This window comes from Papio anubis, chromosome 18 (genome assembly GCF_008728515.1).
Source record: "Papio anubis isolate 15944 chromosome 18, Panubis1.0, whole genome shotgun sequence".
Classification (NCBI taxonomy): domain Eukaryota; kingdom Metazoa; phylum Chordata; class Mammalia; order Primates; family Cercopithecidae; genus Papio; species Papio anubis.
In genome coordinates, this window is record NC_044993.1 from 14,367,610 (window position 1) to 14,478,312 (window position 110,703).

The 110,703-nt window shown below is 44.8% G+C and overlaps 5 protein-coding genes and 1 long non-coding RNA gene across 14 annotated transcripts; 3 read left to right on the forward strand and 3 right to left on the reverse strand.

Annotated features, from left to right (window-relative positions):
- The first annotated feature begins 7,621 nt into the window (after positions 1–7,621).
- On the forward strand, positions 7,622–8,830 carry LOC116271346 (cytoplasmic polyadenylated homeobox-like). The gene is given in 3 exon segments (XM_031658630.1): positions 7,622–7,648; positions 7,868–8,259; positions 8,261–8,830. Coding segments are annotated over 3 exon segments (975 nt in total). The 3' UTR covers positions 8,817–8,830.
- Positions 8,831–12,695: 3,865 nt separating this feature from the next.
- TERF2IP (TERF2 interacting protein) lies at positions 12,696–22,709 on the reverse strand. Its single transcript, XM_003917199.5, has 3 exons — positions 21,870–22,709; positions 15,719–15,843; positions 12,696–13,920 (listed from the first exon to the last, which is right to left on the reverse strand). Exons 1-3 carry the CDS (start codon positions 22,537–22,539, stop codon positions 13,513–13,515), a joined length of 1,203 nt encoding a protein of 400 aa, XP_003917248.1. The 5' UTR covers positions 22,540–22,709; the 3' UTR covers positions 12,696–13,512.
- On the forward strand, positions 22,601–42,682 carry KARS1 (lysyl-tRNA synthetase 1). Of its 4 annotated transcripts, none has more exons than XM_003917198.4 (15): positions 22,735–22,844; positions 26,286–26,465; positions 29,332–29,491; positions 30,666–30,831; positions 34,030–34,123; positions 34,479–34,665; positions 34,773–34,898; positions 36,264–36,383; positions 38,544–38,706; positions 38,811–38,984; positions 39,160–39,245; positions 39,877–39,962; positions 40,845–40,971; positions 41,673–41,816; positions 42,392–42,653. In XM_003917198.4, exons 2-15 carry the CDS (start codon positions 26,320–26,322, stop codon positions 42,488–42,490), a joined length of 1,878 nt encoding a protein of 625 aa, XP_003917247.1. In that variant the 5' UTR covers positions 22,735–22,844; positions 26,286–26,319; the 3' UTR covers positions 42,491–42,653. The 4 variants fall into 4 exon arrangements, with proteins under 4 accessions (XP_003917246.3, XP_003917247.1, XP_021787880.1 ...); XM_021932188.2 differs by lacking the exon at positions 22,735–22,844 and adding an exon at positions 22,953–22,969 and having other exon boundaries at positions 42,392–42,682; XM_021932187.2 differs by lacking the exon at positions 22,735–22,844 and adding an exon at positions 26,012–26,028 and having other exon boundaries at positions 42,392–42,682.
- A 4,518-nt stretch (positions 42,683–47,200) lies between these two features.
- ADAT1 (adenosine deaminase tRNA specific 1) lies at positions 47,201–72,569 on the forward strand. 2 transcript variants are annotated; one of them, XM_009196887.3, is made up of 11 exons: positions 47,201–47,282; positions 48,057–48,124; positions 49,718–49,907; positions 50,204–50,272; positions 52,206–52,260; positions 53,786–53,916; positions 58,762–59,380; positions 62,962–63,107; positions 63,625–63,724; positions 69,300–69,386; positions 72,147–72,569. In XM_009196887.3, exons 3-11 carry the CDS (start codon positions 49,739–49,741, stop codon positions 72,277–72,279), a joined length of 1,509 nt encoding a protein of 502 aa, XP_009195151.2. In that variant the 5' UTR covers positions 47,201–47,282; positions 48,057–48,124; positions 49,718–49,738; the 3' UTR covers positions 72,280–72,569. The 2 variants fall into 2 exon arrangements, with proteins under 2 accessions (XP_009195151.2, XP_009195149.2); XM_009196885.4 differs by having other exon boundaries at positions 47,247–48,124.
- Positions 72,570–80,996: 8,427 nt separating this feature from the next.
- LOC103880549 lies at positions 80,997–83,218 on the reverse strand. The gene is made up of 2 exons (XR_641649.4): positions 82,992–83,218; positions 80,997–81,176 (listed from the first exon to the last, which is right to left on the reverse strand). It is a non-coding gene; the product is annotated as an uncharacterized LOC103880549 (long non-coding RNA).
- A 2,817-nt stretch (positions 83,219–86,035) lies between these two features.
- On the reverse strand, positions 86,036–105,897 carry GABARAPL2 (GABA type A receptor associated protein like 2). Of its 5 annotated transcripts, none has more exons than XM_009196881.3 (5): positions 105,730–105,897; positions 105,344–105,399; positions 104,035–104,207; positions 92,900–92,954; positions 86,036–86,315 (listed from the first exon to the last, which is right to left on the reverse strand). In XM_009196881.3, the coding sequence occupies exons 1-5, from the start codon at positions 105,761–105,763 to the stop codon at positions 86,247–86,249; spliced, it is 387 nt and encodes a 128-aa protein (XP_009195145.1). In that variant the 5' UTR covers positions 105,764–105,897; the 3' UTR covers positions 86,036–86,246. The 5 variants fall into 5 exon arrangements, with proteins under 5 accessions (XP_009195145.1, XP_009195148.1, XP_009195147.1 ...); XM_009196883.4 differs by lacking the exon at positions 86,036–86,315 and adding an exon at positions 91,182–91,354 and having other exon boundaries at positions 105,730–105,875; XM_009196884.3 differs by lacking the exon at positions 92,900–92,954 and having other exon boundaries at positions 105,730–105,875.
- Between the last annotated feature and the right edge of the window lie 4,806 nt (positions 105,898–110,703).

Consider the following 110,703-nt stretch of genomic DNA (forward strand, 5'->3'; position numbering starts at 1 on the left):
TATAGAATAAGTGTGTGGTGAAAGGCATGGAATCAGCTGTCAGACTGCCAGGGTCAGAGACCTGACCCTGGGCTCTGAACAATTCTACACCAAAGGTTCTTACCTGTAAAATGAGGATGAAAATATGGTATTGAAGAATTAAAGAAGAAAACTAATCTCAACGAATAGAAGATAGGATTTGAAAAGGTGGGTTCTGTAAATAAATCAAAAAAGCATGACTAGGATGGATGCATGATTAGGGTGGGCACCTCAGTATATTTAAAGTAATTCGGCTTTACAGTTCATTATTTTTTCAGTTGGAAAGACCCTGGACTAGAGATTCTACATGTCTTCCCAAGATGAGTGCCTTTGGTAGAGAACTCAGTGTGTTTTGTTGTGACAAGACTGTTTCCATGAAAACTGGGGTTTTGTAGGGCTTCATCTTTCACCTTGTAATAGTGAAGATTGCGGGCAGTCAGTTTGACTGGTGTTATTCACTCAGGGTACAATTGGACACTGCAGCTTTCAGATAGGACTAGGCATTTAAAAATTAAACCCAATTATGGTTCTTGTTTATAAAATTCTTTGGTTTTTAGGCAGACAAAAATACCTACAGATCAAATTTTATTAAAAGGTAAAAAATCTTGGGGGGAAGTTCGAATGGATAGATTCTAGATCAGACAAAGACTGGCTATGTATTAATAATTATTAAAGCAGAGCAATTGGGGCTGGATGCGGTGGCTCATGCCTGTAATCCCAACACTTTGGGAGGCAGAGGTGGGAGGATAGCTTGAGTCCAGAAGTTTGAGACAAGCCTAGGCAACATAGCAAGACCCTATTTCTACGAAAAAAATAAAAACTGGCCAGGTGTGGTGCATGCCTATGGTTCCAGCTACTTCGGAGCCTGAGGCAGGAGGGATCATTTGAGCCCAAGAGTTGGAGGCTGCCGCACTGCACTCCAGCCTGGGTGACAGAATGAGGCCTTGTCTCTTAAAAAACAAAAATGTCCTAGGTATTGTTTTTTTCCTAGCTCACAAATGTGGCAGTTTTTTATTCTGTGCTTTTGTTCAGAAATATTGTGAGAACTTTCATATCTAAAGTATGGAAGAGGCTTTGTCACTCTTTGAAGCATCTTGGGTTAGACTTAGGTTTATTGTTATTGATGACTCCTGGATGGAATGAGAAGGTCACATGTAAGGGCTCATTCTGTGTTTTGTATGTATTTTTCTTTTTTTGGAGACAGAGTTTTGCTCTTGTCACCCAGGCCAGAGTGCAATGGCGCCATCTCAGCTCACTGCAACCTCCATCTCCTAGGTTCAAGCAATTCTCCTGCCTCAACCTCCCAAGTAGCTGGGATTACAGGCGCCCACCATCACATCCAGCTAATTTTTGTAGTTTTAGTAGAGACAGGGTTTCACCATGTTGCTCTGGCTGGTCTCGAACTCCTAACCTCAGAATTCTGGGCTGGGAAGATCGCTTGAGCCCAGCAGGTCAAGGCTGCAATGACCCATGATTGCACCATTGCACTACAGCTTGGGTGGACAGAGAGAGACTCTATCTCAAAAACAAAACAAAACAAAAAATCATAAATGCAGGATCACAGGTGTGAGCCACTCCACCCGGCATACATAAGATTCTTTCTCAACTTTCGTACTGTACATTTGTGGCCCCTTCTCTTACAGTGAATGCCCTAGTTCAATTTATATTCAGTTGCTCTGTCCTACAATACGTGCAAAATTATTTTGAAATTGTAAACCAATGCCAATCAAGGTAATTTTTTTTTTTTTTTTTTTGAGATGGAGTCTCACTCTGTAGCCCAGGCAGGGGTGCAGTGGTGGAATCTCGGCTCACTACAATCTCCACCTCCCGGGTTCAAGCGATTCTCCTGCCTTAGCACATCAGGTATTTTCCACTGCACTCCAGCCTGGGTGACAGAGCAAGACTCTGTCTCAAAGAAAAATATAAAGAAGTAAGCAGTATATAGCATTTCATCACATAGGAAAATAGTATTATTATGTATGTATGCATGTGAAATACAGTGGGTATGTATTGTGAAAACCAGACTGCAATGAGGCAAATTTGGAAGCAGGGGGTGAGTTAATGCTGCTGTAGTTAGTGGAGGTGACGGTGGTTTGGGCCAGCTTGCTGATAATTATTTTGTTTAAGGAGGCTGAAGATAGGGCCCCAAGCTCTTCTAGTGTGTAGAGTTTCTGGTGAGAAATCTGCTGTTAATCTGATAGGTTTTCCTTTAGAGGTTTCCTGGTGCTTTTGTCTCATGGCTCTTAAGGTTCTTTCTTTCCTCATTTTAACTTTAGATGAACCTGATGACAATGTGCCTAGGCGATTATTTCTTGGGATGAATTTCCCAGATGTTCTTTGAGTTTCTTGTATATGGATGTCTAGGTCTCTAGCAAGTCCAGGGAAGTTTTCCTTGATTATTCCCCCAAATATGTCTTTCAAACTTTTAGATTTCTCTTCTTCCTCAGGAATGCCAATTATTCTTAGGTTTGGTCATTTAACATAATCCCAGACTTCTTGGAGGCTTTGTTCATTTTTTCTTATTCTTTTTTCTTTGTCTTTGTTGGCTGAGATTAATTCAAAAATCTTGTCTTGAAGCACTGAAGTTCTTTCTTCTGCTTGTTTGATTCTATTACTGAGGCTTTCCAGAGAATTTTGCATTGCTCTAAGTACATCTGTTATTTCCTGAAGTTTTTATTGTTTTTTATTTATGCTGTATATTTCACTGAAGATTTCTCCCCTTATTCCTTTTCTTCGTTTTTTCATCTTCTTAAATTGTACTTCACCTTTTCTGATGCCTCCTTGACTAGCTTAATAACTGACCTTGTGAATTCCTTTTCAGGTAAATCATGGATTTCTTTTTGGTTTGACTCCATTGCTGGTGAGGTAGTGTGATTTTTTTGGGGGGTGTTAAAGAACCTTGCTTTGTCACATTGTAGCAGGACAAGCCAGAGGCAAAATCCCTCAGACACCGAGTTTAAGAAGGAAGGGGTTTATTCAGCTGGGAGCCTCAGCAAGGCTCACGTCTTCAACAACTGAGCTCCCCGAGTGAGCAATTCCTGTCCCTTTTAAGGGCTCACAACTCTAAGGCGGTCCACGTGAGAGGGTCACGATAGATTGAGCAAGCAGGGGTTACATGACTGGGGGCTGCAAACACCGGTAATTAGAACAGAACAGAACAGGATAGGGATTTTCACAGTGCTTTTCTATACAATGTCTGTAATCCATAGATAACATAACCGATTAGGTCAGGGGTCAATCTTTAACTACCAGGCCCAGGGTGTGGCACCGGGCTGTCTGCTTGTGGATTTCATTTCTGCCTTTTAGTTTTTACTTCTTTTTTCTTTGGAGCAGAAATTGGGCATAAGACAATATGAGGGGTGATCTCCTCCCTTAATATTACCAGAATTACTTTTCCGGTTCCTTCTCATTTGGGTAGGCTATCTCAGAGGGAAGTGCTAGGGCTCGAGGCTGCTGTTCAGATTCTTTTGTCCCACAGGGTGTTCCCTTGATGTAGTACTCTTTTTCTTTTCCCAGGGATATGGCTTCCTGTGAGCCGAGCTGTAGTTGTTGTTATCTGTCTTCTGGATCTAGCTACCCAGCAGGTCTGCTGGGCTCCGGGCTGGTGCTGGGAGGTTGTCTACACAGAGTCCCGTGATGTGAATCATCTGCAGGTCTCTCAGCTGTGGATACCAGCACCTGCTCTGGTGGAGGTGGCCGGGGGTGAAATGGACCCTGTGAGGGTCCTTAGTTTTGCTTGTTTAATGCACTATTTTTGTGCTTGTTGGCCTCCTGCCAGGAGGTCCCATTTTGAAGAGAGCATCACAGTATTTGGGGTGTCTCCCGGGCCCTTCAGGAGCAATCTACTTCCTTGAGAGGGTCTGTGGGTTCTCTCAGCTTTCCTGGTTTATTCCTGCAGTAGTTCTGGAGCAAAAGTTCACCATGTGAGTCTCCACACACTGCTCTGTCTGTCTGTGTGGGAGTTGCAATCTAGTCCTGCCTCTTGTCCGCCATGATCTCTCGATTCTTCAACTGAGTTAAAACTTTAAATGCCAGGCAGCTGAAGTTCTGGCAGTGGCACAGTCCTTTCTGTAAATACACATTCTTATAGTATTACCTTTTTTTTTTTTTTTTTTTTTTTTACATTTCTGAATTTCTGACCATTGAGTTTCTCAATTTTTGGTATTGCTTATTAATCATTTTCAATGCCCATCAAAGGACAGGCTTATGAAAGGGAGTTCATGGAAAGTGGCAATTTAAATTGCATTGCATTGCTTTGAGCTGCCTGTGTTTATAGAAAGTGCCCCTATTGTAATCAGGAGGCAATCATGACTAGGGCAGGAGCATAGAAGGCACTGTGATATATGAAAGTAGACACTTGCTTTTTTTGGTTAGACTCTCATGAGCACTGCCTCCCACTGGCTCTATAAACTCTGACAAATTCGTGACTCTCCTAGTCCATTTTCTGTTGCTTAGAACAGAGTATCTGAAATTGAATGAATATAAAGAAAACATTTATTTCTTATAGTTATGGAGGCTGAGAAGTCCAAGGTCAAGGGGCCGCATCTGGTGAGAGCTTTCTTGCTGGTGGGGACCACAAGGTGGTACACGGTATCACATGGCAAGGTGGCTGAGGGTACTAGCTCAGGGGTCTTACTTACCCTTGTAAAGCCACCAGTACCACTCCCATGATAAGCCATTAATCTATTAAACCATGAATGTGTTAATCCATTCATGAGAGCAAAGTCCTTTTGATCCAATCACCTCTTAAGGCCTCACCTCTCAGTGCTGCCACGTTGAAGACTGAGGTTTTGTTTTTTTGTTTGTTTTTGTTTTTGTTTTGAGATGGAGTTTTGCTCTTGTTGCCCAGGCTGGAATGCAATGGCGCCATCTCAGCTCACCACAACCTCTGCCTCCCCCATTCAAGCGATTCTCCTGCCTCAGCCTGCTGAGTAGCTGGGATTGCAGGCATGTGCCACTATGCCTGGCTAATTTTGTATTTTTACAAATAGTAGAGACGGGGTTGCTCCATGTTGGTCAGGCTGGTCTCCAACTCCTGACCTCAAGTGATCTGCCCACCTCGGCCTCCAAAAGTGCTGGGATTACAGACGTGAGCCACCGCACCTGGCCGAAGATTAAGTTTTATAAAACAAAAGTATCTGAGACAGATCTTAATCAATGTAGAAAGTTTCGTCAAGGTTAAGAATGTGCCTGTGACACACCTTCAGGAGGTCCTGATGACACAAGCCCAAGGTGGTAAGGCCACAACTTGGTTTTACAGATTTTAGGGAGACGTAAGTCGTCAGTTGATACATGTAAGATATATGTTGGTTGGGTCTGGAAAGGCAGGACAACTGGAAGCAGGGGCTTCCAAGTCATAGACACATTCAAAGATTTTCTTATTGGTAGTCAGTTGAAAGAGTTATTATCACTAGAAAGGAATGTCTGGGTTACCATAAGGAATTGTGGAGACCAAAGTGTTGTCATGCTGATGAAGCCACCAGGTGGCAGACTTCAGAGAGAATAGACTGTGTTTCTTATCAGACTTGAAGAGTCTATGTTTCTTATCATACTTGAAGAGTGTGTTTTATCAGTAATCCCAAAAGAATGGAGGGTATAATGAGGCCTGCCTGGCTCCCATTTGCCATCATGGTCTGAACTAGTTTTTCAGTTAACTTTGGAAAGCCCTTGGCTGAGAGGAGGGGTCCATTCAGATGGTTGGGGGGCTTTAGAATTGTATTTTTGGTTTACAATTTCAACATGAGTTTTGGTGGGGACATTTAAACCACAGCACTCCTGCACCTCAGCTTTTTCTAAAATATGTGTAATTTTCTGTGTTGTAGGTGCCTGGTTCATTGTGCCTAGTCATGGTTTTGTTTTAAACAATTATCCTGTGTATGGATCAAAGATCCTTGTAGCTTTAGTGCTCCTCATAGCCTAAAGCAATTCTGAGCTTAGTAGCACAGGACATGGAAATATAAAAATAAGAGGTTCCTATTAGATTATGCAAGTAACTTACCCTGTTGCCTGAACCATAAGAATTATCTCCAGCCGGGCGCAGTGGCTCATGCCTGTAATCCCAGCACTTTGGGAGGCTGAGGTGGGCAGATTATGAGGTCAGGAGATTAAGACCATCCTGGCTAACACGGTGAAACCCCATCTCTACTAAAAATACAAAAAATTAGCTGGGCGTGGTGGCAGGAGCCTGTAGTCCCAGCTACTCGGGAGGCTGAGGCAGGAGAATGGCATGAACCCGGGAGGCAGCGCTTACAGTGAGCCAAGATTGCACCACTGCACTCCAGTTTGGGCAACAGAGCGAGACTGCGTCTCAAAAAAGAAAAAAAAATTTTCTCCCTTATTCAAACCATAGCTTCTTGGGATGTACCACAGCTTGGGTACAAAAAGCATTTTCTCATCTCTGCCTCCCTCAAAGCCTGAATAAATCTGGATATTTGAATATTATTATCCTCTTTTTAGGGGAGAGAAAAACAAAGATTAGACAAATTGAATGAAATAACTACAGTTATTCTAAATATACAATTGGTTTTCTGCTCTGTTTCCTGGCATGCAATTCTCAAAATACTTAGAATCTCCAAAGTGATGTCTTTTTGTACACTAATGAGTTGACTGATGGTTGGTAGACCCTAGTAGCTTCAGGATGAGAGCTGGAAAGATCCAAGCAGGTTTAGAGGGTTGGGACTTTCAGCCCCACCCTCCAACTTCTGGGGAGGAGAAGGCGCTGATGGTTAAGTTGATCACCAGCAGTCAATGGTTCAATCAATTATGCCTATGCAATGAAGCCTCCATTAAAAAAAAAAAAAAGAGTGGGTTTGGAGAGCTTCCAGATAGCTGAACATGTGGAAGTTCCTGGAGAGTGGCTTGTCCAGGGAGGGCATGAAAGCTCTGCATCCCTTCCCCCATATCTCACCCTATGAATCCATATCCTTTGTAACAAACTGGTAAACATATGTGATTCCTTGAGTTCTGTGAGCTGCTCTGGCAAGTTAATCAAACCCAAAAAGGAGGTCACAGGAGCCCCAACCCGAAGCCAGTCAACGAAAAGTTGTAAAAGCCCAGACTTGCAACTGGCATCTGAAAGAGGGGCAGTCTTACAGGACTGAGCCCTCCACCTGTGGGATCTGACAGTATTTCCAGGTAGGCAGTGCTGGAATTGAATTGGAGGATGCCCAGCTGCTGTGCACTGCACAACTGATTGCTTGCCTTGTGTGCAGGGAAACACATTTGCTCACAGTAGTCCTTCTGTGATTGTTGTGGTATGAGAGCAGAAGAAAAATGGTTTCTTCTCCTCAGAGGGTCATACAACAAATATATGGTCAATGAATAATTGAAACAATTGCACTCTACCTGTGACCCTTGAACCCAATGTATGTAAGAATGTGCATATATGCAACAGAAATGGTATCAGAAAATACATTATTAATTCTTCCTGGTGGAAGAACATGAGTAAAGTAGCAGGGTTGTAGGAACAATCCACATCTAGGTGGGACAGCTGGGAGCCTCTTCTGTAGCACAGAGTGGGTCTCAGTGAGCAAGCAGGAGATTGCAAATAGGTCACAAGTAGTTTGGGGATAGATTCTGGACAGCCTAGGTTTACATGTAAACCATGGTGTCACTGTCTCCAGTGAAGGAGGTTATGGTTCTAGAAATGCATGATGCATGACCTCTGGTATAATATGTGCAGTTCTAGGACAGATTGTCTTATTTTTTATATGCCTTAATGTCCGAAGGCAAGTCAGGGACTCTGCTTTTAAGAGGCTTAAAAAGAAAAAGCCTCCTACATTAAGGACTGGGTAGAGGAATATAATCAGGTAAGTAGATTTGATAATACAAAATTATCTTTTCTCTTTAGACCTGGTTCCAAAATAATAGAGACAGACTTCCACCTGAAGACAGACACAGAGTATTTGTTATTTGGAAAAAACACGATTTCCCAGTCCAAGCCCATCCATGTTTAAGCCTCCAGGAAACCCAGGCTGCAGCTTCCAACTATGCCACAGAGCAGAGTTTTTCCTGTGCCAAGAGTGCTCTGATGAGTACAGCTGGTTGCTCCCCTCTGGAGAAACAGAGGATTCCCAGTCAACAGATGGGCTACAATTGCTTCTCTTTGGAGAACCAAGAGATTCTCAGTCAACAGGTGGGCCCCCAGTGCTCTTATCTGGAGAAACCGGGGATTCCCAGTCAGCAGGTGGCCTCCCAGAGCTACCATCTGGTCACAGGCACTGAAAAGCAACCACGCTGTGGAGTATGGAGGTGACACAGGAAGTGGGCATTCTACTGACTATCGTTTTCTCAGCTACAACTCTGCAGTATGCCTTCATCCTCCTCCATGTTCTGTGCCATATTTTCATGGAGAAAGGACTGAAACCAGGGAAAGCCAGCATGCAAGTCCCTTCCTTTTGGATTATGCTCAAGGTGCATATGGGGTGGAGAGGCCTCAGGAAGAGCAGAAGACAGACGGTTGTCGTTGCTCATTTTGTCTCTCACTGCTGCAAGAACAGCAGCAGAATGATTGGCAGTATCACCCGCAGCAGCACCAACAGCCTCAGAATTACTTAGAGGGGATGATGGTCCAGGAACGGCTGCCAATGGACTCGGGTCCTTGGGATCTAGGGAAGCAGTGGCCCTCGGCTCAGTCACAGCTGCAGAGTCAACTGCCTCCGAATAATAGAAAGCCGTTGTGCTCTCAACTGCAGCACGTGCCTCCCCAAATAGCTGCCAACTCACCCCTGCTGCCTCTGGGGCAAGATATGCAGGAAGAGGCTTCAGAGCAACCCAGGACTCAAACGCAGCAGTTTTAGGTTGAGGGGTCTACAAGGGCCTGCCACAGGGACCCAACGATGCAGCTTTGCAAAGTATTGCTAAGTGTCAGAACCATAGCCACAGATCAAGCCCACAGTCACCCACACAGCAGGCCAAAGCAGTCATCTCCAGAAGCCTTGACATAAAAAATAAAAATAAGTAAATAAATAAAAATCAAAAAGAAAAAAAAAGCCAGCCAAGGTGAGGTTATTTGAGCCTAAGAGTTCATGACAAGAGCCTGGGCAACGTGGTGAGACCAACTCTTAAAAAAAAAAAAAAAAAAAAAAACACCACTTTTTAAAAAAAATTAGCTGTGTGTGATAGTGAGCTCCCGTGGTACCAGCTACTCAGGAGGCTGGTTCAGGAGGATCGCTTGAGCCCAGGAGTTCAAGACTAGCCTGGGAAACATCAGAAGACCCTAATTTCTTTCAAAAAAAAAAAAAAATTTAAGCCAGGCACGATGGCATGTGCCTGCAGTCCCATTTAACTGGGAGGCTGAGATGCAAGTATCACTTGAGCCTGGGAGGTGGAGGCTGCAGTGAGCTGTGATCGTTCCACTACACTCTGGCCTGAGTGACTGAGTGACATCGTGTCTCAAAAAAAAAAAAAAGGTCTTCAGGAAGGCTCCACGAGCTGTTGGTCCCTTCTTGTAGAGAAGCAGTATCCACATGTCTTATAGTTCCTGAACTCGTGACCATATATTTTATGGTGGCCTGGAGAAGCCTGGCTCTACAGAGTATGGGTTGAAAAACCAACAAATGCTGGGCGGGGTGGCTTAGCTGGGTGTGGTAGCTCACACCTGTAATCCCAGCACTTTGGGAGGCTGAGGCAGGTGGATCACATGAGATCAGGAGTTCCAGACCAGCCCGGTCAACATGTCAAAACCTGGTCTGTAAAAAAATTCAAAAAATGAGCCAAGTATGGTGGCACGCATCTGTGGTCCCAGCTACTCGGAGGCTGAGGCACACAAATGGCTGAACCCAGGAAGAAGAGGTTGCAGTGAGCCGAGATCACACCACTGCACTTCAGCCTAGGCAACAGAGTGAGATTCTGTCTTACAAAAGAAAAAGAAAAAAATGTAACAAAATAATCATATATATGGATAGGAAGCGCATGTAAAGATAATTATGCCATTATAAAAGACACTGTAAATGCATTTTTTCTCAACTGATTTTTTGAAAATTACGTGTGTAAGTTGGTCCTGTAACATAGAAGTCTAATGTATGTATTTTGACAATAACAGAAGGAGGTACATGATCACAGATGCTAATAAAAATGATCATAGCTGCTAAAGTAATCCTTATAATAATGTATTGTTGGATTTGTAATATTAATATATGTAATATATATACCACAAAAACAGGGGAAAGAGAATAGTCATATAGGAGTAACATCTACGTATATTTCTTTTTTTTTTTTTTCGAGACAGAGTCTCGCTCTGTCGCCCAGGCTGGAGTGCAGTGGCACGATCTCAGCTCACTGCAAGCTCCGCCTCCTGGGTTTACGGCATTCTCCTGCCTCGCCTCCCGAGTGGCTGGGACTACAGGCGCCCGCCACCTCGCCTGGCTAGTTTTTTGTATTTTTTAGTAGAGACAGGGTTTCACCGTGTTAGACAGGATGGTCTCGATCTTCTGACCTCGTGATCCGCCCGTCTCGGCCTCCCAAAGTGCTGGGATTACAGGCTTGAGCCACCGCGCCCGGCCCTATTTCACTGGACTTAAGCTAATATAAATCTGAAACTAATTCTGATCAGATATGTATGGCAAATCCTAGAGAAACCACTTTTAAACACTAAAAATATACAGCAAAAATTAATTAAACTGTTGGCCAGGCATAGTGGCTCATGCCTGTAATCCCAGCACTTTGAGAGGCCAAGGCAGGGACATCACTTGAGCCCAGGAGTTTGAGGCTGCAGTGAGCTATGATAGTGCCACTGCATTCCAGCCTGGGTGACAGAGAGATCCCGTCTCTAAAAAAGGAAAATAAAATGCTATTTAATGTATTAGAAACTACTCATTTAATGCAAAAGAAATCAGTAAATATCATGTTCGCCATCTTTTCAAATACCCCACTTACAATGGTCCCAGCATAATTGCGGTGGCCCCCATTTCGCAAAGCTGAGGACTGGGTTTTCCCGCAGCTCTGCAGGACCAGATGACACGACAGTGAACAACCACACCATCAAGACTGTCTCAGCCTTCTGCGCCAATCCCGAACCCCATTCCTGCAGACCCTGGGCCAGGACCTAAACCAAAGCTGCAGCTCGCTGGGGCAACATTGATTGCCCAAAGTGAGGACTGAGCACAGACAGCCCTGGGGACTCTCTAGAGCAGACTCCTGATACTGCAACCAATGGCAAGTGTGAACCGCTAGACAGAATCCTATCTCCCGGTAATGGAGGCCGAGAACTGACAAACCCAGGATATGGGTGCCTAGGCCAATAGGAAACACAAACAGCCTGTTACTAAGTAGAAACTGGACTCTAAGCCCTTAAAAAGTAATAAAAATATTTTCTGCTAGCCAAATTCAAATTTTGTTTGCCTTCCAGAGCACTGAGGTATACTCACATGTGACCCGGATGGGCACTTTAAATTTTAAATCCAGATCCCAATTCCCACCAGGCTTTCAGTGTTCTTTACCCTCACCCACACATTTCTGATTTTGTTTTTTGTTTTTTTCCCCACACACTCTTGATTTTGAGTGTACCTCTGCCTCAGCCTACTACCATCCAGGTGTTTAACCTTTAAGAACCATGACAAGGAGAATCAAGGCCCTTGCCAGAGTATCAACGTATCAAAACCAGTTCAGACTGGTACAGATGAATGTCGGTAAGCACCTGGACTCTGGTGGGCTCAATGTTTTACTTCAGCCGGAAAACGGCAAAGCCATCAGGTGATGAAATAGAGAACAGGATGTCTCAACAAGTGAAGGACCCAGTAAACTATCTGAACTCCCAAAAGGGTTTTATATAGAAGTGATTGTCACATATAAAGATTTTGTTCCAATTACTGAAAAGATCCTCAACTATTGGAAATCATGGACTAGTGGCCCTGGTGCAGAACCAGGACTGGCTGCTGAATTCTGAAAACTAGGACTCGGCTCAACATTTAAATTTGATAGATGCCTTGATTCCCATTTTGTGTTTGTGAAAAGTGTATGTGTTTAATTTTGCTGTAAAACATAATAAACAATAAGCAATAAATATTTTCTTGAAGGAAAAAAAAATGAGGAGAGCAGGCATTTAGTACAAATGATGATTCCAGGATGCACTGTATGGAAGTGGGGAGTGAGACAAAAGAAGGAAGCCTATGCAGGATGCATTCATAAGTAGATTCCCACTGTGGGCAACTATGTTTAATACTACTGGGGACCTCTAAAAGATGGCGTGGAAACCATTATCCCACTCGAAGGATAACTTTCAGATATATAGTTGTGTAACTTCTCTGGTCGGCAGGGAAGCTGGGTAGGCACCCTCGAATTCCCATACAGGGGCATTAACTCCATAGCACTTCAAGCAGAGAGAAAGCCTCAAGCAGGTGCTTATTGCAAGATTCCTGTTAGTGGCATATGCTAGAGAATGATGAGTGCCCGGGAAATATGGATGAGGTCCTGACACCTTCTGCTACCCACCTGCTGGTCCCTGATTGGTTTCTCTCTCCTTTGGCTTTCAGCAGTTCAGCTCATTTTGCCACTTCTCACAGTGCTTGATGCAACTCTTCTCTTTGCTCCATCCAGAAGAACTAGTATCTTTCCAATGGCCTATTCACTCTAAAATGGAACCACTTTATCAGTTGTAATTAACAATAACTGTTAGTTCCTTTGTGGTTTTTATACCTAAAAAGTTTTGTGTATACAATCAAAACACTTACTGACAAGACTCGAATACAAAGTTATATTTATTTTCAACAATGAAAACAACACAACAAAGTGGAGTCAATCCACTAATTTTTTAAATCGAACACAATGCTTAGCACAAACTATACTCAATAAATAACACATTAACCAAGTAACATTATTCTTAAGACTCTCTAGGGTTGTGTGCGTGTTTTAAGGAAAACTGAGGGGTAGGTAAACAAAGACATCCTGCAGACTTGACTGAGAAGGGCTCCAAAAAAAGAACAGCCAAACAGCAGGGTCCCCAAACACTAAGTTAGCAAAATGAATACAGCATTTTCAAAGCAGTCTAGAAATCAGAGCTCACTGGGGGAAATGACAAGGGTTTGGGGATAATCTGTGTTCAAGGCCTCATAATTAAATCTTCCCATATTTCTAGATTCTTTATTTGGAATCTATACCAATCTAAAGGAGCTTCTGCCAAAGGACAGGAGATTACTTATGCTGCCTGAAATGGCCTATGCCTCCTAAATTTCCTTTCACTTTGTCACTAATATAGCAAGGGTTCCATTCCAACAAAGGATTACTACTATGTAGACCAATTGCTGTCTGGTTTAGATCTTCCTTTCATAAACACATTGATACTTGTTCAAGGAGAGCTGTAAATACATCCAATTTCTTTTCTTTTTATCCTCCTCTACAACTCTGCTTGGCTACAAAATCTAGGACTCACAGAGCAACAGCAGCAATGGTCAAAAAGTAAGTGCCAGTTCCAACGCAAGAACTCTCCAAAGTTCCTTGGTCACAATTTTTTTTAACCACCTCATCTACCATGACTTTTTTTTCTCATTATCTTGCCAATTATTTCTTTCGAAACTCAATCCTCCGAGCTACATTCTGAGCACCAAATTTTTTGACCAATGCCTCCCTGGTATCCTCATCATCTTTTTGCAAATCTATGTCATCTTGTCGGGACCAAATGGGGTATCCATCAGCTCTCTGACCAGATGCTAAGAAGGCGGAAGTAGCCTCCAGCTCACCACTATTTTTTAGGAAGGCCTGTGTAACTGTTGATAGATCCAAGTTAAACTTCTCCATTAACTGCCGAATGATCTTAATGGCAGCTCCCACCTCTGGTTGAGAAACTTTTTCTTCTTCTTCTTCTTCCTCCTCCTCATCAGGCTGTGTTTCTGAGTCTTCCTCAGGTGTGGGTGGATCATCATCACACATAGTTATATGTATTTCAAAATCAGGAGGGCTCTCATCCACCTAGACAGAATGATGAGTAAAACCAGCTCCTAATTACCAAGCCTTGAATTCTTACAATATCTGGTCTCTTCCAACTATCACCCCCTTGCCCTATGCATTCCAATCACATTGGACTTCCTTCAGTTCCTCTTAATATGCTGTGTTCCCTCTTACATTTATTCATGTCTGATGTGTATGTATATGTACACGTGTGTGTGTGTACGTGCACGTGTGTGGGGGTAGGGGGAGTATATGTGTATATGTGTGTATAATTGACTACAGTATTTCAATAGATTAGAAGCTACACTGAATATGAAAAATATGTGTATATATAAAGAGAGACACACATATATGTGCACACATGTTCATTAGATTTGTTAAATATTTGACTTCACTCTCAAGACTGTAAGCTCCTAAGGACAGGAATTGTATGTTTTGCTCATCACCACATCTCCAATACCTACCAATGCCTATACATAATAAGTACTCAAAAAGCATTGCTGTATGAATATATTAGGGCTTCCAAAGTATACTAGTTAGACAGATTACAAAGCATGCTATATGAGAAGAGGCCTAGGTAGGTCATGTTTGAGAGCTGAGTGTTGGAAGTTTATGAAAAATGAACCAAATATCAAATAATAAAACACAGACTACAAAAAGCAACAATCCCTAAATCCTACCAATTCCTGTGCATTCCTTCACTCACCAATTATAGAAGCTTTAGATTATTTCCCTTGTTTGGACTGAAGCCTAACCATTTTTCTTTGTTAATATGAAAAGTTAGGCCGGGCGCGGTGGATGAAGCCTGTAATCCCAGCACTTTGGGAGGCCGAGACGGGCTGATGACGAGGTCAGGAGATCAAGACCATCCTGGCTAACACGGTGAAACCCCATCTCTACTAAAAAATACAAAAAAAAAAACCTAGCCGGGCGAGGTGGCGGACGCCTGTAGTCCCAGCTACTCAGGAGGCTGAGGCAGGAGAATGGCGTGAACCCAGGAGGCGGAGCTTGCAGTGAGCTGAGATCCGGCCACTGCACTCCAGCCTGGGTGACACAGTGAGACTCCGTCTCAAAAAAAAAAAATAAATAAATAAATAAAAGTTAATTCACAAGACCCTTTATCCTTGAAAAATATAAAATTTGGACCTTTAAAAAACTTATCATTATTGTATGGGTCCTGTCTTTCCCTGTAGCTATTACTAAATATAGGATTCTAACAGAGTAATAGAAGCTAGACTGAATATGGAAGAGCTAAAACATTTCAAAAAAGGTCAAAGTACACAAAAAGCTAAATTTGCTTGATAAAAAAAAAATTACTATAATTAGCTGGGCATGGTGGCACATGCCTGTAATCCCAGCTACCCGGTAGGCTGAGGCAGGAGAATCGCTGGAACCTGGGAGGCGGAGGCTGCAGTGAGCTGAGATGGCGGGCGCCACTGCACTCCAGCCTGGGTGACAGCGAGACTCCATCTCAAAAAAATAGAAAAAAAAAAGTACTATAAACTTTTTGAAAAACATATTGACATTAAAGTACTCAAAGTGGGATGCCTTATACTGTTTATATAACTGTCCCTATTCTACCCAATTTTTCTCCCTTCCCCCTCAACTTGTCCTGCCAAAAACTAAAAGCTTTGTGAAGCAAAAGCTTCAGGGCAACATGTCTGAAGCCCAGATCAGTCCCATTTTCCATTTTTCCTTTCCATCTTGAACTCCTCTCTCACTTTCCTGAGCCCCAGGTAGATGAAAAAGGTGGATAGGATAATCAGTTTCAAAGAAGAATGAAGGTAGGGGCAAAAATGAGTAAATCTAGTTAACATACCACAACCTCCTCAAACTCCCGGGTGGCTTCCACAAGCATCTTTTTGACTGCTTCTTCATTCTCCTGGATTTCTTCCTTCACATACTCTTCTTCAGGCAAATCTGGAGTTCTCTTATTCTGTGGTTCTGTTAAAAAGAACAGGACAGACTAGCAGTAGCCTCTTTTATACAAACCAAAAATATATTGTCTGCTGTGCGAGCTCTGGGCCAGGAGTGAGCCTGCACTTTTTTTTTTCTATCAGAAGACATCTGTTTTTGATTCAGAAGGGTAAAAAGAGTCTAAGATGTGTTCATACACTCATTTCTATGCTTGCTTCTGAAAAGATGTACTATCCAAATGATTATACATTCTTAAACTGACATATAAAAAATGCTCTTCAAGTTTAATTCATTTTTTGCTTTGTATTTACAGACTTTGCAAATTAACAAAAATGTGTCATAAATTGGGTTCCTTGGGAAACAAACTCTGAGATGGAGACTGACATTTAAAGAATTGGGGAGCGATATTGGGAAAACCTTTGTGGAAGAGAAGGAAAGCAGGAGTCGGCAGAGAGAGAAGCTGATTTATCAAAGAGTTATAAGGCCTCAGCCAAAACCATGGGCAACTCTGGAGCTAGGAAGGCCCTTCAGAATTGACCAAGCTGGGGCCAAGGAGCAGAGACTTTGTAACTCTGCAAATATCAATCACTGGATGGTGGCAGCCCTAAGAAGACAGGACTTTGGGCAAGGCAGCTCTCCTAGCAGCCAAAGGCAGATTTGGGCCATGTACCACAATCCACCATATACCACCTACAAAAAGGAGGGCCTTCTAAATTTAAACATCCTGTTTCTTCCCCTTTACATTTTGTTCTCTGAAGATCTAACTCTGCTCCTTTTCTGCTTACTAAAATATACAACAAAGGAGCAGCAAGAGGGAGTTTTTCATGATGGAATTGTTCTAAATCCCAATTTGGGTGCTGGTTACAAAATATAACATATGTTAAAACACATATAACTGGAAAAGAGAACAGCAGTCCCTCAAAAAATTCAATATAATTTCATGATGACAACCCACAAGGAAAAAGAAAAAATTAAACATAAAATTACTATATGATCCAGCAATTGCATTTCTAGGCATAAACCTAAAATAATGGAAAGCAGGGTCTCAAACAGATACTAGTCATACCCATGTTCACAGCCACATTATTCAAAATAGACAAAAGATGGAAATAAGCCAAATGCCCATTGATAGATGAATGGATAAACAAAACATAGTGTATACATACAATGGAATATTATTCACCCTTAAAAAGGAATGAAATTCTGACACATGCTACAACATGGATGAACTTTGAAGATATTATGCAAAGTGAAATAAGCCAGACACAAAAGGGCAAATAGTACACGATTCCACTTGTATGAGGTATCTAGAAAGATTGAATTCATAGAAACAGAAGGTGGAATGGTTGTTTCCAGACGCTAAGAAGAGGGAGAAATGGGGAGTTAGTGTTTAATAGGCATGTTTCTGACCCCTAAAAGCAGAAAATAATAAAAGGCATGGAGTTTCAGTTTTAGAAAATGAGTAAGTTCTAGATACAGATGGTGGCTGACAGTTGCCCAACAATGTGAATGCACTTAATAATGCCACTGAACAGAACACTTAAAAAACTATTTGAATTGTAAAGTTTATGATATATACATTTTACAATAAAAAAGTTTTTAAAATGCATGTAATTGTACACCATAAAAAGTTAATTTTACTGTATGTATTTTTTTTTTTTTTTTTTTGAGACGGAGTCTTGCTCTGTCACCCAGGCTGGAGTGCAGTGGCCGGATCTCAGCTCACTGCAAGCTCCTCTTCTCGGGTTCACGCCATTCTCCTGCCTCAGCCTCCCAAGTAGCTGGGACTACAGGCACCCGCCACTTCGCCCAGCTAGTTTTTTGTATTTTTTAGTAGAGACGGGGTTTCACCGTATTAGCCAGGATGGTCTTGATCTCCTGACCTCATGATCCGCCCGTCTCGGCCTCCCAAAGTGCTGGGATTACAGGCTTGAGCCACCGCGCCCGGCCTACTGTATGTATTTAGTTAAATTCTTAAATAGTAACTTAAAAAGCCTTATCTTTGAGAGATACATGCTAAAACAGATAAAATGACATGATGTCTGGCATTTGCTTCAAAATAGTCCAGTCCAGGAAGTTGGGATGAAAGGTACAGATTTAAAAAACGCCATGAACTACAATCAGGTGAAGGTGGGTGATGGCTACCTGCAATATAGCTCATTACACTATTCTCTATTTGTAAATGCTTGGAATTCTCTATAATAAAAAGTAAATTACTCTTCATTCACATAATGAAATACAGTGCAATCAATGAGAAAAGAATGAGGAAAATCTTTATGCAGACTACACAAACACTTCAAGATAAGTAAGTTTAAAAAAAGGAAACCACAGAGTAAGCTGATGTCTAGTGTGCTAGTACTACTACGAGCAAAGGGGACATGTAACAGACAAGGGACGATAATAAAGGTTGCCTCTAGGAAAGGACCTCGGAAAAAGGGTATGTAAATAGGGAGACTGCCTTTCAGTATGTACCCATTTGTTCTCTGAGTATATCTACGGGATAAATTCCTAGAACAAAACTGCCATGTTTAAGGGAATATACATTATAAATGTCATCAGATATTGTCAAAATGTTCCCCAAAGAAATTGTATCAATTTCTATTAACAACGTAGGAATATACTTGTTTTCCCATATACTAACTTTGGATATTATCCATTGTATTGACTTTTGCCAATCTTACAGATAAAATATAACATTTCCTTGCTCTGATTTACTTAAAAAAATAAATAACTTGGGGAGCTTTTCTTCTATTTTGTATAATGGAAGCTATCTCAATTCATCAAATAAATACACAACAATTCCAACACATTTATTATCTCACAGGTCTCATGGGTCAAAGTATAGCTTATACTGACCCTCTGCTCAGGGTCTGATTTACTTTCTTTTTGGTTTTTTTTTCAAGATGGACTCTGGCTCTATCGCCCAGGCTGGAGTGCAGAGGCTTGATCTCAGCTCACTGCAACCTGCACCTCCCCCATTCAAGCAATTTTCATGACTCAGCCTCCCGAGTAGCTGGGATTACAGGCGCAGGCCACCATGCCTGGATAGTTTTTGTAGTTTTAGCAGAGACGGAGTTTCACCATGTTGACCAGGCTGGTCTCGAACTCCTGACCTCACGTGATCTGCCGCCGCTTGGCCTCCCAAAGTGCTAGGATTACAGGCGTGAGCCACCGCACCGGTCTGATATACTTTCATTTAATAACAGAATATTTCTTCATTTGTTTATTGGCCGCTTATTTATTTCCTTTTCTGGGAACTTCCTGTTCCATTTCCTTTTCTCATTCTTCTATTAGTTTTCTTTTTACTTAATGACTTCTTAATGACAAAGAGCTCTTTAGACATTAAAGAAACTAAGTCTATTGCAATGTGTTAGGAATGTTTTTCCAGCATACCCTCTGACTTTATTTATCATGAGAAGTTCTTAATTTTCAGGTAATCAAATATATAAAATTTTTTCTTAGTCTTTTTGGCTTCATGACTTACCACCATGCTAATATTTTTTACTTTTTTTCTTCTGGCAAATCAGGCAGCATCCTGAACCACAAATGGTTCAGAGCAACTCCCACTGTACTGATATATTCATTCATATCTTCTCTTACTCATTTTAGAATTTTCTAATTTTTACATTTACATATCTTATTATCAAAAGATTACTTAGAGGCATAGGATGAATCCAGCTCAATTTTGTCCCAAGTTCCAAACGGCTTCCCAATAGTCCCAACATCACAGATTTAAAAGCAAGGCCTGGACACAGCATACTGGCTCACACTGGAATCCTAGCACTTTTGGAAGGCCAAGTTGGGCAGATTGCTTGAGCCCAGGAGTTTGAGACCAGCCTGGGCAACATAGCCAAATCCTGTCTCCACAAAAAAATACAAAAATTAGCTAGGTGTTCTGACGAGTGCCTGTAGTCCCAGCTACTTGGGAAGCTGAGGTGGGAGGATCCACTGAGCCTGGGAGGTCAAGGCTGCAGTGAGCCGTGATCGCACTACTGCACTCCAGCTGTGTGCCAGAGTAAGACCCTGTCTCAACATATACAAATAAAAATAAAAGCAAGGCCTTACATGATGACATACTTCACCCATACACATAGCCCTAACCTCATCTGCTAGATTAATTCTCTTCCTACTCCATTACAGCCACTCTGTTCTCTCAGTGGCTCCAAAAACACACCAGTCACACTCCCACATAAGGGCATTTGCCCTGGCTTCTTCCTCTGCCTGAACACTCTTCCCCAGATATCCCCCTGGGTTGCTCTTTCTCTTCCTTCGGTCTCTGCTTAAACATCAGCTTATGAGACTCACCTTCTCTTATCATCCTATAGGAAAAACCTCCTCCCCAACCCTTTACATTCTTGAATTATTTTTCTCCATAGCCCTTACCACCCCCCAGTTACCATGTTATAAGCTCCATGACCACACGGATTTTTATTTGTTATATTCCAGCGGGACAACAATGTCTGGCACTCAAATATCTGCTGAATGAATGAAGCCGAAACGTCACTTTTACCAAAAACAAAATTCCTACTAAGCATACTGAACAAGAGAAAAAGATTTTACTCCCCAGACTCCAAGTGTTAAATGGAGTAGCCATACAGGCAAAGAAAAGGTGGGAGGATTAGGGAGGGGGAGGAGAAGCAGCATGCCTCCTTAAACAAAAGGGTCTGTCAGTTTAAGTTGTCAATGCCAGATACGTCACAAGTACATCTTAACAGCCTAGCTCTGCATCCTAGTCATACTGAACTCCAATTTTCAACTCAACTGCATTCAAAATTCACTTCACCTAAGCAAGATCAGGAAGAGACCTTCCAATTGCCGAGAACCTTCTTAAGTCCATAGGCATTCAGTTACGCCACAGCATTAAAATGAACAAGTCTGGTACGCTTTTATACTGAATCTACCTGAACATAGCAGCAATCTTTTTTAAAAAGGAGTCTGTGGAACATCTCTTAACAGAAACACAAGAAGCCAGTTATCCCGTCGGTAACTGGTGGGCAGGAAGAACGAGATAAATTATTATCTTTTTTTTTTTTTTTTTTTTTGAGACGGAGTCTCGCTGTCACCCACGCTGGAGAGCAGTGGCGCAGTCTCGGCTTACTCCGCTCCCCCGAGGTTCAAGCGATTCTCCTGCCTCAGCCTCCTGAGTATCTGGGACTACAGGAACTCTCCGCCACGGCCGGCTAATTTTTGTATTTTTAGTAGAGCCGTGGTTTCGCCATGTTGGTCAGGCTCCTCTCGAACTCCTGACCTCGTGTGATCCGCCCGCCTCGGCCTCCCAACGTGCTGGGATTACAGGCTTGAGCCACTTCGCCCGGCCAAGAGAGAACTTTCTATATATTCTTTTTGTAACTTTTGAATACAGAACCATGTTAACATTCTAGTCAATGGTAAAGTATATTAAAACTAGACCAAGAAGCTGGGTGTGATGGCTCACGCCTGTAATCCCAACACTTTGGGAGGCCGAGGCGGGAGGATCGCTTGAGCCCAAGAGTTCAAGACCTGTTAGGGCAACACAGCGACACCCCCATCTCTACAACAATTTTTTTTTTTTTTTTTTTTTTTTTTTTTTTTTAGCGGGACGCGGTGGCGTCAGAGTGTAGTCCCAGCTACTTGGGAGGCTGAAGCGGGAGATTCGCTTGAGCCCGGGAGGTCCAGGATACAGTGGGTCGTGATCGCGCGGCTGCATTACACACACCCTGAGCGACGGAGAGAGCCCCCACTCAAAAATTAAAAACAAAAACGACGAGAGCCCAGACATGGCGGCTTACTCCTGTAATCCCAACACTGTGGTTAGCCGAGGCAGGAGGATCACTTGAGCTCAGGAGTTCAGACCAGCTTCGGCAACACAGACCCCATCGCAAACAAATAACGACAATAATAAACAACACGGGAGCGAGGAGGAAAGAAAATGGTGCAAATTTACCCGGATGTCAACAGGGGGAGGGGCCAATCGCTACTACTCAAGATGCCAAGATGGACGCCAGGCAGCCGGGAAAAAGACCCCAACCCCACCCGCGCAGCCGTCCGCGAGGCCCCGCGCACAGCCTCCTCACCCCCGCTATCCGCGGCCTCCGGGTCCTCCTCCGCCTTCCGCTTGAGCTTCTGGGAGGAGGGGCTAACCGGCGCGTCCCCCAGCAGGTACTTATGCTCCTGGCCCCGCAGGTGCTTGAGGTAGCGGTCCTTCAGGGACTGCCACGAGTGCTGCGTGAGCGAGCTCTTCTCCATCGCTTTCCACAAGGCGTTACCGGTGACGGAACTGGGCGAGCGGGCATTTTCCTTCACGTAGGTCAGGATGGCTACGTCGTCCGCATCCGTGAAGGCGATCCGCCCCGCGAGCCGCTGCGGCTCCGGCTCTGCGGCGCCCTCGGCCAGGGCCCCGGGCTTTGCTTCCGAGCCGGTGTCCGCCGCCGAGGCGGAGCCCAGCCGATAGGCCTCCAGCTCCAGCCTCTCGTTGCGCTCCACGCAGTCCAGGATGTACTGCGTGGAGATGAAATCACCCGAGGCCTCGGCCAGCGCCTCCCCGGGCTGGGCCAGCAGCACCGCCCCGGGCTCCTGCACCCGGCACACGGTGCCGCCGCCGTGCAGGATGAGCGTCGACAGCCGGCGCTTGGCCGGGCTGGGCCGCACGTAGAAGGACATGGAGCTGCCGTCCTCCCTCACGAACAGAGTCGAGGAATGGGTGGGCCCGTTGGGGTCTTTGCCCAAATCCATCGCCTCCGCCATGTCTGACGCCGAGCACTACTAGAAGAGCTGCCTTCTCACGAGCCCCCGGCACACAGAGCGCGACTGACTGAGCTGTCGCAGCAGACGCCTCAGATGCGAAGCGCAGCACTGAGCCTGCGCAACAGCAGCCGCGGCGCAATGAAAGCGCCTGCCCCCTCTCCCCCGGAAGAGGTGGGGCCTCGCACCTTGACCTGGAAATTAACGTACTATCCTCCTTACATTTGGGTCGGGCCCTCCGGGAAGATGGCAGCGGTGCAGGCGGCCGAGGTGAAAGTGGATGGCAGCGAGCCGAAACTGAGCAAGAAGTGAGTGTCGCTGCGAGTCTTTAAAGCCTTTGCGGTAGGAGAGCCTGGGTTGGGAAGCGCTGCGAAGTTCCCACAAAGGCTGCTGTGCCGGGGCCTTCTTGCCGGCTGTCGTGGGTATGCACATGGTGAGACTTGATGGCTGTGCGCTGCAGACCACACACCCCAGGATACCCCGGGCACGCCGGCTCCCGGTCCCCAGCCGGCACCGGCGGGGTCCTCCCTATCATACCCCTAGAGTTTAGAGACTGTGGAGGGGGAACTAGGACGAGCTAAGAGTTATCAGGAAAGAAAAGCGAAACTTATTGCTTACCTTCATCTCCTTCCTTGTGAGAAATGCTTTCTTTTGTTGAGCCACTCAGTAAACGTGAAAGTTGAAGAAATATTAAATACCCTAGCTTTTCAGAAAGACCTTCAAAATTTTCTAGGCCTCACTAAGGTCATTCTGAACGTTATGTATTAAAAGGGATCAGTTCTAAAACTGAGTTTCGGCTCGCTGCCATCTACCCGTATGGGTTATTCATTAGATTCCTGTGAGTATTGAATGATCAACGTCTAACAGCAGACACCATCTCAATTAAGCCTGATACCTTTTTGTTAACCACTCCCATATCCTTGGAGTGTGTGGGTTAACATAGATAAGTCAGGATTAGCCACTCTTTAACTGGCTATCTTATATTCTTATTAGCATTCCCCATTTGAACCACAGAACACAGGTAATTGAGTGTTTTATCATTGCTAGGAAGACGGTACATAGTACCATTCCAGACGCATACGAGAGGGCTTAATCCCCGTGGCGCGCACTTGTTATCCCAGCTACTCGGGAGACTGAGGCAGGAGAATCGCTTGAACCCAGGAGGCGGAGGTTGCAGTGAGCTGAAGTCGTGCCACTGCACTCCGGCCTGGGAGACTTGAGGTCCTTCAGGGACTGCTATGAGTGCTGCGTGAGCGAGCTCTTCTCCGTCGCGTTCCACAAGGCGTTACTGAGACAGCCAGACCCTGAATGAAAAAGAAAAGAGAAATGATGTTTCCTTTTTTTTCTTTTCTTTTTTTTTTTTTTAAGATGGAGTCTCGCTCTGTCGCCAGGCTGGAGTGCAGTGGAACAATCTCGGCTCACTGCAACCTCCGCTGCCCGGGTTCAGGCGATTCTCATGCCTCAGCCTCCCGAGTAGCTGGGGTTACAGGCGCGTGCCACCACAGCCGGCCAATTTTTGTATTTTTAGTAGAGACATGGTTTCATCGTGTTGGGCAGGATGATCTCGAACTCCTTGCCTCGTGATCCGCCCACCTTGACCTCCCAAAGTGCTAGGATGACAGGCGTAAGCCACCGCAGCTGGCCCGATGTTTCCTTTTGTGACCCTAGATTTGTGCTTCAAATATCTTAGAAGTAAGTATTAGAGAAATGGTCTAAGTTTACAGTTTGGTAGCACCCTAATATATTGTCCTTTATTAGAGCAATCTGATGGACTTCCATAAATGTTTGGAACCTGGCCTTTGAACTACTACCTTAGAGAAAATTGACTGGACTTTAATCTGTTAAGTCAAATTTAGTTGAATGTGATGTATCTGTGATATACAGTCCTAAAGTTTAGTTCATTCTTTCAAACCACCTATGATAATAAATTACATTGAATTGAATTATAGGACTGTATATCACAGGTGAAAGCAGGGTTTCCAGTTCAGTGTTTTTAGGTAAACTGAGAAAACTGGTTAATTTCTCTTTACTGACTTTTTTTTTTTTTTTTTTTGGAGGGAGAGTCATTGTTGCCCGGGCTGAAGTGCAGCGGTGTGATTTCAGCCCATGGCCACCTTCACCTCCCGGGTTCAAGCAATTCTGATGCTTCAGCATCCCAAGTACCTGGGACTACAGGCGCATGCGGCAACACCCGGCTAAATTTTTGTATTTTAGTAGAGACAGGATTTCACCATGTTGCCCAGGCTGGTCTCAAACTCCTGAGCTCAGGTGATCCGCCCGCCTCAGCCCCAAAAAGTGTTAGGATTATAGGCATGAGCCACCACTCCCTGCTTCACTGACTTTTCTAAGATTAAATACAGCTACTACTTTTTTTTTTTTTTTTTTTTTTGAGACGGAGTCTGGCTCTGTCACCCAGGCTGGAGTGCAGTGGCCGGATCTCAGCTCACTGCAAGCTCCGCCTCCCGGGTTCACGCCATTCTCCTGCCTCAGCCTCCCAAGTAGCTGGGACTATAGGCGCCCACCACCACGCCTGGCTAATTTTTTTTTGTATTTTAGTAGAGAGGGGGGTCTCACCGTGTTAGCCAGGATGGTCTCGATCTCCTGACTTCATGATCCGCCGTCTCGGCCTCCCAAAGTGCTGGGATTACAGGCTTGAGCCACCGCGCCCGGCCATAAGCTACAACTTTTTTGGCCAGCTTTTCTGTACCAGGCACAATGCTAGATCTCTGCAAGCTTTCTGTCTAAATAATAACTTTGCAAGAGAAGAGTTATTGTCCATTTTTCAGATTAATAAACTGAGGCCCTGGTAATTAAATGCATTACTAAAGCATGCATTCCTAAAATACAGTCTAGCGCTGACACAGAGCACTGGAGCAGAGATCTGAAATCAGGCCTGTGCCTCCTCAGCCCATGCTCAGTATCCTGACTGCACAGCACTACTCACGTTGTCTTACCTGTTATTGATGTCTGTTCCTCTAGTTACCACGGACTAAGATAACTTTTTTGTGATTAACATTTCCTTCCATTTAATTGTTCTTGGACATTCCTTGGTCTGAAATCTTTAGTAAGCACCATTTTATGCCAGGTATTGACTCCAAGTTTAAAAACAGATGTGCTCCCTGCCCAAGTGAAATAGCCTCCTCAGATTTATTTGAACATGGTAAAGAAGGTGATCTCTGTAATTCTGTTGCCTTCTAGCATTTATAATGTATAAACATAACATAGTCTAAGGACCCTCCTGAAATTCTCCTTTCCCCTTGTTCCTAGAGTTCCAGACAAGTCTTCTCTTTGATTCGTGTTTTTGTGTGACTTGCATTTATCTTTGTCTAGAGTTTGCAATTGATAGTGACAGTTTCCTCTTATTTTATATGCTTCCTATTGCCATCTTGTGGCCCAGTATTTTCTCTCCAGGTGAGAAACCACACTTCAGGGCTTCAGAAAGGACCTCACATCCTGTTCCCATATTCTAGGATGTTGTGAGCATTTTTACCTGTAAGCAATCCATTAACTTGCTGTTGGCTTTTGACCCCAGATGTGCATATTTTTCCCATAGTCAGGACTAAGAACATTGTCAGTTACAGTTGTAGCACAGGGAGTGTTACAGGGTTGCTATCAGTTAAGAGAGTCTTAAGTTAAATGGGACTAAAAGGTAGTAGAAGCATGGTCCCCCTCCCCAACCCATAAGAGAGTTGGTTGGGTCTGTGTATACTGTCTGTCCCATCTGACACCACGTCTCTGTTTCCCGCTAGGTGGTGGTAATCATTAGTTCCAGGGTGTTCTGCCATGTTGACGCAAGCTGCTGTAAGGCTTGTTAGGGGGTCCCTGCGCAAAACCTCCTGGGCAGAGTGGGGTCACAGGGAACTGCGACTGGGTCAACTTGCTCCTTTCACAGCGCCTCACAAGGACAAGCCATTATCTGATCAAAGAAGGTTGGTGCCCATTACCTTCTTAATTGCTCTGGAAGCAAAAATTCTTTCCTTACTTGGTTCATTATCTGTTAAGCCTCTGGCTAAGTCTTTGGACTTGTTGCTAAGGAAACAAGGAACCCTAATACCAAAACCAATAGTCCTTTCTCATTTCCTCTTTAATAAATTCGAATCATCTCTCCTTAGAGTCTTGAGATGACATGTGGATCTTATTCTAGAACAGTGCTGAGTACAAAACCTTTGTTTGAACAAATAATTTCTAATGCCAGTTATTTCCCTTTTCTGTCTTTCTGGGGTTTTGTTTGCTCTTGAGATTAATTTGGTTTCTAGTCTTAGTGCTATCCCTAGGACCTTTTTGGATTATCCTTAAGATTGATTTGATTTAAGAGGAGCACCTGGTTGAGTGGAAAACAGATTTATCTTAATTCTAGAAGAACTAGACAGCCTAGTCTTAGCAGTCCACTGACTGAATTATAGCATGATAGCACCAGCACAGTGTTTTGGAAAGGTTGTCTTTACAAATGTTATAAGACATTATATGTAGAAAAAGCTGTCAACTGTGAAACCATCAGAATCTGTTTTTCCTGTTTAAAAGGAAAGGCGCACTGCGCAGCAGCCAGGCACAGTGGCTCACGCCCGTAATCCCAACACTTTGGGAGGCCGAGACGGGCGGATCACGAGGTCAGGAGATCGAGACCATCCTGGCTAACACAGTGAAACCCCGTCTCTACTAAAAATACAAAAAGAACATTAGCTGGTCATGGTGGTGTGCACCTGTGGTGCCAGCCACTCCAGACGCTGAGGCAGGAGAATGGTGTGAACCCGGGAGGTGGAGCTTGCAGTGATCCGAGATTGCACTACTGCACTCCAGCCTGGGCAACAGAGCGAGACTCTGTCTCAATAAAAAGAGGTGAAAGATTCAAAACCTCAATTCATTTTGTTTAAGTTATTCTAAATTCTTACAGAAAATGAGGGATGTGTCCTGAAGCCAGAAAGGAAATGCATGAGCATGACTTGGGATCTTTTTTTTTTTTTTTTTTTTTTTTTTGAGGCGAGTCGCTGTGTCTCCAGGCTGGGCGTATGGCCAGCGATCACGGCTCTTTTCTGGCTCAGCCCGGGTTCCGCCATTCTCCGCCTCAGCCTCCCGAGTAGCTGGGACTACAGGCGTCGCTACGGCGCCCGGCTAGTTTTTTGTATTTTTAGTAGAGACGGGGTTTCACCATGTTAGCCAGGGATAGTCTCGATCTCCTGACCTTGTGATCCACCCGCCTCGGCCTCCCAAAGTGCTGGGATTACAGGCTTGAGCCACCGCGCCCGGCAACTTGGGATCTTTTGCTGTGGTTCACTGTTGCAGAATATTTGATTAGTGGTTTGAAAGAATGTTCCATAAATTGTCTTTGAATAGTAAAGATAACCCTCCCTATACCAATATGTTTAGTTTCTGGGTTCAGATAGCAAATTCAGACCATAAGAGACATGAACGTATCATACAGAACAGCTCAAAGTTGTCCACATCGCTTTGGTTTTTGAGGTTCAAGGGATAAGTATCAAGAGTTTGGATAGCAAGCGATTTAGCCAGAAATGTATTCAAATCAGTATAGTTTCTATACAGAGAATAAAGGGTTAAGATACTGAAAGATACCTAGAAAGCTCATATTTGGTTAACTAAATGCCAGGGTTAGGGTAATCCCTTTATACAAACATAATCTCAGTACACACCACAGCAACTGGTGGAGGTTGTCTATTATTATTTTCGTTTTATAGGTGAGAAATTAATTCACTCATCCAAGTCACATAATTGACAAGTGTGTTGGAATTTAGTCCCAGGCAGCCTGACTACAAAGATGATGTATTATCCCCTGTACTATGCTGCTTTGCACACCGTTCTACTTTGTTGTCTAAGTCAGGCTCCAGTGGGCAAAGTGAGACTAATGCTGACAGCCATTCTTGGAGAGACTGTTGGTGGGGGAGGTCTCCTTGAGTGCTAAAGAGCCAGCTCTTCCTTACTATCATCCTAACTCATGCTTAGGGGAGGTTAGAGAGAGGGGGTGGCAGAGGGCTAGAGATGTTGCCTGATCATGTGTTAGATCTGGCATTGGAGGGGTCAGGTGGCTGACACCTGTAATCCTAGCACCTTGGGAGGCCAAGGCTGGCAGATCACTTGAGGCAAGGAGTTTGAGACCAGCCTGGCGAACATGGTGAAACCCTGTCTCTACTGAAAATACAAAAATTAGTTGAGTGTGGTGGTACACACCTGTAATCCCAGCTACTCAGGTGGCTGAGGCACGAGAATCCCTTGAAATCCGGGAGGCAGAGATTGCAGTAAGCTGATATTGTGACTGCACTCCAGCTTGGGCCACAGAGCAAAACTCTGTCTCATTTAAAAAAAAAAAAAAAAAAAAAGATCTATCACTGTTGGAACGTCACGTTCTGGAGGGAATACTAAACAACTAAGATTCAGTCACCAGCCCCAAGGAGCTCCCTAACCTAATTAGCTCAAGAAAAGCCTCTTCTGCTAATTTTCTAGAAAATATTTTCTCCTGTTCAAAACTAATGCATAGGATTTTCTTTGTCCTGGTAGATCTTGGTTTTAGTTGGGACCTAATGCCAAGGACCTGAGACTGGCAAGCAGAGATTGAGAGTGATCTTTCATATCTTTGTTCTAAGCTTGTTTTTCCCTTTGTGTCTTTCACATAAAGAGTTTAGTGATGAGAGACTTGAGCTGAGCTATGGGTGTGGAATTGAGGGGTCTACAACTGAGAAAGAGCGTTCCTCCCAGGCGATTCGTGTTTTTGATAAGTGACTAGGGGCAGAACATAGAGGACTCTTCAGGCAGCTAACACATTGAACGCTTTCATCTTTCCAACAGTGAGCTGAAGAGACGCCTGAAAGCTGAGAAGAAAGTAGCAGAGAAGGAGGCAAAGCAGAAAGAGCTCAGTGAGAAACAGCTAAGCCAAGCCACTGTGGCTGCCACCAGCCACACCACTGACAATGGTGTGGGTCCTGAGGAAGAGAGCCTGGACCCAAATGTGAGTTCCCTGGGCCACCAGCATGGCCGGGCACACGAAAGCTTCTGATGAGGCTTATGGCAGATTCTTTGGGACTGGACAGTAGGAAGGACCAGTATGCCCGAGGTCACTGCCAGGATAAGGGAGGGTCTGCCACTCCATCTGCTTAAAGGCACAGACCCTGAGTGTTTTTTATGTCAACCCCCAAAAGACATTTGGGAGAGTCCAGCATTCAAGTGAATTAACCTTCCTTGGAATTAGCTTGACCTTGAGGCCCTAGGGAAAGTGTCTCTCTAAAGATTGCCTGAGGTTTACTTTAGACCAGGGGCTGGCAAACTACATTCCACCAGCCAAATCCACTTCTCTATGCCCCCCACTTTATCCTTCCCTCCCTGGTTTTTTGTTTTTGTTTTTGAGCAAAGTCTCATTCTGTCATCCAGGCTGGAGTGCAGTGGTGCAATCTCACTGCAACCTCCGCCTCCCCAGTTCAAGCGATTCTCCTGCCTCAGCCTCCCAAGTAACTGGGATTAGAGGCACACTCCACTGCACCCAGCTAATGTTGGCCAGGCTCCTCTTGAACTCCTGGCCTCAAGTGATCCACCCACCTTGGGTTCCCTGAGTACTAAGATTACAGGTGTGAGCCACCACACCTTGCCCCTCCTTGGTTTTACTAGTAAAATTGTATTGGAACACAGCCGTGTTCATTTGTTTACATATTTCTGAGGCTGCTTTCCCCCTGAAACAGCTGAGTTGAGAAGTTGCATCAGAAAAGCTTTGTGAGAAAGGCTGCTGTAGAATATTCCTTGTTTACATTCTCCAGACCCCATGCCTTGGGGAAAAATCTGATGTGTCTCCGTAGGAGAGTAGTTAAGAAGATAAGTGACTCAACTCACCATGCAAAATGTGGTCTACAAAAGTGACAAGGCCACCTATACCAATTAAAAATTAAACTTCTATTATTTTAGGCAGAACTCTGATATTTCTTTTTGTTGACTCTTGCATTTTGGAATGCTGGCCTCTGGCCACCCTGCATATTTTAAGTGCAAATCTCCATATTCATTCCTGTAATGCACAGGTCTTGGTTAAAGAAAACAATGTATTGGGGTCACTCTGGGGCAGAATACTGCCCTCTGCTAGGTGGGCCTCACTGGTCTGACTAGGTTCAACTTCTCAAGGGCTTTTTTTTTTTTAACAGCAATACTTCAAAATCCGCAGCCAAGCAATTCATCAGCTGAAGGTCAATGGGGAAAATCCGTACCCACACAAGTTCCATGTTGACATCTCACTCACTGACTTCATCCAGAAATATAGTCATCTGCAGCCTGGGGATCACCTGACTGACATCACCTTAAAGGTGGCAGGTAGGAACTCTCCCTGGCAAATCACTGAACTCCCGCAACAGGCAGGACCCTTCGGTAGCACAAGGGAAGGTCTGGGTTGGTCTTGTTCTCAAGTAGTCTGTGTCTGAAGCTACTTTACAAAGGACAGCGCCGTTATATCTACTCACAGAAAGAAGTAGAGGATTCCCTTCATCAGCAAGAATCAGTGGTAGAAGTCTCAGGCTTCTAAGAATTCTGGTCTTTGGCCTGAGAATGCTTTGCACTGAGACAGTTTTTCTAGAACATTGCTCTTTTGGAGTTGTAGTATCTTGTATTAGATTATCTTTTCCTAAATTTAAAAAAATCACATCTTTTCCTTGCCCTCCCCCACCAACTATCAGTTGTAGAAAATTTAGAATAGTCAAAGAAGCAAGGAAAGTTTTGATTACCCATAATCCTACCACCCAGAGAGAATTCCTGCCAGCACCTAAATGCCCAAAAGATTTCTTCTTTAAAGTGCAGTGCTTTTACTAAAGTCTTTTTTTTTTTTTTTTTTTTTTTTTTTTTTTGAGATGTAGTGTCACTTTGTTGTCCAGGCTGGAATGCGGTGGTACCATCTTAGCTCACTGCAACCTCCACCCCCCAGGTTCAAGCGATTCTCCTGCCTCAGCCTCCCAAGTAGCTGGGATTACAGGCTCCTGCCACCGCACCCGGATAAGTTTTGTATTTTTAGTAGAGATGGGGTTTCACCGTGTTGGCCAGGCTGGTCTCGAACTCCTGACATCAGGTGATCCGCCCGCCTCAGCCTCCCAAAGTGTGAGGATTGCAGGCGTAAGCCACCACGCCCTGCCACTAAAATATTTCTTGATGTTAGTTATTCTAGTTTGATATTCTCAACTATGTAATGTGCTCTGAGATCTTTTCACATGTGTGTTTTCAGATCTTTTTTTTTTAATTTTTTGTTTTTATTCTGTTTCTTTACATTTCTTTTGGGACTTTTATCTGCATACTGAATCATCTTTGATTCTTTTTGATAATTGTTACTTTGTCTCAAATCCTTTTTATCTCTTTCTTCATACTGTGATTTTTAAATTTTATCCTTTTCACTTACTGTTTCTCTTGAGGCATTATTTGTTGTATTTAGTCACTATTATTTCTTTATAGCTTAGTCCTCATTTTCTGAAAGATTTTTACTTTATTTCTAATTCTTTCATGTGTCATCACCTCATTTCTTAGTTTTTCTAATTATAATTTGCGTTCTTTAATGTTTTGTGTCTTTTTTCTTAATGTCTCTCAGCTCATTGTTGAAAAGTAAGTTAGAATTTTTTGCTTTTCACCATACGTTCTCACTCATAAGTGGGAGTTGAACAATGAGAACACATGGACATAGGGAGGGGAACATCACACACTGGAGCCTGTCGGGGGGTGGGGGAAGGGGAGGGAGAGCATTAGGACAAATACCTAATGCATGTGGAGCTTAAAACCTAGATGACGGGTTGATAGGTGCAGCAAACTACCATGGCACATGTATACCCATGTAACAAACCTGCATGTCCTGCACATGTATCCCAGAACTTAAAGTAAAATTTTTAAAAAAAAAAATTTTTTTGTTGTTCTGAGCATGTCTGTCTTGAGAGCTTTTATTTTGTCTAGAGCAGTGTTATTCTCCTATCTCTCCTTTTTTAGTTTTTTAGGTAACTTTATATGGTAGATGAGCTCAATGCTTTTATGTTGCTTATATTTACATGAAATCAGTTTTCCTGAATGTTCAAAGGAAACTAGGTTTCGTTTTTCCAACTTTAGTGAGCTCCCTCTTGTTTTTGTGACGTGTTCAGAAATACAGCGGCTTGCTTTCTGAAATTTCCCAGTCCTCATCTTCTTCCTCATCTTTTTTGGGTCTTCTCCTTTTTTTGTCTCTTTTTCCCTTGTCCCATTCGGTTTTTTACGGTCTTGTCCTAGAAGGGAGCCTGGCTGTTGAGAGGGTTTCTGTGGGCTCTTCATTCCCTTTAGATCTTTTTTTTTTCTTGTTTGAGACAGAGTTTCGCTCTTGTTTCCCAGGTTGGAGTGCAATGGCGCCATCTCAACTCACTGCAACCTCCACCTCCCGGGTTCAAACAATTCTCCTGCCTCAGCCTCCCGAGTAGCTGGGATTACAGGCATGCACCACCATGCCCGGCTAATTTTGTATTTTTAGTAGAAACGGGGTTTCTCCATGTTGGTCAGGCTGGTCTTGAACTCCCAACCTCAAGTGATATGCCTGCCTCGACCTCCCAAAGTCTTGGGATTACAGGCGTGAGCCACAGCGCCCGGCCCCCTTTAAATCTTAATGTAGCCCTCACCTGTGTGGAAATGGGCACATCCCCTCCCAGCTTCAGCTGCTTTCCTGGAGGAAAAGGTTCACATTCTCCAGCGGATACCTTTGGCCATTTGGGAGTTCTCCAGTTCTCAGATGCCTCCCATACCCCATTCCTCCCCACTGCTTTTTCCCCATGTAGAGGTCTTATGACTCTTGGTGGTTTACCTCATTGCTTGTATTTGGGGGTTCTTGGCAACATCTTCTCACATCATTTTGTTGTAAATTTTGTCCATAGATTTTTCACTTTGCCTCTCTAGCTATGCTTTCTATTTTTATTTGAGGATTCAAGGAAATCCAAAAACTCTGCTGCTCCCAGCACCACCATCTTCCAGGCATCCAGTGACTTATCTTGAAAGCCAGGTCTCCCTGCATGTCTTTAACTGATCTGAATGGAGATCATTGGCTTGAGGGAAAAGATGGGGATTAGACCTCAAGCTAAAATAAGATTGTACTGCTTGGTGTTCTGCCCTGATGAAAAAAAAAAATGCAGGCCAGTACCATGGCTCACGCCTGTAATCCCAGCACTTTGGGAGGCTGAGGTGGCTGGGTCACTTCAGCCCAGGAGTTCAAGACCAGCCTGGGCAACATGGTAAAACCCCCTCTGTAGTTAAAAAAAAAAAAAAATTAGCCAGGTGTGGTGGTGCACACCTGTAATCCCAGCTACTCAGGAGGCTGAGGTAGGAGAATCACTTAAACCTGGAAGGCGGAGGTTGCCGTGAGCCGAGATCGTGCCACTGCACTCTAGCCTGGGCAACAGAGCAAGACTCTGTCTCCAAAAAAAAATATATATATATATATATATGCAGAGGGAGCTTTTTTTGACACTGATACTGTAAAATGACTTCTGGTTCTGTAAGTCAGTATTTTTGCTCTTCTTTTTCTAGGTAGGATCCATGCCAAAAGAGCTTCTGGGGGAAAGCTCATCTTCTATGATCTTCGAGGAGAGGGAGTGAAGTTGCAAGTCATGGCCAATTCCAGGTATCTCGAAATATCCAGTTATAGACTTTTCTTGGTTGGCCTAGAACAACACAGCAATAGGCTGATGTGGTCTTACTGGTATTTGAAGTTAAGAGTAAGAAGGAGTCGGACATGGTTGGGGAAGACTGAAAAGAAGATAACGTGGCCACCTGGTCACCTGTAAAGTGATGACTGCCCTCAAGTTATATGACAGTAAAGTAAAGGATAGTCCTTTTTAATAGTGGCCCCTGAATCTGAGCTGCTTCTTGGGCTCACATTAACTAGGTATTAACAGATGAGTGAGGGTTCCAGAGGAACCCAGTAGTCAGTGTTCATTTGAATTGTTCTTACTGAATTACATTTCCTTTTCACTCAGAAATTATAAATCAGAAGAAGAATTTATTCATATTAATAACAAACTGCGTCGGGGAGACATAATTGGAGTTCAGGGGAATCCTGGGAAAACCAAGAAGGGTGAGCTGAGCATTATTCCGTATGAGATCACACTGCTGTCTCCCTGTTTGCATATGTTACCTCATCTTCACTTTGGCCTCAAAGACAAGGTAAGCGTTCATGCCTCCTAGCTGTGGCATGGCGGTGCCTTCTGTTTGTTTTATCATACCATCGAATCAGACATACCAGTGATTTCTAACTGCTTCTTTTGGTTTAGGAAACAAGGTATCGCCAGAGATACTTGGACTTGATCCTGAATGACTTCGTTAGGCAGAAATTTATCATCCGCTCTAAGATGATCACATATATAAGGAGTTTCCTGGATGAGCTGGGATTCCTAGAGGTAGGGAGAGTTCCTTGCCTGACGTGATGAGCTGCCTTGCAATGCTTGCTGCTGCCTCTCCCTTGCCTTCCTTTTCCAAAGCGTATCCTGTGTCATGCTTAATGAGAATGTCCCCTTTCTTGCCATTGTCTCTGTTCTACCTTGTCCTGATTAGGAAGGCAGGAGCTGACATCTAAGATAATGGACAAGGTATAGGGCCATCCACATGCTAATGATGTCACATTCAATGTGTATTCAAATCATTTTGCTTTTTTGTAGCATTAAATATTTTTTGATGGTATGAGAAATGCAAACACACATACCATAAAACAAATTCAAACAATAAATTAAATAGAAGCAAAATTGAAAGTACCCTTTCACTCCTTCCAACTAACTTCCATCCCCAAACTTGAGTTTGATATGTTTCCTTCCGCACCATTTACTGGGCATATTACATACATACATGTGCGTGTTGCGGATGGAGTGCACATATGTAAACAATTTGGAGCGGTTTTATTTTTGCTTTAAATATGAGTGAAGTCACACTGTATGTATTGTGATGGACCTGCTTTTATTTCACTTAAGATATTCTGGAACTCTTTGTATGAGATAGATAGATATTCTTTCTTAATGCTGCATTGTTTGTTTCAACAATTATCTTTATACACATGTTCAAGTGTTTCTGTAGGATGGATTTCTAGAAGTAGAATAAGTCAAAGGATATAAGCAGTTAAAATTTTTTTAAACAATCAGTTGAGATAACTCACTACCTTCAGACCAGCCTAATTTTTAAATTTTTAATAAATAGTACAAATTGGGCTGGGCTCACTCAGTGGCTCACGCCTGTAATCCCAGCACTTTGGGAGGCGGAGATGGGTGGATCACGAGATCAGGAGATCGAGACCATCCTGGCTAACACAGTGAAACGCTGTCTCTACAAAAAATTAGCCAGGTGTGGTGGCAGGTGCCTGTAGTCCTAGCTGCTTGGGAGGCTGAGGCAGGAGAATAGTGTGAACCCGGGAGGCAGAGCTTGCTGTGAGCCGAGATCACGCCACTGCACTCCAGCCAGGGCAAAAGAGCAAGACTGTGTCTCAAAAAATAAATACTGCAAATTGAACTCAAGAAAGGCTATATCCATTTAGATTCTTATTTACAGCTTGTGAAAGTTCATGGTACTATATTAATGGTGTTAGGTATTAATAGAAATTGAAACACCATCGTAGAAATACTATCTGTTCTTTTTTGTCAAGCACTTGCACGTTACTGTTGAACTTATTAACATTTAGTTTGGGATATAACAGGCTTAGTATATTACATGCAAAGCATGATCTGTCCCCAAGGCCTATGGTTATCTAAGGACTGAATGTTTCTTCCTGTCTTTTTTAGATTGAAACTCCCATGATGAACATCATCCCAGGGGGAGCTGTGGCCAAGCCTTTCATCACTTATCACAACGAGCTGGACATGAACTTATATATGAGAATTGCTCCAGAACTCTATCATAAGGTAGTCAAAAATATTACATCCTGTTCCCTTAAAGAAGCAGAAAGCTGGAAAACCATTGGCTAGACAGGTATAGTCAGAAATAAGAGGAACAGAGAGAGAGTAAAGCAGCCAAGAAGGTGTTCTGATGGGTCAGGTGTGTGGACATGAGTAACACTGCCAGAATTTCTCTACAAGATCAATAGAGCATTGCAGGGCAGAGGCTAAAGGGATTGTCTTTCCCATGTGTACGGGCACTCCTTACCTACTTTGGTTCCCCTAAAACTTTTTTTTTTTTTTTTTTTTTTTTTTGAGACGGAGTCTCGCGCTGTGTCACCCAGGCTGGAGTGCAGTGGCGCGATCTCGGCTCACTGCAAGCTCCGCCTCCCAGGTTCAGGCCATTCTCCTGCCTCAGCCTCCGAGTAGCTTGGTTCTCCTAAAACTTTTAAGATACAGTCTTACTTGGATTGGATCTGATTTAAGTCTTTCATAGAAGAAAGAGCCTAATCTCTCTGTGGAAGTTGGAAATCATACCTTCATGCCTGGCGCGGTGGCTCACACCTGTAATCCCAGCTACTTTGGGAGGCCAAGGCGGGTGGATCACTTGAGGTCAGGAGTTTGAGAGCAGCCTGGCCAACATGGTGAAAAACCCAGTGTCTACAAAAATACAAAAATTAGCTGGGCATGGTGGCGGGCGCCTGTAATCCCAGCTACTCGGGAGACTGAGGCAGGAGGATTGCTTGAACCCAGGAGGCAGAGGTTGCAGTGAGCCGAGATCTGCCACTGCACTCCAGTCTGGGTGACAGAATGAGACTCTGTCTCAAAGAAAAAAAAAGTATCTTCAAATCGCTATAAAGATGTCTTTTCAAATTCCCAGGTAAATATCGAAGATTATTATTCAGGATTCTTAGTTGCAGACAACAGAACCTGTTATAACTAGGTGAAGCAAAATAAAAATTTATTCAGCTCTATAGGTGAGGTATTGCTCCTCACAAGAGGGCATTAGCTGCGGGGGTCTGCCCGCAGACCCTGACCTAAACAACGGATGAATAAAACGTACACTGAAATACGGGTACTCTGTTTTGCCAGTCCTGCTGAGAGACTGCTCGCACACCAAGAGAGGTTTGTCACTGCGGCTGACCACGAGCAGCTCGCACTCCAGGCATTTATTTAGTAGAGAATTAACAACAGAAGCTTCGAGTAAACACATTTGTGGATAATTAACATGGTTAAGAGAGTAGTTCTAGGAATTATTAAAGCTCAGGTACTGCTGTCTAAAGTAAATACTATTAGGGGGCAGTATCTTTGGTCGACCTCCCCCCAAGAGGGCCATGTGGCTCAAAGGTTAGTTAATGGAGATAGGGTAAACAAATTTAACTGAGAAAGCCTCTGTTGTCTGTAGTATTTACCCTATGACCTAATGCTCTAAGGTAAGAACCAGCTCCCTTCAGCCTGTTCAGTTATTATAAGCTACGTAACCTTTCAGCCTTCCAAAGGATTTGTGACTATTATAACTTCCCCAATATTTCCCCTTAATATTTCTGCCACCATCCTGAGTGAATCCCCACATACAGAAAGCTCACAGTCCCCAGGAGGATCAGAGAATCAGGCTTGTAAACTACACAACTAGGAATGATTCTGAGTCATATTAGAATGGGCTGTTCTCATGGAGAACCCAGTGTTTTTTCCTACTAGGCACAGTTACTATAGCTCATAACCCTGGCACTAGGCACAAGTCACTGCCACTAGGACCTCTGCAATCTAAATGCTACATATGACTGGCCCCCTTCACTAGAATGAATTCTGTGCAATACCTACATCTTCTGTTATGTAGATGTAACAGATGTAACATGCTGAAGTCTCAAGTGTGTCTGACTGGTGGAGTGCGGGTCACACGCTTGCAGCCTAACCCCAAGAGACGCTGCTTCCTTGGGGAGGCTCAGACTCAACGGTGGGGGATGCCCAAGACAGGAAGAGTATCTAGAATTCCTGGGCAGCCAAAAAGGAGGGGTAGCTATCCACACTACAAGAGTCTAAAGAGAGCAGGGTGCTTGGCATTTTGACTAGAGACCTGAGAGCATGCCTAATCTGTGAAAACCAAGTTATGGCTTTTGGAGACTGAAACTTCCCAGAGGTGTTAATATAAGATTAGCTGTCATGACCGTGGCCATGTGTTGCTGTTAGATTCTTGTGGTTGGTGGCATCGACCGGGTTTATGAAATTGGACGCCAGTTCCGGAATGAGGGGATTGATTTGACGCACAATCCTGAGTTCACCACCTGTGAGTTCTACATGGCCTATGCAGACTATCACGATGTCATGGAAATCACAGAGAAGATGGTTTCAGGTGACTCCTGCCCTCCGTCATACTCATCGGGTGGCTTGGTATGCTGCTTTCAGAGGAGGGCTGCCTGGGTTTCATCCCTGCTAAATAACAGGTTTCTCTCCCAGGGATGGTGAAGCATATTACAGGCAGTTACAAGATCACGTACCACCCAGATGGCCCAGAGGGCCAAGCCTACGATATTGACTTCACCCCACCCTTCCGGCGAATCAGTATGATAGAAGAGCTTGAGAAAGCCCTGGGGATGAAGCTGCCAGAAACTAATCTCTTTGAAACTGAAGGTAAAGTGACAACACTCACTCCATTGTGAGTGACAGCACTTACTCCTCCTCTCTTCCTGTCCAGCTCTGAATTTGATTGGGTCAGAGCTAGAATTTCCCACACTATTCTCTTTACGTACATTTGTACTTGGCTAATGTGATGTCTCCTGCCCTAACTTGTGCGTTTGTATCCCAGAAACTCGCAAAATTCTTGATGATATCTGTGTGGCAAAAGCTGTTGAATGCCCTCCACCTCGGACCACAGCCAGGCTCCTTGACAAGGTGAGAGGCTCCGCCTTTGTTGTACATGTCCTCATCTGGTGCTGAACAGTTCCCTCTTCCCTGGGGAGAGTTCATTTCTGCACCTTCATAGGAAAACCCTAAAGAGTTTGAACAAGAGAAATAACAAACTTCGACCTGTCATACTAAGCTCTGTGCCAAATAATTTATGGTGTGCTCTCTGTTAATCCTTTCCAGCTTTTAAAAAGCTATAGGGTAGGGCGGGTGCGGTGGCTCACACCTGTAATCCCAGCACTTTAGGAGGCCGAGGCGGGCGAATCACCTGAGGTCAGGAGTTTGAAACCAGCCTGGCCAACATGGTGAAACCCCGTCTCTACTAAAAATACAAAAATTAGCTGGGTGTGGTGGCGGGCACCTGTAATCCCAGCTATTCAGGAGGCTGAGGCACGAGAATCACTGGAACCGGGAGGGGGAGGTTGCAGCAGGCCGAGATCGTGCCACTGCACTCCATCCTGGGCGACAGAGCAAGACTCCATCTCAATAATAGTAATAATAATAATAAATAACTATAGGATAAACCCATCTGGATGGGAGCTGAGGTCTTCTGTCTGGGCTGGGATGATCAAATACTATTCAGAAATGGTGACTGACTCTGCTTTTCTTTCTCATTAAGCTTGTTGGGGAGTTCCTGGAAGTGACTTGCATCAATCCTACATTCATCTGTGATCACCCACAGATAATGAGCCCTTTGGCTAAATGGTAAGATTCCAGTTACCTATTGCTGCGTAACAGCCCCAAAACTTAGTGGTGTTAAACAACAGTTTATTGTCAAGATTTTGTGGGTTGACTGGTGGTCTTTCTGCTGGGTGGTGGTGACTAGGATAACCCAAGGGGCTTTTTTTCAACTGGGGATTCTGCCAGGGCACTTTGGTTCTCCTCCATGTGGTCACTCCACATAGGATCTTGTCCTCCAGGGCCTCTTCATGTGGCCTCTCTGGCAGCACAGCCTGGGCTTCCTTTCAGCATGGCGATTGGGCTCTGAGGAGAAGCTTCCAAAAGAACAGACCTCATTGTGCAAACACATATCAAGCCTCTGCTGATATCCCATTGGCCAAACCAAGACATGTTGCCAGCCCAGAGTCCAGGTGAAGGAGGCTACACGTGGGCATGAATACAAGAGGTGTGCTCCATTGTAACAGTCTGCCACACTGGCCTGTTAGGAAGATCATTAAACCTTCCTGGTTTCTCTCACCCTCCTCACCGTTGTACCAAATGATTTGTTGCTGAGAGTGCATGCAGGCTTCAGATTGCAATCAGTAACACTTTTGAGTCCACTAGAGTTCAATTCTTGTATTAGATGTTTGATCATTAGACCAACCTGGCCAATATGGTGAAACCCTGTCTCTACTAAAAATACAAAAATTAGCCAGGCATAGTGACATGCACCTGTGATCCCAGCTACTCAGGGCTGAGGCAGGAGAAGCTTTTGAACCCAGGAGGCGGAGGTTGCAGTGAGCCGAGATCACACCACTGCACTCCAGCCTAGGCAACAGCGAGCCTCCATCTCAAACAACAAAAAAAAAGAATTTAGCTCATTAGGGGTCTGTATATTCAGCCTCCCCTCTGGTCTCCTGTCCCTAGGCACCGCTCTAAAGAGGGTCTGACTGAGCGCTTTGAGCTGTTTGTCATGAAGAAAGAGATATGCAATGCCTACACTGAGCTGAATGATCCCGTGCGGCAGCGGCAGCTTTTTGAAGAACAGGCCAAGGTGAGCAAGGGGACTGTGAGCAGAGGCTGTGCCAACTCACCAGGAGATACCAGCCTTAACCCTGATCTGTGTCAGCATATACGTTCTTGGTGACTTCAGAAGAAAGCCATAGGCTTTGCTGGAGGAAGTCACATTTCAAAATGGAGACTTCACCTGGTATTGACTCTGTAGTACATAAGAGGAACTTAGTTATTAATCTCCGTATGGGAAGCATGATGTTTGGTCTTGAAAATACGCTTGCCAAACAAGAACGTTATTTTCTTAGATTATACATGTATTGAGGTGGCTTAGGGTTGGGAGGCAGGTAAAGATGGATGGAGAAGACAAAGCCCCCACAGGCTGCCTGCAGCAGGTGCTGCCAGTGAGGGCTGCTTTCAGGAAATGCAAGAAAGACTCTTGGCATTGTCACAGTCTCCGAGAATTAACCTATTTGGAGTCCCAGAACCCCAAGCAGCGGAAGTGTTTTCTTTCAGAGAAATTTGTATGTGTTCTGAGGTTGATTTCATCAGTCCTGACCTCCAGGTCTTTGAGAGAAACGGCTGCATCTTGGAGTTACTAGGAAATGAATCCCCAGCAAGTCCTGAGTGTCAGGAGCATCCCTGGAATGATGGTACTCCCACCTCGGAGCCTATTAACGTGTTCACTCACACACTGAGATATCCTAGAAGAAGATCACCTTTTGGTTCTCTTTCCTCTTCTAGGCCAAGGCTGCAGGTGATGATGAGGCCATGTTCATAGATGAAAACTTCTGTACTGCCCTGGAATATGGGCTGCCCCCGACAGGTGGCTTTGGCATGGGCCTTGACCGAGTCGCCATGTTTCTCACGGACTCCAACAACATTAAGGTACGTAGCAGCCCTCCACAGCGCATACTGCCCTGAAGAAACTCCATTGTGTTGCAGCCAGGGCATGGTGGGCCTGGGGGATAAAATTAAGGAAGGGATTTGGACTGGGAAGAGGAGCAGGCAGAGGAGTTCCATGCCACTCACAGGAGGGCCAGAGCCTCTGACCTGGAAGGATTTGGGTTTTTTCCTCCCAGAGGCAGAAGGAATACTAATTGTTTGCATTTCTTGAGGATCCAGGGAAGTCTCCGTGCATTATTTCAGCTAATTAAGTCAGCCCAATGAGGTATAGAAACTGTTGTTTCCCATTTTTACAGATGAGGATATCAAATTTTCATAGAAATGTGTCTATTCATCCTTTTGACATAGTGCCCTAGGCAGTGCTATGCATTTGTTCTTTGTCATCTGTAACTGAGAGGGTCTGAGTTGAAATAGAAGAAGACATGTGTCTTTTCAGCTGGAATATACTAATCTCTAGATTTTGGTGGTAACAACAGAGGCAAAAGGAATGAGTAGATAGGTGTGAAAAAATGTTCAGAGTGCTTCTTAGCTTCAAGGTACATTTTTATCTCCCACAGGAAGTACTTCTGTTTCCGGCCATGAAACCCGAAGACAAGAAAGAGAATGTAGCAACCACTGATACACTGGAAAGCACAACGGTTGGCACTTCTGTCTAGAAAATAATAATTGCAAGTTGTATAACTCAGGCGTCTTTGCATTTCTGCGAAAGATCAAGTCTGCAAGGGAATTCTTGTGTGCTGCTTTCCATTTGACACCGCAGTTCGGTTCAGCCATTAGAAGAGAGACAAGGAATTAAAATTTTCTTTTTAATCCTTGTTACCAAATAAACCATTTGTCTGTTCTCTTTACCTTTAGAATGTCAACTTTTTTTCCCAGGCTGCTGGCCTAATGAATGTTTAGGATTTTACCATCTTATTCATTTAACAAATGTATATTAATGTCTGCCCTGTGCCAGGCATTGTTCTAAGGGATTGGGAACACAGCAGTGAACAAAAGCCAAGTTCCTGCTTTCATGGAACTTGTATTCTTTCTTTGGGATAGGGAGGAGAAGTAGACAAACAAAAAACAAGGAAATACCTGTTCTTTCTGGTGGTGGTATATACCAAGAAGAAAAATGGAACAGGGTAAGGGGACAGAGGTGCTATTTTAGAGGTTGAGGGAACAGTGCTACTTTATGGTGGTCAGGAAGACCTCTGCTAGGCATTTCAGTAGAGGTCTGGAGACTGAGCTGGGGAGGTCTATGGGAAAAGGCCATTCGGACCAAAGGACTATGTTTTTGAGGAATGGCAGAGGGTCTGGTGTGACTGGACAGGGATGAGTGAAGGTCAGTGAGGGGCCAGATCACGCAGGCTCCCGGAAGCCACGCAGAAAAGTATGTGTTTTCTGAGGGAGATGAGATACCATGGAAGGGTTTTGAGCAGAGGAGTGTTTTTCAAGGATTATTACAGTTTCTGTGTGGAGGACAAGGGCAAAGAAGGGAGACCAGCTGAGCAGTCACCATAGGCTGAGGAGACAGTGGCTGGGACGTGGTTGGAGCAGTGGAAATGGTCACAAGTGGTTGCACTTTGCCTGTGTTCCTGACGGCAGAAGAATTTGGTGATGGAATGTGGGTTGTGACAAAAAGAAGCCGAAAGTGATTTCACGGTTTTGAGCCTGAACAGCTAGAAGAAAGTTGCCCTCTGAAGTGCAGGTTTCAGAGGGAAGTTTGGAAGTTTGGTTTTGGACATGTTAAACTTGACATGCCTGTTAGCCAGATGGGAATAGTAGAATGTTGAGTAATGAATCTGAAGTTTTCTCATTATTTTCAGCTCCATTCAATAGAGGTAAGAACGTGACAAGGCTGTGGCTGACGGCCTGCCGTGAGAGTGGAGCCCCTGTTTCCTGACCCAGCGGGGAAGACCTTTTTTCAGATGACGGAAGACTTACCTTCTGCACCGCAGCAAAACCTGCAAGCATCCCAGTTTGGGAGCAGCCAGCCTCCTTTCACAGAGCTGGTTTCTGTTTCTGTAACTGGTAAACAACCTAAGCATACAGAGTTACCCAGCAGAACTACCTCAGGGAGTGCGGAGCATGCTCACCCCTGCTGGCGTTTAAGCAGTACATGACCAGGTGGCATTTCGGAAGAAACATTTTCAGATGGCACATCCTCAGAAAGGGAGTGGTAACTAAAACGGGACATAATAACCTCACCAAGGGAGGTGGTGGAAGGCCAAGGCCAGGTAAGGGACCAGGTTTCGGGTAATACTGTCAAGGCACACCATTGAAAAAGGCTACAAGGATTGATGATGTCATCAGTGACTTTACAGAGTGGTTTAATGGAGGACTGGAGGCAGAAACCAGCTGTCTGGTCTTAAGGAGGCTGGGGATAGAAAGGAACTGAGGCAGCAGTAGACAACTTGTATGTGGGGGTTGGCAGGAAAAATGACCAAGAGTGTGAAAGCTAGAAGGGACATAAAGTCCCCATTTATTCTTCAGACAGTTGCAGGCTCACAATTTGCTAACTGCTCTGCTGGGGTGAGCAGAAACAGGCATGGTCCCAAACTTCATCAAGCATCTACATTTGTAAAGAAAATAGATATGTAATAAATCATCCTCCAAAATTGTATAAAATGGCAGCTCAGGTAAATGGTTCGAAGGAGAGGTCCATGGGGTATTGAGAAACTATAATGGCCATGGATCTAGTTAGAGGAGGTTTCTCTGAGGACATTAGATCTGAAGGGAAGAGGGCTTTCCACGGTATGGCAACAAGTGCAAAAGCCCTGTGGTAGGAAGGGACATGGAGAAGACCAGTGACAGAGTACAGAAGCCCAAAGAAATACGGCACCAGGTGAGGCGGGAAGGGGCTGACAGTGCAGTACTGTGAGCACTACTGTGGGATTTTTGCATTTTAAGAGTACTGGGAAGCCAGTCGGGCATGGTGGCTCACGCCTGTAATCCCAGCACTTCGGGAGGTCAAGGCAGGTGGATCACTTGAGGTCTGGAATTCGAGACCAGACTGGCCAACCTGGTGAAACCCCGTCTCTACCAAAAACACAAAAATTAGCAACGTGTTGTGGCATGTGCCTGTAATCCTAGCTACTCGGGAGGCTGAAGTAGGAGAATTGCTTGAACCCGGGAGGCAGAGGTTGCAGTGAGCTGAGATTGTGCCACTGTGTTACAGCCTCAGCAACAGAAGGAGACTCCATCTCATAAAAAAAAATAAAGTACTGAGAAGGCATTCACTGAAGTATTATTTAAGCAGTGGGGTGACATCAGATTTGTGATTTGAAAAGATTAGTCTTGCTGCTCTGTGAAAAATGAATTGGAGTTAAGCAAGAAAAGGTGGAAGTTCAGAGATGAGCGTAGCAATCCAAGAGATTCTATGATAGTGACTTTTACTAGCATATTGGCATGGAAGTGGAGAGAAATGGATGGATTCAAGAGATAGGAAGTAAGATCAACAGGACTTGGTAATGGATTGCACTAAGGGGATTAAGGGAAGGGAGATAACAAGGAAGATGACTCACTTTTTAGTTGTGCAACTAGATTGCTAGTAATGCAAATCTCTGAGATAAAGAACCCTAGAAGAAGGTCTTTGATACCCCTTACCCGCACTGGAATATTTCTTTAAAGACAGAAGAGGCAGTCAGTTGCAGATTAAAGATACTGGACAGGAATGAGGAGCAAAGTCTTTGGCCTTGGAGGAGGGCCATGGCCCATTTCCTTTGAACTAGAGAGAGGGATGGGGTTGAGCAAGTTGCATATATTTCTGAGGGGTAACAAAGAAAAATGAATTATTTCATTTTTAGTAATAGAGGCATTCAGTTACTGAGTGACAAAGTCCCCTGAACTATCCGGACAGCTATATTACCTATTCCTGGCAATCCAAAGGTTTTTAGACCTGTCCACTACACTGTAGTAGTACTGTACTACAGTAGCCACTAGCCACATGCAACTATACAGCATCTGAAATGTGGCTGGTCCAAATTGGGATGTATTCTAAGCATAACACACATCAGATTTTTTAAACTTCGCATTAAAAACAGAACAGAACATAAGTGTTTTTTAAAATATTGATACTGGGCGGCCGGGCATGGTGGCTCACACCTGTAATCCCAGCACCTTGGGAGGCCAAGGCGGGCGGATCACGAGGTCAGGAGTTCGAGACCATCCTGGCTAACACGGTGAAACCCCATCTCTACTAAAAATACAAAAAATTAGCCGGGCGTGGTGGCGAGAGCCTGTAGTCCCAGCTACTTGGGAGGCTGAGGCAGGAGAATGGCGTGAACCTGAGAGGCGGAGCTTACACTGAGCCGAGATCGCACCACTGCACTCCAGCCTGAGTGACAGAACAAGACTCCGTCTCAAAAATATATATATATATGTATACACACACATATATATCTGATTTTTTAAACTTTGCATTTAAAACAAGTATTTATACACATATATGTGTGTGTGTGTATATATATATATAGAGAGAGAGAGAGAGAGCGGGCGTCGTGACTCATGCTTGTAATCCCAGCACTTTGGGAGGTCAAGGCGGGCGGATCACTTGAGGTCAGGAGTTCAAGACCAGCCTAGATAACATGGCGAAACCCCGTCTCTACTAAAAATAACAAAAACTAGCCGGAGTGATGGCAGGCATCTGTAATCCCAGGTTACAATCCCAGATTGCGCCACTGCAACTCCAGCCTGGGCGACAAAGCAAGACTCCATCTCAAAAAAATTTTTGATTATATGTTGAAATAATACTATTTGGGATTTGTGGGTTAAATAAAATATCTGATTGTTTCTATTTTGACTTTTTTAATGAGGCTACTGGAAATTTTTTTTTCCAGTTCCAGTTCCAGTTCCAGACGGGGTTTCACCATGTTAGCCAGGATGGTCTCGATCTCCTGACCTCGCGATCTGCCCGTCTCGCCTGCCAAAGTACTGGGACTACAGGCTTGAGCCACCGCGCCCGGCCGGCTACTGGAAATTTTTAGATTACGTATATGATTCGAATTATATATCTATTGGACAGTGATGTTATAGACAGAAATTCAGCCTAGTCAGGAGACCAGCTTGAAACGGGAGGCGAAGGTTGCAGTGAGCCGAGATCGCGCCTTTACACTCCAGCCTGAGCAACAGAGTGAAACTACGTCTCAAAAAAAAAAAAAACAAACAAAAAAAAACATTCAGGGTAGTGCTGCAAGATACATCATTCTAGTTCTAGCTGAAGGCATATCTAAGCCAGCAGGTGGCTCCCATCATCCGGTTTCACGCATCCCTAGGACGCTGCCCGTGCTGCGGGACTTGAAGCGCGGGAATCTCGGCCCTGGCACCGACTCCCCGGAAAAACTACAAGGCCCGGCGTGCACTGCGCGCCTCTGGGGGCGGGAGCCGGAAGGAACTGGCGGCATTGTGACGTCACGTCCGTCTCGCAGGCGGATTCTCCTCGCTATCTCCGAGGCGCGTGTGGTGGAGGTGGGAGGGGAACCTCAGCGAAGCAGTGGGGAGACGGGGCAGGTGCATCCGGGCTAACTTTACCGAGTCTGTTTTTGAGGGAAGAGGTTGTGAGGACCGTATCTTCTGGGACGTATTTCACGTGGGAAGGCGTTCCACGCCTGGAACTGTCAGCAGCCGGCGCGTGAAGAGCTCCTGCTGCGGGCGAGCGCGGGGCCTCTGGCCTGGCAGCCTCAGGACCTAGTGGGTCAGGCTCTCACGCTGTTCCCACTGCACGACCTCAGTGCCTTGCCTGGCGCCTCCTGTCCTGTAACTGGCCGACTTGGGGTCCCACCCGGGCTTCTCCAGCGGCCGGGAAGGGGCTCTGCTTCCGGAAGTATTAGGAAGGGAGGCAGCGTGAAAGCAGGAGTCCCTTCCGAGCATCGCTAAAGCCTTTTCTCCCCTGGCAGCCGATTTCCTTTTCTTTGGAAAGGACGTCAGTTTTTTCGCTTGTTGAAACTGTTCAGAGATGCGGTCTTGTGGGCAAATACATGCCTGTTTAACTGAGCTGTTATTTTCAGCTAATAAGTTCTTCAAGTTTTTCAAGATCTAGGAGGGGGTTTAGGCTCGAATTATGATGGACCCAGTGTAGCAGAACATTTATTCATTCCAACAATTGTGCATGCCCATTCAGACTCAACTACCTGAGTGAGATGATGCCGTTCTGGGCTGCTTCGTTTTAGGGAGTCACTGTTTCTTCTGGCAACTTCTACCTGCCTTGGCTATTGAGGTTTATGAATTGCACCTCTGGTTTAGTTTCAGGTCGATGGCCAGGTGGTCTTCATAAACTATACTGCCTTGTGATGTCTCCCTAGAAATGAGAGGTGAGTCCCTTCCAAATGAGGATTCTACGATCCCCTGTGCTTTCTTTTGACAAGGCTTGCGCTGGCGCTCTTTCAGGTCACCGTGTCTCACTTCCTGCAAATTTTTGTTTGAAATCACTATGGTCTGATTTACCATTATGGTTCGCTACAGTAGCAAGCCTGCACATTGTGCTGCAGGGGGATTCATAGCAATACTATCTTTCAAAAGCTACCTGAACTGGGACTCAGGAAAGCCTTTTTTGTTTTTTTTGAGACGGAGTCTCCCTCTGTCACCCAGCCTGGAGTGCAGTGGCACAATCTCGGCTCATTGCGACCTCCGCCTCCCGGGTTCAAGCGATTCTCCTGCTTCAGCCTCCCGAGTAGCTGAGACTACAGGCACGCGTCATCACGCCCGGCTAATTTTTGTATTTTCAGTAGAGACAGAGTTTCACCACGTTGGCCAGGCAGGTCTCGAACTCCTGACCTCAGGTGAGCCACCGCGCCCAGCCTTCAGTTTTGTTTTACAGTGCTTAGCTATGTCTATCACCATACAAGCTCATTTTCTACTAAGAAGCTTTTTGTATATTGAGTCCAAATGAGGTCAGAATGTATCCAGTGAGCATTGATAGGGCCAAGAGTGAGATTTCCCTGCAAAGTATCCTAGGGATCTGCTTGATGGTTTTTTTCTTCATGGCTTTCTGTGCCCATTACAGCCCTCCCCCTTTCACCCCCACCACCAAGTAGCTAAAGGCAAATTAACCAGGAAAATCATCAAATGTTATTTCTTGTAATAGTAATCACAGTTGACCTTAATTATTCTCAACATTGTAGCAATTGCTTTTTATAAGTATTATTTAACCCTCACAGTAACCCTAAGTATTATTTAATCTTCACAATAATCTAAATAGGTTAGATATTATTATTATCACTTTTTTGACAGATGAAGAAACAGACACAGCAAGGTTAAGTAGTCTATTCAGCATCGCAGTTAATTTGTGGGAAAGCCAAAATTAGAACCCAGAAAGGTTGACTCCAAAGCCCACACCCTTAAGTAGAGCTCTATGAGAACACATAACTGCTGAGAAACATCTCAGTGGGGATTTACTCGAGGGCGGTAGAGAACCACTCTGCTGTAGGGGAAAGAAGAGAAAAATAAAATGCCTGGAAAAAGAGGACAGATAAGAACATCTGCCCAGAAAGATAAACCTTATACAGTGAGGGTCTGCCCAAAGCAAGTGAGTCTGCAATCCTTTACGTGCTGTTTCCAGTGAAAATTGGAGTAGTGAGGACATTTCCTTCTCGTGTCCTTTAATGTGGAGTAGAGGATGCAGACTCATTAGAAATGTATCAGATATCTAACATTAAAAAAAAAAAAAACTTGAAACAGTGTTTTGGGGAATTGGTAGAACTTGAGGTTTCTTTGATCTTTCATTAAAAATGAAAAGGGGGCAGGGAGATAGGAGGAGAAAATGATCCGTAGAGTTCCAGATAGGGAAACCTCGGTCTGACTAGTTGGGCTCCATTTAAAAGACTTGAAGCGTGGATATGAGAGGCTGTAGCATCATGCACTGGTTCTCCTTTCCGTACTTCTGATGGTTGTGGTTTTTGATCAAGGTCTCAGCACCAGCTCAGACCATGTGGACCGCAGATGAGATTGCTCTGCTGTGCTATGAGCACTATGGCATCAGGCTGCCCAAGAAGGGGAAGCCTGAGCCAAACCATGAGTGGACATTGTTGGCAGCTGTGGTGAAGATACAATCTCCAGCTGACGAGGACTGCAACACCCCTGATAAGCCGGCACAAGGTAACACTTTTTCTCCTTGGCACGCTCCTCGCTGTGGAAGATGATAAAATTATACATTGCTGTACTGTGCAGGGACAGTCGTGGGTAGGGTGTGAACTACAATGTTAGGCATGTGTGCTTGTGCTCCGCTAGGTGGCACAGTACCTCTGATGGTGGGAGACCACCGTGCTGGAACCGCAGGCCTTGGTTGAGTGGGCCTCTGAGAATCTCCTGGAGGAGTGTGCAGGCTGATTGCACCTGAGCACTGGGGAACATTCCGTTTCTCAGAACTCACACGATTTGTTTTTTTCCCACAGTGACAAAGGAAGTTGTCTCAATGGGAACGGGAACAAAATGCATAGGCCAGTCCAAAATGAGGAAGAGCGGTAAGCATGGGTGGGAGTCTAAACAAAGATTTAGCTTTGGAAACCAGTGTCCATGTTTTACTCTCCTTGTCAGAGAAGAAGGGCCATGTCAGTTGAGGCGCATAGCATTTGTTTCCTACTGACTGTCAGTCCAGTTGGAAGGACAGTACTCACTTGGAGAATGGAAATCCACCATCAAAGCAGAGGCCTTTAGGAACATGCTTTCCGAATAACTGAAAGCTAGCCAGTATTTTCATGCTCAAACCAGATTCCCTGGGCTTAGCTGTTCCACATTGGGTCTGGAAGGCTTTGGGGCTCTGTAGCTGGTACAGGATGCAGCTTGAGTGGTTTCTGAAGCCCTAGAAAGCAATCTTTTTTTTTTTTGCTTGGAGTCTCGCTCCGTCGCCCAGGCTGGAGTGCAATGGCGCGATCTCGACTCACTGCTCTGCAACCTCCCCTTCCCGGGTTTAAGCGATTCTCCCGCCTCAGCCTCCTGAGTAGCTGGGATTACAGGCACCTGCCATCATGCCTGGCTAATTTTTGTATTTTTGTAGAGACAGGGTTTCACCATGCTGGCCAAGCTGGTCTTGACCTCCTGACCTCAGGTGATCCGCCAGCATTGGTCTCCCAAAGTGCTAGGATTAAAGGTGTGAGCCAACGCACCTGGCAAGCAGTCTTGAATGACAGGAAGCTTTGGGCCTCAACAAGAATATGAAAATTCCTTAAATTCCTTAGAGATCTGGGGGTTTTTATTTGTTTGTTTTGTTGTTTCTTTTTCTTTTTTTTTTTTTTTTGAAATGGAGTCTCGCTCTGTCGCCCAGGCTGGAGTGCAGTTGCCGGATCTGAGCTCACTGCAAGCTCTGCCTCCTGGGTTTGCACCATTCTCCTGCCTCAGCCTCCCGAGCAGCTGGGACTACAGGCGCCCGCCACCTCGCCTGGCTAGTTTTTTTGTATTTTTTAGTAGAGACGGGGTTTCATCTTGTTAGCCAGGATGGTCTCTATCTTCTGACCTCATGATCCGCCCGTCTCGGCCTCCCAAAGTGCTGGGATTACAGGCTTGAGCTACCGCTCCCAGCCTCTTTTTTTTTTTAAGAGACAGGGTCTCACTGGAGTACAATGGCACCATCATCGCTCACTGCAGCCTTGAACTCCTGGGCTCAAGTGATCCTCCCGCTTCAGCCTCCTGAGTAGCTGGACTACAGGTGTGCACCACTATGCCCAGCTAATTTTTTTCATTTTCATTTTGTAGAGACTTGGTCTAACTGTGTTGGCGAGGCTGGTCTCAAACTCCCAGCCTCAAGCTATCCTCCTGCCTTGGCCTCCCAAAGTGCTGGGATTACAGGCATGAGCCACTGCGTGACTGGCCGAGACCTGGGATCTTTACCTCTTCTTCTAGCTAGCAGGTTCCTTTTTGAGTTGGCTTCCACCATTGTCCTTGCCTGTATATGAGGAACCTGTTCCAGGATCACTGTGGATTGGATTAGATGGAATTGTATCACCATGAGCACAAGTATGATACCTCTGTACAAAAGATCTGGACCCTTGTTCTCCAGATAAGGTTTTTCTATACATTCGTGTTTCTCAACTAGGGGTGATTTGCACCCCAGAGGACATTTGACAATGTCTGGAGACATTTTTAGTTGTTACAACTGAGAGAGGGGTGCTAGTGGCATCTCATGGGTAGAGGCAAGGAATACTACTAATAAACAGTCTACAGTGTTTGGGATAGACCCCCCACAACAAAGAATTTTCTGGCCCAAAATGTCTACAGTGCTGGGTTGAGAAACCCTACAGCCAATGCATTGTTATTCGTGATTGTGGTGCCTTCTGACAAAGCTCTCCAGGAGCTACATGGCCATCCTGGGTGCTGGTGGAACTGCTGTGTTCTGCCTCTAGGAACCAGAGCCTCTCCAGCTTCCATATGTCTTCACCTGGTATCCTATCTTTGCCACAGGAGACATCCTCAATGATAGCCATGCTGAGGTCATAGCCAGAAGGAGTTTCCAAAGGTAAAGCCACATCCCCAGAGTATGGTTCAGCAGGGCTGGGGTGAGAGTCCCAGAATTTCCGGGGTTTTTTTGTTTGTTTGCTTGTTTTTGAGACGGAGTCTTGCTCTGTCGCCCAGGCTGGAGTGCAGTGGCGCTATCTCGGCTCACTGCAACCTCCGCCTCCCGGGTTCATGCCATTCTTCTGCCTCGGCCTCCCAAGTAGCTGGGACTATAGGCACCCGCCACCACGCCTGGCTAATTTTTTTTTTCCTGTATTTTTAGGATAGACGGGGTTTCATCGTGTTAGCTAGGATGGTCTCGATCTCCTGACCTTGTGATCTGCCTGCTTCAGCCTCCCAAGATGCTGGGATTACAGGCGTGAGCCACTGTGCCTGGCCGTTTTTGTTTTTTGGGGTTTTTTGTTTGTTTGTTTTTGAGACGGAGTCTTGCTCTGTTGCCCAGGCTGGAGTGCAGTGGCACAATGTCGGCTCACTGCAGCCTGCGCCTGCTGGGTTCAAGCAGTTCTCCTGCCACAGCCTCCCAAGTAGCTGAGACTACAGGCATGCGCCACCATGCTCAACTGATTTTTTGTATTTTTAGTAGAGATGGGGTTTCACCATGCTGGCCAGGTTGGTCTCGAACTCCTGACATCGTTATCCACACGCCTCAGCCTCCCAAAGTGCTGGGATTACAGGCGTGAGCCACCACGCCTCACCTGGAATTTACATTTCTAATAAGCTCCTAGGTAATACAGATTATATTAGTCTATAAACTACACTTTGAGTAGCAATGTGGTCTTGACTAGTGGTGGTCTCTCTCTTTTTTTTTTTTTTTTTTTTTTTTGACACTGGGTCTTGCTCTGTCACCTAGGCTAGAGTGCAGTGATGTTATCTCAGCTCATTGCAGCCTTTAGAGACAGGGTGTCACTATGCTACCCAGGCTGGTCTTGGATTCCTGGGCTCAAACAACCCTCCTGCCTTGGCCTCCTAAAGTGCTGGATTTACAGTCATGAGCCGCATGCCTGACCTGGACTAGTGGTTCTCAAACTTGATTGTGCATCAGAACAACCTGGAAGGTTTGTTAAAACCCAGATTGCTGAGCCGCAGAGATTCTGATTCAGCAGATCTAGGGTGGAACCTCAGCAATTGAGTTTCTTTTCTTTTTTTTTCTTTAAAAAAAAAAAAAATGGAGTCTCACTCTGTCACCCAAGTTGAAGCACAGTGGCACAATCGTAACTCACTACAGCCTCAAACTCCGGGGTTTAAGCAGTCCTCCTGCCTCAGTCTCCCAAGTAGCTGGGGTTATAGATGTGAGCAACAGAGGCCAGTTGAAATTTGGAGGGCTAACAAATTCCCAGGTGATGCTGATGCTGCTGGTGCAGGGACCACACTTTGAGAATCACTGGTCTAGAGCATTCTCATAATTCCCAATCCCTACCAGTCCCACTAGTCTACAGTACTTCTGTCTTAGTAATCACCCTACCAGAGGCTTTCCCCTTAACCACAGAGATTGGTTGTTCATCCTAATAACATCTTGCAACCCTTAGGTACCTTCTCCATCAACTCCAGTTGGCAGCCACCCTGAAAGAGGATAGCATCTTTGTCCCAGGAACTCAAAAAGGACTGTGGAAACTCAGACGAGACCTCATTTTCGTGTTTTTCTCCAGCCACACACCCTGTAAGTATATTCAAGCCTTTGGATTAATGTTACATGGACTACTTCCTTATGGTTGTGTTATCCATAGATAGGTTTTTCCTGAAAAGCACTAATGGCTGAAGTAGCCACAAGTAGTGACAGTGCCTTTTTATGACAGGCCAGTGTACCTAATCATTTCTAAAGGTTTCATCTAAAGAGAAGGCAGAGGTAAGAGGTATAGAGTCTCACTCACACTATTAGTCAATTCTCAGAATCAGGATTAGGGGCATAAGGCTGAAACCTCACAAGATGTGAAGCCAACATGGGGCTTAGAAGTCCTATAGTAACATATCCTAAAACTCATTTCATTCATTCAGTCGTTGAACAAATACTTTCTGCTGTTTGTCAGGCACGATATGACATACTGAGTGTACAGAAGTGAATAAGACTAGCACATTGCTTACCTTCGTAGTCTTTTAGGGAATGTAGACAGTCATGGTTAGGGTAAATTTTGATGGGTTGTAAGGGTATGTTCGGGTGCTATGGCTGCATAAGACAGGAAGACCTAGCCTGGGGTGAGGGGGGCATCATTTCTACCTTTTGTTTTTCTTTCTTAAAAATTGAAAATAACTTCTGCCTTTTGTGGATAACAACTCAGGATGGCAGCAAAATTTTCTCACCCTGAAAGCTTTGAAATAAGGATATAAAATTAAACTTTAAAACTTTTAAGCTTTAAAACTAACACATGCAATTAGAGCAGAGATAAGAAATCACTAGGAAAAAATAGAATAGCTGTCTAGATCTGATCATAACTCCAGTTGAAACTACAGATACAACTTAAGAAAGAATGAGGCCGGGCGCGGTGGCTCAAGCCTGTAATCCCAGCACTTTGGGAGGCCGAGACGGGCGGATCACGAGGTCAGGAGATCAAGACCATCCTGGCTAACACGGTGAAACCCCGTCTCTACTAAAAATACAAAAAATTAGCCGGGCGTGGTGGTGGGCGCCTGTAGTCCCAGCTACTCGGAGGCTGAGGCGGGAGAATGGCGTGAACCCAGGAGGCGGAGCTTGCAGTGAGCCGAGATCGCGCCACCGCACTCCAGCCTGGGAGACACAGCGAGACTCCGGCCCAAAAAAAAAAAAAAAAAAAAAAGAAAGAATGAGACCAATTACACGGTGGCTCATACCTGTAATCACAGCACTTTGGGAGGCCAAGGTGGGCGGATCACCTGAGGTCGGGAGTTTCAGACCAGCTTGACCAACATGGAGAAACCCTGTCTCTACTATATATACAAAATTAGCTGGGCATGGTGGTGCATGCCTGTAATCCCAGCTACTCGGGAGGCTGAGGCAGGAGAATCGTTTGAACCCAGGAGGCAGAGGTTGCAGTGAGCCGAGATTGCACCATTGCACTCCAGCCTGGATGACAGGGCAAGACTCCATCCAAAAAAAAAAAAAAAAAAAGAAAGAAGGAAAGAGTGTGAGAAAAGAGTTTAAGAGTCAAAGCCCAGAAAAATGACACACAGAGGTAGGCAGCGCTCATCCACGCTCTATTCTTACCTGTAAGGGCCCTAGTCCAAGGCCCAAAGGATGTTTCCTAATCAGCTCCTCTCAAGCTGTAATATGCACATGAATCTCCTGGGGAACATGCAGATTCAGATTCATTAGGTCTGGAGTGGGGCCTGAGGTTCTACATTTCTAGCCAACTCCCAAAGCATGCCAGCGGTGTGGGTCCGTAGACCACACATTGAGTAGCTAGGACCAGGGCGATCCCAGTGACAGGTATAGCCTTATTGTGGAGAAAGATGCATCTGAGGATCACAGCCTGATGGCCTAATCCAAACTTATCTAACCCACGGCCCGCCTGGTTACATGTGGGCCCAGGACGGCTTTGAATGTGACCCAAGACAAATTCTTAAACTTTCTTAAAACGTTGTGAGATTTTTCTTGCGATTTTTTTTTTTTTTTTTTTTTTTTAGTTCATCAGCTATCATTTGTGTTCGTGTATTGTGTTGTGTGTGGCCCAAGACAATGTTTATTCTTCCAGTGTGGCCCAGGGAAGCCAAAATACTGGACATTTACGGAGTTTGATTATGCCCTAATCAAACTCCACAAGTCAGTGGTCTGCAAACAGGTGCTGATCTGTGAGAACAGTCCATGAAAAAACAAGAAAGCTCAAGACTATGTAGTGAATTTTGCAAAACTAATTTCTTTCACTTTAAAGGATGTGAGAGTTATTTTTTTTTTAAGTGATGGTGATTGAATTTTTTTTTTTTCTCGATCTCGGTTCATTGCATCCTCCACCTCCCGGGTTCAGGCGATTCTCCTGCCTTGGCCTCCCGAGTAGGTGGGATTATAGGCGTGCACCACCACATCCAGCTAATTGTTTTGTATTTTTAGTAGAAACGGGATTTCACCACATTGGCCAGGCTGTTCTCGAACTCCTGACCTCAAGTAATTCGCCCGCCTTGGCCTCCCAAAGTGCTGGGATTACAGGTGTGAGCCACCGTGCCTGACCAGTAATTGAGATTTTTAAAGATCCTCCTTGATGGAATAAAAAGTTGGCAACCCTCTGCTCATCTTAAAAATCTTCTGGGCCGGGCGCGGTGGCTCACGCCTGTAATCCCAGCACTTTGGGAGGCCGAGGCGGGCGGATCACAAGGTCAGGAGATCGAGACCACGGTGAAACCCCGTCTCTACTAAAAATACAAAAAATTAGCCGGGCGCAGTTGTGGGCGCCTGTAGTCCCAGCTACTCGGGAGGCTGAGGCAGGAGAATGGCGTGAACCCGGGAGGCGGAGCTTGCAGTGAGCCGAGATCGCGCCACTGCACTCCAGCCTGGGCGACAGAGCGAGACTCCGTCTCAAAAAAAAAAAAAAAAAAAAAAATCTTCTGGAAATTTTGCTGGTAATCTTTTAAAATGTGATGTCCTCCCAAGGTTTGTCTGCAGAAAGAACATTACCTAGAGAATGTGACTCTCTGGCTCCCTTGGCATTCACATCCTATTACTAATTAATAATTTGTTGACTGGGTTAGCTACTTCAGGCTCTTACTTATGAGTTTTATTAGCATGAGTCAGGCTCTTGCATTCAGGCATTCTGTCAAGATCAGTCTCCAACCCTGCAGCGTGGGAGATGGACCCTGGTGAGTTCTCCAAAGTCACTGTGACCTTGTGAGGTCTCTGGAAGTTAGCCAGCCAACCTCTCCAGATACATTCCCACTTCTGTATCTCTTGCCTGTCCCACTCTTGAGTTATAAAGATTACAGATGTATTATTTATACGCTTTAGAAAAGCAACATTCATTAGATTAGTGTTTGAAGAAATATTTCCCTTCTCAAGGGAGAGCTGTGGTTCTTACTGACCTCTAGTTTTCTTCAGTTTCCTATAAGGACAGAGGAGATCAGAAATCTCTAAACCAGCAAGAGGGAACACTGGAAATTTTGGAAACACTGGTTTACACTAGGTGTGTAATTTACTTTAGAGTCTTTACTGTGGGGCCATGCATCATAAAATCTCCAAGATGGGGAAATTTTGAGTAATGGTTGCCAAATTTCTTTTCCTTTTTTTTGAGATGGAGTCTCGCTCTGTTGCCCAGGCTGGAGTGCAGTGGCACATTCTCGGCTCACTGCAACCTCCGCCTCCTGGGTTCAAGCGATTCTTCTGCCTCAGCCTCCTGAGTAGCTGGGACTACAGGTGCCCACCACCACGCCCAGCTAATTTTCGTATTCTTAGTAAAGACGGTTTCACCATATTGGCCAGGCTGGTCTCGAACTCCTCACCTCGTGATCCACCCACCTTGGCCTCCCAAAGTGCTGGGATTACAGGCATGAGCCACCACGCCCTGCCTGCCAAATTTCTTTATGAAAGAAACCACCCACTTTTGTTTTCCAAAGCATCTTAGAGAATAGCATTCCACAAAATGCACTTGGGAAACCTTGTTCATTCTAAGCCAGTGGTTCTCAATTTGGGAAGTTTAGCTCCCCAGGAGACTTTTGGCAACATCTGGAGACATTCTTTATTTTCATACTGGGACTGGTAGTGCTATTGGCATCTAGTAGGTAGAGACCAGGTATGCTGCTAAATATCCTATAATACGTAGGACAGCCCCCACAGCAAAAAGTGATACAGTCCAAAGTGTCATTAGTGGCGAGGCACGCTGGCTCACGCCTGTAATCCCAGCACCTTGGGAGGCCAAGGCAGGCAGATCACTTGAGATCAGGAGTTCAAGACCAGACTGGCCAACATGGTGAAACCTCGTCTCTACTAAAAATACAAAATTTAGCCAGGCATGGTGATGTGCGCATGTAATCCCAGCTACTCAGGAGGCTGAGGCAGGAGAATCACTTGAACCCAGGAGGCAGAGATTGCAGTGAGGCAAGATCACACCACTGCACTCCAGCTTGGGTGACAGAGCCAGACTGCATCTCAAAAAAATGTCATTAGTACAGTGCTTGAGAACCCTGGTCTAAACCCATGTTTCCAAAACTTCCTAGAGATAAAAATTATCTCAGATCTTGGTTAAAGTGTTCTGTTTTGCATACCCTTCTCCAGAAATTCCAACTCACTGGCTCCAGCATAGAGTCTTCAACAAGAGTCTCAGAGAATTCTTATTAGGGAAGTTTGTGCCTGTGCTCTTAACTCATCTCAGGTCAGCTGGGAGAATAGATGAAGTCAGCAGTTCTCAAACTTGAGCTTGCATCAGAATCACCGGGAGAGCTTGTTAGACACACACGGCTGGGCTGTGCCTCCAGAGTTTCTGATTCAGCAGGTCTACTGTGGGTCCCAAGAGTTTGCATTTCTGATGAATTCCCAAGAGATCCCACTGTGGCTGGTCCAGGGACCTCACTTGAGAACCATTTGTTTAAGGGGGGGGTTCATTCTCTGCAGGTGGGGATGCCTCCATCATTCCAATGCTTGAGTTTGAAGATCAGCCTTGCTGTCCTGTCATCAGAGATTGGGCCAGCAGCTCATCAGTAGAAGCCAGCAGTAACCTGGAAGCTCCTGGAAATGAAAGAAAATGTGAAGACCTTGACAGTCCTGTAACCAAAAAGATGAGGCTTGAGCCTGTGACTGCGGCCAGGGAGGTCACCAACGGAGCCGCTCACCATCAGAGTTTTGGCAAGCAGGAAAGTGGCCCAATCTCACCAGGCATCAACAGCTGTAATCTCACTGTAGAGGGACTGGCAGCTGTCACCAGAATAGCCCCTGGTAGTGCCAAAGTGATAGACGTTTATAGAACTGGAGCCAAATGTGTACCTGGAGAAGCTGGAGACTCCGGGAAGCCTGGTGCTGCATTTCACCAGGTGGGGCTGCTCCGAGTGAAGCCAGGCCGTGGAGACAGAACGCGCTCCATGTCCTGCAGTGACAAGATGGCCCGATGGAATGTCCTCGGATGCCAAGGGGCACTGTTGATGCATTTCCTGGAAGAACCTATCTACCTGTCAGCTGTGGTCATTGGGAAGTGCCCATACAGCCAGGAAGCCATGCAGAGAGCACTGACTGGAAGGTGAGAGGGTAGGGAGGGCTCAATTGGAAGTCATTCCAAGAGGCAGTCTGAGAGTAGGGCCCTAAGAGCATTAAGCATCGCCTTACCTTTTGATCCAGCAGTTCCACTTCCAGGAATTTGTCTTAAGGAAATAAAGTATTTGAACATTTAGCTTTGTATATAATTTTTGTTTGTTTGGTTTTGAGATGGAGTCTTGCTCTGTCACCCAGGCTGGAGTGCAGTGGTGTGCTCTCGGCTCCTGCAGCCTCCGCCTCCCAGGTTCAAGTGATTCTCCTGCCTCAGCTTCATGAGTAGCTGGGACTACAGGCGTGTGCCACCACGCCCAGCTTATTTTTGTGTTTTTAGTAGAGACAAGGTTTCACCATGTTGGTCAGGCACTCCATGACCAACCAGGTCAGACTGGTCTCAAATTCCTGACCTCACGTGATCCACCCGCCTTAGCCTCCCAGAGTGCTAGGATTACAGGTGTGAGCCACCGCACCCGGCTACTAATTTTTTTAAAAAAGAAAAAGTAAACAGCTGAAATGCCCAGTAATAGGAGTTTAAGTGTTTTCTTTGTTGTTGTTAAAAATAATATTGATGAATGGCTGGGCATGGTGGCTCATGACTGTAATCCCGGCACTTTGGGAGGTCGAGCGGGGCGGACTGCTTGAGCCCAGAAGTTCTAGACCAGCCTAGGTAACATGGGAAACCCCGTCTCTACAAAAAATACAAAAACTAGCCAGATGTGGTGGCACACACCTGTAGTCCTAGCTAATAGGGAAGCTGACGCAGGAGGATCACTTGACCCTGGGAAGATTAAGCTGCGGTAAACCAATATCACTCCATTGTACTTCGGCCTGGGTGACAGACCCTGTCTCAAATAAAATAATAATAATATTGATGAATATTTAATGTGGAAACATGTTCATAGTGGTTAAAGAACAGTTTAGAAAATAAAAAGCCAATTTTGGTCTTAAAGTACATACGCACATAGGAAAAATTATAAGAGGATGAGCAGCAAGGTATTATTAATAATCTCTGAGTTGTAGTATTATGGGTGGTTTTTTTCTTCTTTGTTTTTACTGTATTTTCTAATTTTTCTACAGCATACATACATTGCCATTGTATATGTTTTTTAACCCTAAACATTAGTTTGGGGTTTTCAAAATGTTTTTGTAGCAACAGAGTTTCACTGGGTCTCACCCAGGCTTGAGTGCAGCGGTACAATCAGAGTTTACTACAGCCTCCAGTTCCTGCGCTCAAGTGATCCTCCTGCCTCAACCTTCCAAATAGCTAAGATTATAGGCACAAGCCACCACACTTGGCTGATTTTTAAATTTTTTTTGTAGAGATGGGGTGTTGTTGGGTTACCCAGGCTGGTCTTGAACTCCTGGCTTTAAGCACTGCTCCCACTTAGCCTGCCAAAGTGTTGGGATTATAAGTATGAGCCACCTCACCCAGCCCTAAACATTAGTTTTAATTTTTTTTAAGATAAAAGTCAAAGGATGACCACTCAAGTGTGGTCTCCCTAAAGGAGGCAGCCAAACTCAATGCTCTAGTAAATGAGGGCAGGGCAAAGCCATGGCCAGGGCAAGCTTCGTAGGCCCATATCAAACGTGAAGCCTCAAGATATGGCGCAGCAATTCCACTCCTAGGTACAACCCAAGAGAAATGAAAACATACATTCACACAAGTAGGCCGGGTACAGTAGCTCATGCCTATAATCCTAGCATCTTGGGAGGCCAAGTCAGGCAGATTGCTTGAGTCCAGGAGTTCAAAACCCACCTGGGCAACATGAGGAAACCCTGTCTCTACAAAAAATACAAAACTTAGCCGGGCATGGTGGCACGCACTTGTAGTCCCATCTGCATGGGGAGCTGATGTGGGAGGATCACCAGAGCCACGGGAGGTTGAGGCTGCAGTGGACCATGATTGTAGCACTGTAATCCATCCTAGACAATAGAGACCCTGTCTCATAAAAAAACAATGTGTGTATATATATATAACAAAAACCTGTACATAAATGTTCACAGCAGCGTTATTCATAATAGACAGACAAATGTCCATTAGTGGATGAATGGATAAATCAAATGTGATATATCCATACAACGCACTATGATTCAGCCATAAAAAGAACTAAAGTACTCATACATGCTACAGCATGGATGAACTTGAAAACATAATGCTAAGTGAAAGAAATCACATATTATATAATTTTATTTATGTGAAATATCTCTAACACGCAAATCCATAAAGACAGATAATAGCTTAGTGGTTACCACGGGCTAGGTGCTGTGGCTCACGCCTGTAATGCCAGCACTTTGGGAGGCTGGAGTGGGAGGATTGCTTGAGCCCAGGAGTTCAAGACCAGCCTAGGCAATATGACAAAACCCCATCTCTACAAAAAATTTAAAAATTAGTCGGACATGGTGGCGCATGCCTGTAGTCTCAGCAACTTGGGAGGCGGAGGTGGGAGGATCGCCTGAGAAGTTGCAGTGAGCCAAGATCATGCGACTGCACTCCAGTCTGAGCAACAGACACCCTATCTCAAAAAGAAAAAAAAAAATTTAAGTGGTTACCAGGGAACAGAGAGTGAATGCTAATAGCTACGAGGTTTCTTTTTGGGGTGATGAAAATTCCTTAAATTACGTTACCATGATAGTTGTGCAGTTCTATGAATATACTAAAAACAATCGAATTACCCACTTTAAATGGGTAAATTTTATGGTATGTGAACTATATCCCTAAATTTTTTTTTTAAAAAGGCAGCCCTAGGCACTGTACCCAGGATGTTTTCTGTTTTTCCTATTCTGGTACTTGCAGTTGCTTTCTGCTTCATTCTAGACCAGCATCATGTTGGCACCTAGTTTGTTCAAAGATACAAGAGAAAAAAATGAAGCTTTTATTTATTTTTATTTTTATTTTTATTTATTTATTTTTTTTGAGACAGAGTCTCGCTCTGTTGCCCAGGCTGGAGTGCAGTGGCGCGATCTCGGCTCACTGCAAGCTCCGCCTCCCAGGTTCAGGCCATTCTCCTGGCTCAGCCTCCTGAGTAGCTGGGACTACAGGCACCCGCCACCACACCCGGCTAGTTTTTTGTATTTTTAGTAGAGACGGGGTTTCACCATGTTAGCCAGGGTGGTCTCGATCTGACCTCGTGATCCGCCTGCCTCGGCCTCCCAAAGTGCTGGGATTACAGGCATGAGCCACCGCGCCCGGCCTGAAGCTTTTGTATTATAGGATAATTTTGGGTTTTGGTGTGTTTGAAGAATTCCCTAGGAAGCAGGTGCCAACACATTAATGTTTCTGCTTAAACTTTTCAAGTTTCTCAAAGCCTGTATCAGGAATGGAGTTTGATGTTACATCCCTGAAGGGTGTTGACTTGATTCTTTGTTATCCGTTCAGAATAAGGGAGAAGCATCTTCTTCCAGCCATGAGGTTCTTGCAATCTTGATTCTATTCTGGAACACTGTCTGCCCAAATAAACAAACAAATCCCCACACCTGCTGAGGCTCGGGTTGATGATGTGAGCCACAATCCTAGATACTGTTTTCTCTAGGCTTGCGCCTAAACTGAATGCATTTTCCCTCTACATTTAGGTGTCAGAATGTATCTGCTTTACCAAAAGGCTTTGGAGTTCAAGAACTAAAAATACTGCAGTCAGATTTACTATTTGAACAGAGCCGCTGTGCAGTACAGGCCAAAAGGGCTGACAGCCCAGGTCGACTTGTTCCTTGTGGGGCAGGTAAGAGATCCAGGTTAGACCTGCCCTGGAGTAACTGCTCCCCTGACTGAAAGTGGCCTCGGAGGGTCCACATCCTCCCAGCCTAGGAAGGCAGTTCACCACTCTAGTGGCCAGTAGTGTGAGCTTTAGAGACACCCATACTAGGTCAGGTTTATGCTCTTATGACCCCTGGCATGTTATTTACCTTCCCTTGGCCTCAGTTTCTTTGTCTTCAGATTAGAAGAATATCATTTATCAGGGTTATTGGGAAGATTCAGTGAGAAATTCTATTTAATGGATTTACTCTGTGCCCAGCAAATAAATCCTCAGTGATTGTTAACTATCATAATAATAATGAATTATGAACCACTTAGGCTACTATACCCTGGAGGCCAAGCATCCAAGTAGCAGTCGTTGCCGGTGACATCATATCCAGCTCTCATGGGTCTGTAGAGTCAGAGAAATATTTTTATTAAAGTACTTCTGACATTCACAGGAAATTGAACAGTTTTAACCCTAGACTCTTACCTTTTCATAGCCATCAGCTGGAGTGCAGTTCCTGAGCAGCCTTTGGATGTTACTGCCAATGGCTTTCCACAGGGAACCACGAAGAAAACAATTGGAAGTCTTCAGGCAAGGTACAGCATATTGGGGCCGGAGATGGTGGCTGTGAACTCACACTTTACCACTATCTAATTCTAGAACATTTTTATTACCCCAAAAAGAACAACTATACCCATTAGCAGTCACTACCTATCTCTCCCTCGCTCTCCTCAACCCTAGGAAACCTCTAATTTACTTAATTTACTGCCTGTCTCCGTGGATTTGTCTATTCTGGACATTTTCTATCGTTGGAATCATATAGTATATGACCTTTTGTATCTGGCATCTTTCACTTAGCATGGTGTTTTGGAGGTACATCCATGAGGTAGCTGTATCAGTACTTCATTACTGTTCATGACCTGAGTAATATCCCATAGTGTGGATATACCACATTTTGTTTGCTGTTCATTCATGGGTGGACTTTCAGGTTGTATCACTCTTTGGCTATTGTGAGTAGTGCTGCTATGCAGAACTATGAACATTTCATGTACCACTTTTTGCATGGCCATATGTTTGCAATTTTCTTGGGTGTACCTAGGAGTAGTAGTACTGGGTCATATGGTAATTGTTATGTTTAACTTTTTGAGGAACTGCTAAACTGTTTTCCTTAGCAGCTGTACCATTTTACGTTCTACCAGCAATCTATAAGAGTTCCAATTACCCTGCATCCTTTACAACACTTGTTATTGTCTTTTTTATTGTAGTCATTCTAGTGGGTATGAAATGGTATCTCATTACAGTCTTTTTTTTTTTTTTTTTTTGAGATGGAGTCTTGTTCTGTCTCCAAAGCTGGAGTGCAGTGGCGAAATCTCGGCTCACTGCAACCTCTGCCCCCTGGGTTCAAGCAGTTCTCCTGCCTCAGCCTCCCTAGTAGCTAGAATTACAGGCATGCACTACCACACCGGCTAATTCTTATATTTTTAGTAGAGATGGGGTTTTGCCATGTTGGCCAGGCTGGTCTCAAACCCCTGACCTCAAGTGATCCGCCCGCCTCAGCCTCCCAAAATGCTGGGATTACAGGTGTGAGCCATCTCGCCCGGCCTCATTGATTTGTATTTCCCTAATGACAAATGGTGTTTAGCATCTTTTTATGTACTTATTAGCCATCTGTCTCTCTACAGCCTCCCAAGTAGATGGTACTACAGATGCCCGCCAGCACGCCCCGCTAATTTTTTTTGCATTTTTAGTAGAGACGGGGTTTCACTATGTTGGCCAGGCAGGTCTTGAATTCCTGACCTCGTGATCTGCCCACCTTGGCCTCCCAAAGTGCTGGGTTACAAGCATGAGCCACTGCACCTGGCCTATAACTGGTAGTTTTCGAATGTTCACTTATTGAGGTCTTCTTTCATAAACTTCAGTAAGTTTTATAGCTTTCTTATATAAATCTTTCACATCTTGTATTAGATGTATTCCCTGAATGTATATTAGTTATCTGTTTCTATGTGACAGATTGCCCCCAAAATAACAGCTTAAAACAACAATATACATTTATTATTTCACATAGTTTATATGGCTCTGGAATTGAGGAGGAGCTTAGCTAAGTAATTGTGGCCCAGCAGTTTATGAAATTGCTGTCCATTATGGCAGCCACGGCTGCAGTCATCTGAAGACTTGACTGGGGCTCAAAGATCCAGTTCCAAAATGGTTCCCTTGCATGGCTGACAGGTCAGTGTCAGCTGTTGGCAGGAGGTTTCAGTTCCTTATAACAAGGGCCTCTCCACAAGGCTACCAGAGTATTCAGCTTCACGACCCAGTGGCTGGCTTCCCCCAGAACAGGCAATCCAGGAGAGCAAAGCAGAAGCCAGTGTCTTTCATGACCTAGCCTCAGAAGCCACAGTCTACCTGTAATGTCTTAATGGTTATTCAGATCAGCCCTATTAAGTGTGGGAGGGGACTGCAAAGGGGCATGAATACCAGGAGGCAAGAATCACTGGGGACCATTCTGGAGTTTGGTTATCACAGGTGCTATTTTTAGGTAGCTTTTTATCCCATTTTCTGGTTATTGCTGTCGCAATTAAGCTTTTGTTCCTCTTTGTGGCAATTACTGTTGGTTGCTAGATAAAAACACTAACCTTACCATTATCACTAGAATAATAATTCTACTCCTATAATCCCAGCACTTTGGGAGGCTGAGCTGGAGGATTGCTTGAAGCCGGGAGTTCGAGACCAGCCTGGGCAACAAAATGAGACCCCCCCCCAATCTCTAAAAAAACAAACAATAGCAACAACAACAAAACCCCAAAAGAATAATAATTCTACCAATTTGTCTGGGAATTCTTTTGGGATTTGTGGAGGATTTTTTTTGTTGTTTTTTGTTTTTCTTTTTGAGACAGTTTCACTCTTATTGCCCAGGCTGGAGTGCAGTGGCACAATCTCAGCTCACTGCAACCTCTGCCTCCCAGGTTCAAGCAATTTTCCTGCCTCAGCCTCCCGAGTAGCTGGGATTATAGACACCTGCCATCACACCCAGCTAATTTTTTGTATTTTTAGTAGAGATGGGATTTTGCCATGTTGGGCAGGCTGGTCTTGAACTCCTGACCTCAGGTGATCCAGCCACCTCAGCCTCCCAAAGTGCTGGGGTTACAGATATAAGCCACTACACCCAGCCTCTTTTGGGACTTTTTAATTGTAGACCATCATGTACAAATACAGCTGACTTTTGAACAATGTGGGTGTTAGTGGCGCAAACCCCCCTTGCAGTCAAAAATCTGCATGTAACTTTTGGGTCTCCAAAAACATCAAGCCTGTTGTTGACCAGAAGCCTTGACATAAACAGTCAATTAACACATACTATGTATGTTATGTGTATTATATATGTATTCTTACAATAAAGCAAACTAAAGAAAATAAAATGTTATTAAGAAAATCATAAGGAATAGGCCAGCCGCTGTGGCTTACATCTGTAATCCCAGCACTTTGGGAGGCTGAGGCAGACAGATTACTAGAGGTTAGGAGTTAAAGACCAGTCTGGCCAACATGGCGAAACCTTGTCTCTACTGAAAATACAAAAATTAGCTGGGCTTGATGGTGCGCACCTGTAATCCCAGCTACTTGGGAGGCCAAGGCAGGAGAATTGCTTGAACATAAGAGGCAGAGGTTGCAGTGAGCCGAGATCACACCACTGCACTCCAGCCTGGGCCACAGAGTGAGACTCCATCTCAAAAAAAAACAGAGAGAAAAGCATAAGGAATAGAAAATATATTTATTCATTAAGTGGAACTGGATCATCATAAAGGTCTTTATCTTCATCATCTTCATGTTGAGTAGGCTGAGGGGGAGGAGGAGAAGAGGAGGCTTTGGTCCTGCTATCTCAGGGGTTGCAGAGGCAGAAGAAAATCTGTGTGTAAGTGGACCCACACAGTTCAAGCCTGTGTTGTCCAAGGGTCAACTGTAGTGTTTCTTTCCAATCTTCTGTTCCTTTTATTTATTTATCTTACGTTACTGTGTTGACTAGAACTGACAGTATCCAAATCATCTGCAGATGATGACTTGGTTTTTGTTTTTCACTTCTCTTTCTTTTCCGTTCTGCTGGCCAGAACCTTCTGTATAATGTTGAATAAAAGCGGTGATAGCAAGTACCCCTTGTCCTATTCCTGATTTTAAGGACATATGTTTGCTATAGATTTTTTATAGTTGCCCTTTATAAATGTAAGTACTTTTCCCGAGTCCTAGTTTGCCAAAAGGTTTTTAATAATTCAAAGGATGTTGAATTCTACCAAATGCTTTCTTTGCATATATTTTTCCCATAGTTATATATATGTACGTGTGTGTGTGTGTGTGTGTGTGTGTGTGTGTGTATATATATATTTTTTTTTTTTTGAGACAGAATCTCTGTCACCCAGGTTGGAGTGCACTGGCACAGTCTCGGCTCATTGCAACCTCTGCCTCCTGGGTTCAAGTGATTCTTGTGCTTCAGCCTCCTGAGTACCTGGGATTACAGGCATGCACCACCAGTCCCAGCTAGTTTTTGTATTTTTAGTAGAGACAGGGTTTTACCATGTTAGCCAGGCTGGTCTTGAACTCCTGACCTCAGATGATCTGCTCACTCACCTCAGCCTCCTAAAGTGCTGGGATTACAGGCATAAGCCACCATGTCTGGCCATCTCTAATTATATTATTTTTCTTTAATTTGTTCATGAGAGTTCCGTTAATTTTTGCTTTGTTTTCATGCTAAAATGGCCTCATCTTCCTGAGTGCCAGCAGCCACTCCAGCTAAGGCCTTGGGAGAGCAGTGTCTGAGGGCTCAGGGTTCCCCTTTAAGCAGCAGTTCGCTGGGTTCCAGCCAGGTAAAGGAGATTTTGTGCAGACTCCATAATTCTCTGTTTCACATGTACCAGTTACGGTCATGGTGTCCACGCTGAGGGTGCAATCTGCTGGGATGATGCAGGGTGTGTACCATTTATGGTCACGGTGTTCATGCTGAGGGTGCGATCTGTTGGTCTGCTGGGGTGATACAGGGTGTGTAGCAGTTATGGTCACAGTGTCCATGCTGAGGGTGCGATCTGCTGGTCTGCTGGGGTGATACAGGGTGTGTAGCAGTTATGGTCACAGTGTCCATGCTGAGGGTGCGATCTGCTGGTCTGCTGGGGTGATGCAGGGTGTGGACCAGTTATGGTCACTGTGTCCACGCTGAGGGTGCGGTCTGCTGGTCTGCTGGGGTGATGCAGGGTGTATAGCAGTTATGGTCACGGTGTCCACATTGAGGGTATGGTCTGCTGGTGTGCTGGGGTGATGCAGGGTATGAACCAGTTATGGTCATGGTGTCCACACTGAGGGTGTGATCTGCTGGTCTGCTGGGGTGATGCAGGGTGTGTAGCAGTTATGGTCACGGTGTCCACATTGAGGGTATGGTCTGCTGGTCTGCTGGATGATGCAGGGTGTGGACCAGTTATGGTCATGGTGTCCACACTGAGGGTGTGATCTGCTGGTCTGCTGGGGTGATGCAGGGTGTGGTGCGTGAAAGAGAGACTGCACGTTGTTGGTACACACAGCATTTCCCAGTTTCTAGATGCAGCTCGTGAATTGTGTACATGAGGGAAAAGAAGGCAACCACGAAGGCCTGGGTGGGCTCATAAAGAATCAACACTCACTTCCTTAAGTATTCCAAACCATGACCTCCACCCAGAATTGTGTTGTTTAGGAGCAAACGCTTGGTCTCTAAAGGCTGTGATGCCCATGGCAGGAGTCCGGGGATTCTGCCTCAGGCGGCTCGTCCAAGTGGATTTTATAATGACGATTCACACAGGGAACAGCACTCATGTCTCTGAAACAAAGCTTTCAATTTCTTGTAAACCCACAGGGGCCAGCTCCCTTGAAAGGAGGTAGCCAGAAGTGTCTTACAGATATCCTGGGGCAAAATTTTGTAATTGCACCTCAGGGTACCCATTTGGGCTTGTCACTTTAATGATCCCACCGCTGATGATATTTCTTAAGGTTAGACTCATTTTTGTACCTCACTCTAATCAGACATCCAGATCTGGATTTTCTCCTCACCAAATATAAGTGAAATCTTCAAACCTAAAAACCATGTGAAGCCTGGCATCTTTGTGATAGGGGCTTGGAACATACTAAACACTTAATAAATCGTCTTTGCCTTCTTTTTCCAAACAGATCCCAAATCAGCAAAGTGGAACTGTTTAGATCATTCCAGAAGCTGCTAAGCAGAATTGCAAGGGACAAGTGGCCAGACTCCCTCAGGTGATGCTATTGACCTATGTTTTCTCATATTTAGGAAGACATCTGTTTTGATTCTGGCTTCTGGGTAGCAAGAAGCTTTGGCAGGAGTAGTGGTTCGGCAAGCCTGTGGCACTTATTGTTGACGACAAGTTCTTCTTTCCCCATAGCTCTCTTTGCAGATACATGCATGATGTGAGATGCAGAGGATGGGTAGTTTGGTGGTATAGAGTTATAAAAAACTAAGGATAGAACTGGGGCTTGGCCATTCCAGACCCTCCTTTGATTCCACCTCTAGATGGAGATCACTGTGGAAATGGGAGTGTTCTAAGAGCAATATATTCTGTTACAAGTGTTACTCTCCTCTTTTCCTTTTGAACTTGCAGCTCCATGACTTAAATTGCTCTTCAAACAAAAATGTAGAGAACTTTAAAACCACTCTTGGGAACAAGTAGGTGGGTGCAGTGACGTTCTGACAGTGACCATCTAGAGTTAGGTGAAGTCTCACAGGTGAAGGACACAGTTCCCACAAAACTGCCTTCATTTCAGACACCTGCCACAAGTTAAGGAGGGCCCCAAACCACCCATACTTCTGACCAACTGGCTGCAAATTTGAGTGTCTCCACTCCCCCTCATGTTCAGTTATTCACTAGAACATCTCTCAGAACTCAGAAAAGCACTATAGTTGCCATTAAAGTTTTATTATGAAGGCTACAGATCAGTACTAGCCAAAAGGAGAGAGATATAGTAAGGGATATAGTAAGATATGTGAGGGTCCCAAAGGCAGAGCTTCCATGTCCTCAGGACACATCACCTTCCCAGCACATTGCTGTCCGTCACCAACCAGGAATCTCACTCAGACATCAGTGTCCAAAGTTTTTGTTGGAGTTTCATTAGCTATTATGATTGATTGAATTATTGGCCACATGATGTGATTGAACTTAATCTCCAACCCCCTCCTCTCCCAAGAGGTCAAACTGATATCACATGTCTCAGAGCCCTAATTCTCTACATGGCTGGTCTTTCTGGCATGACCAGTATCATCCTGAAACTATCTCGGGGGCCCACCATGAGTTACCTGTTCAAACATAAACTCACATGTGATCAGAGAGATCTGCCATGCATGACAAAGACACTTCCAGAAACTCCAAAGTTTAGAGGTTCCCAGGAACTGGTGACAAAGACCAAGTGAATCCTTCATTATATGCCAGTGGGGAAAGTAAGGAGTAGCTAGAAGCTTCTATATGAAGAGGCTGGCCGCTTGTCATCACCATCACACATACTGAAGTGATGCATCTGTGGTCAGTTGGCTTCTTTCTTGGGTTTCCATATATTCTATATGTCAAATCTGAATTGAGGTAAGGAGATACTTCTAAGACAGAGTTTTGCTCCTGTTAACCAGGCTGGAGTGCAGTGGCGCAACCTCACCTCACTGCAACCTCTGCCTCCCCAGGTTCAAGTGATTTTCCTGCCTCAGTCTCCAGAGTAGCTGGGATTATAGGTGCATGCCACCACGCCCGACTAATTTTTTGTATTTTTAGTAGGGATAGGGTTTCACCATGTTGACCAGGCTGGTCTTGAACTCCTGACCTCAGGTGATCCACCCACCTCAGCTTCCTAAAGTGCCAGGATTACAGACGTGAGCCACCATGCCCGACATGTTTGTTTGTTTGTTTTTGAGACAGGGTAACTGAGACGATTAAGGGAAGTGTTGCATATGACCTGGAGCCTAGTTTGTAGTAGGGTTTTGATAACTGGTAGTTACTTTTTTTTTGTTTTTTTTTGAGACAGTGTCTCGCTCTGTCGCCCAGGCTATGTAATACAGTGGCACAATCTTAGCTTACAGGAACCTCCACTTCCCGTGTTCAAGTGATTCTCCTGCCTCAGCCTCCCAGGTAGCTGGGACTACAGGCGCCTGCCACCATGCCCAGCTAATTTTGTATTTTTAGTGGAGACGGGGTTGATGGCCAGGCTGGTCTCAAACTCCTGACCTCAGAGGATCCACCCGCCTCGGCCTTTCAAAGTCCAAAGTGCTGGGATTACAGGCGTGAGCCACCATGCCTCACCTGGAAAACTTTTAAACCAAAAAAGTAGACAATTATTTTTATTTTCTCTGATTCCACTAGGACCATAGAAACCTAGAATTCTGTTCATTCTTAACTGTTTTAATTCACGTTGCTGTCTCATGAATTCCCTACAAAGGAGACAGAGTTGCTCTAGGAAAGTGTCAAAAGTCAAAATAAAAATGTAAAGACAAATCTCTAAATTTAATGTTTTATTTGGGATACAAGAATTGAAATTCAAGACATACACAGACTGGGTGGTCTTCAGTATATCTGAAGAACAAAGGGAAGGTTAGAGGCTTTATTTTTCAAAAAAGAAATGTAACATATTGTTCAAGAAAGTTCAGTGGCACGAGTAAAGTTATGAGGAGCTGCCAAGTGACGGCATTGGGTAAAACTATTGTTAAAGTCTGCAGCAGGTTGGTTCAGTAGCTGTTAGATGAAACTGGCAGGCAATTTTAGCAGCCAGGCTTGCAGAGAATGCATTCTTGGAGCAATGTTATGCACCCTGAGTGCTTTTTACCCCTGGCTTCTTGCCTGTTTTAGTTGAGTATGACAAGAATAACGTAGTTTGTGTGATCCACTTTCACAAAAGCATACTGAACTCCTCTTCCTAAGTCTCTCATTACAAGTCTGTCCAGTTGCTTGCTCAGGTGTCTGGTGGCCCCCAGGGTGTGCTGTTCAGTAAGAATCTGTGTATTTGGTGGCCTGTGTGCATTAGGGTGCAGAAGCTGGATACCTACCAAGATTACAAGGAGGCTGCGTCCTCTTACCAGGAAGCCTGGAGCACACTCCGGAAGCAGGCGTTTGGATCCTGGATCAGAAACCCACCGGATTATCACCAGTTCAAGTGAGAAGGAAATGTTTGCTCTGGTAGCAGGACACTTCATCCTGAACTGCCTTCCTTCACACAGGACAAGTCTTAGCTTTTTTGGTGGTTAAATCAGGGAATATTCTTTCTGAGCACTGCATCTCTGTTGTGTAATACAGATGGAATCTGGAACTTAGAGCAGGTTATACTTGATTGAAGTAGCTCTCTGCTAAAATGGCATCTCACTAATGCCCTCGCTGTCTGACTTCCATTGTGTTTTATTGCTTCTCTAAAATATGAAATCAGGGTTTGGAACATGATGCTTTAAAAGTACTCCACAGCAGCTCTGTTTTATGGGTTCCTACATTGATTCAGCAAATATTTATTGAGCTGAAATGATGTTTGACATTCTGCAAGTTTTACAGCTTTGCCTAGCATAGCGAACATATATTTTGTATTCCCAGCCTTTCTTCCTTCGGGGAGCCATTCTTTTCCCATTCTTGAGTGATCCTGCTCTGTGCCTCAGACTTGGCTGAAGCTCACCTTACTCCCTGGCTCTAGGAATAGCCTGTGAGCCAGCCCTGGACTGCCCTGGAATTGTTCTCAGAGGTATCAGGAAAGTCTGTCTGTTTTGATCTGGAGCTGTAAGAGTCATAATCGTGGGACTGCCGGTGGCCATCTTTTCCTACTACCTAGAGAAAGCCAGCAAAGAATGAAGGCAACAAAGGAAACAGCCAAGAGAATCAAAGATCTAGTAACACTGTTTAGATGCCTGAAGCCAGTACCCACCCTAGACATCAATTATGTGAGACAAATTCCTATCGTTATTTTGATTAAGCCTGTTTGTGTTCGTTTTCTGACTTACAGTTGAAAGAATTCTGTCCAAAAAACCAAAAGGTGGCCAGGTGAGGTGGCTCAGGCCTGTAATCCCAGCACTTTGGGAGGCCAAGGCAGGCAGATCACTTGAGGTCAGGAGTTCAAGACCAACCTGGCCAACATGGGGAAACCCTGTCTCTACTAAAAATACAAAAACAAGCCAGGCACGGTGGTGTGCACCTTTAATCCCAGCTACTTGGGAGGCTGAGGCAGGAGAATTGCTTGAACCCAGGAGATGGAGGTAGCAGTGAGCGAAGATCTCACCACTGCACTCCAACCTGGGTGACAGAGTAAGACCCTATCTCAAAAAAAAAAAAAGCCAAAGGCCCTACAGCAAATCAGCAGTAGACCCAGCAGCCAATCCTGTTTTAACTAATGTTGAATGTTTAACACTCAACTTTAGACTTTGAATGATTGACTGAAAATGGAAGCTCCCATGTTGGGGTTACTCAAGATCCTTATTGGTTCTTCAGCATTTTGTGGCTATATTTTTTCATAACAGCTGTATTGAGATATAATTCACAGACCATAAAATTCACCCAACTAAAGTATATAATTTAAAAGTTATTAGGCCCAGCATGGTGGCTCACGCCTGTAATTCCAACACTCTGGGAGGCTGAGGCAGGTAGATCACCTGAAGTCAGGAGTTCAAGACCAGCCTGGCCAACATGATGAAACCCCGTCTCTACTAAAAATACAAAAATTAGCTGGGCATAGTGGTGCACACCTGTAATCCCAGCTACTTGAGAGGCTGAGGCAGGAGAATCACTTGAACCTGGGAGGCGGAGGTCAGAGGTTGCAGTGAGCCAAGATCATGCCACTGTACTTCAGCCTAGGTGACAGAGCAAGACTCTGTCTCAAAAAAAAAAAAAAAAAAGGTTTTTAGTATGTCCACAGAGTTGTGCAACCATCAATTTTAGAACATTTTCATCACAAATTTTGTGCCTGTAATAGTTTCCTAGAGCTGTTTCTTAACGAAGTACCACAAGCTGGGTGGCTTAAGACAACAGAAATGTATCCCTGGCCAGGTGCAGTGGCTCACGCTTGTAATCCCAGCACTTTGGGAGGCCGAGGTGGGCAGATCACGAGATCAGGAGATCAAGACCATCCTGGCCAACATGGGCAAACCCTATCTCTGCTAAAAATACAAAAATTAGCCAGGCGTAGTGGTGCATGTCTATAGTCCCAGCTACTCAGGAGGCTGAGGCAGGAGAATCTCTCAAACCCAGGAGGTGGAGGTTGCAGTGAGCCAAGATCGTGCCACTGCACTCTAGCCTGGGTGACAGAGCAAGACTCCGTCTCAAAAAATAAAAAGAAATGTATCCCCTTTCAGTTCTGGAGGCTAGAAGTCCAAACAGGTTGTCGGTGGGGCTTCCGCTTCCTCTAGAAGCTTTAGGGTGGGGGCCCCCAGCCCCAGAGCCACAGATCATTACTTGTCTGTGGCCTGTTAGGAACCAGGTCACACAGCAGGAGGTAAGTAATGGGTGAGCATGCTAAGTTTCATCTGTATTCACAGCCACCCCCCATCACTCACGTTACTACCTTAGGTCCTCCTCCTGTCATACCAGCGGTGGCATTAGATTCTTATAGGAGTGTCAATCCTATTGTGAACTGTGCATGCAGGGGATCCAGGTTGCACACTCCTTATGAGAATATAATGCCTGATGATCTGTCACTGTCTATCAGATGAGACTATCTAGTTGCAGGAAAACAAGCTCAGGGCTCCCACTGATTCTACATTATGGTGAGTTGTATAATTATTTCATCGTGTATTACGATTTAATAATAATAGAAATACAGTGCATAATAAATGTAATGCACTTCAGTCATCCCAAAACTATCCCCCATCCCCACCCCTAGATCTGTGGAAAAATTGTCTTCCATGAAACCAGTCCCTGGTGCCAAAAAGGTTGGGGACTGCTGCTCTAAGGAAGACTTTTTCGTGCCTCGGGGACTGCCGCTCTAAAGAAGAGTCTTTCGTGCCTCCTCCTTAGCTTCTGGTGGCTCCTGGCAGTCTTTGGCTTGTGGCTGCATCACTTCAGTTTCTCCCTCTGTCTTCACATGGCCTTCTTTCCTGTGTCTGTGTCTTTCCATGGCCTACTTATAAGGACCCCAGTAATTGAATTTAGGGCCTGCCCTAATCCACTCTGATTTCATCTTAACTAACTATATCTGCAAAGACTCTATTTCCAACTAAAGTCACATTCTGAGGTTCCAGGTAGACATGAAGTTTTGGGGGATACCACTCAACCCATTGCAGAACCCATTAGCAGTCACTTCCCATTCCTCAACGCCCCTACCCCAGGGCAATCAGTAATCTACTTTCTGTCTCTTTGGATTTGTCTATTCTGAACATTTCATATAAATGGAATCGTATAATATGTGGTCTTTTGTGACTGGCTTCTTTCACTTAACATGTTTTCAAGATTTATATTGTAGCATGAATCAGTACTTTATTACTATTTATGGAATAAAAATAGTCAGTTGTATGGATGTAAATGTTTTGTTTATCCAGTCATCAGTTGTTAGACATATGGGTTGTTTTCACTTTTTGGGTCTTGTACATAGGGTTGCTATGAACATCTGTGTACAAGTTTTTGTGTGAGCATATATTCTGAAAATTTTTTTAAATTACAGAAATAATACATGTATGTCATAAGAAGTTATTCTTGAATGTTTTTCCATAAGAAATCCTTTTGGATAGGAAAGAAAGAAGGCCAGGAGCAGTGGCACCTGTAATCCTAGCACTTTGGGAGGCCAAGGTGGGTGGATAGCTTGAGGGCAGAAGTTCCAGACCAGCCTAGCCAACATGGCAAAACCCCATGACTACTAAAAATACAAAAATTAGCTGGGCATGGTGGCGCATGCCTGTAGTCCCAGCTACTTGGGGGACTGAGGCACGAGAATTGCTTGAACCTGGAAGGCGGAGGTTTCAGTGATCTGAGATCACACCACTGCACTCCAACCTGGGCAACAAAGTGAGACTGTCTCAAAAAAAAAAGCTGGGGGGCAATGACCAACATGGAGAAACCCTGTCTGTACTAAAAATACAAAAGTAGCTGGGCATGGTGGTACGTGCCTGTAATCCTAGCTACTCAGGAGACTGAGGCAGGAGAATTGCTTGAACCCAGGAGGCGGAGGTTGTGGTAAGCCGAGATCACGCCATTGCACTCCATCCTGGGCAATAAGAGTGAAACTCCATCTCCCAAAAAAAAAAAAAAAGCAACAATATCACTACTTGAAGGCCAGGGTCTCCGATATTCTGCTTTAATCAATTTCTTTTCCCTGACCCCAAATCTCACATTATGACAGCAGTTAGGATACCTGGGCTGGCAGGAGCTTTTATCTAGAGGATGATGCATCTCTCTCTTTTATGAGACCTTATTTTAAAGGAAAAAGACTTACATTAAAACGTAAAAGGATAATGTCTTTTTATTCCTAAATTTTATGTTAAATTTGTACCCCCCAAAAAAACCCTAAGTGTAAAAAAAAAAAAAAAAAAAAATTTAGACTTCAGAATAGAGACTAGAAAAAAACCTGAAGGCTGGAGACCAAAGGCACCTTCACTTTGGACTACCTGTTTTCTCAAGAGCTAAAAGTGGTACTTAACCATCCAGCATCCTACATTTTATTTTATTTTATTTTATTTTATTTTATTTTATTTTTTTATGTTATGTTATGTTATGTTATGTTATGTTATGTTATGTTATGTTATGTTATGTTATTTTTTTGAGATGGAGTCTGGTGCTCTGTTCCCCAGGCTGGAGTGCAGTGGCGCAATCTCGGCTCACTGCAAGCTCTGCCTCCTGGGTTCACGCCATTCTCCTGCCTCAGCCTCCCAAGTAGCTGGGACTACAGGCGCCCGCCACCACGCCCGGCTAATTTTTTGTATTTTTAGTAGAGACAGGGTTTCACTGTTTTAGCCAGGTTGGTCTCGATCTCCTGACCTCGTGATCTGCCCACCTTGGCCTCCCAAAGTGCTGGGATTACAGGCGTGAGCCACCACGCCCGGCCTCCCATCATCCTACATTTTATTTTAATCTCTTAAAAGCCAAGTTTAAAATCTCATCTATGCCTTAAAATCACATCTCTGCAATCTTAGCAGACTCTCAGATTTCATACATTTATAAAATTTGTTTTTACGGTTTCTTTTTTATTATTTCTAACAGCAGGTGAAAGGATTTTTTATTTTACTAATGTTTCTTAACCTATGTTTGGCTGATAACTGCTTCTCATTTTTAAATACATTTTCTTTTTTGAACTTGTTATGGAAATTTTTAAATAGTCACAAATACAGACTAGCACAGCGAACTCCCCTGAACCATCACCCAAACTTAGCAAACGTCAGCTTTGTTGCTGCTCTTGTTTGATCTATTGCCTCGTCCCCTCCAACATTTTTTTTGACCATTTAAAGCAAATCCTAACCATCATATTTCACCTAACAGAATTAATATCTAATATGTAGTCTGCTCAGTTTTCCTATCTTGTCTCAAAAATGTATTTTGACTGTTTGTTATTTGGTTATTTGTTAAAATCTAAATAAGAGCCATATTGTGCGTTTGATTGATAGGTCTTTTGTCTCTTTAAATCTGTAACAGTTACCCTTTTTTTTCTGTGTTGAAAGGGGGGTTTTTTGTCCTGTAGTATTTCCCACATTTTGTATTTCACTGCTTATTTCCCCTCATTGTTGTTTAAAGGTTCCTATCTCCCCAATATTTCCTCTAAATGTGCAGTTACACATAGAGGCTTGATTAGATTCAGGTGCAGTTGATTTGACACGAGTGCTTCCTGAGTGACTCTGCATCTTTGTTTTGCATCGTTTGGAGAGGAACATGACATCTGGTGGTTCCACTTGCTGTGACTGAGCAATGGGGTCTGTGGTGTCAGTCTGGTCTTTTCCATTATAAAGTACCCCACCACCCTTCCACCTGATGGCTCTAGCAGCCGTGTCAGGAGTCCCTGAGACCACCCTCATGTTTGATGATTCACAAGATAGATTCACAGAACTCAGAAAAACTGTTATACACATCATTCCTGTTTATTTTAGTGAAAGGATACAGATTAAAATCAGCAAACAGAGAAGGCACATGAGTGAAGTCCAGCAGAAGACAAGCACAAGCTTCTAGTTGTACCCTCGATATGAGCCTTGCATGTTTGATTCTTTGACATGGGAGGGGACCTTGCTCATTCGGTGGAGAGATTGTTCTTCCTAGGGCTAGCCAATTCCTGGAGAGAATAAATGACTCACCTATGACTGTTCCTTTCATATGTAAACCAGCCAATCTGGAGCCCATACCCCAACCTGTCCTTTACAGGACGTCTCATTCTCTAGGCCAATATGCCGTACTCTGGGATATGCACCTGCCCTAATCACCACAGGGCCAGGTACCAGAAAGCTAGGGAAAGCCCCTAGGCCCCAGAGCCTGCTGAAATTATTCAAACTCGCCAGTCTGCTTACTCAGCCTCACCCCTTCCTTCCCATGGAAATAACAAGGCTCTTACTCCACTTGATCCCCTCATTCCCTCTGCCTCCGCACTGACCCTGGGCTTCCCAGTGTGGCTCCCTGTGGCGTGCCATACCCCTTTTGGAATCTGTAAGTCTAACAAGCTTTCTTGTCAATGGGAGTCACCTGATCTGTTGCCCTCATCATACCTGAATAATAATAAAACCTATATTTTATATTTTTTTATCTTATTTTTTAGAGACGGGTGTCTTGCTCTGTTGCCCAGGCTAGTTTCAAATGCTTGAGCTCAAATGATCTTCCCACCTTGGCCTCCCACAGTGCTGGGATTAGAGGCATGAGCCACCATGTCAGGCCACCTAAAACCTATATTTTAAAACACTCCCCAGTGGTGTCACACAGACAGCACTTAATCCTCCCAGCAATGATGTATGGCAGTATGTGCCAGGTGTTGCCAATTATAGAAGCTCGTTGAGCCTTGGATGCTGCTAATATCGCATGATGCACAGGACAACTGCCCTGTCCCCACCCCCACTCCCCGCAAGGAATTATCTGGCTTAAAACGTCAGTCATGCTGAGGTTAAGAAACCCTGCTTCTAACAATTGTGTTTTAAAGTCACTTGAAATAGTTCCTCTCTAGTTATTGCTCCAAATCTGTACATAATTTTACTTTACTTTCAGTTTTTAGGGATGCTTTAAAAATTATGTAAAATGTTTGTATGATTCCAAAGTTGAAACTAGTTTGTTTTTGTTTTTTAAAAAAATAGAGATGGGGTCTCACTGTGTTGGCCAGGTTGGTCTTTAATTCCTGGCCTCAAACGATCCTCCCATCTTGGCCTCCCAGAGTGCTAGGATCACAGGCATGAGCCACCATGCCTGGCTAGAACTAGTTTTCTTTGAAGAAAGGTATATTCAGATGTCTTTCATCCTTGTCTCCTCCCTGGTTTTTTCCTTCCCTCTAACAGTAGCCATTTTTATTTGTTGTTGGCATATCATATATGCGACAATTTGTATTTTTGCCACTGTATCTTTTGGATAGTCTTAGAAGTGGGATTGTTTGGTCAAAGATTAAATAAACATATAATTTGCTTGATTTAAATATATCTTCTAAGTTCTGTTTCTAAATACAGTGAATCCAAAGAAAGCAAAGCACAGAACACCATTACAACATGCCATTTCTATTAAAAAAACATGAAAGAGGCCGAGTGCAGTGGCTCACGCCTATAATCCCAGCACTTTGGGAGGCTGAGGTAGGTAGATCACCCGAGGTTGAGAGTTCAAGACCAGCCTGACCAACATGGAGAAACTTCGTCTCTACTAAAAATACAAAATTAGCCTGGCATAGTGGCACATGCTTGTAATCCCAGCTACTCGGGAGGCTGGAAAAAAAAAGCATGAAAGATAGGTAACTGTTTAGCTTATATATACTAAAGTATCTATGAATCTACTTACAAGAAACCAATCATCAAATAGGACAAAGGATGGCCAGGGTCCAAGGAGTGGGAGGGAGACTTTTAACTTTATACCCTTTTAAAATGTTGAACCATGTTAATATATGCCTATTTTTTAAATAAATTTTTTAAATGAAATAAAAATTAATGGAAAAAGGTTTCTCTATTTTAAACTGCATTAACACCAGAAAACACATAGAGGCGATGTTGTATAGGGAAGAGGAATCTCACAAGCTGCTTTAGGCAGCTTAATTCCACAGAATTACTGTCTTGTGGAATTTGGCTCTTTCAGGGAGGTTTACACTTCGAGCCTTGCTGTTTATTCTGTGTCCGTAAGTGGGTTCTAGTGTTACGACTGTGTTGCATAATTTGTATTTTCTTAATAATTTTCAAAACTTGGCTTGATTTAAATAATTGTGTATATAGATTTCATGTAGTCATTTCTGCATAGGGTTAAATGCCTTGTTTTATGGAGTTGATCAGCGCCAAGCATGAGCTCACTGTCTGGGGAAACGAGGCTGCTATGGAGATAATGACTGACCCTGGCTGCCAGTGCCTCTGGTCGGAAGAAATGCAAGCCCTGTCTGATTTGGTAGTGTCTGTGGCTGGGGGAAAGCTGCCTCCACCTGGACCTTGGCAAGACTTTTTGGATTTAATACAGTGTTCTGAGCAAGCCTTAGCCAAAATTTTCCAGCTCCTAAAACCCAGGTCCCTTCCTGGCTAGTTAAATGGCTTAGGACAGTGTTATCTTTTCAACTGCCACTGCCTCCTGAGATGGTATCTGGGAAAGCCAGAGGAGCTGTTAAAATGGATCCCACTGCAACAGAAAAGCTATTGAAACCAGGAGACAGCTTCCAACTGGAAAAATACTTAGTATATAAGTGCTTACTTTCCAGAGCTCGAGCAGCTCTTCCCATAGGCAGTTATCCTGAAGGAATGGTTAGATACAGAAACAGCCAAGGAGACAGATATTTCAGACAAAGCACATTTATTTTCCAGAAAGAGTAGTTTTTTTAATACCCCATATTGAAGAATTGTTGACCTTCACGTCCTATAAACATGAATCCTTTTAAACCTAAACGTGTCTGTACTGGGGCTGAGACTGACTTGCTGTAACACCGTCCAGATGAATCCAGAACAAATCTTTATACCTGTGGTCCAAAAGTGGTAGGGAAATTCTGTAAAGATTTAAGGGCTTCAGGCAAAGTTGTTTGAATTCAATTTTTATTTCTTAAAACTGGGGACCCAAAATGAATCAAAAGGGACAAATATCATGAGTGGTGACTGCCTGATGTGGTGGGGGGTGGGGAGCAGGCAGTCGAGTAGAAAGAGGCCTCTGGAGGATGGAAACATCCTGTGTTTTGATTGGAGCGTTGATTATATTGGTGTAAACATTTGTCCACATTAAGTCTACACATTAATGTTCGTGTACTTTACATAATTATACCTCAATTTTAAAATGCAAAAAAACAAAAACATGGTCCTTACTACTTGGTGTAGTAGAATAAAACTGGACCTAGATACTCAAGCAGTTGTGTCCTAGTACCAGTTCTGCCACTAACTTCTATGTGGATGTGGGGAAAGTATTTAACCTCTGCTTATAACTTCTTATCTGTCCTACAAAATTAGATCGTCGCATTTAGGATGCTCAGTGTTTTTCAACTGTTAGGTAGGATTCTCATAAAAATTATTAATTGGATAGATAATACAAAGAAAAATTTTCTCTAGGAAACTGCCCACTGATGCTGTGACTACATATGGCCTCAGTCATGTTGGTGACAAGGGAGGGATGGAAATAACTCTTTTTTTTTAGACAGAGTTTCATTGTTGTTGCCCAGGCTGGAGTACAACGGTGCGATCTGGGCTTACTGCAACCTCCACCTCCCGGGTTCAAGCGATTCTCCTGCCTCAGCCTCCCGAGTAGCCGGGATTACAGGCATGTGCCTAATTTTGTATTTTTAGTAGAGATGGGGTTTCTCCACGAAGGTCAGGCTGGTCTCGAACTCTCGACCTCAGGTGATCCTCCCGCCTCTGCCTGCCAGAGTGCTGGGATTAGAGGCATGAGCCACCATGCCAGCCTGAAAATAACTCTTGTCTCAATCTACTAACCTGGGCTCTGAATTTGGGTATGGATGTTTTGCCCCTCATTCCTATGAGCCAGTAGGGTTAGGAATCAGCTTTTAGAACAAGCCTGTCCGGCACTGCTTTTCAGTGACCAGATGAAGGAAAATGTCTCTGTGGGAGGAAAGGGAGTGGCAGAAAGTCACTCCAAGTGGGACCCAGGCTGCCAAATGTTGGTCTCCAGCACATGTTCCCTGTACTTTGGGCTCAGCTCCCGAAGGGGAAGAGCTCACAATGGAAACAGTGATGGCCATTTGCTCAGGCAGCCAAGAGAATGAAAAGCACATTGAAACTAAGCAGTGTCTCCACGGGGAGGTACGGTGGGCCCCTTGCGGGTGAAACCAACCTGACAACAGAGCAGGATCACAGAGCCCATTCCCAGCATCTTTCTTCAGCTCAACAACAAGACCTTTCTGTGCAACCTCTCAAGAAAGCTCTGGGAAATGATACTGTGGGCAGTATTACTAAGCTTTACCCAACAATGGAGGCACGCTCAGTCCAGTTCACCCGTTTGCTCTGAATTCGATTTTGTTAATTGAAAGCAAAGAGCTTTTCTTAATGTAAGTTTCAGGACCTGCATCCCCTAACCCAAAGTTTCTGGAACTTCCCTGTTTATTGCTGCCTCTTGTGAACTGTTTTGACCTCCAGTGAATGCCTTTTCAGCTGGCATTTTCATGCTGTACTTTTGTTCTTCAACTTACCGAGTGCCACTGTGAATGTCCTTCTTTACTAACATGTCAGTAACTGCTGGGCTGTGAAGCCAGCTGACAGTGGGAGAAGGCAGCCTTAGGGTGATGGAGTGGCAAGTGCAGTTTAAACCAGCTCCGATGACAGTGCTCACTCACCTGTGCTAAAGCAGGTAGGTGATGCAGCCTGGCTCTGTGCCTCCTTCATGAAAGATGAGAGCTGCTATGGTCTGAACATTTGTGTCCCCCGCAGATTCCTGTGTTGAAATCGTAACTCCCAAAATTATGGTATTAGAGGTGGGGTCTTTGGGAGGTGATTGGGTCTTTGGGAGGTGATTAGGTCTTAAGAGCAGAGCCCAGACAGGCATGGTGGCTCACGCCTGTAATCCCAGCATTTTGGGAGGCCAAGGTGGGTGGATCACCTGAGGTCAGGAGTTCGAGACCAGCCTGGCCAACACGGTGAAACCCCACCTCTACTAAAAATACAAAAATTAGCTGGGCGTGGTGGCAGGCGCCTGTAATCCCAGCTACTCTGGAGGCTGAGGCAGGAGAACTGTTTGAACCTGGGAGAAGGAGGTTGCAGTGACCTGAGATTGCGCCATTGCACTCCAGCCTGGGTGACAAAAGCAAAACTCCGTCTCAAAAAAACAAAACAAAACAAAACAAAAAAATGTAGCGCCCTCATGAATGGGATTAGTGTCTTTATCAAAGAGACTCCAGAAATTCCCTACCTCTTCCACCATGTGAGGACACAATGAGAAGATGGCTGTCTGTAAACCAGGAATCGGGCTCTCACTAGACACAAATCACACCTTGATCTTGGACTTCCTGGCCTCCAGAATGGTAAGAAATAAAGCTAGATTGTTTATTTACTATTCAGTCTGTGGTGTTTTGTTATAGCAGCCCAAACAGCAAGGGCCCACATGGCTTAGTGTTTTGCTTGCATATACTTTGAGGGAATTATTTTCTAAAATAAGTGGGCCAAGCACGGTGGCTTACACCTGTAATCCCAGCACTTTGGGAGGCCAAGGTAGGCAGATAACTTAAAAGTCAGGAGTTCAAGACCAGCCTGGCCAACATGGTGAAACCCCACCTCTTTTAAAAATATAAAAATGAGCTGGGCCTGGTGGCAGGCGCCTGTAATCCCAGCTACTCGGGAGGCTCTGGCAGGAGAATCTCTTGAACCTGGGAGGAAGAGGTGGCAGTGAGCCAAGATCACACCATTGCACTCCAGTCTAGGCGAAACTCTGTTTCAAAATAAGATAAAAACTAGGCCAGGCATAGTGGCTCACGCCTATAATTCCAGCACTTTGGGAGGCTGAGATGGGTGGATTACCTGCAGTTAGGAGTTCCAGACCAGCCTGGCTAACATGGCGAAAACCCGGCTCTACTAAAAATACAAAAAGAAGCTGGGTGTGGTGGTGCATGCCTATAATCCTAGCTACTCAGGAGACTGAGGCACGGGAATCTCTTGAACCTGGGAGGCAGAGGTTGCAGTGAGCCGAGATCGCGCCACTGCACTCCAGCCTAGATGACAGAGACAGACTCTCTCTCCAAAAAATAAAACATATTAAAACTAGCTGGGTGAGGTGGCACGCACCCGTAATCCCAGCTACTCAGGAGGCTGAGACAGGAGAATCATTTGAACCCAGGAGGCGGAGGTTGCATTGAGCCAAGATTGCACCACTTCACTCCAAGCTGAGCGACAGGGCGAGACTCTGTCTCAAAAATAAATAAATGATAGTGTGTAGACTATAGTACAATGGTCACAAACCCAATCTTTTCAGGAGTAGGAAACTTAAGGCAGGTGGAATGAACTGGAACCATTTTGTTGTTGTTGTTCTAGCTGATTGTTGCTAGATCTTAAAAATTTTTTTCAGAAGCAAGAAAATTAAGTATTTATATACATGTCTGTGGACCACATTCAAACAAAGGCCTTTAATTCTCACTGTCTGGACTAGTAAAATAAAGATGGGTTTGGGCATTAGACCAAAGCGTGAATTTTGGCACCAGGATGTGCTAGTTGTGTGATGTTGGGTAGGTAACATCATTCTCAAAGTGTCAGTGTCCTCACCTTTGAAATGAGGGCAGCTCTGCCCACTTGGCAATGGGGTTGTGATAGGTATAGGAGGAGTGTCTACCACACATGCAGTGACTAGCACTTAGGAAACTCCAGCCAAGGTCGTCTGTCTGCCAGCTTCTAAGTAACTCCTTCCAATTTGCTAGTCCCAATTTCCAGAGCTTTTGCTAATAAACATGACTGTCCTCGGGACAAGCTTATTGGGCAGATGTTTGTAGAGTGTCATGCTGCACACCAGGTGTCTGCACATGTGTTTGTCTACACCCCTCCATCCCACATCGGGAAGCAACAGCTCCAGGTGAAGGAGCAAAGCTGTTGATCACAGAGGTGTATGTGGATCCTCCTAACTGTGGCTTTGCTTCCTCATTGTCAGCCACCAGGATTGGTTTTAGGTATGTTAGGCCGTTCTTGCATTGCCAAAAAGAAATAGCTGAGACTGGGTAATTTATAGGAAAGGACATTTGGCTGGGCATAGTGGCTTACACCTGTAATCCTAGCACTATGAGAGCCCAAGGCCGGTGGATCCTGGAGGTCAGGAGTTCAAGACCAGCCTGACCAACATGGTGAAACTCCGTCTCTACTAAAAATACAAAAAAAATTAGCCAGGCGTGGTGGTGGACACCTGTAATCCCAGCTACTTGGGAGGCTAAGGCAGGAGAATCACTTGAACCTGGGACGTGGAGGTTGCAGTGCGCCGAGATCTCGCCACTCACTTCAGCCTGGGTGACAGAGTGAGATCCATCTCAAAAAAAAGAAAAAAAAGAAAAGACGTTTAATTGGCTCACAGTTCTGCAGGCTGTAGAGGAAACAGTGCTAGCATCTGCCTCTGGGAAGGCCTCAGGAAGCTTTACTCATAATGGAAGGTAAAGTGGGAGCAGGCGTCTCACATGGTGAAAGCAGGAGCAAGAGAGAGAGTGGAGGGAGGTGTCACATACCTTGGAACCACCGGATATTGTGAGAACTATCACAAAGACAGTACCAAGTCATGAGGGATCTGCCCCATGATCCAACGCCTCCCACAAGGCCTCACCTCCAGCATTTAGGATTACAATTCAATATGAGATTTGGGCAGGGACAAATATCCAAACCATAAGAAATAAAGATGAAAAAGGGAATCAAGTTGTACATTTTAAGGCTTTCCTTTTTTCTGTTTAATGAAGAATAAGTCTTTTGAGAATAAGAACATTTATATTGCCTCCCTCCAAACTCTCCTTGAAAGAGATCCTCTGGCCACCTTTGGGATTGCACAAGCCTGCCTTAAGACCTCTTCGTGGCCAGTGTGTTTCAGCTGCTGCTGCAAAAGTAAGACGTGTCGGTGCTTGTTAAGCAGCCTCTCAGTTCCACGTAAGAGCAGTCATACACCTCCTGGATGCCATCAATGTGCCAGGCATTTTGCTCTGCACCTGGGGTACAAGGATAAGGGAGAGTCCTCATGTTGCTCCTGACTAAAGGAAGATGGGCAAGTGACTTTGCAATGGAAGAGCGCAGTGTGAGGATGACTGTGACAAAGGTCTCATACCCAACCTGGGAGAAGGGTGCAGCGTTCTTAGCAAAGAACTGGTGAAGGGGAAATATTAGTGGACAGCAAGCAAGAAGAACTGGGGGTACATGTGGGGACAGTTTAGAGGGAAGGGTATTTGCAGTGGAGAAACATCATAAAGGCTAGAGGTGATAGCACAGCATGGCTGGGCTAGTGGAGTATGGGAGAAGCTGGGGATGAGGCTGAAGGTCACAGCAGGGAGGACTCTGAGTGCCTCGCAAAGGAGAATAGTTTTATCCTGACCACTCTGCACTTCAGGGATTTTGAGAGATGGGTGCTAAGATGAAGTTACATTTTAGAAAGATAACTCTTTGCTGTAGCAAGAACAGACTGCAGGAGCAGGGATGGTGGTGAGGAGACCATAGTTAGGGGATTACTGTAGTAACTTCAAGAGAAATGATGAGGCCCAGGCAACGGGCTTGAGGAACCACAGGGAGGGACTGACTTCAGAAACAGGCAGAGGGCGAGGCGAACGCAGGGAGCGGAAGAGGGAGTGGTTGAGGATGACTCCCAGGTCATCGTGTTGGTGACAGAATGGAACGTTATGCCATGGATGTGAAAGGAGACCAGAAAGAGGAGCTGGTTTTGTGGGGGGCCAGGAGATGTAGGCAGAGATGTACCCAGTTTCAGAGGTTAAGATTTTGGCAGGATAAGGGCCTAGAGTGGGCATTTAGAGGGACTGGTTTAGTGCTCAGGAGAGAGATGGGATTGAGATAAAAATTTTGGAGTCATCAAAGACATGGGTTAGATGAAGTCATCTACAGAGAATGTGCAGATGGAGAAGAGGGGACACTGGTGAGGAGGGAACCCTGGGGAAATGGAGACTTCAGGAGCAGGTAGAAAAGCATAGAAACGAGAGTGACTGAGAGACCAGAGGAAAGTCAGGAGAAAGACAATTAGGAGCTTCCAGGAGAGACATCCTGGAAGTAATATAAAGTATAGAATATATTAAAGACAGGCAAAGAAGATTGGTGCCAAAAAAAAAAAAAGTGGCCAGGTGCTGGGGAGGATCCCTTGAGGCCGGAGTTTGAGACCAGCCTGGGCAACATAGTGACACCCCATTGCTACAAAAAAAATTATGAAAATTAGCTGGGTGTGGTGGCTAGTATCCACGGGGTGGGTGGGGGGACAAGGTTATTTTGGTAAGCCTAGCAAACTCTGGGGCAGAGAAGTGGAGGGGCAGAAGCTTGCCTATCTTGAGCTGAGGAGGGAAGAGGAAGTGAGAAATGGAGGCAGCCACATGCTGTCCTTTGAGAAGGACCCAATTTCTATTCTCACTGGTGTAACTTAAAACAAAAGTGATGAAATATTTCAAACATAAAAGTAAAAAGAAGCTGGGCATGGTGATGTGCCTGTAATCCAAGTTACTCAGGACGCCAAGGTGCAAGGGTCATTTGAGCCCAGGAATTCAAGACCAGCCAGGGCAATATAGTGAGACCCTGTGTCTTTAAAAAAAAAAAAAAAAGAAACACCCACCAGCCAACAGTAAACATTTTGCTATCTTTGCATCAGGTTTTTACTTTTTGAAGAAGACATGACTAGTGTTTGAAACCCCATATTTACCCTTTCCTGATCCCATTTCCCTCCCTCCATTAGGGAACCACCATCCTGAAGTTGATGTTTATTCCCTTGCATGGTTTATACTTTTATTACCTAAGTTTATATCTATAAGCAATAAATATAATTGTTTTGCAAATTTTTAAACTTTATAGAAATGGATCATGCTGAATATACTTCTGCCTCTTGCTTTTTTCATTATCAGTACTGTTTTGGAGATTTATTTATGTTGACACATGTGGCTCTAGTTATTTCAACTGCTATACAGTATTCCTTTGTATAAATATACCACATATCTCTCCATTCTCCTGTGGTGGACATTTAGTTGGTTTCCAATTTTTTGTTGAAACAAGGTTGCAATGATCATTCTTCTACATGTCTCTTATACACATGTAGGGATATTTCTGGAATATATACCTAGAAGTAAAACTCGCTAAGCCATGGATTACAGGCACCTTCAACTTCACTAGATACAGTGTCAAACTTTTTACCAAAGTGATGGTACCAGTTTACGTACACAACAGTCATTTACGACAATTCTAGATGTCTCACATCCTCACCAACATTTCATTTGTTGAAAATTTAATTTCGGCCAATTTGATGAAGTTATATTCCACAGTTTCCTTTAGATTTTTACAAGGCCACCAATAACACAGTGTAGACACCACACAACTCTAGGAGGCACTGTTCACAGTTTAGTCTTTGTGAATGGCACATTCTAGAGTTGGTACAGTGACAGTGGTCTTGAATGATGTTAAGAATTTTGTTTACTGACCTGTTAGGTTTTCTCTTTTGTGGGAATTAACAAAATAATGATTATATACATATGAAAAAAGTAGATTCCTATATTAATTATACATAAAATAAATTTAAAGTGAATTAAAGATCTAAATGCTAGACCAGGCATGGTAGCTTAAGCCTGGCCAGCACTTTGGGAGGCTGAGGAAGGAGGATTGTTTGAGCCCATGAATTGAGGCTGCAGTGAGCTATGACCACGCCACTGTACTCCAGCCTGGGTGGCAGAGCGAGACTCCATCTCTTGAAAAAAATAAAAACTTTATCTATGTTGATAAATGAGAGCTATAATTTTTTTTCTCTTACACTGTCTTTTTGTTTTTGTGGGTTTTGTTTTGTTTTGGACACAGGGTTTTACTCTGTCACCCAGGCTGGAGTAAAGTGGCATGATTATAGCTCACTATGGCCTTAAAAACTGAGCTCAATTCATCCTGCCACCTTGGCCTCCTGAAGTGTTGGGATGGGATTACAGGCGTGAGCCACTGTGCATGGCTTCATGTTGTCTTTATAAAGTTTTTTTTTTTTTTTTTTTTTTTTTTTTTTTGAGACGGAGTCTCGCGCTGTGTCACCCAGGCTGGAGTGCAGTGGCGCAATCTCGGCTCACTGCAAGCTCCGCCTCCCAGGTTCAGGCCATTCTCCTGCCTCAGCCTCCGAGTAGCTGGGACTACAGGCGCCCGCCACCACGCCCGGCTAGTTTTTTGTATTTTTAGTAGAGACGGGGTTTCACCATGTTAGCCAGGATGGTCTCGATCTCCTGACCTCGTGATCCGCCCGCCTCGGCCTCCCAAAGTGCTGGGATTACAGGCTTGAGCCACCGCGCCCGGCTAAAGTTTTAACATTGAGATTTTGTAAGTCTCAAAATGAATTTGTGGTTATTCCTTTTTTCTAATCTCAGTTTAAAAGTATTTTGCCCATTTTTCTACTGGGTGGTTTGTTTTTATTGTTGTTGTTTTGATGTTGTTGTTTGAGAGTCGGTGATCTCGGCTCACTGCAACCTCCACCTCCCAGGTTCAAAAGATTTTCCTGCCTCAGCCTCCCCAGTAGCTGGGATTACACCACCACGTCTGGCTTTTTAATTTTTAGTAGAGACAGGGTTTTTCTTTTCTTTTCTTTCTTTTTATTCTTTATTCTTTTTTTTTTTTTTCCGAGACAGAGCCTCACTCTGTCACCCAGGCTGGAGTGCAGTGGCGCAATCTCAGCTTACTGCAACCTCTGCCTCCCAGGTTCAAGCAATTCTCCTGCCTCAGCCTCCCAAGTATCTGCGACTACAGGCGTGTGCCATGACGCCCAGCTAATTTTTTGTATTTTTAGTAGAGATGGGGTTTTGCAGTGTTAGCCAGGATGGTCTGGATCTCCTGACCTTGTGATCTGCCTGCCTCGGCCTCCCAAAGTGCTGGGATTACAGGCGTAAGCCACCACGCCCCGCCCTAGAGACAGGGTTTCACCATGTTGGCCAGGCTGGTCTTGACCTCCTGACCTCAGGTGATCCACACACCTCGGCCTCCCAAGTGCTGGGATTACAGGTATGAGCCACTGTTCCCGGCCTGTTTTTGTTTTTTGCAACAGGGTCACCCAGGCTGAAGTGCAGTGGTGCAATCATAGCTCACTGCAACCTTAAACTCCTTGGGCTCATTGCTTGAGCTTCCCACTTCAGCCTCCTGAGTAGCTGGGACTATAGGCATGCACCACCGGGCCCAGCTAATTCTTAAATTTTTTGTAGAGACAGTGTCTCACTATATTGCCCAGGGCTCAAACTCCTGGCCTCAAAGGATCCTTCCACTTCAACTTCCCAAAGTGCTGGCAATGCAGGTGTGAGCCACCAGGCCGTCTCATATTCAGATATTTAATGCACCTTGAATTTATGTGTAATATAGGAATCTGTTTTTTCATATATAACCGTTATAGAGTCATGGGTCATCCAGTTCATTTTTCAGGCCATTGCTGTTATATTTTAAACATGGGGGCCAGGCACTACTCGGGAGGCTGAGGTGGGAGGATCACTTGAGCCCAGAAATTCGAAGCTACAGTGAGCTGTGATCACAGCACAGCACTCCAGCCTGTGTAACAGTGAGACCCCATCTCTTTTAAATATATATATATGATTTTTATATGTCGATGAGACAAAGCTATAACTTTTTCTCTTATACCATCTTTATAAAGTTTTAACACTGAGATTTTAAGTCTCAAAATGAATATAATTATTCATTTTCTAATCTCTGAAACACTTTAAGAAAGGGGTCCCTTAGTTTGGTAAAATTCATCTGTACAATTTTACAAGTCTAGTGTCTTTGAGGATTAGGGTTTGGGGGAAGAATATATGCTTTTTTTTTTTTAACTTTTTAAATCTTCACTTAGATGTTACATTTTAAAGGCAAAATTGACAAATCCACTTTTATTGACTGATATTCCAAATGGGTGCTGCTTTCTTCAATGGTTTGTTTTGTAGCCGATAGCTACTCCAGCCTCTGTTCCAGTACTTCTGCTACAGCACTTACAACACTGCTTTGTAATTATTCTTTACATGTTGGTTTACCGCCAGACGGAAACCTCCTGGAAGACAGGATAGTACTTTATTTGTATTTGTGCCCTAGTATGCAGCATGGTTAATCCTATTCTGTAGGGTTCTGTATAATCCTACATTTACATGGTTAAGAAGGTTTCACCGTTCCCTCCCACCAGTCCCTGCTCCAAGTGGGGCTGTTTGGTACGCCAAGCAAGGCCAGAGTCCTCCCAGGCACATTATAAATAGAAAAAAACAACATCATGAAATGATTTGACATTGCCAACCACGTCATTCTTCTTCAGTTTCACTTAGTGTCTCAGTTCTGCCTCTCGGTAGTCGTGTGGCTGTGGAAACTTCACTACCTATCTTACGGTGGCTTGTTGAAGATTGTGATAATGTATGTAAATCATCTGGTATCTAGAGGGTGCTTAATAAGTGCTAACTATAAATTACTTAAAATAAAAACATGGCTGGGCACGGTGACTCACGCCTGTAATCCCAACACTTTGGGAGGCTGAGATGGGTGGGTCACCTGAGGTCGGGAGTTCAAGACCAGTCTGGTCAACACGGTGAAACCCTGTCTCTACTAAAAATACAAAAATTAGCCAGGCATGGTGGCGTGCACCTGTAATCCCAGCCACTCGGGAGGCTGAGGCAGGAGAATTGCTGGAACCCGGGAGGTGGAGTTTGCAGTGAGCTGAGATTGTGCCATTGTACTCCAGCCCAGGCTGACCGCAGCAAGACTCTGTCTCAAAAAACAAACAAACAACAACAACAAAAAACCACGACTGGCTTCAGCGATACTTGCCTTTTGGTTTTCTTCTCTTTAGCTATTTTCTTCTCGGTTGCATTTGTGGGTTTGTGGTTGTGAAACAAATAAATCAAAATGCCTTTGGGAAGCCACCCCTCCTCCATTTCTGTAAAATCCTATTTCTGTTCATATGTTTAGGCAGAGGTTCACCATTCTCTGCCCCAACCAGGGCTGCCTGGTAGTCCAAGCAAGGCCAGAGACCTCTCAGGGACTTTTGTTAGTGCTCTCAGAAAAGATGTTCTTCCTTCCACTGGAGTTGCTAAGCAACTCCAAAGATGGGGCCATCTTTGCCATCACATGGAGAACACACAGAAAAACAAAACCAAGAGATGGAGTTTTAATGTTATTATTTGATCCCTGGTTCTAGCTACACCTCAAGCCAGTGAACCATCCCTCTGAGAGGCGAAATAATAAACTGCCTTTTTAATGCTAAGGCCAGTTTGAATTCGGAGTATGTCATTGCAAATAAGATTCTTTAGTAACACCGAGCTCGCTTTCCCTTTACTTGCTCACTCTGAGGTCAGTGTCTAACTGCTTTTAGTGTGAAACTATCAGCAAAGAGAAACAGATTTTATTAGTTCAAGTTTGGTAAAGACCCAACAAGATGTTTGTAACAAATTAAGAATGTTTCCTCTGATCCCAACTGAAAAGGTGACATCAGTAGAGAGCTTGGATGAGCTACTTATATAATTTGGTAAAATAAAGTTAAAGGTCTTTGTTTCTTCCCCAATGGAAAGTGTGAGTCATTTTAATTACATGTTCTTAGACTGCTGGGACATACCTGGTTTCTCCATTCTTGTCTGTGTAGTAGTGCTCTAGCCACCAACACAGTATGTCTGCAGAAGATTTAAGAAAGTAACTAAGCATTTCCTCTCAAATGTATTTGTGTCCTAGCAAGCCTACACATCTATACTAATTGTGAGAAATGAAACTCATGGGCATAGATAAATCTAATCTTGATTTTTAGGAAGAAGGGAGTAGAAAGCAGTACCTTAAAGAACGCAGGAACATTAAAAGGATGCACAGAAGTGATACGGAAAGATCACTAAAATATAATGTTAAATGAAAGAAAGCAATGTAGGTAGAAGTATATGTTTTCTTTGTATAAGAAAAAGAAGAGGCTGGGGGCAGTGGCTCACGCCTGTAATCCCAGCATTTTGGGAGGCCAAGGCAGGTGGATCACGAGGTCAGGAGATCCAAACCATCCTGGCTAACACGGTGAAACCCCGTCTCTACTAAAAAAAAAAATACAGGCCGGGCGCGGTGGCTCAAGCCTGTAATCCCAGCACTTTGGGAGGCCGAGACGGGCGGATCACGAGGTCAGGAGATCGAGACCATCCTGGCTAACACAGTGAAACCCCATCTCTACTAAAAATACAAAAAAAAAAACTTAGCCGGGCGAGGTGGCAGGCGCCTGTAGTCCCAGCTACTCGGGAGGCTGAGGCAGGAGAATGGCGTGAACCCGGGAGGCGGAGCTTGCAGTGAGCTGAGATCCGGCCACTGCACTCCAGCCTGGGTGACAGAGCCAGACTCTGTCTCAAAAAAAAAAAAAAAAAAAATACAAAAAAATTAGCCGGGCGTGATGGCGGGCGCCTATAGTCCCAGCTACTCAGGAGGCTGAGGCAGAAGACTGGTGTGAATCCAGGAGGCAGAGTTTGCAGTGAGCCGAGATCATGCCACTGGGCGACAGAGCGAGACACCATCTCAAAAAAAAAAAAAAAAAAAAAAGATAAAAAGAACAAGCTAGGTGTAGTGGTGGGCACCTGTAATCCCAGCACTTTGGGAGGCTGAGGTGGGTGGATCACCTGCAGTCAGGAGTTTGAGACCAGCCTGGCTAACATGGTAAGACCTCATCTCTACTAAAAACACAAAATTAGCTAGGCATGGTGGCACATGCCTATAATCCCAGCTATTTAGGAGGCAAGGCTGGAGAAGTGCTTGAACCCGGGAGGTGGAGGTTGCAGTGAGTTGAGATTGCACCACTGCACTCCAGCCTGGATGACAAGAGCAAAACTCTGCCTCAAAAAAAAAAAAAAAAAGACAGTAAGGATATGTATTCATATTTAATTATCCTTTTTACTATGTTATTATACTATCCTTTAAATTATCCTATTTACTTTTAAAATACTGAAAAGAAACAAGAAGCCAGTAAAAGTAATTTCCCATAAAGGGCAGAGGTGGTTAGGAAGCTGGCGGGAACAAGCCTTCTCGGTGTATACCTTTTTGTATTGTCCTGATACCTCAATCATGTGAACATATTAGTTATTCAAAACAATGTCTCTCCTTATGACCCTGGCCATGGCTCCCGGTCCCAGGATGTGCAGCCATGACCTCCACAAGCCCTCTTCCTGACCTGCCAGATGTAGGAGCCTCTTCTCTGACCCATCCAAAAGGAGGTGAATAAAGGACATGGCCACAGTGCAATGCCTTTATGAGATAATTTTTATTGTTAATTATTTACCTTAATAGTTTCAGAAAGAGGAACAAATTAGCTCAGTCCAACATGATTGGCAGTTGGCATATTCTAGTGAAGCAAGTGTTCTGACTGCTAAGGATTTAATTTGGATAATTTTAATACTTAGCCATCTAACACTTCAAGCATAACCCAGAATAAATGTATCACCTTCCCTTTCACTTTAATACCACGCCTACCTCACTTTGATATAGAAATATCATTAAATATGATTTCCAGAAGGACAAGTTTCCTGGATAATACAGCCATGAGGACAGTGCACAGAAAGAACAACTCAAAATAAAACTCTGTATGATAATTTACTAATCTAAGGAAACAAAACCTTCCAATATATTAAGAAATAAATCCAGTTACAAATGCACTAATAGGTCTATGTGAAGAGGTTCTGGTATAATAACTGAAAATGGCTGGCTATTTACAAGATACACAAGCAGTTACGGTGCACCTAGCCCAGCAATGGCCCTCAGAAGCCAAAAGTGTTCTCTCCGCTGTAGGCCACATACAAGAATCCATCTTCATCTTTTTCCTTCTCGTAAAGCTGTCCCATAGTTAGGCTTGAAAGAGAAAAACAAACAAAAAAAAAAAATCATTGAAAATTGGAGTCCAAGTTTCAGGAGAAAAAGGATGGCCTGAGGATAGGAATTTAGTAAAAAGACTTCAGGTGTCAGTACCTGCTGTGTGCTTATAATCCTGTTTTAAAGAAAGAGAAAGGAGCCATAAAAAGATTAAAATAAATGAAGTCTGCAGAAGACAAAGCCATTTGACATCCTCCCAAGTAAATCCTTTAAAGAAGCCAGCTCCCTCAGGGGACTTTGGCTGGTTAACACATGAATACCAAGGAGGAGAGAAGAAACTAAGCAAAATGAAAAACCTGAAAGGCTCACCTCTGTGTGGGTAAAGGACCCTAGCAAGGAAGAGTAGTTTGGGTTCATTATCATAGAAGCTCCCCAGCTAAACCCCTGTGCCCCCAAAGATCTGTATCATCATCATCAAAGAGAAGTTATTTTCCGCACACTTAATGCAAAAAGCTGTAAATGTATCTGGGATCCAAAGAAGCCTGCCCAACCTCCCAAAGAACCTTCCAAAAATAGATAGTCTTCAAACTAAACGTGTGTGGGTAGGAAAGCTGGCTTTCCCTAAGTGGTAAAACAGACTGCACAGTGGAGACCTAATCTAGTTCTGTGCCATGAAACTGAGCTGGACCAGCTCCAGAGTAAGACTAGTAACACCTGGATCCCTATGCAAGCTCTGCCCCGTGACTGTACTCTCTGAGATGAGAGGAGGTGCAAATATGTTAAGACCATGAGTGGAGGGGTCAACCAGAAACAGTAGTAAGATGCTCAGTCTAAGACATCTGAGGTCACTAGCCCAGATAGGTCGGTCACAACAGATCCTTAAAAGGGGACTCATAAACCAAGGGCCAGTGGGGAAGATAAGGAGCAGTCCAAGGCCTCAACCTGAGGAAGCAGTGACTGCCCCACCTGCTGCTTTGCTCCTCAAGAGCTGAGTGGGACCTCCATGTAAACATGGACGAATACCACATTTATGAAGGGGGACGTTTTGAGTTTTTTTTCCTATTCTTCCTGCCCCATTTGCAAGCTTAGCTCGGATGGCTGTGTGGGTAGATGAGAATTATTAAGTAACAATGTGGGGGAGGGCTGATTATGAATATGAAACAACCTGTCATCGGCATCTTGTACAATAAAAACGGTGCTCCCTGTGAGGATCTCTTAGCCTGGAATTTGTAAAATAAGGACTCCCTGGAACAGAACTGTTCAACAGAAATTTCTGCTATGACTGAAATGTCCTGTATCGCTGCTACAACACAGTAGCCACTAGCTGCATTCAGCACTTGAAAATGTGGCTCATCTGAATTGGGATGTGCAGTGTAAAACATAAAAAAGATTTCAGACTTAGTATCAAAATGCAGCAAAATAGCTCTATTTTGATTACATGCTGAAATGATAAAATTATGTATATACTGGGTCAAATAAAATATATCATTAAAATTAATTTCCGCCAGGCGCAGTGGCTCACGCCTGTAATCCCAGCACTTTGGGAGGCCAAGGTGGGCGCATCACCTGAGGTCAGGAGTTTGAGACCAACCTGACCAACATGGTGAAACCCGTCTCTACTAAAAATACAAAAGTAGCCAGGCGTGGTGGCGCAGCTACTCGGGAGGCTGAGGCAGGAGAATCGCTTGAACCTGGGAAGTGGAGGCTGCAGTGGGCTAAAATCGTGCCACTGCACTGCAGCCTGGGCAACGAGAGCAAAACTGTCTCAAAAAAAAAAAAAAAAAGTTACATTTCAACTGGTTTTATTTTTTTAATGTGGCTACTACAAAATGCTTAAATTACATACGTGGCTTGCATCCGTTTCTACTGACAGCACTGCCCCAGGACAGGACTTAGGGGGCAGTGGGTAGAGGGAGGAACAACACCTGCAGCCGTGGGCCGCAGCCTGGGCTGCGCATCAGAATCTTACTGGAGAGCTTTAAAAACATCTCCACGCCCAAGCGCTACCCAGACCAACGAAATCATCACTATGTTTTTGTTTTGTTAAGACAGAGTCTTGCTCTGTCGCCCAGGCTGGAGTACAGTGGCAGGATCTCAGCTCACTGCAACCCCTACCTTCCGGTTCAACCAAGTCTCATGTCTTAGCCTCCCAAGTAGCTGGGATTACAGGCGCATGCCACCACGCCCAGCTAAATTATTTTTTTTCTTTTTTAGTAGAGGTGAGATTTCACCGTGTTGGCCAGGCTGGTCTTGAACTCCTGACCTCAGGTGATCCACCCACCTCTGCCTCCCAAAGTGCTGGATTACAGGCATGAGCCACCGTGCCCAGCCTCATCAGCATATTTTTTAAATGCCTAAGATGATTCCATGTGCAGCCAGGTTGAGAAGGAAGATGCTTGACCTTTTGTTGTGGGAGAGAAGGGAGGGTCATCTTTAAAAGCTATGTGATTAGGAAGTAGAGTGACGAGCCAGGAAGTGAAATGACAAGCCAGAAACTAGCAGAAGGGCTTGAACAAAGGCTGAGTGTCCCAAGATTTTTACCCTGGTGGTTGAGAAGGCCCAGAGAATAACCCCACTTTCCTCTGAAACTCCTCAGAATGAGGCTAATGGGAAAACAACTACAGCTACTGCCACAACTCTTTACTCCATTTGTCCAAGTGTCCAGGGTGACCCTGATGACAACTGTCATAACATCTCCCCACTGCCATTACCAGATGGGTTTAGATGCAGTAGCGGACATTGTGTGCAATTCAGAGTCGCCCCATAGTGCCTTTGTCAAGTTTGGTCCCAAACAGACTAAGTTCTGCTCTTTTTCTAGCAAGTTAGAAGCCCTAATACAATGATTCTAAATCCCGTTGCTACATTAGAAACATTTGAGGAGCTTCATAAACACCAGCAGCCCACCCCCAGGCCTGTGTATGCTATCCATGGTGAACAATGACCACTGGACCGCTACTGTTGAAGGCACGTCCTGAGACACTGAGACCTGACTCGGCAGGAGAAGAGGCCCACAATCATGTGGCTTTCATTCCTTTCTGGCTTTAGATTCCATTGTCTTTTAAGTAAAACTTGGGTTCATCAATCTGTTTAAGCAGTGCCCCAGTAGCTACAGAAGCTGACAGTAAAAATCCTAACTATAATGGCAATGTGTATGCGCGAAGCACTGCTCATACATTACATATGTTAACTCTTTATCCTCAAAACAACCTTATGAGGTAGATAGTACCATAATCCATAGTTCATAGATAAGAAAACTGAGGCACAGAGATTCTAAATTCACTCCAGGTCAAAAAACTAGGAGACCACCACGGTTTGCTGCCTCCAAATGTCCAAACAGCTAGACCTGTTCTGATGACCTAACATTAGAGTCCTTGTACCTTCTGCAGAGATCTTCCTTAGAACAGTGCTTCTCATACAAATGTTGGTACCAATCATCGGAACATCAAGCTCCCAGGTAAGGCGACTGCTGCCAGTCTCTGCATCACATGCTGAGTAGCAAGGTCTTAGGGCTCTCTCCTTCAGATCTTGTAATTTGACAACCAGATGCCTTAGTGCCTAATGACTTAAGAATCCAATATTTCCCCTTTTCTGACACACAACCTCATGCGGAAACTTAGTTGGCAGTAGCACTGTGTCCTTATAGTCAGGATACCCCTTGGGCAAAGAACTTGGTAACTGACAATGCTCAATGCTGAACATGCATCTAATTTTGAGGCTTTACTGGGTCTCATGAAGCAAGACTGATTTGAAAACAGCACTTATGGGATCGGACTGCATACATGCAGAGTCAGAATAACTTGGCCTGCAGCCAAAATGAGCTGGGCCACAAATAGACTTAAAAAAAAAATTAACTCATTTTTTAAAAGTCCCATTAAAAGGATATTCAAATGGAAGTGCAGAGAGACAAAATGCAACCCTCACTAGCAGGCAGTCTATTAGCAGAAGGCTGGTGTGTCAGTTTGGGACACATTCCACAAACCTCTGAGAAGATAAACTTCTCCCTCAGAATTTGGAGGCCTGAGCTATACACAGCACTGAGCAGGCTAGGATGCCTGAGGATCCTGAAGCACGGAGGCAGCTCTAATGCATCTATCCAGCTAAGCTGCACAGGCTTGCTGGATGCCCTGACAACTCGCAAGCAGCACTGCAGCTCCAAGCCTTGCTGCCTAAGTTGCTGGGAGGTGGCTGTAGAAAACACTGAAGATGGCCTCCAGTCCCTAACACAAATGCACACCCTGTGGCATCAAGTATCACATGCATTCATCTGAGAAAGATGCTGCTCTGAGTACAGAGGCACTGCCACCTTCCAAGCTCTGAGTCTGGCAAGGAAAAAAATGGGTAAAGCCAGTGGCAGATTCAAGCTATGGAGCGAATCTCAGGTGAAGTGGGACCCTGAAGTACTGTGTGAAAATGAACTTAAACTGCCCCTAAAGCCCTCTCCCCAACCCCTCCACTGAAGGACATAGATCCAGGCAAAACCATTTCTCCAGTGGAGAAACTGTGCAATAAAAAAGGGAAAGTTACAGCAGGATCCACATTAGGAATGGCCATGTGACTCTAGACAGACATCAGTTTATGCTACTCAACAGCTCTATGCATTGGGAGAGGCTGACCTAGAACTGTGTAGATGCCCAATCCCTAGAGAACCTGCGTTCACCCCAACCAAGGGCAGGTCATGGAGGCTGTGGGGTCTACATTGACTCATGAATTGGCTGGGCTGATGAACACACCTGGGCACCCATCTGCTTTGGAGTCCATGTGCTTCCACTGGACCTTGGATTATCTCTTCTCCAGCAGGGCAGGATAGGTGGTAGGAGGTGGAAGGGCAATGACCACTACTGTCAATGCTGGAGAGGCACTGGCTTCACAGTCAAAGTTAATAAGGCCCTGATGCTCCTCAAGATTCCAAAATATAAAGATTAACCACTGGTGGTTGTTCCTTTTTTTGTTTTGATTTTGAGACAGAGTTTCACTCATGTCGCCCAGGCTGGAGTGCAGTGGTGCGATCTCAGCTCACCACAACCTCCTCCTCCCAGCTTCAAGCGATTCTCCTGCCTCAGCTCCAGAGTAGCTGGGATTACAGGCGACCACCACCACGCCCGGCATAGGACAGCACATATTTATCTGATAAAAAGGAACAACTAGGCCGGGAGCAGTGGCTCACGCTTGTAATCCCAGCACTTTGGGAGGCCAAGGTCAGCAGATCACCTGAGGTCAGGAGTTAGAGACCAGCCTGGTCAATATGGTGAGACCCCATATTGTATTTAGTAGAGACCCCGTCTCTACTAAAAATACAAAAAAAATTAGCCAGGCGTGGTGGTGGTCGCCTGTAATCCCAGCTACTCGGGGGCTGAGGCAGGAGAATCGCTTGAAGCTGGGAGGCGGAGGTTCCAGTAAGCCGAGATCGTGCCACTGCACTCTAGCCTGGGCGATATGAGTGAAACTCCGTCTCAAAAAAAAAAAAAAAATGTCCTGTCCTTAAGTATTTACCCAGAAATGATCCAAGTGCTTTAAGCACATTTCTAAATAAAGGATGAATAAGTGTGGGGTGAAGTCATTAATTGGGATCTGAAGGGTCAGGACTTGGATTTCTTGCTACTCTGTCCTAAAACCCTGACTTGGGTTACTGGTATAAGCTGCTTTAGGGTGGATTCTCAGCAGATTGGAAAGGCAAATGGGACTTGGAGAGAAAATGGCTTTGAAACAGTCTCCGTTGCCCTGATAATCACTTTTCATTTCCAAGACATCACAGCTTCCTTTTACTGAAGATCTCTTTAAGATCCAGAAGCAAATAAACACCATATTCTTAAACAGCACAGGTTTCCCAAAGTCAAATTATAATATCTGGCCAGGTGTGGTGGGTAACACCCATAATTCCAGCACTCTGGGAGGCCAAGGCAGGAGGATCACCTGTAGCCAGGAGTCTGAGACCAACCTGGTGAGGTGGGAGGACTGCTCAAGCCCAGGAGTTCAAGGCTGCAGTGAGCTAAGACTGTGTCACTGCACTCCAGCCAGGGTGACAGAGCAAGACCTCGTCTCAACAACAACAACAAATAGTATCTTAGAAATATTTTATTTAATGATATACTCCTGTTTCTATTTTAAACAGAGGATTAGCAAGACTCTTATCTATGTTCTAAATAAACAAAGACCAAAGACCATTGACTGCCAGGTCTGAGTTCCCCTCTAAGGCCATGAGTAGGAAACCTGTACACTGATGTTTTTTCTGAAGTTGTGTCTGAACAAAGGCATGGTTCCCCTTCCGTTTTTGGCCCGATTCTTGATGCAGGCACCTAAGCAGAGAGTTCAACTTTCCAACGCTAAATGGGAAAAGGCCATTGTGATTCCCTTTTCTTTAAATGAAACAAGAACTTGAATTTAGGAAGTAAAACCTAGGGACTTGCCTGTCTCTATTTATAGAATCAATATTTAATACTAACTACTCTAAATAAAAATCATGACACTTTACATGGTGACCGCCTGTTTTCCACTCCAAGGCAGAAATAACTGAGAACTTACTCCCCTTCAGCCTCAGACATAATTGATCTTCATGCAGACCAGTCAGTCATCGGAGAGGGAGGGCTCCTGCAGGCTTGAATTCATCCCTTCTTTAATTTCCCCAGCCACTCTTTGAAGCCAGCAAGCACTGCATGAAGGTTAAGAGAAGCTCCATGCTTCCCTAAGGAGGCTGAAAAGACCTGAGGAAGAGGCTGCAAATTGTCTTGGGAAGAGATGGTGAAGCTGAATCATAGCCAGCTTTAGGAAGGACCCTGTGGCACTTTTTGTTTATGTTTATGGCTGATTTACATTTGCATAAAGCCCAATGATGTCACAAGCCTCTTTTGTTTAGAAACAAATTTGTATTTTTAGCCCGGTGTGGTGGCACGCACCTGTGGTCCCATCCCAGTTATCAGGGAGTCTGAGGTGGGAGGATCACTTGATCCTAGGAGGCAGAGATTGCAGTGAGCTGAGATTGCACCACTCCACTCCAACCTGGGCAACAGAGTGAGACTCTGTCTCAAAAAAAAAATTTTTCTGAGAATAAAGCCCCAAAATGAACAGTTGCATTAAATGTAGGGTGACAGTCATTAACTGGGGCCAAAAGAGCTGACAGCCTGGGCAAAAGGGTCCTAGTTGGTGACTAAATCCTGAAGGGTCAGGACTTGGATTTCTGGTTACTTGGCCCTAAAATCCTGACTTGAGTTACTAGTGTAATCTTAATCTGCTTTAGGGTTGATTCTCACCACACTGGAAAGGAAAACGGGACTTGGAGAGAAAATGGGTTGAAGCAGTCTCTGCTGCCCTGAAAAATCATTTTTCATTTCCAATTCTATTTCTATCTCAGGGATAATGGGGGAGGGGAAGTTGATAAGACCTGTAGCCATTTTAATTGCCAGATTACTGTGGAGCCATCTGAGTAATCTGAAGGTCTCCAGAAACCTGCTTCATTTCCTTTGAGAAGAACCAGAGAATCAGAATTGACGAAAATAAACTCAATGCCATAGGTCCTAGTCACTTACTTTCTCCCACTGAGCCACCACCTCCGGGAAGTAGGAAACACAGGGTCACCAAGACTCTGCAGAAGTTGCAGATGTTATGAAAGAAGATTACCTCCCCAAACACCTTAAGGAAAGCCCAGGGTAACCAAGGATGCCCAAGGCTTCCTCCCCAGGTGAAGACACAGCCCAGAGGCCTGGGAAGGAAGGTTGGAAGAGCCCTATGGGTAACAAGATCACCTCAAGCAACACCACAGCTTCCAGAGCTACAGCTGTGGCAGACTAGTGGTGTCCAGTGGGCAGGCCCTGGGCTGTCTCCTCAGGTTGAACGCTGGCCTTAGGGAGGGAGCTTCCATTTCTCCCCTGCCTTTCTATCAGACACCAGGAAGCGGAGGTGGAGGACACTGGGAAAGAGGAAATCAGACCAAAAAATAGCCAGAGCTTTCCACCTTTAACAGAAGTAAGTAACTGGAATTTGGCAGAGGCCTCTTCTGGAGTCTTCAAGGATTTTCACCAGGAACCTATGTGGGCAACATTGGGCTAGTTTCCAGGGCTTCTGAAAGCCTTCACTTTTAGAAGTATTACTTCTGCGGGTGGTATATGAAACCTACATTGGGTCACTAAGATAAGATGTGGCCAGGAACTCACACTCAGGGGAGAGGTGGGGGCCAGAATCTGGATCAGGGCCTAAAACTACCCACTCAGTAATGGGAAAGGACTGACTAAGATGTCAGACGGAGCCCCTCCATTTTCCTCTTTCCACAGGGGACTAAAGCTGGGCTATCAAATACACAGAAAAGGGGAATTCTAATGCCTCTGCCTACATTCAGGCCACAAGTTACAGTCCCAAAGACTGCTTCCAGGCAGCACAATAGTCTGACAGTCAAAGCAGGTGCTACCAAGGGAGGTATGGGTCTATAAAAAGACTTCAGAGCCCTTTACTGTGCAGCAGTCATTTTGTCAGACTTGAGGATCAGGCAGCTATAGACACTTACAATGTCAAAGAGTTGACCAAGTTTGGAAGCAAGCAAACTGGATGATTAACTGAGTGAGCCTCAGCAGGGCCCACAGGCTCCCAGTGGAGAAGCGTGCCAGGACTGCCTTCGGGAAAGAAAACCTCATTTCAGGCCTCAGTTCTACCTATAGCTTAAGCCTAAATAAGTTCTCAACTGTTTTAAAAGATTCTTGGAGATGTTAGGCTGAGTTTCATCATTTTTTTTAAAGTCCAGGCCTTGTTCTATTTTCTGAATCCAAAATGCACTCTTATGTATTGCAGCCATTATTTTCCTGCAACCTCTGATGTCAGGGAGCACAAAATACAGATTTCTAGTCAGGACCCCTAAGAGTTTTCAGACTTCCAAAGGTTTGGAGTTTCGTAAGCAGCCAACCAGATGTCTAATACCAGAGGGCCCATCTAGTAAATACCTCTCACCTGGACTGTGGAACTGTCTTATCCACAAACAGGAAGATCGCCTTTTCAGAAGGAAGCTGGATCCTTTTCCTGATGATCCACATGAACTGAGCCACAGTGATATCAGATGGAACCAAGTACTTCCGTTTGTCAATGTCAACAATCTGAGAGCCTGAGACCTTTTCCACAATCACCTGGGAAAGTAAAGAGAGGTCAGGACTGCGTTTCCTAAAGGGAGGCTCTGGCCTCACATGGCTGAGGAGCTGACGAACAGAGTGTGGGCAAGGAGGTGGGTGGGAAACTGCATAGCAGGAGAAAATATGTCTTTGGCTTAATAAACCACACGCTCTGGAGATTAAGAATTGATATAAATGTGTTATAGGGAAACGGTAAGTGCTTTTCTGTGGTCAATTATGTAAGAGAAATGCAGCCCTTACTACTAAGCTTTTCCACATTTTATCTGGGCAGACCTAAGAGTATCTGGGGAGGATTTCATCCATGGTCCGTTACTCCAGGACCCCAGAATGGATCCACCTTCACACTACAGGAAACACTACTGTGTTCCCAAGGAACACAGGAGACAAGAACGGATGGACTAATGGGAATGCCTGGAATTTCAGCCAGCCAAGAACCAAGCTCTTCATTTGGCCTGTTGCTCCTCTCTGAACAAGTTTCAAATCCGTCCCTCCTACTCCTTTCCTGAGACGAATTATTCACAAGCAAAGAGCTACAATAACAGGCCTTAATGTCCATTAAAAATTAATAAGGATTACAAAACTGTCTCCCCAACCATGAAAGAAATATAACATCATATTTATTACTGACTAAGAAGAAAACATGGCAGAAGGGTTTTCAGCGGCTTTTCACATTATTTTGGTCAGGCAAGGATGACAGGGTCAAGGTGAGGTAACGGAGCTAGAAGTTAGGTAAAGATGGAGGCTCAAAGTAAAAGATGAACGTCCTGAGACTCAAGTACCACTTCCAAGACCAAAGTGACAGTCTCCCTCCACCACCATTCCCAAAAGTGGCAGTGACCTGTTGCCCTGTCCTAGAACATCGTTCCTTACATAATTGGCCAGGGAGCCCCGAGGCTGCAGACGGCTCGCTGGCCTAGATCGGGAGATTCAGCACTGAGGCACCCTGAACAGCACCAGCCCGAGCCCCTCACGCCCCGGCCCTGGGACGCCTACATCCGGGTCTGGCCTGTCAGTTACTATTAACTGGGACTGGAATCTCAACTTGTCAACTGTTGAATGGCCTGGGGCCTATTACGGGTCCCAGACGACAGAGGTGACAGCGAGGTGAGGGGGCGGAGAGTCCAAACACTCACCGGAACCCTGTCGGGATATTTCGCTCGAATCTTCGCGGACTCCACGCATCTGTGTTCTGTGGGAGAAACAAACAGGGCTGACGGCTGCGCCTGCCCCCCGGTCGGTTTCCGGCCCCCGGCCCTCCTCCCCCTGCGCCCTGCGCACAGCCCAGGCCCTGGTTCCGGCGTCCCTGCAGCCGCGGTCCTGTCCCCTGCTGCTCCCAGCAGGGCCCGCGGAGGATGACACGGGGTCAGGAAGCGGCTGCCCCAGGCACCAGGGCCTGGGCGACTCGAGACCGGAGCAGGGCATCCGCCCCACTCCACCCGAACCAGGGCCGCCACAGTGGGGGAGGGGGCCCACCCGCCGCCCCGGCCCCCAGCAGCCGGGCCGACGGCCAAGTGCTTACCCAGCGAGTGGTCCTCCTTGAACATCCACTTCATGGCGGCGGCGGGAAAGGGACGGAACCGGCTCTCGGAGCCGCGGAGCTCAGCGCACCGACCACAACAACAACGACGGCAGCAGCGGCAGCGACGGCGGCGACTACACGGCAGGCGGGACTTCCGGCTGTCGGAGCCTAGCAACCGGTCGGGGGCGGGGCTTCCGGCGCTATTTGCCAGGACGCCGCGCCAAGGGGGCTGGGCCGCACGTAAAGGGGCGGGGCAGCGGATGGCCCCCTCGGAGGATCCTAGGCTACGGAGGTGATGAAGTTGGTTACGGGGACGTCTGTGAGCAGTATCTGCGACCCCAGGAAGGAATGTTCGGGGAACTGGTGACAGGAGTGGGGTCTCGGGAGCGTTGGTGGCGGGAAACGTCTGGCTGATAGTGTAGGGCTCTTACTGAGGGCTGTTTGGGGGTGTGGCTGATAGTTGAGAGCGCTTAGAGCGGTTCATAGGGAAAGTCTGAATGGGGAATTGGTGACAAGAACGGTCTTTAGGGGTAAGAATGACATGAGGGGTTTCTAGTGCTTGGCGATAACAAGGGAGCTGTTTAGGGCGTTGAAAGTTGGGGAGTATTGCTCGGAGGGGTGACAGATTGGGGGCTCAGTATGGTAGGGGTGGTGTTTGAGGACACTGTAGGAGGTGGCACTGAGGACAACCCGGAGGTCCAGTATTAGGGACAGCTGTAATAGGTTGCCTTGGACCTAGAAATTGAATTTAAACAAATCCCATTTTCTTCCTTTATTCGTGAATAAATATTTGAATAAACATTTACGAAAAGGTATCACAAATGCACATTTGAGGCGGGGCGTGGTAGCTCACGCCTGTAATCCCAACACGTTGGGAGGCCGACGCGGGTGGATCACCTGAGGTCAGGAATTGGAGACCAACCTGGCCAACGTAGTGAAACACCAAAAATTAGCCAGGCATGGTGGCGGGCGCCTGTAGTCCCAGCTCCTCGGGAGGCTGAGGCAGGAGAATCATTTGAACCAGAGAGGTGGAGGTTGCAGTGAGCCAAGATCACACCACTGCACTCCAGCCTGGGCAACAGAGCAAGACTCTGCCTCAAAAAAAAAAAAAAAAAAAAATGCACATTTGAGGAGTGTAACATCACTGATCACAGACCCCTTAATCTTAGCTAGCAGAGGAGTTAGAGGTGACTGTCAGATTCGGAGAATTCCCCTGAGAGCTGGTCATGAGATGGTTTTCCTCGTTTGGCTGTGGAAGTGGTTTAGCAATCACAGCCTGAGCTATGTGTGTGTCACCTGCCCGGACATATGCTTTGAGATTCTCCAGTCAGTGACGTAATGCCTTTTTTCCAAGCAGAGTCATCAAGGCAGTCTGGTGTGGGTCACCATCTGTTTATAAGCTGCTGAGCATGTAGCAAGAATGTTCACTTAATTGGACACATGAACTCTGCCACGTGCTTGTGATTCTGATGCACCTGTAAAGCCTGTATGTTTGAACATGGTAGTTCATCATTTCCTACACTGGAAATTCCTGATTGATGCTGTGGAATCTAGCTTCATTCTAAAAGTATTTTTGTTATTTTAAGACTGTGTGTCTGAGCAACTAGAACAGTTTTTTTGTTTGCTTCTTTGTTTTTGTTTTTGTTTTTTGAGACAGAGTCTTGCTCTGTCACCCAGGCTGGAGTTCAGTGGCACAATCTCAGCTCACTACAGTCTGCCTCCTGGGTTCAAGCGATTCTCCTGCCTCAGCCTCCCGAGTAACTGGGACTACAGGGACTCACCACCACACCCAGCTAATTTTTGTATTTTTGGTAGAGATGGGGTTTTGCCCTGTTGGCCAGGCTGGTCTTGAACTTCTCACCTCAAGAAAGTGATTTGCCTGCTTTGGCCTCCCAAAGTGCTAGGATTACAGGTGTGAGCCACTGCGTTTGTTTTTTTGTTTGTAATGAAGTGAAAAAAGCCTTTGAATTTCCTACTTAGAAATTACTGTTGTTACACACAAAAGCTCTGTGCTAGGTGCTGGGGAAAAACAGTGAAGAAGACAGATGACACCCCTGTTCTTATGGGTGGGAGCATGAGATATTCTTGTCCCCCTGACATATTCTAGTGGGACAAGACAAAAAATAAATATGTTAGGTAATGATAGGTGCTGTTTAGAAAAATAAAGCAGAGTAGGTGACTAAAGTGTGGTGGGATGGAATGCTAATTAGATAAAGTGGCTGGCATATTCTAGGGAACCCCTGTGGCTGGAGCTGAATAAATGAGAGAGGAGAGTGTGTTATGAGACAAATTCAAAGAGCTCTAGAACAAAACTGTGTTGAGCTTTGAATTCCATGCAAAGAGCTTTGGATTTTATTCAGAATGAGATGAGAAGTCAGTGTAGGGGTTTAAGCAGAGATGTAACACAATCTGCCTTTCCTTTTCAAAAGGCTAGCTTAGTAGACTGTAGGCGCTGAGGGTGGAAGCAGGGAAATAGTCGAGAGGCTATTGTGATAATCCTAGTGAAAGATGATATTGGCTTAGGCCAAGGTGGGGTCTAGGGTGGTGATGGGAAGCAGTTGTATTCTGGATATATTTTGAAGGTAAAACTGGTAACATTTGCTGATAGATTGGATGTAAGATATGAGGGACAGATCAAAATCAAGGTTTTTGGAAGGATGGAATTGCCATTTACTGAAATAGGATGGAGCCAGCTTGGGGAGTGAAAAACAAGAGTTTGGTTTTAGAGATATTAAATATGAGATGTCCAGGAGACACACCCAAGTGAAGATGTAGAGTTGGTGAATGGTGCTATGAGTCTCAAATTTAGAAATATTTCAAGCTATTAAACTGGGTAAGAGTAGGTAGACAGTGAGTTTAAAAATGAAAATACCTGGGCGGGCGCAGTGGCACATGCCTGTAATCCCGGCACTTTGGGAGACCAAGGCAGGTGGATTACCTGAAATCAGGAGTTCATGACCAGCCTGACTAACGTGGTGAAATCCCATCTCTGCTAAATACAAAACAGTTAGCCAGGTGTGGCAGCACATGCCTGTAATTCCAGCTACTTGGGAGGCTGAGACAGGAGAATTGCTTGTACTTGGGAGGCAGAGGTTGCAGTGAGCTGAGATCACGCCATTGCACTCCAGCTTGGGCAACAAGAGTGAAACTCTGTCTCAAAAAAAAGAAAATACCTATTTTGCAAATAGAATTAAACACTGAAGAATGAAGATGGTTGCTCACCATCTCCTAGTCAGTGAACCAGTGGAGGAGTTAGAAATTGGACTCAACACCCCTGCTTCCCTTTACAGAGCTGGTCATTGTGTCCTAGTCCAAGATATATGTATATTGTCTTGCATGTGAAAGAGCTAAAAACACTTCTTAGGGGAAAATTTCACTGCACACCAATTCATAGACATGTCTCCTGATGGTCTCGATGATGTGCAATGCATTTTGGTCTTCCATCCTTACCTACTTTCTTAGTGTCTTTTCCCGGTTCACCATTCTAATTGATTTATTTCATCCACCTTGACGATATGTACCACCTTCTTTACACATTGGGTTATTGTATTTAGCTATGGAATGTTCTAAGGACACTGGATGCCTTCCTTGAGGGGGTGGTTAGTTGAGGAGGTTCAAGTCAGGAGAAGAAATAGGATAATGAATATATGCAATGTAATTACAGATTAACAAATCTATAAAACACAGAGAATGAATTTCAAATGTTGGAGAGGTATATGAACATGGACACTGAGGCATTGCTAGGGCAATAGGGGCCAGCACAAAGCCAAGTGAGAATTAACAAGAAAGATTTCACAGAGAATGTGAATCTTCTGATGTAGAGAGAGGGGTACATTTTTCAATGAGTAAACGTTTCCTTTCCAGATAAAAACAAAGACTGGGGTTGGAAGAGGGAACAGAAAATCAGTGTAGATAAGTAAATAAAATGTTGGAAAGCTTTGAAGCAAACATTCAGAAGTTTTAACCTAATTCAAGAGACCCTGAATAGGAGCTCCTATAAATGAGAGAGAAACATGATTAAAATCTGCAATTTGGAGCCGGGTGCAGTGGCTCATGCCTGTAATCCCAGCATTCTGGTGGATCCCCTCAGGCCAGGAGTTCTAGACCAGACTGGCCAAGATGGTGAAACCCCATCTTTACTGAAAATGCAAAAATTAGCCAGGCATGGTGGCACACACCTGTGGTCCCAGCTACTCAAGAGGCTGCAGGAACAAGAATTGCCTGAGCCCAGGAGATGGAGGTGGCAGTGAGCTAAGATAGTGCCACTGCACTCCAGCCTGAGCGACAGGGTGAAACTCTATCTCAAGAAAAAGAAAACAAAAAACTGTGGCCAGGCACGGTGGCTCACGCCTGTAATCCCAGCACTTTAGGAGGCCGAGGCAGGCAGATCACAAGGTCAGGAGTTTGAGATCAGCCTGACCAACATGGTGAAACCCCGTCTCTACTAAAAATACAAAAAAAAAAAAAAAAATTAGCCAGGTGGGTGGTGAGCACCTGTAATCCCAGCTACTCAGGAGTCTGAGGCAGGAGAATTGCTTGAACTCGGGAGGCGGAAGTTGCAGTGAGTCAGGATCACGCCACTGCACTCCAGCCTGGGCGACAGAGCAAGACTCCATCTCAAAAAAAAAAAAAAAAAAAAAAAAAAAAAAAAGTGCAGTTTTAAGAGGATGACTCTTTTTGTCCTCACAAATAAATTGTATGAAACACAAGAACATTGTGGAAGTGGAAACTGAGAAGTTATCAGTCATGGGTATATGGACATGACACATATACACGGATCTTCAGGATTTTTAAATCTATACTTTCTCTTAAGGAATTGAAATAAAACTCAAAACTAGCTTTCTCAAACCATGGAAGCAAAGGGTAAATAGTATCCATTATTTGCTTTTGCAAAGTTCATGGCATCTCAGGGAAGGCTGAAGCACTTCGTACACCTAAATTCTTAGTAGTCACCTCCTTCTGTTTCAGAAGTGA

Bases quoted from the DNA above. Each gene is read 5' to 3' on its own strand.
- TERF2IP (XM_003917199.5), bottom strand. From the start codon at position 22,539: ATGGCGGAGGCGATGGATTTGGGCAAAGACCCCAACGGGCCCACCCAT. The intron at 15,844-21,869 runs GTGAGGAGGCTG...TCTTTTTAACAG, and splicing joins GGAGGCCGCGGATAGCGGGG to AACCACAGAATAAGAGAACT. The intron at 13,921-15,718 runs GTATGTTAACTA...CATTCTGTCTAG, and splicing joins GGGAGTTTGAGGAGGTTGTG to GTGGATGAGAGCCCTCCTGA.
- KARS1 (XM_003917197.4), top strand. From the start codon at position 22,633: ATGCGAAGCGCAGCACTGAGCCTGCGCAACAGCAGCCGCGGCGCAATG. The intron at 34,124-34,478 runs GTATCTCGAAAT...CTTTTCACTCAG, and splicing joins CAAGTCATGGCCAATTCCAG to AAATTATAAATCAGAAGAAG. The intron at 36,384-38,543 runs GTAGTCAAAAAT...TGTTGCTGTTAG, and splicing joins CTCCAGAACTCTATCATAAG to ATTCTTGTGGTTGGTGGCAT.
- ADAT1 (XM_009196887.3), top strand. From the start codon at position 49,739: ATGTGGACCGCAGATGAGATTGCTCTGCTGTGCTATGAGCACTATGGC. The intron at 63,108-63,624 runs GTAAGAGATCCA...ACCTTTTCATAG, and splicing joins ACTTGTTCCTTGTGGGGCAG to CCATCAGCTGGAGTGCAGTT. The intron at 63,725-69,299 runs GTACAGCATATT...TTTTCCAAACAG, and splicing joins ATTGGAAGTCTTCAGGCAAG to ATCCCAAATCAGCAAAGTGG.
- GABARAPL2 (XM_009196881.3), bottom strand. From the start codon at position 105,763: ATGAAGTGGATGTTCAAGGAGGACCACTCGCTGG. The intron at 104,208-105,343 runs GTGAGTGTTTGG...TTACTTTCCCAG, and splicing joins AATATCCCGACAGGGTTCCG to GTGATTGTGGAAAAGGTCTC. The intron at 92,955-104,034 runs GTGAGAGGTATT...AATCTTCTGCAG, and splicing joins AAGACAGTTCCACAGTCCAG to ACATACTGTGTTGGTGGCTA.